The sequence below is a fragment of the Lepus europaeus genome, chromosome 14, assembly GCF_033115175.1.
Source record: "Lepus europaeus isolate LE1 chromosome 14, mLepTim1.pri, whole genome shotgun sequence".
Lineage (NCBI taxonomy): Eukaryota > Metazoa > Chordata > Mammalia > Lagomorpha > Leporidae > Lepus > Lepus europaeus.
In genome coordinates, this window is record NC_084840.1 from 76,377,388 (window position 1) to 76,505,516 (window position 128,129).

Here is a 128,129-nt window from a genome sequence, read left to right on the forward strand (position 1 = left end):
GCAAATAAGATGTGAGTGCTCAGTGAGGGTCATAGGATTTCAGTGTCTTAGACAAACTTTGTTAACAAGCCAAGCAGTCGAACCTAGGTGAGATGCACCCCACAAGTAGTAAGCTATTTGCAAAATACATACAGAGTGAAATGCAGACACAAGGGGCCTTTGGTTCTGCCATCTCTGGCCAGTAGGTTGTGACCTGCTTCATCGAGCTGGAGGGCTTGACCTGTCTACTGAATTTCCTCCGGAGCATGGACCATGCCACCTGTGAGAGCTACATCCACACCACCCCCATCAAGGCACTGTTGAACAACTCCCAGGGGAAGACGCATGTGCTGGCCCAGCGAGAGGGCATCAGCATCATCGCATAGAGCATGCGTACAAAGAACAGCAAGACCAAGGTGGCCGTGCTGGAGATCCTGGGCGCCCTGTGCCTCGTGCCTGGCGGCCACAAGAAGATGCTCCAGACCATGCTGCATTACCAAGTATATGCCGCAGAGCGACCACGCTTCCAGGTGAGGGGGCTCAGGGTGGTGCAGAGACATCCTGCACAGGGGACCCAGAATTCTCTGTAAGCAAAAGCTCGCTGTGGAAGGCATAGAATGCAGCCTACAGAGAGAGCAGGGACCCAGGGGGCTGACAAAATGACACGAGAGACTGAGTTGGGTGTTTGGCTGGGAAAATGGACTGGACCTGCTCACCAGACTGTGGGTCCCTTGAAACTGGAATATCCGTTTGCTTCGTTCTGGGGACCCTGCCTCTCTGAGCCCAGTGCCTGACTCACAATGGAGACTCAGTCAAGAATTGCTGACTTGAGTGCAGTTGCTGGAAACAAGATGTCAGGCCCCATGCCTGCACCTGTGCCTCATGTAGGGATGCTGGAGCCAGTGCTGGGAGCTCAGGCCAAGCTGTTCTCCTCTGTGCGGGTTGGCCTGCCTAGAAAGGACAGTGTGGCCTGTCCTACCACATGACTGGCACAGAGTTAATGTCAGTGAATGTGAACCAGTTAGGAGCTCTGTGGTTGATCCACCAGCATGGCTGTCATCAAGCAGTTTGGAGCCCTACTACTTGCAGAAAGTGGCCCCTGGTGCCTTGCAGATGATGCCAAAGGGATGCAAGGTTAGCATCCAGCCAGCCAGGACCGAGCCCCGAGGCTGCCCCTGTAGAACCCTCTTACCCAGGCGTGCCTTTCCACCCAACCATGCTGAACGAGCTGGACCGCAGCTTGGGGTGGTGCTGGGATGAAGTGAATCTGAAAACAGCCATCATGTCTTTCATCAACGCTGTCCTCAACGCTGGAGCTGGAGAGGTGAGGCACCTGAGCACCTGCTCCCAGTGCAGGGGAGAGCATGTGTGTTCAAGTGCTTCCCAGGGGAGGGGTTCAGGCTTCTGGTTGGCATGGCTATCACCACCACCATCATCTTCAGGTGATCACTTGGGGCTGCGTGTCATGAACCCTGCTGGCACCAGGGCCAGCCCTGCACTGCATGTGACCCACAGCAGGGCTTGCTGGTGGCTCTCCAAAGTAGTTGTGAGGACTAATGCTGACGCTCCGTCCTCACAAAATTCTTCTGATTCCATGTAAACCTGGAAGGCCCCTGCCTAGGTAGCATCCTGCCTTAGGTGTGTTGTGGACAAGCCCCAAACCTGCCTGGCTGATGCTGGCTCAGATTGGTGGGGGCTTCATCATGGAAGGAGGCACATTTTGGGCTTTCTCTCTAGGCCTTTCTAGGGACCTGCTTCTGGAGTGGTTTCTGGGATGACTGGTGATGCTTTTCTGGCATCTTCTATTGGAGCCATGGCTTCTGTTTGCCTTCCCTTTGGGGCCAGCATGGGATTCTCAGACCACAAAAATAGCAACATTAGAAGAAACCGTTAAAGAGCAGAAGAGATGACCTTCCTAAACTCTAAGACAATCAGATGCCCCTGTCAAGGTCAACTTGAAGGGCAGAAGGGAAAAAGGACGCAATTAAATGACCCCTGCCTCCCCCTCCTTCGTGCTGGCATACCTTTACGCATGCAGTCCTACTGACCTGAGTTGCGGGGGTGGGAAGGGGGGAGTCATCTACCTCTCGCATGATGCCACCAGATCAGTACTCACTGCCTGGGCCTGGTTTGTGTTCTGATTAATTGGTAACCATATCAACATCTGGTAAGTTTTATGGATCTCACCCCTGTAGGTAAGTAGTGATACACTCATTTTACAAATGGAGAAACCAGTGCTTTCCCAAGGCTATATTTTTTAAACTTTTCTAAAATATTTATTTATTTATTTGAAAATCAGAGTTACACAGAGAAGGAGAGGCAGAGACAGAGGAATCTTCCATCCACTGGTTCACTCCGCAGTTGGCTGCAATGACCAGAGCTGTGATGATCCGTAGCCAGGAGCCAGGAGCTTGTTCTGAGTCTCCCATGCAGGTGCAGAGGCCGAAGGGCTTGAGCCATCTTCTGCTTTCCCAGACCATAGACACATGGGTCTCAAACTGGTGCCCATATGGGATGCTGGCACTTCAGGGGGAGGCTTTGCCGGCTATGCACAGCGCCAGCTCCTCCCAAGACTATAGAACTAGTAATTGGGGCTGGTGTCATTACGTAGCAAGTAGAGTCGCCTCTTGCGATGCTGGCATTCCATATGAGCATTGGTTTGTGTCCTGGCTACTCAAAGTCTAATCCAACTCCCTCCTAGAGGCCTGGGAAAAGCAGTGGCAGATGACCTAAGCACTTGGGCCCCTGCCATCTACATGGGAGACCAGGATGAAGCTCCCGGCTCCTGGCTTCAGCCTGGCCCCGTGCTGCCCATTGCAGCCACCTGAGGAGTGAACCAGTGGATGGAAGATCTTTATCTCCCCCCCCCACTGTAGATCTGACTTGTAGATAAATAGTTAAAAACGGTTTTTTTTTTTAATTAAGTAGTAAGTAGCAGAGCAGGGATTGAGCTAAGACCTGTCTAACCCCAAAGCTTGAGTTCTGGGTCCCCTACACCACTGCTCTTCGGTGCCAGAGGCAAAGAGAGAACTGGTCAGGGGCTTGGGGGCAGTGAGGCAGGAGACCTAAATGGTACTGGGCACGGCCTGCGTTAGAGAAAGGGCAAGGTCGGAGGACGCCTCTTCCTGTGCTTCCCTGGGCTTCTGGCACTCAGTGCAGTTACAGGTGCGTTTGCTGCAGGAGATTTGACGTAACTATAGCGGAGGCCATGGAGATGAGTCCACCAGGGACTGTTGTGGGTGTTGAGACCAAAGCTGCTTCCCCCTTGTGTGCCTCCTCCTCCCCTCCAGGATAACCAGTTCCAACTACATCTATGGTATGAGCTCCTGATGCTGGGGATGCAGCCTGTGATCGATAACTTCTGATAACACAAGAATGCCATCCTGGACAACTAAGGCCCCAGCCACCCAGTCCTGCTGCAAACCTAATGAGGCTACTCAGGACCTTGGGGAAGTCTGCGCTTGTTCCCAGAAATGACCTGCCATGCCAGCTTAGCTCAGGGTCAGTTCTGCGTGGAGCAGCTGTGTCCTCCTCTGTCTCTTGCTGACCTATCCATCTTACCTCTGTGGTTACAGAGTTGAACCCAGTCGTCCTCAGCCATGGCAATACTGCCCCCTGGGGGAAATTTGGGAACATGGGGGGCATTCTCTGGTTTTCGCAGAGTTTAGTAGAGGACATGACATGGTGTTGGTTGTTGGGGCCAGAAATGCCAAACGTCCTGCCCAACCAAGAAACGCCCCACTCAGAGTGCATGCCATCAGCCCCTCGCTGATCCGAGGGCATGGCTAAATTCCTGCGAGCCCTCTCTTGTTCTGTTCCTTCAGCTGGGTTTTAGAAGAAAGGATGGATTCTTTTGAAGTAGGGGTTGGTGTGTGGAAGAAGAATAGGAAATGAAGGAGACTCTGGCTGTGAGGGGTGACTTGGGGGCAGTGTGAATCGATTCAGGGCCTTCTCTCCCCCATGTCCTTTTCCTCCACTGCTCCCCGTCCCCATTCACAGTGCCCTCCACCCCCTCTCCAGGTCCACATAGTCACTAAGAGCACCTTGCAGATATTCGTACTGATCCACAAGAAGCTGAAGCACACGGAGGCCTACCCCTGCCTGCTCCCTGTCCTGCACCACTGCCTTTAGATGCCCTGTGAGTACCCTGCACTCGCTGCCCCTCACCTGGGCCTGGGCCCAGGGACGGGCCAATTGAAACAGGGCTCCAGGGCCTCCCTTGCTTGTGGGTCTGACCCTGTCTCCCTTAGCACCCCAAGGCCCCAGGCTCTGATCTTCCCTCCTTGCCTCAGGTCAGGATGTCCACTGTCACCCGACAGAGTAGCTAGGGAGCGTGGCCCTGAGAACCTGCAACATCCTAGTCCAACAAGCAGTAGATCTCTCATTGCGAAATCAAAACCTCTCTGGCCAGCAGCTCATGACAGGGAGGGGCCAATCCTCTTGAGGGGATTCCATTCTTGGGGGGTTCCAAAAAGAAGTTTCTGTGCCTGGGAAAGCAGCTGCATAAATGTGGAAGGAGCTTGTACCTTTTAAAAAGGTGTTTTCAGCACCTCCCTAGCATCTTTGCCTCTGCCTCTCTCTGCAAATGCCTAAGGCTGGCATCTCCAGGTGCAGATGGCTAAGTTTTTAAGATTCAGGTGTGCACAGTTATAGAATTATTTATAATTACTAATAGCCACCCCAGAATGCAATTTGAAATAAGCTTTAACTATACCATTTGGTATTTAAACTCTTCACACAGAAAACTAGCATGGCCTATCAGAACATTCAGCTAGCCAGATTTTCCATTGTGGAGCTGATGATAGCACTGGTGATCCCACAGTGGCCGCTACAACGTGTCGTGCAGCAAAGCTGAGCCAGGCATAGAGTCAGGTGCTTTCGCACAGGGCTTCTCTACCTCGGGATGTGCGCTGTGATCTCCATTTGGTAGGGCCCAGACCTGGGCTGAGCGTGTTATTTTACGTATGTATGTATCTGAAAGATTTATTTACTTATTTGAAAGTCAGAGTTACAGACAGAGATGGAGAGACAGAATCTTCCAACTGTTGATTCACTCCCCTGATGACCGCAGTGGCCAGCACCAGACAGGGCTTAAGCCAGGAGCTTATTCCAGGTCTGCCATGTGGGTCAAACACTTGGGCCACCTTTTGCTGCTTTTCCCAGGCCATGAGCAGGGAGTTGGATTGGCAGTGGAGGAGCCAGGTCTTGAACTGGTGCTCCTGTGGAATGCCAGCATTGTAGGTGTTGTCTTAACCTCCTGTGCCTCAGCTCTGGGCCCTGAGTACGTTCTTTCTGTATGGAAAGAATTGTCATTTCTTGGGTCCCAACTCCAGATCAAACATGTTCTGCCTCTCTGAGCTGGCGATCTGTTTTGAAAGGTGGATGGAAACCTAGACTACTTTGCAGTGCACTTGCTTGTGGAGTGGTGGAAAGGAAGACAGACTCGCTGACCCGCACTAGGAAGCCATTAGTTCTCCAAAGCCCCGCCCAGAAGTTCCACATGGAAGGTGAGGGATACCTGATTCTTTGCTTCTAGGGTCCCTATGTTCAGTGTTCTATGTTGTCAACAAATCCTATTTTTCTCCCCGATGGTTCTCTGTAGACTGGGTTGTCTGCCTTGCCAGCATTATGGTGTGACTTTGATGGCAGGATTGTGCTGGTTGGTTTCCTTTCATAGTCACTGGAGACAAAATGCTTGGGGTCAAGAACCTAGGAAGGAGGGGCCTGACGTCATGGTGTGGCAAGTAAAGCAGCCACCTGCAATGCCAGCATCCAATGTGAGAGCTGACTCAAGCCCCGGCTGCTCCGCTTTCAATCCATTTCCCTGTTAATGGCTTGGGAAAAGCAGTGGAAGATGGCCCAGGTGCTTGGGCCCCTGCAACCCATGCTGAGACCTGCAAGCAACTCCTAGGTCCTGCTTTCGGCCATTACAGTCATCTGAGGAATGAACCAGCAGGTAGAGGATTCTCCCTCTCCCTTTCCCTCTCCCTCTCTCCTTCTTGCCCTCTCTCAGTCTCTAACTCTTTCAAATAAATATTTATAGGAAATCTGTAGGTCCTTCTGATGCTTATCAGACTGACAGCACTTACTTAGAGTCTCTGTTATCTAGCAACCCTGTGAGGGTAGGAAGCACAGCTGTTTCATTGGTTGGAGTCTACATCTGGCACAGGGTTTAGTTGATATTAGGCACTGAATGAATATATAAGCACGCATGCTTGTTGAATAAATAAATGGGTGACTTTGCCAGCATGAACATTTTCCTCCATATGTTCAATTAGCTAGTTTTGTTTTATATGCTTTTAGTTATCTGCTTACATCCATTTGTTTGTCTTTTGGAAGCATAGTTTCTTTCTTAATTTGAGCTCTTTATGTAGTACCAATATCAACTCTTTGAAATAATACATATTTCCCTCAATATGTTTTTTTTGTCCTCATCTCTCAAGATGCATCTTAATCGCTTCTAAATGCCCATGCATTGGTGGGAGAAGAGAGGTGAGAAATGGAGCTTTGTAGTGCATATACAAAATGTTTCTTGCATCCTGGCTCCACTCTCGGCCCCATCTAGTAGTCAAGTCTTACAAGGAGAAGTAATTAAATTAGGTTCACTGTTATTGCCTCAGAATAATAAAAACTTAAATGTACAAGTGATAAGAAGTGATTGCTTCATTTTACATGTACAAAACCGATCTTTTATGAGCACTTTCATGGCAATCTATCAATTCTAAACTTACCTCTCTACTTTTGTGTTGCAAATCCCCAGGATGGGTTTCCACCTAGGGAAATGCAGAACAATTTTTTAGAAAAGATTTATTTATTTATTTGAAAGGTGGAGTGGCAGAGAAGGGAGAAAGAAGGGAGGGGGAAAAAGGGAGAGGAAGGGGGGAAGAGAGAGAGTGAGGGAGTGAGAGAGTGAGAGAGCGAGAGAGAGAGAGGTCCTTCATCTACTGGTTCATTCCCTAAGTGGCTGCAGCATCCAATCCAGGCTGAAGCCAGAAGCCAGGAACACCACTGGGATCTCCCACATGGGTGGCTGGGGCCTAAGTACTTAGGCCATCTTCTGCTAACATCAGCTTGTAGTTGTGTGGGAAGCGGAGCAGCCGGGACTCAAACTGCACTTCAGTATGGGATGCAGTTTAACCACTGGCACATTGTTGGCCAACAAAACATATCAACAGTAATCCATAACATACAGCCAGAAATTTAATTCCATTAAACATAACTGTACTCCCAAAAGCTTTTGATTATCTGTCTCCACTACTTCTCCACATTTCTGTCTCCACTATATTGGGAATTATTTCTCCAACAGCATGAAGGGTGCTGGGGGGAAAGTGGGTCACATAATTCATGAGCTGATGTTTTTCTACTTACCTACCAAGTTTTAAAAAGGATTTCTTGATCTCTAATTCCAACTGTGGCTAGAAAATTGTATTTATATATCCTAGTCTATTTCATGTCAAAGGTATTAATTTTGAGAGAAACTAAAAGCCTTGCATCTTAATTCAATGTACTGTCCCAGAGGATAAAGATTATTTTCCAAATTCCTTGATTTGGGTGGTTAAAGCTCTTAGGATCCACTTCTTGTTAGGTCACGGACACTTTGCTTCTTAGTGTTCAAAATACTCCGCAGTGTGAGCATTAGCTGAGCAGTGACGATGCCCGTACCAGAACACCTGAGGTTGACTCCTGGTTCCAGCTGCTGACTGCAGTGTCCTGCTAAGGCAGACCTGGGGAGACTGCAGTAATGGCTCAAGTAACTGGGCTTCTACTCCTACTAGGAGGGAAGCCGGTATCGAATCCTGAGTTCCCAGCTTCAGCCCTAGTCAGGTAAATGTGGGCATTTAGGAATGAACTAGCAGATGGATGCTCTCTCTCTATTTAACTGTCTCTTATAGGAAGAGAGGAAGGGAATAAGGGAGGGAAGGAAGCAAAAGGTAATTCGGGGAAAAAGAAAAAATAAGGAAGGAAATAAGATTATTCAGAGCTAAGGATTATGACCCCACATAATGAAAACTGCATCTCAATTTTAGACTTATCTAATGATAAGAGCCCAGGTATTTAATTATAAGCATTTAAATGTATACCAATTTTTCTCTCTCTCTCTCTCACTGTCCACTCTGCCTGTCAAAATAAATAAATAAATAAATAAATGTACAGCAGTGTGGCAGGTATCACTAAGGTTAGGAGGACATGCATATTCTCCTGCAATTAACAATGATGCCGATGTGAATGCCAATGTGAAAACAACTCAAGAAAATCACAGCTATGCTCACTTGCTGCCAATCATCACGCTAAGGGGTTTACACGTGTCCACTGTGCTCCTTAAACCCTACAACAAGATTGTAACTTGGGCTTCATTACTATCAGGTTTTGCTGCTGGGGAAACTTGCTCACAAGAGACCTCAGTCCCTTGTCCAAAGTCAAAGACTGTAAGGAACAGGACCAGCTTATCATCTAACTTGGAGGATAATACAGATACACATGAAAAGTAAACAGAAGGAGCCGGCGCCATGGCGCAGTAGGTTAATCCTCCACCTGTGGTGCTGGCATCCCATGTGGGCACTGGTTCTACTCCTGGCTGCTCTTCTTCCCATCCAGCTCTCTGCTGTGGCCTGGGAAAGCAGAAGATGGTCCAAGTCCTTGGGCCCCTACACCTGCGTGGGAGACTGGCAGAAGCTCCTGGCTCCTGGCTTCAGATCAGCGCAGCTCCGGCTGTTGCAGCCATCTGGGGAGTGAACCAACGGAAGGAAGACCTTTCTCTCTCTCTTCCTCTCACTGTCTGTAACACTTACCTCTCAAATAAATAAATAAAAAATCTTAAAAAAAAAAAAAGTAAACAGAAGAACACGCTTAGCTGAGTTACATTAGTTTAAAAACTAATCATTTGACAAAAGGTCCCAAGATGCTCCTGTTCCCTGCCCTCTACTTTCCCAAATCCTCCATTCTGCAGATGACTTGAACAAAATGATGTTCAGCAGTGCTGGGTGAGGCAAGCTGCACTTATGTGCCTGCAGGCCTGCAGAGCTGCAAGCCATACCTGCAATGCACAGAGGTCTTCTAATTTTGCTCTTCCTATCCCAGGCAACTGGGCAAGCAGTGAGCAAGCAGGACCAGATGGTCACCTGCTCCACTGGCAATATGGAAACTGTCCCAGTTATCTCTGTTATGCAGGATTGATGCCATGCTCCAGAAGGTCCTGCATCACCTCGAGGTTCTTCCTTGTGCAGCCATCCTCAGAGGAGTCTAAGGCCAACCAGGACAAGCGGAGACTGTAGAAGTAGTCAGATTTTCAGAAAATATACATTATTTGGCACTATGGGGTTGATGGGTCTGGGAGGCAAGAAAACAGCCTTGACTGGCATCTGGTCTGCCTGGTATGAGAACCCCAGGATAAATAACAGCAAAAACAACTGTGCTGAATGTGTACCTACAAAGGGGTACCTGGGAGGCAAAGCTGCTTACAAGACTCCATCTTCTGGGTGTGAAGATATATTTCATTTAAACATAGAACTCTGTCCTCTGTTTCGTATTTATATCACACCAGGCATCACTTGAAGGCAGGGACTTCACGATGCTGTGAACCTAAAGAGGTACTTAAGCAAGTACTAAAAACCTTATCAATCTAACAAACAAAATGGAATTGGTGTAGTGGTGCAGTAGCCTATCTTGGTTGTGGTAGTGGCTATGCAAGGCTACCCAGGTGATAAAATTGCTCAGCGTGCTACACACTTACACATGCCATGCATAACTGATGAAATTTGAATAAGTGTATTGACTGAAGAATGCCAATTAAAACAATTGCTGAAATAGTAATTAAGCTCTATGTCCCCAGAAGAACATTGCATTGGGGGCCACGTGTAGCCTGATAACATTTTAAAATTATATTCTATATTGTTCTCTAACTTACAAGGAGAAATGATTGACCCAACCAGCCAGCTAACCCCACACGGGCAGGAATGAAGTATGCTGTAAGTCAATTTCACTTTAGGGGAAGGCTGGGGCAGGGGGACCCTGCCGTTGAGAGCGCCTGGGTAGAGAACCGGGAGCTGAGAAAAGCTAATGATGTCGGAAGAGATGAATGAAGTACACAGAAATCTACGTTTCCACAGGCAGTAGATCGGCGGGGCGTCTTTCTGGATCCTCGCCATCTACCAGTCGCCCTTCAATGCCGGCGGCCCATAGAGACCGCCTCGTGCAGAGGCCGCCTGTAGTCTTGGTCATTGGCCTGGGGCAGATGGGTCAGGATGTCCAAATGCCCGTGGCAGGCGACACAGTGCAGGACGGGGTCACCAGCCAGCCCCTGGCAGCCTGCAACTCCTCCTGCTGGGCTTGCAGCCGGCCCTCCTGCAAGTGCTTGCAAAGGTGCCGTGGGTTCCCGGATGAGGCCGTCATTGCAGACCAGGCTGGGCAAAGCTAAGAGTGGATAGGGACTTTCTCTTCTTGCAGGAGAACCCCCACCCACCAGCTTCTGTCTCCAGCTGCAACCGCCCCCAGCACCTTCACACCCTGACGCCTGCCCAAGGCCAGGAAGAAACAGTTCAGAGCGCAGGGTGCTGGCTGATTCTTCAAGGCGGCCAGGCAGTCGACGGCGAGCACTCTCGGGGTAGCTCTGCGGCGTGCCGCCGTGCCGCTTGTCAAGTGTGCTCGCCCTAACGCACGGAACGCACCCAGGTCGGGGCTCCGGGCGCCTCCGCAGTCCTGGAGCTGGTCAAAGAGTGAGGATGGGGGCGTCGCCCTACCGCAAAACCGGCAAGCGCGACGAGGAGGCCTGCCAAGACACTCGGCCTATTCCACCGCAGCCTGCCTGACAGGGATCTGCCCAGGGCTGACTGCTGGGCGGCCGGCCCCGGACGTCCAGCCGCTCTTGCTCGGCGTGACCCAGCCCGCCGCCTGACCCGCTAGGCCAGTGGGTGGTGTTCCATTGCTCCACCTTCTCCCACCCTTTCAGCAGCACCTCCGCCTCCTCGCCCGCCCGCAGACCGCGGGGCCGGCGGAGCTCGCGGGAACTCTGGGAAAGTTGCCCGTCTCCCGGCGGCCCGACCGGAAGCTCAGACAAGGCGTGGTGCGCTAGTGCCGGCCGCGCCCCCTCGGCAGCGCATTTCTATTGGCAGCGGCGGCTGTCCGTCAGCGCGCCCCCTCCGCTTGCCCGTCCCGATTGGCTCCAGGGGCTGTCCGTCGGCTCGGGCGGCGGATGCTGCGCTCGGCTGCTGCGGGGTGGGGCTCGCGGAGGAAGTCGGCGGCTGTCAGCGATCCCGGTCCAGCCTGGAGGAGGAGCTGGGTGGTTGGAGACGCTGGGCTGTGGGGCCGGCGGCGGCGGCGGAGGCAGCCCCAGCCCGGAGCGCCATAGTGCGTGAGGCCGCGGACGTGGCACGGAGTGCGGGCGGGTGTTAGCCGCGCGCGGAACTTACCCTTCTGGGGGTCCCGCGCTGGGGTTGCGGTCTCGGGGTGGGGGTCAGCGGGTCCGCTGGGAGAGCCCGGCCCATCCCTGGCTGAACCTGGGTGCAGGGGCGCGGCCCCGGCCGGCAGTGGGCAGGTGGAGGGCGCTGCAGGCTGTGCATGGGGGCGGCTGGGGTTCCGCCTGAGCTGGGGCCGGGCCCTCGACCCCTCTCTGCTCCGTGGGGCCCAGGAAGGGGTAGCTCGGCGTTTCTCGGCGACTGGAAGAGGTGGCACGGTAGACGTGGCCGCAGCTGTTGGCAAGCCCGGTTTTCGTTTTGTATTCCGATGTTTTGACCTTGGGCGAGTCGTTTTTTGTTGCCTTGTTTGCCCTTGCTTTTTTTGGTGGCCTCCTCCCTCCTTGTCCGAAGATAAGGTTAAGGTAATGTGGGAAGGCCTTGAACTTTTGGAGGATACACTGAGCTCTTAAAAAAAAAAAGACTATGGGTGATTGAAGAGATTTGGGTAGGTGTTGGTGTTCCTTACCTGACCTTACGGATAGTGGTTGTTTGCCTCTTGATGTTGTCAGCTCCTTTAGAGGGTAAAAGGAGAGTTGCTGCTTTGTGCCTGGGTTGTAAACAGATACCCTTTACATTTGATATTGCACTCTGTGGTTTGCAAAGTACTTTACATTAATTATCTCATCCGCAAATGATCCTGCACAAGTGAGGGAAGAGGGCCTTCATGAGGTTGGTGATTCTTTCTATTAGTGATTCTTTCTGTATTAGAAGTACAGGCAAGAAGATCTTCTGGAAGGAAGGGTGGTAGCATCTATTGAGTGTCCTACTGCCTGACACTGAAGAAATAGGCAGAGATATAATAAAGACAGATCTCTGGTAAGGATCCGTGAGAGGAAGCCAGTTGCACTAAAGAGCAGATTCAGTTTGGTTAACTTCGTGAATAGTTGGCGCAATCGTTGGGGACAGAATAAGTCCTAGTTACCAGCTTTGCCAAAGTTACAGCTTCATTTATCCTGTCACTCTCCACCCACTCTCCAAACTCTCCTCCCCAAAAGTAGGGAATGAGTAAAGGTGCTTTGAAATGTGCAAAATTTTAGGACATGCCAAGCAGTGTTCTTACTGCTTGCTCTTGGAGTCAGTACAAATTGGAAGTTAAGGCATCCAGGAACTTCATACTTTTTTTGCTATTAATCCTCCTCTCCATCCCCATGGTTCTGATTATACATGGCCGCCCTTTGCTTGCTTTATGTCTCCAGTTTCCTTTGATTTTTAAGCAAAATTGAGATACATGGGCCGACAGTCAGATGCAATATTGAAAATGTAGGACAGTTGGCTACTTAATTGGTGTCCCAGATCCAATTCAACTCCTCCCGTGTTCTTTATAAACTTCTTTTGGCCTGTGTCCCCTCTTTGGATAACAGGAAGATTCCATATGTGACTTCACACAGTCCCTGTGGTTTTCCTGGAGCACAAGCTTGGTCTAGGGAGAGGATCTGCACAGTAAGCGAAGAGACAGGTGGAGCTTTTCCCGGTTGGACTACCCTTTTCTTTGGGACTTTGTGGTTTGACCTTATTGTCCATTTCACATGGCGTTGTCGTTGGTGTTGTGATTTGTTACCTGGATGTCTTTCCTTTTTATCATGTTGCATTTCCTGAGCGTTCAGCTGTGGCCACTGGAATACTGACTGGTGGACATGCTTTGTGATTTGTGAGTGTGCATAGACACCAAACGCTCTCATGAGACTTAGAATTCTAATTTCAGATTCGTTGCCAACATATTTGCTCTGCTTTCTACATTTCTGTATCCCTTATAGGCTGATTTGTATTTGGAAGCTGAACCTGGATTCAGTTTTACTGTTCTGGTTGTGAAATTACAAGTTAGCATCCCCCTCACTCCAGAAAAGAACAATTAAAACAACACCATTTCTCTTTTATTCTTATGTTATAATAGAAATATGGTATCTCTTCTGCTCTTTCTTTTTCTCCTAACAGTCTTGTCAGAAAGGCTTCTTGAGACTCTGCCCAATTTCTGTTGCTCTCTGGCCTTTACCGACTCTTGCCTAGGTTGGTACAGTGATTTATGACTTGTCTTCCTGACAACTTGCATGTCTGTTCGTCCTCTGTGAATTTGACTAGGTAAGGACTCTTGTTGAAAACTGGGTGAAACCTTGAATGGCCTACATGATAAAGTCCAGTCTCTTTAGCAGTATGGTTAAGGAACTGTGTAGTGGTAGCTCCAGATTCTTCTTCCAAATGTGTCTCCCATCATTCTTCATCTTGGAACCTCGTGTTCTGACAAAACCCACCTTTTTGGCCACACCAAAGCTTTGTTATTTCTCCATATTTTTGCACATATTGGTTTTTCTGCCTAACTGAATCCCATTCATTTTTCAAGGCTCAGCTCTTTATAAAGCCTTTTTTTTTTTTTTTTTTGATAGGCAAGTGGACAGTGAGAGAGAGAGACAGAGAGAAAGGTCTTCCTTTTGCCATTGGTTCACCCTCCAATGGCCGCCGCGGCCGGCACGCTGCGGCCGGCGCACCGCGCTGATCCGAAGGCAGGAGCCAGGTGCTTCTCCTGGTCTCCCATGTGGGTGCAGGGCCCAAGCATTTGGGCCATCCTCCACTGCACTCCCGGGCCACAGCAGAGAGCTGGCCTGGAAGGGGGCAACCGGGACAGAATCCGGCACCCCAACCGGGACTAGAACCCGGTGTGCCGGCGCCGCAAGGCGGAGGATTAGCCTATTGAGCCGCGGCGCTGGCCTATAAAGCCTTTTGCCATTTCTTCAACTCAATGTACTGTTCAAGTTCTTTAACTCTTATTTGCTATTTATTTATCTGCTTTGGTTTCTTACCATGCCACTTCATGGATGCATTTGTCTAATATTTACAGTGCCTATGTTTCATAATTTGTGTTTGTTTTGATAGCCACCTTGTGTTCAGACTTATTCATTTGTGTGTCCTCAGTGTCTAAAATGATTTTTAACACCAAGGATACTGCCAAGAGAAAGCCATCATGGAGTTTATAATTAATCTGGGACAAAGTAGACACTGAAAAGTGGTTATGGAATCAATTGTCAATAGAGAAAGCCTTTAAGTATATAAAAATATGTCCTGGACAGTAAATAGTAATTTCTTTTTTTGCTACTTCTTCCTATCCTACAAGAAACATAGTGTGTGAAACCCTTGCTCACTATAATGAATGAGTCCTGATTTCAGGGTGTGAAATGATCTGCAGAACATGGCGCCTGATGACTTGGACATTTCGGGTTTAGAGATAAACAGGATACGGTGGCTGGCAAGTGGCGGAGTCAGCAGTGAATACCCATGGAAAGAGCTACAGAGGCAGTTTGTTTTCTTTCTACTTTTTTTAGAGCTAATGCAAACAAAATATTTGGAAGTTTTTTCCATTTTGAGTCTACAGTACTTAGTGGTATTCTCCTTATAGTTACATCTTCGAAATACTTTTTGGCTACTAAATTTCTTTGGTTCTGATATTTCACAGTTTTGGGTTTTTTTTTTAAGTGTTACATAAATTATACTTGAGGTTTTTCAGAAGCTGAATTACAGCTTCCTGGATATAGCAAGGATAATGTTATGGAAAAATGCACCTTGGATTTGGGGAGTCAGAAGACCTGAGTTATTGTTCTGGCACTGTCACTTGGGCACTGTGTTGTGACTTTGAGTGGTCTTCTCTGAGCCCTCACGGCACTGTTTTGTTTTGTTTTGTTTGAAAGACTGGGAGAGGTTCACTCCCCAAATGCCTGCAGCAGCCAAAGCTGGACTGAGGCTGGGAGCCAAGAACTCAATAGAGGTCTCCCACATGGGTGGCAGGATCCCAATTACTTCAGCCATTACTTCTGCCTCCCAGGATCTGCATCAGTAGGAAAGTGGAGTCAGGAGCCAGAGGCCATGGGTGTCTTAACCAGTGGTTCCACTGCTAGGCCAAATGCTTCCCCGTGCCAAAGTTTACTTGTGGCACAGTTGTAAGAGTGCTGTGAGAATGCATCAAGATTACAGGAAGGAGCTGCAGAAGCTGTACAGCACTTAGGAGCTGTAAGAGAGTTTCAAGCTTCAAAGCCACAGAAGGCCTAAACTATAGAAAAAAGCTATCTAGTGCATGTGTTTGTTTAGTCAGCCGTTGTTTATGAAGCAATATATGTTGGATGCTGGAAAGAAGACATATTAAATACATTCTTATATAAGTCATTGCTGTTAATAATGACAAGATAACAACACTGTTAACAATACGTATGGGGCCGGCGCTGTGGCGCAGCGAGGTAAAGCCCTGGCCTGAGGCGCCAGCATGCCATATGGGTGCCGGTGCTAGTCCCGGCTGCTCCTCTTCTGATCCAGCTCTCTGCTGTGGCCTGGGAGAGCAGTAGAAGATGGCCCAAGTGCTTGGGCCGGTGCACCCATGTGGGAGACCCAGAGGAAGCTCCTGGCTCCTGGCTTTGGATTGGTGCAGCTCTGGCCAGTGCAGCCATTTGGGGAGTGAACCAGTGGATGGAAGACCTCTCTCTCCCTCTCCCTCTCCTTCTCTCTGTATAACTCTGACTTTCAAATAAATAAGTAAATTTTTTTTAAAAAAATTGGGCTAAGATGGAACAGAGCATCATGAAGGTGAAGAGATTTAATGATTAGCAAATGGCCAGACTGAAATTGCTCAAGGTGATGACTACCATGAAGTCAGACAGCAAAGATCAGGAACCCAAGGTGCCAGTGGTCTGCTGAGCTGGGGCCAAAAGTTCAGAATTAGCAGAAATGTGTGTCCCCTGGAAAGGGAGTCCCCGAGAGTTAGGGGACAGAGAGAAGTTGTACTTCTAAGAGAGCATCTCAGAAAAGTCAGGATGGGACCAGGCTTACTCATACTCAGCAAAGTTCTACTTGACAAATGGTTTTTGTACAGTCTCAGTTTTCCTGCCTTAACACCTGAGAAATATGACATTTTTTTTAAGAAAGGATTTTTATTTATTTATTTAAGAGAGAGATCTTCCATCCATTGGTTCACTCCCCAAATGGCTATAACAACCTGGTCTGGGCCAACCCAAAGCCTCCCAGGTGGCTGGCAAGGGCCCCAAGTATTTGGGCCACCTTCTGCTACCTTCTCAGGCTGATTAGTAGGAAGCCAGATCAGAAGTGTAGCAGCCAAGACTCCTGGATGGCTTGACCCACTGCATCAGAATGCTGGACCCTGGCAGTTGACACGTTTCTATTAGTCACTATGGTAGAATCTCAAAGAGGGGTACAATTTCCCACTTTGGTACATAAGAGATTAATTTGAGCATCTCTGGTGGCCTCATACAGTTTGAGAAGCTCCATAAGCCACTTAAATTTCTCTCCATCCTCAGGGACCCCTGTGTTAGACGTAGCTTTTATTTATGTGTCTGTGTTTCCCATATCACACTTGAACTTAGCTCCTTAAACAGTCACAAGCAGCTTCTAATATTAAATTCTCTCTAAGAGAGGTGTAAAGTCCATTCACAGTAAAAGGAAGGAGGAGGATTTTATAGAAGAGGTAACACTTGAGCATCTTTGTTTTGATAGTTACATTTGAGCTGCTACTTTAAAAGCTATTAATAAGAAGATTGTTTAGAATTTCAGTATAGTTTTTAAAAAATTTTTAGCATGAATATTAATGCTATTAAAGTGAAACTTACGGCCAGCGCCGTGGCTTAACAGGCTAATCCTCCGCCTTGTGGCGCCGGCACACCAGGTTCTAGTCCCGGTTGGGGCGCCAGATTCTATCCCGGTTGCCCCTCTTCCAGGCCAGCTCTCTGCTATGGCCCGGGAAGGCAGTGGAGGATGGCCCAAGTCCTCGGGCCCTGCACCCACATGGGAGACCAGGATAAGCACCTGGCTCCTGGCTTCGGATCAATGAGATGCGCCGGCCGCGGCAGCCATTGGAGGGTGAACTAACAGCAAAAAGGAAGACCTTTCTCTCTGTCTCTCTCTCTCTCTCACTATCCACTCTGCCTGTCAAAAAACAAAAACAAAACAAAACAAAAAAAGTGAAACTTACATGCCTTTTAGAAGGAAACACTCAGACTGATGTAGGAGTCATATGATTTTCCCTAAAGCATTTTATTTATTTGAAAGCTACAGCAACAGAGAGAGAAGGAGAGATGGAAAAGTCTTTCATAGTTTGTTCACTCCCCAAGTGACTATAAAAAAGCTAAGAACCATGGCTGGCACTGTGGCACAATAGGTTAAGCTGCCATCTGCTGTGCCAGCATCCCACATGAGAACTGGTTTGAGTCCTGGCTGCTGCACTTCCAATCCAGCTTCCTGCTAAAGGCCTGGGAAAACAGCTGAAGACCCAAGTGGTTAGGCCCCTGCACCCACATGGGAGACCCAGAAGAAGCTTCTGGCTTTGACATGGCCCAGCCCCAGCCATTGCAGTCATTTGGGGAGTGAACCAGCAGATGGAAGTTCTATCTTGTTTCTCCTCTTTCTCTCCATAACTTTCTTAAAAAAATAAATAAATAAATAAATAAAAAATAAAAAAAGCTGGGTCCCTGGAACTCCATCCTCATCTTCCCACATGGGTGTCAGGGGCCCAAGCACTTGGGCCATCTTCTGCCTTCCCAGGCACATTAGCCAGGAGCTGTATCAGAAGCAGATTAGCTGGGGCTCAAACCATCTGCTCACTGGTATGGATTACTGGCATCACAAGTGGCAGGTCAATCTACTGCACTACAGTGCTAGCTCCATCACCTGCTACTTTCCCAGGCACATTAGCAGGGAGCTGGATTGGAATTATAGCAGCTGGGACTTGAACCCACACTGTGATATGGGATGCTGGTGTGTTGTAAACAGCAGCTTAACCTACCATGCCACATGCCAGCTGCCTCCTCAGTGTTTCTTAACAGAATATCATTACTATAGTTAGTTGACTGCAAAAGGCTAGGATACAGCCATTCTTCAACTTTAAAGGAAAATTTCCAAGCTTCATCATACATGTATGAATACCTCTGCTATACAAAGTTGTTAACTTCTGTTTTGTGTAACTATTTCCAATAGCCAGATTTCAGAGTACATTGTAGATGTACAAGGGTGGACATCAGAATCCTTGACTGAATCTAATGTTCTAATTGGTTATGTGTCTCATTGTTGATGTTCAAAAGTCTTACGTATGTTACCTGACTTAACTACTCAGCTAAGCAGGTCTGTGGTTGGCTCCAAGGTCCAGTATCATACAAATACGAGTGGCTTGATTTTAATCTTATTCCTGCATACTTTTAACAGCTTTCTAAAAGCTTTAAAAGCTTTTCCTCTTTAGGCCAGTTTGATAATAAACATTCTCCTTCTATTTACATGAAATGGCCTCTGTCTATTGGTAACTTTTACATCTCCAATTCTGATTATAGACATTGGCAACTTCATTTTCAATGAGTAAGTCATGGTCAAAGCTTCTAGAAGGTATAGACAGGAGAAAACTCATTTTAGAATCTTAAAGTGTCATTTTAGGATTCTTAAATTCTAAGGAGGAAATACTGAGAAATTATGAGATGACTAAAAGTTGGTGGATATAGCCAAGGCGGAATGGACTGGTGGGGTTATCTCCTGAATTGCTCATCAGTTACTGTATTACTGAAAATTAAGTATCATTTGCTGACTGGCTTTTAGAATTGGCCATAACTAATGAGTATCTCATTTCTTCTGCCTTTTGGTACAAAACAGTGAGACGGTTTAAGCGGAAGCAACTAACAGCCATCGACTGCCAACATTTGGCTCAGAGTCACTTGTCTGTGACCCAGCCCTTCTGTCAGAGATGGACAAACAGAGATCCGAACCATGGCCTTTATCCTAGACCCAGAACAAAAAGAGGGAGGAGGGGTATGTCTTCCAGAAAGTATTTTATGTTTAAAAATCTTTTATCTGTTGTGGCCTCTCAATATCTGCCATTTCAGATGTATCTGTAAGTGTGGCTGCTCTGATTTTGTAGTCCTGTTGAAATGATTCAATACTTTTGTGCATTATTTGTAAGTCTTCCTTAAAAATTATTTTTTAAAAAATATTTATTTATTTATTTATTTATTTGAAAGGCAGAGTTACTGAGAGAGAGAGAAACAGAGATCTTGCATCTTCTGGTTCACTCCCCAAATGGCTACAATGGCCAGGACTGGACTAGACGAAAGCCAGGAACCTGGAACTCCTTCTGGGTCTCCGATATGAGTGGCAGGGACCCAAATACTCAGGCCACCTTCCTCTACTTTCCCAGGCACATTAGAAAGGAGATGAATCAGAAGTGAAGCAGCCAGGACTTGAATCAGTGCCCCTACTGGCTGCTGGTGTCACAGGCTGCAGCTTAACCTGCTGTACCACAATGCCAGCTCCGGAAAATTCTGACTTGCTATAATGGTTGGTATAAAAATAAAAAAAAACAAACAAACAAACAAGGAAAATATGATAAAGTGAATATCATTAGCTTGCAAAATTCTAAAGTGATAGGAGATATGGCCAATATCACCATTATTCTAATCCAGAAACACTGTGATTACTTGGCTCATCATTAGTCGTCTTTGTGTAGTCCATCACTAGGTCTTCTGTGTTATTACTTTTCCTCTGAAATGTTTTCTTCTCCAGTGTCTTCATGGTAGACGTGCCCTTTGTCACCTAGTACCTAAACCACTGCAGGAACCCTTCTTCTTGACTCTAGAGTTTATTTCTTCCAAATCAACTAGAACATATGCCATTGAGTGAAATATTCTTAAATATGATTGTTTTCTCTGTAATGTCATAGCTGTTCTCAAGAACCTGCAGTAAAATGTTTTCCTGTTCCTCTGATGACTTCAAGCTCACACTTGCAATCACCTGATATTTGTTATTAATTATGAAGGCTCCACTTTTAGCAGTTTGGTTTCCTATGCCTCTACATACCAAATGAATGCCACTTTTGTTAATAATGATCCATAATCCACCCATTAATACAATCTGGATTGCCTTACTTCTCTTTAATGTTTATTAATTTCACAACCCAACTCAAATAATCAGTCATCTATAAATATTGTGTGTTTTTCACTTTTGGAAACCACTGAAACCAATTGTATGGGGCAGTTTTAAACTTAATGATGTGTTGTCTGATATTTAGTTTGTTTTGTATGTCTGAGGCAGTTTCTTCTTTACTGACAAGGGGCTATGTAAACATGGTGCTAGGCATGTATAGGTTAATAACTGTTTGTGTGACTGAATTCAGCAATTAGGAAATATTGTGATTTAACCCATGCCTGTTGACTTCAACACTCAGAGTTTCCAACACATTGTCCAAAAAGTAGTTACGATTGTTTTTGTTTTTCCTAATACAGAAAAAAAAATAGTTTCAATTCTATAAATTCTATTAAAGTCTAACCATAGTTTCCATCTATTCGCTTTCCAAAGTGAGAATTTTGGCCATTTCCATTTAGAAAAGAACCATATGTATTAATGTGTAACTGGTGAGGTGTTTAAACACTTCTTAGCATTTTAAAAATAATTTCAGGAGTTTGAAAATGCTGTGATGCTGTGTGAAATCACCATCTGGACTTCCCTTACATTCCTGAAAGGTCTGTAGGTCAGGGCCCATATTATTTTTCACTCTCTAGTTGTCTCAGAATCACAGGTGCTCAGTAAATGCCAACTGAATCAGAATAGAAGAGATTAAGTAGCCCTGTAATAATGTGAAAAGAATTCTGGTTTCCTCCTTTTTATCTAAAAAATAATATGTCAGCTTCACAGGAGGAAATTCAAAGAATTTAACTCCATCGAATCAGAAAAGTGGGATTTCCCGCGTCCTGATAGCCAAGAGCACGTCCTTTTCTACTTAACCAGACTCAGACTTCCTGTTGAAAGAATGAGCAGCAGAGGTGCTTCTTGCGATTGGCTGTGTGACTATGAGCAGTTATTTCCTTTTTATCTGTCCATTCAGGTGTTCTGTGTGTAGCACATGACTGCTCTGTACTTATCATACATTGCAAGGTATAAGGTGGGCCATCATGCATCTGAAGACAGGTTTCTGTGTCTCCCTAAATGTGTTCCTGATCATATGACAGAGCCAAATGCACAAAAAGATGATTTTTGCATTATCTATTTATATGACTAGCTCATAAATATATCCCTGTCTCTTTCTTCTATTAGCAATAGATAACTAAAAATCAGATCGCCTTATTTGGGTCAGCAGGCATTGACCGTTCATTTCTCATTTGTTTTGTGTGAGTTCTCCGTACAGGTCAAGGATGTCAAAGACACAACTCTGAGTTCTTCCTAGCTGGCCAGCAGCAGTGCACCAATGACATGGCCAAAAGCAGTTCTGTTGGCCAGGACAGCTATCAGGACTCCGAGAGTGACATGATCGTTCCTGCTGAAAGCAGTTGTTCTCTTCCTCAGAGAGGTGACGGAGAAGTGAGATTGGGCTCATCAGGTTCTGCTCTGCCCGTCAGGAAGCGGTCTCTATCCTTCAAGGACGAGAATCTTCAGGCTACAGAGACCAATCAGTGTGATGGAATTTCTAAGAAAATCCCACGGCATCATGTGTCCCTGTCATGCACAAGGCCTAAGGAGGCCAGACAAGAAGCAGAGGACCGTTTGTCATGTCTCTCTGCAGAATCTGGAGAAACTGACCAAGACATTGAAGACATTGGTCCTGATCCCATTCCTGACTCTTACTACGGGCTTTTTGGAACCTTACACTGCGAAGAAGCTCCAAGCCACATTTGTAGCCTGCCTAGGGAAGTTCTGAGACACATCTTTGCCTTCCTTCCAGTGGAAGACCTCTATTGCAATCTGAGCCTGGTGTGCCATCTTTGGAGGGAGATCATCAGCGACCCGCTGGTGAGTACAGTGCTCACAGTTAGTGAGCGCATAGTTCTGATCAGAGAGTCTCTTCAGAAATGGTGGTTTCTCCAGTGGCTCTGTGGCATAGTAGGCGTATGGGCACTGATTCATGTCTGGGCTGCTCCTCTTCTGATCCAGCTCTTTGCTATGTCCTGGGAAAGCAATGGAGGATGGCCCAGATGTTTGGACCCCTGCACCCATGTGGGAGATCCAGAGTAAGCTCCTGGCTCCTGGCTTCAGATCGGCCTAGCTCCAGCCATTGCGGCTGTTTTGGGAATGAACCTGCATGGAAGACCTCTCTGTCTATCTCTCCCTCTCTCTCTCTCTCTAATTGCATTTCAAATAAATAAATTCACGATAAATGATCTGCTGTGTCCCAGGCATCCTGCACATTCCAGACCTGCCTCAGGTTGCTGAAATCCCATTACCCTATGTAAAAGACCCTTCATGTCTCTGTTGACATCTTACCCCTTCTTCAAGGTATAACCCTTATACTAGTTAACTAGTTCATCCTATTCAAAGTAATCACTTTCTCTTCTTTGTGCTACTACTACAATTTTTACTTCTGTTACAGAATTTCACACATACTCTTTTAGAAAGCCTTTCTCTCCACTTCAGGATATTAGCTCTTTGATGGAGGCTGGGTGCTGAAAGCTTGTTCCAATTAGTTCTGTATTCTCCACTGGGCCTCACCATTCTTTATGGTAGGTGATTAATAAATAAATGTTGCAGTAAGCCACCCAAAGTACTTTTGAGATTGGTATATTGGGCAACATATAGAAAAATATCTTGGTGCTGCAGTTAGTCATAGTACTGCTCTTTGTCCCAGTCCTTTCCTTTGTTGTTTAGTTTTACCCTCATTCCACATTCTTTTTTGCCTGGGAGAATGTTTTGCTTAGCTTATACCAGGTTATGTCAAAAAGTTTGTGGGAAAATGGAATTAAATGATTTTGTGGGGAAAACACGTTTTTGAAATCCATGCATAGTTTCTTCATAACATGTATTTTCCATTAACTTTTTGAAAACCCCTCATGTATCCCTCAGACTATTGGGAATAAGTGTCAGATGTAGAGGTTAACGCTTCCTTCATCTACAATGAAGTTTTAAAAATTTAGGAATGGAGTTCAGGACAGATACTTTGAGATTTAGTAAAATTTTCTCCTAAGCACAAAAGATTTTAAAGGAAATTTCATGTCACTCTAACTTCATTCTTTTCTTGGTGACTTAGTTTCTAGGTTTTGAGAAATGTCATTCTGCTTTTAGATGTTTGTGCCATAGTATTTCTCTTTTTAAAATGTTTATTGATGTATTTATTTTTATTTGAAAGAGAGAGAGAGAAAGCTTCCATCTACTAGTTGACTCCCTAAATGCCTGCAACAGCCAAGATGGGTCAGGCCGAAGTTGGGAGCCTAGAATTCAGTCAAGGGTCCTGAATGGGTACGAAGGACCCAAATACTTGCGCTATCATTTGCTGCCTCCCAGGGTGTTCATTAGCAGGAAACTGGAGTTGGTTGCAGGGCTGGAACTTGTACCCGGGCTCCATTATGGGATTCGGGTGTGACAAACAGCAGTTTAACCACTGCACCAAATACCCACCTCCATGTGTCCTAGTATTTCTTCTCCCCACTAAATTGAGATTTCTAGTATGAACAGAATAGTTGTAGATGGAAATAAATGAGGGTATTCTTCATTCTGCTTGAGAAGATTTTTGGGGGACTATGTCCCAGCTTATACTTATCTCTTGAAATGTTAGACAAATACTATTTTTGTCATCACTACTAGTGACATGATCCATTTATTTTCAGTTGTCTGTCAACTGTCGTATTCTTTTCTTGTAGTATCTGTCTAGTTCTCGTTCAGGGTAATAGAATGAGTTTGAAAATGTTTCCTTTTCTTCCATTTTTTGAGCATGAGGAGTATTGGTGTTAATTATTGCCTATAAATGATCAGAAGAATGGGGCCGGCGTGGCGCAGTGGGTTAATGCCCTGACCTGAAGCGCCAGCATCCCATATAGGTGCCAGTTCGAGACCCAGCTGCTCCACTTCCTGTTCAGTTCTCTGCTATGGCCCGGGAAAAGCAGTAGAAGATGGCCCAAATCCTTGGGCCCCTGCACTCACGTGGGAGACTGGGAAGAAGCTCCTAGCTCCTGGCTCCTGGCTTCGGATCGGCACAGCTCTGGCTGTTGTGGCCATCTGGGGAGTGAACCATCAGATGGAAAACTCTCTCTCTCTCTCTGCCTTTCCTCATTCTATGTAACTCTGACTTTCAAATAAATAAATAAATCTTTTTTTTTAATTCTCTTCTTTTTATTTTTATTTTTTTAACTTTTATTTAGTAAATATAAATTTCCAAAGTACAGGTTTTGGATTACAGTGGCTTTTTTCCACCCCTAACTTCCCTCCCACCTGCAACCATCCCATCTCCCACTCCCTCTCCCATCCCATTTACATCAAGATTCATTTTCAATTCTCTTTATATACAGAAGATCAATTTAGTATGAATTAAGTAAAGATTTCAACAGTTTGCACCCATACAGAAACACAAAGTGTAAAGTACTGTTTGAGTACTAGTTATAGCATTAATTTACATTGGACAACACATTAAGGACAGAGATCCTACATGGGGAGTAAGTGCAGAGTGACTCCTGTTGTTGACTTAACAATTGACACTCTTGCTTATGGCGTCAGTAATCACCCTCAGCTCTTGTCATGAGTTGCCAAGGCTGTGGAAGCCTTTTGAGTTTGCCAACTCTGATCTTATTTAGACAAGGTCATAGTCAAAGTGGAAGTTCTCTCCTCCCTTCAGAGAAAGGTACCTCCTTCTTTGATGGCCCATTCTTTCCACTGGGATCTTACTCGCAGAGATCTTTCATTTAGGTTTCTTTTGTTTGTGTTTGTGTGTGTGTGTGTGTGTTTGCCAGAGTGTCTTGGCTTTCCATGCCTAAAATACTCTCATGGGCTCTTCAACCAGATCTGAATGCCTTAAGGGCTGATACTTAGGCCAGAGTGCTGTTTAGGACATCTGCCATTCTGAGTCTGCTGTGTATCCCACTTCCCATGTTGGGTCGTTCTCTCCTTTTTAATTCTTTCAGTTAGTATTGGCAGACATTAGTCTTGTTTATGTGATCCCTTTGATTCTTAATCCTTTCATTATGATCAATTGTGAACTGAAACTAATCAGTTTGACTACTGAGATGACATTGGTACATGCCACCTTAATGGGATTGAATTGGAATCCCCTGGCACGTTTCTAACTCTGCTGTTTGGGGCAAGTCTGATTGAGCATGTCCCAAACTGTACATCTCCTCCCTCTCTTATTCCCACTCTCATATTTAACATGGATCACTTTTCAGTTAAATTTAAACTAAGAATAATTGTATGTTAGTTAAAGAGTTCAACCAATAGTATTAAGTAGAACAACAACAACAAAAAAATACTGGCCAGCACCGTGGCTCACTAGGCTAATCTCCGCCTGCAGCACCGGCACCCCAGGTTCTAGTCCGGTTGGGGCTCCGGATTCTGTCCAGGTTGCTCCTCTTCCAGGCCAACTCTCTGCTGTGGCCTGGGAAGGCAGTGGAGGATGGCCCAAGTGCTTGGGCCCCGCACCCCATGGGAGACCGAGAGGAAGCACCTGGCTCCTGGCTTCAGATCGGCACAGCACGCCTGCCGTGGCGGCCATTTGGGGGGTGAACCAATGGAAGGAAGACCTTTCTCTCTGTCTCTCTCTCTCACTGTCTAACTCTGCCTGTCAAAAAGAAATATATACTAAAAGGGATAAAGTATTAAGTTGTACATTGACAGTCAGGACAAGGGCTGATCAAGTCACTCGTTCTCATAGTGTCCATTTCACTTCAACAGGTTTGCTGTTGAAGTGAAAGACTCTCGGAAAGCACAATCTTCTAAAAAAAAAAAAAAAAAAAAAAGATCAGTAGAATTTCCCCATGAAGCCCTCCGGTCCCTGCTGTCTTTTCTTTGTTGGGAGGCTTTGATGAATGATTAAGTCTCTTTACTCAATTTTGATCTGTTCAAATTTTCTGTTTTCTAATGGTTTAGTCCTGGCAGGTTGTATGTTTCTTTGAATTTGTCCATTTCTTCTGAGTTATTAATTTGTTGGTATTAGTTGTTCATAGTATTCTCTTTTAATCCTTTTATTTCTGTAGTATCAGTTGTAATTTCCCTTCTTTCACTTTTGATTAGTTATTTCAGTTTTCTTTCTTTTCTTTCTTTCTTTTTTCCTTTTAAGATTTATTTATTTATTTGAAATACAGAATTACTGAGAGAGAAGGGAGACAGAGAAATCTTCTATCCACTGGTTCACTCCCCAGATTGCCACAACAGCTGGGATTGGGCCAGGCTGAAGCCAGGAAGCAGGAGCTTCCTCCGGGTCTGCTACATGGGTGGCAGGGGCCCAAGCATTTGGAACATCTTCCACTGTTTTCCCAGGCTCATTAGTAGGGAGCTCGATAGGAAGTGGTATAGACAAGACTTGAACTGGTGCCCGTATGGGATGCTGGCATCACAGGCAGCAGCTTAATCTGCTGTGCTGCACCACCAGCCCCCTTTCTTTTCTTTAGTCTAGATAAGGGCTTCTCAGTGTTATTTTTCAAAAAGCAGCTCTTAGTTTTCTTGATTTTTTTTTTAAAGATTTATTTATTTATTTGAAAGTCAGAGTTGAGTTGGAGTTGAGAAAGTCAGAGAGAGAAGGAGAGGCAGAGAGAGAGAGAGACAGAGGTCCTCATCCATTGGTTCACTCCCCAGTTGGCCGCAACGACCAAAGCTGTGCTGATCCGAAGCCAGGAGCTTCTTCTGGATCTCCTACATGGGTGCAGGAGCCTAAGGACTTGGGCCATCTTCCACTGCTTTCCCAGGCCATAGCAGAGAGCTGGATCTGAAGAGGAGCAGCCGGGACTCAAACTGGTGCCCACGTGGGATGCTGGTACTGCAGACAGTGGCTTTACCCGCTACGCCACAGCGCTGGTCCCTCGATTTTTTTTAAGTTAGACTGTATTTGATTTCTTTTTACTGAAATCCTTATTTCCTTTCTTCTAACTTTGGGCTTAGTTTGTTCTTTTTCTTTACCTTTTTAAAATAAGATTTATTTATTTACTTAAAGGCAGAGTTATAGAGAGAGAGGGAGGGAGGGAGAGAGGGAGGGAGGGAGGGAGAACCAGAGAGAGATTGACCATCTGCTGGTTCACTCTACAAATGATTGCAACAGCCAGGGCTAGGCCAGGCCAAAGCCTTCCTAGCCAAGAGCTAGGAAATTCATCCAGGTCTCCCAAGTGGGTATGAGACACAAGTACTTGAGCCATCTTCCACTGCTTTCCCAGGCCATAGCAGAGAGCTGGATTGGAAGTAGAGCAGCCAGGACTCAAACCATCATCCATATCAAATGCCAGTTCGGCAGGTGGCAGCTTAATCTGCTGTGCCACACAGGCCCAGTTTCTTTTTCTAGTTCCTTGAAGGGTAAAGCTGGGTTGTTGATCTCAGATCTGTCTTTTTTTTAGGCATTTACAACTATAAACTTCCCACTTAGCACTGCTTTCACTACATCCCATATATTTTGGTATGCTGTGTTTTTGTTCTTTGTTTATCTCAAGGTATTTTCTAATTTTCTTTGAGATTTCCTCTCTTTCATCCCATTTGTTAATTGTTTAAAGATTGTGTTGCTTAATTTCCATGTATTTATGGATTGTCTAGTTTTTCTTCTGCCATTGATTTTATCTCACTGTGATTGAAAGAGATACTTTATGTAATTTCAGTCTTAAAATTAGTTTGTTTTGTGGTGTAACTTGTGGCATATTCCATATGTACACCACAAGACGGTACATTCTGCTGCTGTTAGATGGAGTTGCCTGCATACATCTATTATGCCTCATTAATCTATAGTATTGTTCAAGTCCTCTTGTTTCCTTATTCAACTTCTGAGTGGAGCTTCCTCCCAGTATTGAAATTGGGATACGGAAATCTCCTACTATCATTGTGTTCCTGTGTATTTCTCCCTTCAGTTCTTCCCTTGTTTGCTTTATATATTTAGGAGCTCCGATGGGTACATATAGATTAATAATTATTATATGTATTTAGTGAGTTAATTATTATTCTAAACTGTCATTCTTTGTCTCTCGTAACAGTTTCTGACTTGAAGTTCATTCCACCTTATGTGTAGACACAGTTTTCATTATTTTCTCCTTGTTGAAATTCTGTCATTAGTGTCCTGATGTTTCAGATAGAGAGACTGAAGCAGTAGCTTTTCCCTAATTGGTGTTAGAACCAGGACCAAGACTTAGTGATCCTCATTTCTTTTTCGTTTTTAACTTTTATTTAATAAATAGAAATTTCGAAAGTACAACTTTTGGATTATAGTGGTTTTTCCCCCTATAACCTCCCTCCCACCCACAAACCATCTCATCTTCTACTCCCTCTCCAATCCCATTCTTCATTAAGATTCATTTTTAATTATCTTTATATACAGAAGGTCAACTTAGTATATACTAAGTAAAGATTAAAAATTTCAGCAGATTGCAGTGCTCCTCGTTTCTAACCAAACGTATAACATTTATTCCTGATTTGCTCAGCTTTTGAATTCTGAGCTAATCTTTCTAAATGTCATTGCCTGCCTGTTGTTTGTTTGTTTGTTTGATTTTAATTACATAGTTCATTCCTTGGAAAAAGCTGTATCATCGATACCTAATGAATGAGGAGCAAGCTGTCAGCAAAGTGGATGGCATCCTGTTGAACTGTGGCATAGAAAAGGAGTCAGACTTGTGTGTACTGAACCTCATACGGTAAGTTTCTTTTTTCCTGTGAGGAAGAGTTTTTGAAGTCCTTTCTCATATATCAATGCTTATGGCCACCTATCTTACGGCTTCGGCTGTGGATGTTTTACAGGTACACAGCTACTACTAAATGCTCCCCAAGTGTGGATCCTGAGGGGGCGCTGTGGAGTCTGCGGGACCATCCCCTCCGTCCTGAGGCAGAGGCCTGTGTGCGCCAACACCTGCCTGACCTCTACGTGGCTGCTGGGGTATGCTATAAGGGATCGAGGGGAAAGTAGAAGGTTTTTCATTTGAAGAAAGCATGTTGGTGATTAGATTAATTTTTTGGGAAGGATTTTTTTTTTTTTATTTGAAAGTCAGAGTTACACAGAAAACGAAGGAGAGGCAGAGAGAGAGAGAGAGAGAGAGAGAGAGAGAGAGAGGTCTTCCATCCACTGGTTCACTCCCCAGTTGGCTGCAACAGCCGGAGCTGACCCAGTCCAAAGCCAGGAGTTAGGAGTTTCTTCCGGGTCACCCATGTGGGTCAGGGGTCCAAGGCCTTGGGCCATCTTCTACTGCTTTCCCAGGCCATAGTAGAGAGCTGGATCAGAAGTAGAGCAGCCATGTCTCAAACAGGCACCCATATGGGATGCCCCACTGCAGGCAGTGGCTTAACCCGCTACACCATAGCGCCAGCCCCATGGTGATTAGATTTGACTAAAGGTTATATTTGTTTTCAAAAATCTTCAATCTCTGAGTGCTTTGATGTGTTAATCTTGTCATTGGGCCAGTGCCATGGGTCACTTGGCTAATCCTCCATCTGTGGCACCGGCATCCCATATGGGTGCCGGGTTCTAGTCCCGGTTGCTCCTCTTCCAGTCTAGCTCTCTGCTGTGGCCCAGAAGGGCAGTGGAGGATGGCCCAAGTGCTTGGGCCCCTGCACCTGCATGGAGACCAGGAAGAAAAGCACCTGGCTCCTGGCTTTGGATCAGCGCAGCACCAGCCATGGCAGCCATTTGCGGGGGTGAACCAACAGAAGGAAGACCTTTCTCTCTGTCTCTCTCTCTCTCTCTCACTATCTAACTCTATCTGTCAAATAAAAAAAAAAAAATCTTGTCATTGTTCCTACTGGAGAAATAAAAGGCCTTATAATGATAGATTTCAATTTGGAGAGAGTTTTTAAACATATTTCCTTGATTTTCTCATTCTGTTAAGGAATCTGCTCTGAAATATTCCTGAAACATTCTTGAAACATGGTCATCTAGCTTTTGAACACTTGGAATAACAGGATTTTTTTTTTTTTAAGATTTCTTTGTTTATTTGAAGGCACAGTGACAGAGAGGAAGGAAGGAAGGAAAGACTTAGACAGAAATCTTCCATCTGTTGCCTCACTCCCCAAATGACCACAATGTCCAGAAGCCCAGAACTCCTTCCAGGTCTCATGTGAGTTGGCAGGGACTCAGGCACTTGGATCATTGTCTGTTATTCCTCAGGCACATTAGCAGGGAGCTGGATCAAAAGCAGAGCAGTCAGGACTTGAACCAGCTCTCTGATATAAGATGTTGGTGTCACAGGCAGTGGCTTAACCCATTGTGCCACAATGCTAGATTTCTTCACAAGACAGCTCATTCTTTTTTTTTTTTTTTTTTTTTCTTCTTTTTGAGAGGCAGAGTTAGACAGTGAGAGAGACCAAGAGAAAGGTCTTCCTTCCATTGGTTCACCCCCCAAATGGCCGCTATGGCCGGCGTGCTGCATCAATCTGAAGCCAGGAGCCAGGTGCTTCCTCCTGGTCTCCCATGCGGGTGCAGGGCCCAAGTGCACTTGGGCCATCCTCCACTGCCTTCCCGGGCCACAGCAGAGAGCTGGACTGGAAGAGGAACAACCGGGACAGAACCGGCGACCCAACCAGGACAAGAACCCAGAGTACCGGCGCTGCAGGCAGAGGATTAACCTAGTGAGCCCTGGCGCCGGCAAAGACAGCTCATTCTTTACAACCTTTGTTTGTTTATAAAGGACAGAGAAAATCAGGGTCCTGCTGTAGACACACAGTGAGATAATATGAAGCTGGAAATAGCCTTCAGTTTCCTGAATCTCAATCCTGTTGCTTCTCCACCAGATCAAGGATTCTCAGATTTTCTCTCTCTCTCTTTCTCTCCCCCCCCCCCACACTTTACCTTTCAAATAAAGAAATAAATGAATCTTAAAACTTGAAGAAATAGCTTGTGGAGGGCATTTGGCTCAGCAGTTAGAGTTTCGGCATAGGGTGCGCCCATCTCATGCCATGATGCTTGGGTTCAGTTCCTGACTCTTCTCCACCAGTATTCTGCTTGCCATAGAAGGTTGGGAACCCAGGCATCTGCATTTTTTCTCTCTGTCTTAAATGAAATGATTGCTGATGCTGGTAGAATGGGTTTTCTTTAACAGTGTGGTTTTAGTGGGAGGCGCATGGGATTATGTTTTTTTGAAATGTATTCCCTAATAGGTGGAATTGTGATGATATAGAAATGATAATGATATGTTAGTGAACCTTTACTTAGACATTACCAAATGGAGCATACTGTCTTCACAAAACAAGCTAAAATTTCAATTTTTAATATTTACTTAATAACTACTCAATAATAAAATAAATAGTAAGTTGGCATTATCATGCTGGAGAACTGGTGGTCTTGATTTCCTCCGTGAAGACCACTCCCAGGTAGTCACTCACTAGCTGGTTACCCTCTTTGTACTCTGTTGAGTACTTGTAGACCTGAGAGCTCATGGTGACCTGGAGAGGAGTGGTGGGGAGCTGAGATGGAACTCATGTTTTGAGAGGTCCGTGTTAGATGCTATATAAATGTTATTTAGGTAAAGAAAAACTCAGATCTCAACTCTCAAGAGTGCTGGTGAGAAGCAATCTAAAGTAAAACATAAGGTTCTGTGTTTCCCACAGTTCAGGGAGTTTATAGATGGCACCCAAACCCCAGACGTGGCTTTCCTCACTGATTCTCTGAATTTTATTCATCACAGCCTATGTCTGGTCTCTCCTCCCCTTTTGTGTACCTCACTCTACAGGGAGTCAATGTCTGGGCTTTGGTGGCAGCTGTCGTGCTCCTGTCCAGCAGTGTGAATGACATCCAGAAACTGCTCTTCTGCCTCAGGAGACCCAGTTCTACAGTGACCATGCCAGACATCACTGAGACCTTATACTGCATAGCTGTGCTTCTGTATGCCATGAGGGAGAAGGGGATTAATATCAGCAATAGGTAATGCCTTGAAAGGAAAAGAGGAGTCCCTGATAAAGTGAGGAGATCCTGTACTTGGTACCAGCTCCAGCCCTGCTGCTTAGCACTGGTTCTTACTACTTCTTGGATATATTTGGTTTTTAAGGTCACAGCTCATGATGCTCATGATGGCTAAAGAGCATGTCCTGATTTCTTTCTCCCTTTGATATTATACACAGAAATATCATACCTTTCCTAGAACTATGTTTTCTAAGAATGCTTTTGTCAGCTGCATATATATTTAAATTAATTTCTTCCCATTTTTTTCCATAATGGTAATGTTTTCTTTTTAAGTTTTTATTTTGTTTTTGAGAATCAGGGAGAGAGAGAGAGAAAGTGAGAGCTAGAGAGAGCAAGTGTGCACTCCTGAGAGTAAATTCGCTTCTGCTGGTTCATTCTCCAAATGCCTGCCATGGCACCCAGTTGAGGCCAAAGCCAGAACCAAGAACTCAGTACAGGTCTCCCACGTGGGTAACAGGAACCCAATCACTTGAGCCATCACCAGTATCTCCTGGAGTCTTCATTAGGCATAAACTCGAGTCAGAAGTCAGAACCTGGTATCAAACTCAGGTACTCTGATGTGGAACGAGGGCCTCTTAACCACTAGGCTAAATGCTTGCCCCAAATGGTGGTATTTTGTTTTTAGAAATGATAAGGAGTTTAAATATATCTGAAGAAAAATAAGGTACAGATTGTGACTTGAATTTGAAACTGTATCTGCTTTTTTTTTTTTTTTTTTTTTTTTCCTATTAGGATCCACTACAACATTTTCTATTGCCTATATCTTCAGGAAAATTCCTGTGCTCAGACCACAAGAGGTAAAGAGGAGCCATCTGTTTTGCCAGGGTATGTATATTTAAAAGTGCAGGTATGCATTTTGTCTCTTTCTCATACTCAGCTAGTGGAGCAGTTTTGTTTTACTGTAATTGTATTGATGTGTAATTGATATTATGGAAAATTCATCCATTTTAAGATTATATAGTACTGAATGATTTTTAGTAAAATTTCCTGAATTGTGCAACTACCATCATAATCTAGTTTTAGAGCATTTTTATCCTCTTAAGTGGAGGGTTTTTGGGGGCAACTTTCATTAATCCAAGTTTGTTTGATTTTTGGGCAGTTCCTCCTCCAGGCTTTTCAATTACGTTTTTTTTTTTTTTCTACTTTTTTTTTTCTCATGATTATAGCAAGAAAACAACCATCCAGCTTACACATGAACAACAACTGATTCTGAATCATAAGATGGAACCTCTCCAGGTGGTAAAAATCATGGCCTTTGCAGGTAAGGCCATCAGGTTCCTGGAATGCAGCATCAAGTGCATGATGCTAACATTTTGCCTTTTATCACTATGTCCCCTTCCGGCTTCCAACCCCGGCATCATTTTTTTCTTTTCTTTACTTTTTTAAAAAGATTATTTATTTGAAAGAGCTACAGAGAGAGATTGATCCCCCATCTGCTGGTTTACTGCATAGATGGCCACAACAGCTAGGGCAGGGCCAGGCTGAAGCAGGGAGCTAGGAGCTTCCTGTAGGTCTCCCACATGAGTGCAGGGGCCCAACCACTTGGGCCATTCTCTGCTGCTTTCTCAGGCGTGCTAGCAGGTAGCTGGATCAGAAGTGGAGCAGCTGGGGCTCAAACCAGTCTCCATATAGGTTGCTGGTATCCCTGGCGGCAGCTGTACCCACTACACCACAGTGCCGATCCCCCTACTCCTTGACCAGAGCATCTTTACTGTGACCTGTTATCAACCTACTTCAATCAAACCATCTCAGAAGCATTGGAATTCTTGTTTAGACAAATAGTTCATAGGAATTAGTTTGTGGGGTAGAAACCAGTGGGATTAGTTAATCCTGTCCATCATTTATCATCGTATATACTCACATATTGCTCTTTAGAGATGAGTCATATTAATCACCTTCTCAGATGATTCTAGTTGCCGCCCAAGAAGAGTGATGTCTAGGGGGCCCTCCCTCTGGCTCCAAGTTACTTTCCTAAATATATTGTTTGCTATTTTCCTATCTCAGTCAGCTATGCTGCTCTACTTAGTCTCCTAAAGTACTTGGCTGTTCTTTTGTCTGAACCTTTGCTCATGCTGTTTTCTCTAACTGGAACCCTTTCCTGCTTCTTTTCTGCCTAAATATCCCACTAACAACAATCATTTCTTGTCTGCAATGTGCCTGGATGATCCTAACAGCATCCTATAAGGTTAATTACCTATACTTATTTTACAGATTAAAGAAATTGAAACTCAAAGACTGGCTTGATTTTACATAAGCAAGTCAGCAGTAGAGCCAGAATTTGACACTGGATCTGTGTGTCAAAATCTATACGTTTTTGTCTTCATGTCTTTCCAGTCTCATTATTTTCTGCACAACTAGGTTGTGATGTGTATTTTGAAATACACTCATAGTGCTTAGCATATAGCTGAATACATAGTAGATGCTCAATAAATATTTGATAAATGGGGCAAGCATTTGGCCCATTAGCTGATAAGCCAGTTAAGACTTCTGAATGCCATGTGTGAGTGCCTGGCAGCAGTACCTGCCTCAGGCTCTTGACTCCAGCCTCCTGCTTATGCAGACTTCGACAGGCGTTGGTGATGACTGAGGTCATTGGATGCCTGTCACCCATGTGGGAGACCTTGATTGAGTTCCTAACTCCTAGCCTTGACCCCAGGCAGGGGCTGTTGTGGGCATCTGAGAGTGAAACAGTAGATGAGAGGTTTCTGTCAACCAATCAGTCTGTCTCTTTCTCTCTGTATCTCTCAAAAAATAAATGAATGAATACTTGTTAAATTAATGACAGACTAAATAATGGAATAATTGCATAATAGAGAGGTAGGGCCGACAGGAGACTTTCGAATGGATCACAAGAGTCTTGAATCTTACGTGTATGCTTTAGGAGCATAAGTGACTGCTAGGCCTTCAATAGCCATAATTTACTGAATTCCTCTTTCTGAGGCCTTGATGATGATCCTTGTCCTCATGCATCCTGCAAGTAAATGTTACCAACATGTTGCTGAGGAGCAGCCTGAAGCTCAGTGAGCTCAAGTGACTTGCTGTTTATTACTTAGCTAGAGTCTGCAGAGCCAGGATCCTAGCCTGCTCTAGCCTGGCTTAGAGTCTGCTGATCCTTTTTTGAGAGTAATGAAAAGTTTGTCCCTGCCAGGGCAGGCTAAGCCTGGAAAAGACCTGATTAGAAAATCCGTTGCCTGGTCAGAGGGTTACATCTTCTTTTCACGGCTTTCCTAGGCACGGGGAAGACCTCTACCCTTGTCAAGTATGCAGAGAAGTGGTCTGAGAGCAAGTTTCTCTATGTGACATTCAACAAGAGCATTGCAAAACAAGCTGAACGTGTCTTCCCCAGCAATGTCATCTGCAAAACCTTTCATTCCATGGCCTACGGACACATTGGACGGAAGTGAGCATTACTAATGCTGGCATCTTTGTCATATCTTATTGTTTTTCATGTGATCTTTATGATTGCATATGAACCTACATCATGACATTAAGAAAATGTAATGCTATTATCTCCCTTTATAGGCCAGAGATAAATACAGGTTTAATGACTTATACTTTTATCTTACAAAAATATATTACTCACCAATGATAATATCTTGCTGAAGGGCATTCTCAGTTCTCTGTAATTGAGGCACAAAAAGTTGAAATGACTTGTTTGAAGTTTGAGGCGTCAAAAAAAATTTTTTTTTTTTTTTGACAGGCAGAGTGGGTAGTGAGAGAGAGAGACAGAGAGAAAGGTCTTCCTTTTTGCCGTTGGTTCACCCTCCAATGGCCGCTGTGGCCGGCGCATCTCGCTGATCCGAAGCCAGGAGCCAGGTGCTTCTCCTGGTCTCCCATGCGGGTGCAGGGCCCAAGAACTTGGGCCATCCTCCACTGCCTTCCCGGGCCATAGCAGAGAGCTGGCCTGGAAGAAGGGCAACCGGGATAGAATCCGGCGCCCCAACCGAGACTAGAACCCCGTGTGCCGTTGCCGCAAAGCGGAGGATTAGCCTGTTAAGCCATGGTGCCGGCCGAGGTGTCAAAAATTTTGATTAGTTTTAGGATTTCCTTGGAAAGCTGGTCAGGGGCCACTCAGCAGAAGTCTGCTTGCCCCAGGTTTCCCAGATGTGGAGTTTTAAAGGCACATTGAGTACCCCCTTGGGGGGCCTCTTGGAGCCTGGACCCACACATTTGAATAGTAGTATCCGCTGTGAGCTGATTGACCTTCTGGACTGTTGTATGTGAATTCCTAAAAGCTTATTGTCAGCCATTTTTTGTCATTTGTAGACCTTTCAGAACTTCTCTGGCATTTAAAAAATTCTATCTCGTGTGTGTGGTCCTTAGAGCTACCTTGTGATGTCCTTGGAGGGAATGGAGGAAATACTAAATACCACAGTGACTTGAAAGTCAAATACTGTTTATTTGGTATGTACATTGCAGATACCAGTTGAAGAAGAAGTTGAATCTATTCAAGTTAACACCCTTCATGGTCAATTCTGTTCTTGCTGAAGGGAAAGGTGGATTCATAAGGGCCAAGCTAGTGTGTAAGACTTTAGAAAACTTCTTTGCCTCGGCTGATGAAGAGCTGACCATCGATCATGTGCCTATTTGGTGTAAGAACAGCCAAGGACAAAGAGTCATGGTGGAACAGAGTGAGAAACTGGTGAGTATTCCAGTAGTATAGTGTGTTTTCTTTCTGTCCTCAGAACTCTGTAGCAAGTTGCCAACAGAGGGTGAGACTGTAGCCCCATAGTGATCCCATGGATCATGTAGCATTTTCTCCAATGAAGCACACTCAGACTTCTCCCTTCATGCTGTGACAGATAAGATACATCATTGACTTGCTCATGATTTATTAGAGCTTGTTGTTGAATCATCTCGTCCTCAAACCTGATCTTTCGTGGTGACTGGGAATCTTTTCTAATTTTTGTTTGTTGGTTTGTGTGTTTTGGCTATTGGTTCTGCATAGATTTTGCTAGTAGAAAAGTCTATTTCTTATTTTTAACACAACTTTACAATCATTTCTATCTTTTTTATGAATTAAGCATCAGAAAAATATTTCTTATTTTTATCACAACTTTCTAATCATTTCTGTTCTTTTGATGAATTACATACCAGTAAGAAATCTACAAAGATAGTTCATCAGCTGTTGTGACTCTGTGCAGTGCTCTGTCATGGACTTGGTACTTCCCCCCTCATTTTTCTTGGCATCAAACCTTCCACTATATTTAAAGGCTGTCAGGAAGCCTTAGGGGGTTAAGGAGGTGCCTGCTGTGACCATTCTATGATGATCTTTCACTGTGATTGCTGTACGTGGAAGTGAAAGTGTAATTTCAGAGTTCTGTCTTTTCCAAAGTGTTCAATTGTGAGTACCACATCTCTTGCTTTCCAGAATGGTGTCCTTGAAGCAAGCCGACTCTGGGACAACATGCGGAAGCTAGGGGAATGCAGAGAGGAGGCTTACCAAATGACTCATGATGGTAGGCCGCTTTCCAGACATTTTCTGTCTGTTGAACGTAGCTGTTTGTTTTTCAAGTGATGATCTCACTACTCCCTTCTTTTAGGCTATTTGAAACTCTGGCAGCTGAGCAAGCCTTTGCTTGCCTCTTTTGACGCCATCTTTGTGGATGAGGCCCAGGACTGTACCCCAGGTGATAAACTATTCAGGACATCAGTAGTCTCAAATACATAGAAACAGCATCATGATTATGTAAGAGGACATATGTGTGAAATAAGTTGATAACTATTATTTGTGATAAAGAAGAAGAGCAAATGATACTTAGTCATTCAGAAATCCTTTTTATTTGACTTGATTTCAACAGTTGTCCTTTTTCTACACCTAGAGCAGGTTTATTTCCTCCATGTATTTTACTTAAATTTTTCTTAAAATATTGACTGAATGTAGCTCATGAGCTGATAGGGACCCTAGACTCATTCTAAATGGAAAAAGAATTCATAGTGAAAATTTCATGTTGGGTATTTCTCAAGTGGCGATACGTTTTAGAAATGTGACTTTCTATGTCACTTTTGGATAACAATGTGAGAGAACACAATTTGCCTCTTTTTTTATTTGCCTGTATATCTTCTTATAATCAGTAATTCATCCAGGACTGAAAACAGTCTGCATCCCTAGGCACAGAAACGGTTTCTTTTGTCTATTTTTTTAAAGATTTATTTATTTTATTTGAAAGTCAGAGTTACACAGAGAGCGAAGGAGAGGCAGAGAGAGAGAGAGAGAGAGAGGTCTTCCATCTGCCGGTTCACTCCCCAGTTGGCTGCAATGGTCAGAGCTGCGCTGATTTGAAGCCAGGAGCTTCTTCCAGATCTCCCACCAGGCGAAGGGGCCCAAGGACTTGGGCCATCTTCCACTGCTTTCCCAGGCCACAGCAGAGAGCTGGATTGGAAGTGGAGCAGCTGGGACTCAAACCGGCGCTCATATGGGATGCCAGCACTTCAGGTGATGGCTTTACCCGCTGTGCCACAGCACCGGCCCCTCTTTTGTCCGTTTTAAAATTATTTCCGGCGCCGTGGCTCAACAGGCTAATCCTCCGCCTTCCGGCGCCGGCACACCGGGTTCTAGTCCCGGTCGGGGCACCGATCCTGTCCCGGTTGCCCCTCTTCCAGGCCACCTCTCTGCTGTGGCCAGGGAGTGCAGTGGAGGATGGCCCAAGTGTTTGGGCTCTGCACCCCATGGGAGACCAGGAGAAGCACCTGGCTCCTGCCATCGGAACAGCGCGGTGCGCCGGCCGCAGCGCGCTACTGCGGCGGCCATTAGAGGGTGAACCAACGGCAAAAAGGAAGACCTTTCTCTCTCTCTCTCTCTCTCTCTCTCTCTCACTGTCCACTCTGCCTGTCAAAAAAAAAAAAAAAATTATTTCTTTAGAACGAGTGTGCCTGTGTGGCAGAAGAAGGCAGCTTTGCCGTCGAGCATGTCCTGGCTTAGTTTTGTGAAGCATTCTCACCCTTTTCTTTCTTTTTTTTTTTTTAATTTTTATTTAATGCATATAAATTTCCAAAGTACAGCTTATGGATTACAATGGCTTCCCCCCCCATAACTTCCCTCCCACCCGCAACCCTCCCCTTTCCCGCTCCCTCTCTCCTTCCATTCACATCAAGATTCATTTTCAATTCTCTGTATATACAGAAGATCAGCTTAGTATATATTATGTAAAGATTTCAACGTTTTGCTTCACGGATTGGACTCCTTCATACTTACTCAGCTTTCCCTCTGATTGGTTGCAGCTATCATGAATATAGTTTTGTCTCAACCATGTGGGAAGATCTTTGTAGGGGACCCACACCAGCAGATCTATACATTCCGTGGTGCAGTCAATGCTCTGTTCACAGTCCCCCACACTCACGTCTTCTATCTCACACAGGTAAGAGCGTTTTCCCTGAGTCCTCAGACGTATGTATATAAGCAAGCATTTGATATTCCCTCCTGGTTTCCTTATGTGCCAGACACTGTACATGACATTAAGCGAGATCACTGAATGTAGCAAATCCATGTTCATAAATAGTGGTTCTCAACGAGTGGTTGTAAGGGGATCTGGAAAGTCAAAACTTTCATCATAGGTATTTGCCCTTTTGTGCTGTGTTGACATTGGCACTGTTGGTGTGAAACAGCGATAGGTGAATCTGCTGGCATCTACCACGAATTGAGGTATTGGCACCAAACTAGATGAGCAGCTGTCATGTTCTGTCAGCACCCTGAATGTTACCACATTCAGGGTAAAAAATAATAATGATGATCTGGAAACTCACTCAAGATTTCCTTGATGAAGCACACAAAAGAGTGATATTTGTTGACCCTTTCGTATCTCTCTTTCAATATTCTGTGTGTTGAAGTGAGAAGGATACCCAGAGTACTTCTGCTGCAGATGGAAGCTTGGTGACTGTATGAAGAGGAACACTGTTGCAACTGAGTTGTGAGCTGAACTGGCAGCTTTTTCTTACACTTTCTTTTACTTAAACAAACACTAACAGATCAACTCTAATTATTCAGACTGAAGTATTTGGCATTTTCTCAAAGACGATTGAAACGAGCTGTGTGACTTTCAGGAAAACGACTAACAGTGCCTGCTGCCAAAGATAAAATTGTTGCCTTTCGAGTGAAATTAGAAGTCAGAGAAAACTTGTACGAGCCACAGTGAGCATGACAACTCCTGGGTCCTTGAGTGGGTAAAAACATAAACATCTCTTCCCTTTTTACCTGCACACCTGCGAGAGGCTACATTTTCTTCATGAACTTCAGCCAGGACAGTGTATCCCAGCAGACTGAGCGTATGTGTAAACACGAGAAGCCAGCTGTCCTCTGTTGAGCCAAGAATTAGAAATTTGCAGAAAGTGTCAACCAGTGCCACTCTAATTGCATAAATGTTTCTGCTTTGAAAAATATTCCAAAAGCATGTTTCTTGCTATCGTGTTCTAGGCTTATGACTGTTTTTAAATGAATTTAAGTTTCTAATATGTCAAATATAGAGAGAACTTCTGCAAAGAAAGGCTCTTTGGAAGCCTCAGTCATTTTGAAAATGTGAAGGGTCCTGAGGCCGGAGCTTTGTGAACTGCAGCTTTTAAGAAACTCATTTCTTGTTGGAGAAATGAGATGTGTCTCTTGTATTCAAGTGAAATCATGCTGTGTTTTGTTACTGAAATGTTCTGTGGACTCCATGACTCTGTGTAGTTTATTCCCTGTCCTTTGTAGTGGTTTATGGTGGGGTCAGCTCGGAGTAGTTACATTTTTTTAATAGACAGTATGTTATTTTAGAACATTATTATAAACCAAAGTCCATAATTCATTCAAGTTTCCTTTCTAAGTAATGTCTTTTGCTACTCCAGGATCCCATTCAGGATACCACATTATATATAGTCATGTCTCCTTAGACTCCTTGGTTTGTTTGTATTCTTGAAAGAGGGAGAGCGCAGTGTATCTTCCATCTACTAGTTCACTCCCAAAATGTCAGCAACAGCCAGGGCTAGAGCAGGCCAAAGCCAGGAGCCTGGAACTCCATCCTGGTCTCCCATGTAGATGGCAGTGCCCCAGACACATGAACCATCGTCCCCTGCCACCTAGGATGCACTGGCAGGAAACTGCATTGGAAGCGGAAGAGCTGGGACTCAGACCCACAATCTTGTATGTCATGGGGCATCCTAAGAGGCGCCTTCACCTACTGTACCACAGTGCCCATCCTCACCTTCGTCTCTTCTTGGCTGTGAAGACTTTCCTTGTTTTGATGACCTGAATTGTGGTTTTTTGTTTTTTGCTGAAGATTTATTTTATTTATTTGAAAGGCAGAGTTACAGAGAGAGAGAGATCTTCCATCTGCTGGTTCATTCCCCAATGGCTGCAACAGCTTGAACTAGACTGGTCCAAAGCCAGGAGTTTCTTCTGTGTCTCCCATGTGGATACAGGAGCCCAAGTTCTTGGGCCATCACCCAGTGCTTTTCCAGGCACATTACCAGGAAGCTGGATCAGAAGTGAAGCAGCTGGGAATTGAACCAGCACCCACATGAGATGCTGGTGTTGCAGGCAGCAGCTTAACCCTCTGCACCAACGCCAACCCGTGAAAACCAGATTTCTAAGAAATACTAGTCTATTGCTGTATTATTACTCTTGTGTAAATCATCACCCAAATTATAAATATTCATTGTTCCATACTGAGGTAAATGATTGAATAAATAAATAAACCTATCAGAAGACGTCATTTCCTTTCAGAAGAATTCCTTGAGAGCATGTGGTGAAACATGTTGTACCTCTGTGGTCGTCTTCCTAAAACCCATAACTCTAGTCTAACCATGAGATAATTACATCAGACAAATTACAGTACAGAGGAATACTACAAAATATTTCTCAAAACTGTCCAGGACAGGGGCCATGTTAATCTGAAAAGCAAAGAGGGGAAACTTCCCGTGCCCTCTGTTAGCTCTTTGTATAATTTACAGTTTGCTGCATTTGATTTGGAAAAGCTAGATTTGCTTAAAAGTAGATCACTACTGGTATTGGGAAGAATGGAAAATAACAGTTCTTTAGATTGTTCCAAGGATCTTAAAAGCAAGCTCATCATTTATTTCTGTGTTTTTTGCTCTTCTTCTTTTTTTATTTTCTTTTTTGTAAGGGAACGATTTAATAGAAGTGTTTGGGAAAGATTATCTGACAGCAGGAAGGAGAATAAGTGGGAAGAGATGAGGTGAAAAAGCCAAACAGCTAAGGCATGGAGTTTGAGTTGCTAGGTAAGCTGGTAGCAGGGATAAGAAAAGATGACATATAGGATGATGAAAGAATTCTCAAGATTTGGGTTTAGTGGCAAGAGATGATGAAAATAGATTACTGTAGGGTTTCCAGACACAAAACATTATTTTTTAAACTTTTATTTAATAAATATAAATTTTTTTCAAAGTGCAGCTGTTGGATTACAGTGGCTTTCCCCCTCATAACTTCCCTCCCACCCACAACCCTCCCATCTCCCGCTCCCTCTCCCATCCATTCACATCAAGATTCATTTTCAATTCTCTTTATATACAGAAGATCAATTTAGTATGTATTAAGTAAAGATTTCAACAGTTTGCACCCATACAGAAACACAAAGTGTAAAGTACTGTTTGAGTACTAGTTATAGCATTAATTTATATTAGACAACACATTAAGGACAGAGATCCTACATGGGAGTAAGTGCACAGTGACTCCTGTTGTTGACTTAACAATTGACACTCTTGCTTATGGCGTCAGTAATCACCTGAGGCTCTTGTCATGGGTTGCCAAGACTATGGAAGCCTTTTGAGTTTGCCAGCTCTGATCTTATTTAGACAAGGTCATAGTCAAAGTGGAAGTTCTCTCCTTCCTTCAGAGAGGTACCTCCTTCTTTGATGGCCAGTTCTTTTCACTGGGATCTCACTCACAGAGATCTTTCATTTAGGTCTTTTTTTTTTTATTATTTCCAGAGTGTCTAGGAGGTGGTGTTGTGGCATATGAAATTAAGCCACCACTTGTAACACCGACGTCCCATGTTGGAGTAGCAGTTTGAGTTTCCACTACTTCTCTTCCAGCTTCCTGCTAATGTGCCTGGGCAGGCATGAGATGATGGCCCACGTACTTGGGTTCCTGCTGCCTACGTGGGAAATTGTAGTGGAGTTCCTGGCTCTGGTTTCAGCTTGGCCCAGACCTTGCTGTTGTGGGCATTTAGGGAATAAATCAGTAGATGGAAGATCTGTCTCTCTGTCTCTTCCTCTCTTTCTGTCACTCTGAGTTCAAAAGAAAGGAGAGAAGATGGGAGCAAGGGAGAAGGAAGGAAGAAAAGTCAGGAACTTTTTGTAATTACTGATAGTAATTATTGCCAAGCTTTTATTTGGATGTAAACAATTTTTCACTAGGGAATTTCCAATCCCCTTTCTATGGAAGGTGAATCAGACCTTGGCAGTGATAGAAATGTGCTCCATATGTCAGTATGGCTTGTTAACTCCTTTTGTTGTGTTATTTTCCAACAGAGTTTTAGGTTTGGTGTGGAAATTGCTTATGTGGGAGCTACTATCTTGGATGTCTGTAAGAGAGTAAGGAAAAAGACTTTGGTTGGAGGAAACCACCAAAGTAAGATTTCCCGTTTCTTTTTTGGGGACAAAAGTTAACTTTCCCTTTTATTCTGGTTCATCATAGAGTTTGTGTTCTCTCCCTAAAGGTGGCATAAGAGGTGATGTCAAAGGGCAAGTGGCCCTGTTGTCTCGGACCAATGCCAACGTATTTGATGAAGCTGTACGGGTGACCGAAGAAGTACCTTCAAGGATACATTTAATTGGGGTAAGATTAAATTCCTGTCCAATGTTTCTTGTGCAGAATGTTTGCAGACAAACATATTCAATAAAAAGACTCAATTGGGATATTATGCAAGAAAGCATTTTAGTTTTTTACTCTTTTTGTCAGACTACACCGTGACCGAAGTCTACCCATGGCCATTCTCATTATGCAAGTGAAGTATTCATGTAAAAGCACACCCAGTAAAGATTCAGGATCTTCCACTCTGTAAAAACTGAATACCCTCCTTACCCTTGACTATGCAAATGAGGCTGCTAACTACCTGAAATGTTACTGATTGTGTTGTCCATTAGTGTAAGAACAGTTGAACTGACAGCACACTGGGAACCACTGTTTACTCTTAAACACATGAAGTTAAACACCTGATTTCTAGCTCTGGCTCTGTCACTAACTGTGTGGCTTGGGGAAAGTCACAACTTCTGTGTGCCTCATTGGCTCCAACTCTAAGATAAAAAAGCTGACTGTTCTTTAACTGTTGTTGCACAGGGAAGTTAGGAAGATTAAATGACATGTTTAATTTTTAACTGTGAAGCAAAAGTATATGACTAAAATATATTCATTCATGTACGGAAAAATATTTTTGAGGGCCTACTGAGTGCTAGGCACTCAATAAACGTAGTCAGTGAATCTTGAAAGGTATAAGATATTTTAAATTTTTTATTTATAAAGATTTTATAACTATGTTATAGAAATTTTAGAAACTAAAAGAAAAAAGAAAAACCACACACAATCCCAGTGTGTCATGTAGTAATTCTCACTTTTGCTAATTATTTTTGTCTTTGTCCTTACAGATGTGTATTTTTGCACAATTGCAGTTATGGTGTACATAGAAATACATGCTATTTTTTACTCAGCACATGAACGTATTTTCTTTCATTGCTACTTTAATAGTTCTGTAATATTTCATCTAATAGATATAGCATAGTTTAGCCGTTTTCATTACTGTTAGAGAAGAGTGTTTGGGGGATATCATCCATGCAGGGCATGAAACAAAATGAGTTGTTCTGTTCCCTACTCTTACATCTGTTGATTGCCTGTTTCATTAAGCTTGATCTCACATCTATTGTGAATTACAATGTAGGCTGTCTTGTTTCAGTTCCTGTTGTATGTCAGGGTTTTATCTGTCCCTTCCAAAAAGATAAAAACCCTTTGGGGTGTGGGGCCCTTGTCATGTCTGTCCTCAGTGCTGGGCCTGGTGCTTGTGAGTGCTGGAAGCACAACCAGAACTTGGCAGGTTCTTAGGTAGAACAGGCCTCGCCTCCTTTAGAAGCATAAAATAATCTGAACCTATAGACAGACATTTTCTAGTTCTTAAAAGAAACAATGGTAAGTATTCATGCTCAACACCTTGTATTCAGATACCATTTACATTTTTTGCAACCATTTTATATTCCTGTAAATTAGACTTAAATTATGCTTGTACTGATGAAACAGCAACATGCAGCTAAGACTAACTTTCATTAAAAAATAATACGGGAAGTCTTTAAGGTAGCAACCAAGACTTAATAATTATGAGTTTTGGGTTCACCTTAAAGCATGGTGCTGTGTACTTGAAGTTTCCTGCTTACTGTCTATGCATTGGGTGCAACTGGAGATCAGTTTCCAAGAAACATCTCATTTCAGAATCTCATCACTGTATTTGTTTTGTAAATCAAGAACAAAAACCAGACCAAAACAAACAAACAAAAAAACACAAAAATCCAACCAAAACACTTTTTCAGGGAATTAAATCATTTGGATTGGACAGAATCATTGATATTTGGATCCTTCTTCAACCAGAGGAAGAACGGAAGAAACGTGAGTACCCACCTGGCCTCGGTGCAATTGAAGAAAGCCCTCAAGCAACAGTGATGGGAAAGGAAAGAGCCAATTCTAAGTCAGTGTTCTTTTGTCTTTCCAGAGAAGGGGGTAGCTAGTGTTACTCTTTTCCCAGGAGGAGTGGGATGCCTAAGACCTCCTGTTTTCAGAGATCCTGACAGATTTTTCCAGATCTTTCTCCCAGCATTCTAATTTCTTTTTGATGTTGGTCCCTTAGACCATTATTCCCCACATCTTTCTGTCTTCCTGGGCAACTTTACACGTTGATAATGTCCACGTGGCCCAAAGGATAACCTGTGACATTCCTATAGCACTTTTTTTTTTTTGCTTTTGCCTGCACTGAATCAAATCCCTGTAAAGTAGGTGAGGATCTCAAGCATAGAGTTGTTGATCCTCAGCTGGAGACGAAGAGGCTACTGCACTGACTTGCCCAGGGACACACAGAGAGTTAGTGATACAGTCAGGACCAGAACCTAGGTCTCCCAACTTCAAGACCATCCACTATCCTGCTGTTGGTTAGGAATGTGCAGCTACTGCCACTATCAGTTAGTGTGGCCTGCATCATATGAACCTATATATGTGTTCTCCTTAGGAAACCTCTTCATTAAAGACAGATTTATCAGAAGATGGGTACACAAAGAAGGCTTCAGTGGCTTCAAGAGATATGTGACGGCTGCCGAGGACAAAGAACTGGAAGCAAAGATTGCAGTAGTTGAAAAGTATAACATCAGGATTCCAGAGCTAGTAGAAAGGATAGAAAAATGCCATATAGAAGATTTGGACTTTGCAGGTAAGGAAAAAATTGATTCTTACCTTCTCTGCAAGAGAAGGAACAAATGCTCTCCTGATGCTTCTTAAAATTTTTATTTATTTTCATCTTATGTGGAAGGTGGGAGGGGAAGGAGGAAACCAGGGAGGGAGGGGAAAAGTGGGTGTTCTATCCATTGGTTCACTCTTCAAATGCCCACAACAGCTGGAAATGGACCAAGCTGAAGCCAGCAGCCCAGAACCCAATCCAGGTCACCATGCAAGTGGCAGGGACCCAAGTACTTGAGCCACCACGTGATGCCTCTCAGGCTGTGCATGAGTAGGAATCTGGATCAGAAGCAGAGTAGCCAGGACTTGAACCCCTGACGCGCTAGTATGGGATGCAGACGTCCCACGCAGCAGCTTGACTGCTATGCCACACACCCACCCTATTTCCTGATGTTTCTTGCCTGCGTGAATGGTTGTGACCTGCGTGAGCATGTTGTTTAAGAGCTCGCCCTCCCTTTAGGGCTCTTTATTTTTGTTGTATTTCCAAGTCAGTGGAATAGAATTTTCTAGTTCTGCTGCATGGAAATTTAGGTAAGCCCTGCAATGCTCTTCTGGGCCTGTGGCCCTTTATGTGTAAAATATAAGGGGTGTGTAAAGCCACGTGTCTTCTCCACTATGATTCTTAGAGGTACTCCTACAATTCAGGTTTAATTTTCCCCTCATCCTCTTTTCTTTCAACTTTAGCTTTCTCTTTTCTCCTTTTCCCACAAAGCTGTGTATAGCCAAAAATAAAAATAAAAAATAAATAAATAAAAACATTTCAAGAGTAAAGTAGGAGCATATACTTTTTCTCCTTCTCTCGTTTCTTCCCCTGTGCAGCTCTCATCTAACTGTGTGCTGTGTTTTTATTCTAGAGTACATTTTGGGCACTGTGCACAAAGCCAAAGGCTTGGAGTTTGACACTGTGCATGTTTTAGATGATTTCGTGAAAGTGCCTTGTGCCAGGCATAATCTTGCCCAACTACCCCACTTCAGAGTTGGTAAGGAGACTGGTTGTTCTTCGTTTGAGTGTTATGATCAATTTAGCACTCAAGGGTTGACCGAGATGCTTCCTTTAGACTGCTTTGATTTTTCTTGGATGCTATGGCCTCCTGGCAGGTAAAGTCCAAGAAACAAGAAAAAACACCTACTAGTCCTAAACTTTTGATTCTTACACTGTAATCAAAATCCAGCTTCCTTGGGGTCCACTTCTCTCAGGGCTGCTTATGAGACATTACACTTACGGTGGGCCTGTTTAACACGCATCTACTCTCAGCTTCAACATTTTCTCCATCAGATATAAAAGCTTTGAAACATGGTTTCCCTGCTAACCAAGGTGTTTTCCTTTAATTAATTCTTCTCATTAAAGAGATCAGAAAATCACCAAAGGTGAAATGATAAGCACTGTCATTTGTCTGCTTTTTAGCAAAAACTGGCTGTTAACTGTGGATTCAAACTTGAGGATGTAGTATTGTAGTGCTGAAAATATAAATACTAAACATCTCTTATTTCTGGTGAATATAGCCATAAAAGGAGGGAGAGTCATAAACAGAGGTGGCCATTGAAAGATACCAGCTGCTTTTGCTTTTTAAAGATTTATGTATTTGAAAGTCAAAGTTAAGAGAAAGAGAGAGAGATCTTCCATTGGCTGGTTCACTCCCCAGATGGCCACAAAAGCCAGGGCTGAGCCAGGCCAAAGCCAGGAGCCTCATCTGGTTGATGTCCTCTGTTGCCTTCACACATTTCCAGGTTGGACTAAATCAGTGCAGAGAAACAGTGTCAGGAAATGGAGAGAGGACGGGCTTTAGAGATGGCTAGACTTGGGTCCTGCTCTGGGCAGGTCCAGCTCTGGGCCTTTGATTACCTTGGCCTTAACTTGTGCCAATGACATGACCTCTGTAAACCTGTTTCCCCATTGTTGTGAGCAGAACTGGGATAATGAACATCATTACCTACCTGGCACATCACAGGTATTGAATAACCAATTTGCATATTCCTAGTACTTGCCATAGCAGGACCAAATAAAACTCAGCGTGTTGTGCCATTGGTCTGCGATGCGAGGTTTCTGTTTTGGGAATTGTCATTTGTAGGGAAATTCTGTATATACAAGCCAGCAAATCTTGAGTGGCTTTTTTTTGGAATGGGGGATGAGTGAGAGGCTGTAAACATTTAGATGAGAACATCACTTTTTGTAAGTGGGCTTTTGAGTTTATTTTTTCCCCTTTACTTTTTTTGAAGAGTCATTTTCTGAGGATGAATGGAATTTACTGTATGTTGCAGTAACTCGTGCTAAGAAGCGTCTCATCATGACCAAATCACTGGAAAACATTTTGACTTTGGCTGGGGTAAGAAGCATGAGTAGCATGAGTTAACCTGCCAGTGTTTGACTTTTGTTGGATTTGAATAAGGGGTCAATCTCTGCCTCCAAAAGCCTTTGGATCAGAATCATGGTTAGGAGCAAAGGCCTTTCTGTACAGAGGGTGATTATGGAACACTAGTGCAAGAGGCATTCTAACCAAAGAAACAAAGATATGATTCTTCTCTAAATTGTTCCCAATTCAATTTTAAAAGGGTTATTTTTAAAATACCAACTGTATTCATCCACTTCTTAATTTCTCTTTTGCTCAATTAGTTCTCAACACTCCAGGAAGAAAAGAATGTTTTCTGCATCTAAACCTCCTCCCTCCCATTCCCTAGTCTCTCTTTAAAAGACAGCTGCTGCTGTCACTGAGACTTTCCCAAAGAATATATCCTTGCCAGAGAGGACGCACTTAGACCACTGGTCATTGTCACTGGCTACGACACAAGCATGCAAGTAGGTCAGCAGTTGGTCTCCACCCCCACAAAACCGCCTCCTCTCTACTTCCTTTTCCCAACTTTCCTGCCTTTTCATGAGCTAGAGCAGAGATGATTTAATCTTCTCAATCTTGTTGGAGACTGGAACACCAATAACAGTTACCATCTAGTCCAGCTTTCCTAAAAGAAAAATGCTTACGCCTGATATCTAGAACTTCAGTGTAAAAGTTAATCTAGTCTTCCTTGTTACCTGGGAAACATGCAGTGCTGTGTGTAGCCGAGTGATGTACTCAAAGTGCTACATTGTGCTGTGCTGTTAAGCAGATGAGTGTTACATGCTGTAGAGTACTGATAGTAAAGGCTTTGACTTTTAGTGTAGGGTGGGAGTTGGGTGGAGCCGTAACTGTTTTTAGTAAATGATATTCAAAGTCTCAGAGTTGTTAATTGGTACTAAAACAGAAACTTGATACTTGTAATTGATCAAATGTGCCAACCACATTTTGGACACAAATATATAGACAAATGGGATTTCTTTTCACATCTGTTTGAGGAATACAATTGGTAACTTTAATGGGAGTATTATAAAGCAGTGATCTCATTTCACAACATGGATTAAATAAGATTTTTTTTCATGAAAGATAGCATTCTACAAGGGATCTTCAAAAAGTTCATGGAAAATGTATGTTATGGAAAAACTATGTGTGGATTTGAAAACTGTTTCACTCCAGAATAAACTACTTTTTAAAAAACATATATAATACATTATATAGATATAGATTTTAAGAGAGACATCCCTCAAATGCCCACATTGGCATAGGTAGGTCAGGCCAAAGTCAGAACTTAGTCTGGGTCTCTCATGTGGGTAGCATAGACCCAAGTACTTAAGTCAGCCACCTGCTGCTTCCCAGGGTGTGCAGTAGCAGGAAGCTGGTATCCACAGTGGAGCCTAGACTTGAACCCAGGCACTCTATTATGGGATATGGTTGTCTCCAGTGCTGTCTTAACAGCTAAGCCACACGCTCACCCCAAAATCAATGACTTCTAATTCCATTTTCCATGAATTTTTTGAAGTATTCGCATAGACCTTTTGAAGACATTTGGAAGCTTATCACTTGTTTACTGCATATATTTTACAGGGAAAATCCATTTCTCCATAGAAGAAAAATAATATAGAATCTACAGAAACACTTCCCCATTGAGACAGGGCTAGGAAACATCTGTCTGCCCACAGGAAGACCCCAAGAAACTGCCTGTTTGTGTGAACAGATGTTTTTAAATCTGAAAGCTCTGGTGTGAGGTAGAGCACTTCTGCTTCTTCTTTTCACAGCCTGTGAATACGTTTGAGAAATTCTGTTCCAGAAGTGGTTGAGTCCAGTCTCTGCTCAGAAAGAAGGGTCCTAGGGGTATTGAGACCCTAGGGCATGAGGCCCGCACAATTTAGAGGCTATGAAAACATGAAAAATAGTAGTCATGTTGGTGGTATTTTCTTTTTTTTTTTTCTTTGACAGGCAGAGTGGACAGTGAAAGAGAGAGACAGTGAGAAAGGTCTTCCTTTGCCGTTGATTCGCTCCCCAAATGGCCACTATGGCCGGTGCTGCACCTATCCGAAGCCAGGAGCCAGGTGCTTCTCCTGGTCTCCCATGCGGGTGCAGGGCCCAACCACTTGGGCCATCCTCCACTGCACTCCCGGGCCACAGCAGAGAGCTGGCCTGGAAGAGGGGCAACTGGGACAGAATCCGGCGCCCCGACCGGGACTAGAACCCGGTGTGCCGGCGCCGCAGGCGGAGGATTAGCCTAGTGAGCCACGGCACTGGCCGGTATTTTCTTTTTAATTTACTTTTTGAAGACTTATTTATTTCCTTGTTTGATAGAGTAACAGGGAGGGAGGGAGAGGGGGAGAGAGAGAGAGAGAGAGAGCGATCTTCCATCAGTTGGTTAACTCCCCAAATGGCCACAACAGCCAGGGCTGGACCAGGCTAAAAAGCAGGAGCCAGGAACTCCAGCCAGGTCTCCCGCATAGGTGGCCAAGACTCAAGTATTTGAGACATCATCGGCTGCTTCCCAGCCACATTAGCAAGGAGCTGGGTGGGAAGTAGCGTGGCCAGAACTCTAAACGACATCCTGATTTGGGAGGCAGGTGTTCCGCACTGTGACTTACCCTCTGCTCCACAATGCCTGTGACGTTTTAGACATAAAACATGAGCCTTCTTTGTTTTCTGCTCCCTAGAATAAGCCATTACCCTATAACCAAGAGTCTCCTTTTTCTCTGATCTCCTTAGAGAATATGACTGAGGTAATAATCACCAGAAGCCTTTTTGTTCATCTTTTTAAGTTTTAAAGATGTGAAGAAAATCACTGTATTTTTGAAGTGTTAAGTGACACAGTTACTAGTTACTAGTTGCTCAAAGACAGCTTCTCAGCTTCCTAGAATTTTTTTTTTTTTTTTTTTTTTTTTTTTTTTTGAGAGCGAGCGAGCGAGCGACAACTCCTATCTGCTGGTTCACTCCCCAAATGCCCACAACATTCAGGAACCAGGAGCTCAAGCCCAGTCTCCCTAATGGGTGGCAGGAACTCAATTACTTGAGCCATGGCCATTGCTTCTTTTTTTAATTTTTTTATTTTATTTGACAGATACAGTTAGACCATGAGAGAGAGAGAGACAGAGAGAAAGGTATCTTTCTGTTGGTTCATCCCCCAAATAGTCGCTACAGCCGGAGCTACACCGATCCGCAGCCAGCAGCCAAGTGCTTCCTCCTGGTCTCCCATGTGGGTACAGGGTCCCAAGCACTTAGGCCATCCTCCACTGCCCTCCCAGGCCACAGCAGAGAGCTGGACTGGAAGAGGAGCAACCAGGACTAGAACCTGGCGCCCATATGGGATGCCGGCGCCGCAGGTGGAGGATTAACCAAGTGAGTCACGGCACCAGCCCCATGGCTGTTGCTTCTTGAAGTCTGTGTTAGGAGGAGATTGGAGTCAGCTGTTGATACCTGTAGGCTGCTGCAGGTATCTTAACCTGTGGCCTAAGCACTAGGCCAAATGGCTACCCTAGAATCTTAGATTCTTAATCTAGATCTCACAAGCACATCATTAGGACAGCACTAACAGAAAATTGATACTCCACACGTGTTTGTTGAAAAAAATATTTTCCCATTTGGTGACTGGCCACGGTAAAAGCACAGGCCCTGTTCATGTCTGGTTCTCATTCCAGATGACTTAAGCATGCTTCCTTACCTGATAAAGCCAGTGTAAGGGTATTAACTGCACCTCAAAGGATTTTTTTTTTTTTAACAGACTAAGTAAATATTAGCTGTTATTTTACCAGATTGAAGTTTTAAATATTGATATAATCAAATTGACCCTGCAGGGCTCTCTCGCTTGTTCACAGTACATATTATGTATGTAGCATACACCATGTTCACAGTACATATTATACACACATGCCATACTCGTCACAAATACATGCTGTGCTCATATACCTGTTATACACATGCAGTTTTCTGGATACTAGGCTGTCACTAGCATTTTTCTCTCTCATGTTCTCACAAGTGTGCAGGGTAGTCCTCCAAGGCCACCTGGCATGTGATGTCACCACAAAATAAATACAGAAGGGGTGAGGCTCCAGCGGTCTTCTATTAAGCTAGGCGTGAAAGATTTGCAGAGACAAACAGTGCTACTCTTCTCACCACATTTTTTTTCTTCTGAATATAGTTGTTTTAAATCAACATAAATATGTAGTAGTCTTACTAATTTTTAAATCAATTAATATTTTGAAATCTTCTTAGTGTATGTTTCTGAGATTCCAAGATGATAAACAGTAATGGTTCACATATACAAGGCTCTTTAGAGCCTATGATGTTTAGTAACATAAAGAGCACAAAACCAAATCATCTGTAGTCCACTGCTCTGGAACAGTGTCGTTCAGATTGTAGGTTGCAGTTCACTAATGATTGGTGAAATTAATGTGTTATCACAAGCTTAAAAAGTAAAATGGGGCTGGCGCCGTGGCTCACTTGGCTAAGCCTCTGCCTGCGGCGCCAGCATCCTGGGTTCTAGTCCCAGTTGGGGCGCCGGATTCTGTTCTGGTTGCTCCTCTTCCAGTCGAGCTCTCTTCTGTGGCCTGGGAGTGCAGTGGAGGATGGCCCAGGTCCTTGGGCCCTGCACCCGCATGGGAGACCAGGAGGAAGCACCTGGCTCCTGGCTTCGGATCGGCACAGTGCGCCAGCCGTAGCAGCCATTTTGGGGTGAAACAACAGAAAGGAAGACCTTTCTCTCTCTCTCTCTCTCTCTCTCACTATCTAATTCTGCCTGTCAAAAAAAAAAAAGTAAAATGGCAAAAAATTCAAAGTTATCACAGTACATTGGGTTAAATGGTATTTTGTGGAAATGTGATTTCAAGTTCATTTATCTATATATACATGTATGTATGTATGTATGTATGTATTCAGCAGAGACAGATATAGCTCCCATTTGTTGGTTCAATCCCCAAATGCTCATGAGGGTTGGAACCAGGCCAGGTCCAAGTCAGTAGCTGGGAAATCAGTCTAGATCTCCCATATGGGTGGCAGGAACCCAATCGGGTGAGCCATCAGTTCTGCCTCCTAGGGTCTGCAATAGCAGGAAGCACAAAGCAGGAGCCGGAACTGGGTACATCAAACCCAGGTATTCAGATATGGGATGCAGATGTCTTCACTGCTAGTCTAAATGCCTGCTCCTAAATTTCTTATACATGTATGTGTAGAATTGTACTGTAAATGAATCAGAACAGTTTGAAATCCCCAGCCCTGGAGAAAATCTTGCAGTGGGCTGGAAAAGATATTCATTTCTGCATCATTGGAAATAGTTTAGGAACCTGAGTTTCCACAGAAATGCATAAATAAAATCTAAAAGAATGATGGCTGAATCCTATATAGCACAAGAGGAAAGTGAACGAACTGAGAAGGAAACCAAAAGTATGACACGTATATAAACAAACAGCTATAAAATACCTTATGCTTTTGGACATGTATTAAACTTGAAGCTATTTTACAGTGGCTCAAAAAAGAGACGCCCAGAAAGATAATGGAGATGGCAGTCAAAGGGGCTTCAGCAAAATCTGTTTTGTTGTAAAATGGGAGAGAAAACCAAATAAATCAAAATGTGGTACATAGATTCTGAAAAATGTGATAAACAATCAATTGTAATCTAGAAAATATGAAATTGTCATTTTTGATCAGCAGTTATGAATGGTCCTGCTAGTTTAGTTTGCCCATACTTTGTGGAACTCTTCAGAGGCAGTCATGAATCAAACCAAAGTCCCTGTTTTTGTGACAGTAGATGCCTTGTTCTCTACATTTCACAGATAAAGAAATTGAGGCTGAAATGTATCAATTTCCCACTTGCCAACCAAAAGCAAGGGAAGAGGGAAGTGTGTAGGTTGGTTTGCACATCTGTTTCTGTTTTTGTTTTAATATTTATTTATTTGAAAAGCAGAGTGGGTAAGTGAGTGAGACAGAGAGAGAGAGAGAGAGAGAGAGAGAGAGAGATCTCCATCTGCTGGTTCACTCCCCAAATGACCACAACATTCAGAGCTGAGTCAGTCCAAAGGCAGGAGCCAGGAGCTGCTTTCGGGTCTCCCATGTGGATCTAAGGCCCCAAGCACTTGGGCCATCCTCTGCTGCTTTACCAGGCACATTAGCAGGGAACTGGATCAGAAGTGGAGCAGCCTGATCTCAAACAGACACCCATATGGGATGCTGGCGCTGCAGGTAGTAGCTTTACCTTCTGTGCCACAGCACCAGCCCCTGGACATCCTTTAAGTTCTTCTCTCTCAACTTACTGGAGTTAAGACATGAATATACAAAAAAAAATTTGTAATAATTCAGTTGGGGGTTGGTTAGCGTAAGTAGAACCCAGAAATAGTCTTGAAATATCACTGTGGGCAACAGTTTTGCATGTTTGTCCACTAAATCTTATTTTTAAAAAACTAGCTGCAGTTTTATCAAGAAGCCAATGGGACTATTTCAAGTGTTTTCTCTTAATGCAAGCTTTGGAGTCAGGGAAAATCAGAGAAACTAAGGGAAAACAGGGTAACCTTTGCTCGTTCTGGAACGCAAGGTGCATCAAAAGGGCATTTCCTGTGCGAGTTTCCAAGTAGAACGTAGCAGAGGTGCTATTATTCTTTCTGTCTCTTTCCTTCTTAGGAGTACTTCTTACAAGCCGAGCTGACAAGCAACGTATTAAAAACAGGAGTAGTCCGCTGCTGTGTGGGGCAGTGCAACAATGCCATCCCTGTCGACACTGTGCTCACCATGAAGAAACTCCCCATCACTTACGTATGTGGTCTCCCCAACAGCACCTGCTCTCTTTGGAACTTAATTCAATCGTTGGCATTTTACTGCTTGTCAGCCATGTATTTATCTAGGTTGTGGGTGAAGGAGATAAGAGAAATTGGTGTAGTCCTTTTTTTAGAGTTTTTTTTTTTTTTAATTTATTTGAAAGGCAGAGGCAGAGAGAGTCTTCCATCCGCTGGTTCACTCCCCAAAATGGCCGCAACGGCCGGAACTACCCTAATCTGAAGCCGAGAGCCAGGAGCTTCCTCCAGGTCTCCCATGCGGGTGCAGGGCCCAAGGACTTAGGCCACCTTCTACTTCTTTCCCAGGCCATAGCAGAGAGCTGGATTGGAAGTAGAGCAGCCAGGACTCAAACCAGCCCATATGGGATGCTGGCACTGCAGGCGACAGCCTTACCCGCTATACCCCAGCACTGGCCCCTTTAGGTACTTTTTATACATGAGGCAAGAGAGATATGGTCTCCCTATATGTCAGAGAAAGTATTAGTCAAGAGTCAGCATATGGGATCCTGTCTGGCTGTATAAAGCCTTATTATCTGGGAGACTGGGTTGTGACAAGATGTATCAGAAGACAACCATTTACCTGGAGAGCCTGGTTCGGTTTTTCTGATTCTTTGTGTCTTGATGAGATAAACTGTGGTTTCTATTTTCAGGGAATTTGGAGGAGTTGAGTCTACGCAGGCAGTAGTGTTGTGGGAAGCATTACTCCAGAGGGTTTGCGCTGGTCTGAAAACATCAGCTTATAAGACACTGTCCCTTGGCAGCTGTGACAATAATTCAGTGCTTTTTGGTAGAAAGTCTTTGTTTTTGATTGTTTCCTTACCTCTTTTCTCTTATCCATCCTGCAGAGCAACAGAAAGGAAAACAATGGTGGCTACCTCTGCCACTCCTGTGTAGAGCAGCGTATTGGGCCTTTGGCATTCTTGACTGCCTCTCCAGAGCAGGTGCGCTCCATGGAACGCACCGTAGAAAACATAGTGCTGCCCAGACACGAAGCCCTGCTCTTCCTTGTCTTCTAAGGCTGGGACAAGCATTCTCCGTGGTGCAGGGTAGCTTGCCACATGTGGACTCCACCTGCTGACAGAAGTCTGTGGGGTGGGGCTCTCACCCTCCTGAGACTCTGAATGCAATCACAGAGCATTTTCTGAGGAAGAAGAAACCGATCAGACTTGGACCTGCCATTTCTCCATTCCCTACGGCTAGCCAGTTTCCATTTGCCTATCCTCTGTCTGTATCAGGTCAGGGAAGAGGAGGAGGATCTTTTGATAAAAAAAAAAAAAAAAAAAAAAAAAAAAAAAACACACACAAAAACAAAAACATTTTATGTATTTAAACTTTTATTACAGGATTTCAATTAAACGGCATTGCAGCACTGGCATGCCACTGTGACACCCGGTTTCCTCTTTTTTTTCCTCTTGTTTTCTCTTTTCAACAGCTGTCTCTGTTCACATGATACACCAAGCAATCATGAGACTGAATGTGCAGGGTGATAATTGGCATGTCCAAAATGTGACTTTTGTACCACGAGGAGTGACACATTTGTTAGACCTGTTGGGTCCCTTTGTCATGATGAAGTATGCAGTTTAAATAATGAGGGCAACTAATACATAAAAGGGCAAGTGCAATGAAATAGTTAGACTAGTCAGATGCAGTGTTTCCTACAATACAACTGAAGATCAGCAACACTTGAAAGGTGAAGTGCAGGTGGGTGGGGAATTCATAGAAGAGAGATGGGAAGTTGGTACCTGGTTCACTGTGTTTTGGGATAGTGGGATGTTGTGATAAAGTATAAATTCTTACAGAAATGACCAGTACCTGTGGATGTACATTGAAAGGTATTTGACATCTTTGGCATACAGCAATTTCAGGATGTTGATGGCAAGTGCGGGGTGAGCACAGCATCACCCGAAGAACTTACCAGATTGGTCTCTACGCTGAGCCAAGCAGATTCCATGGTCTTTTTTTTTTTTAATAGAAAGCTTTTATTTAATAAATATAAATTTCATAAGTACAACTTTTGGATTATAACTGTTCTCCCCCACACACACCTGCCCTCCCACCCCCAAACCATCCCACCTCCTACTCCCTCTCCCATCCCATTCTTCATTAAGATTCCTTGTTAATTATCTTTATATACAGGAGATCAACTCTATACTAAGTAAAGATTTTAACAGTTTGCTGATACCTTGTTTATAAGAAGATCCCTCCAGTTGCAGTTTGGAGAATGTTTCAAGAAGATCAAGTAAGGGGGACCAGTGTTGTGGCATAGCAGTTAAAGCTATTGCCTGCAACACTGGCATCCCATATGGGTGCCGATTTGCATCCCAGCTGCTCCACTTCTGATCCAGCTTCCTGCTAATGGCCCAGGAAAAGCAGAGGAAGATGGCCCAAGTGTCTAGGTCCCTGCCACCCACCTGGGAGACCTGGAAGAAGCTTTTGACTCCTGGCTTTAGCCTGACCGTTGTAGCCATCTGGGGAGTGAACCAGCAGATGGAAGATTTTCTCTCTCTCTCTCTCTCTCTCTCATTTTCAAATAAGTAAATATTTAAAAATATAAAAGGTCAGATAAATTAAAAGGCTAGTGATTATCATCTCAGCAAAAAAATGACAAGTGATGGGCAGTTGCACTGTGACTGGTAGGTTGAACTGGTGATTGGGTAGACAGATTAGTGGTCTTGGAAGTATGGTCCCCAGATGAATGGCATCAGTATCAGCTGGGAAGAGTTAGAAATAAAATTCCCAGTGTACCCAGATACTCTGGGGCTGTGGCCCAGCAGTTGGTATTTAACAAGCCCCACAAGTGGTTCTGGTACACGCTGAATTTTGAGAACTTGTGCTCTCAATATTAAGAAGGTAGAATCAATAAGAATTAGCAGTGCTTAGAAGGGGATAGATAGAATCTTAATGTGATTCCCCATTTTCTGGCTGATTCTCCAGGTAAATAAATATCCTTCATTGAGACAGGGAAACCAGGAGAAGTAGTAGGTTTGTGCAAAAATTATGAATTTGCTTTTTTTTTTTTTTAAGCTTGATTTATCTGAAAGGCAGAGTTAGAGAGGGAGAGATAGAGAGAGCTTCCATCCACTACTTCACTCCCCAAATGACTGCACAGCCGTTGGTGGGCTGATCCAAAGGCAGGAGCCAGGAGCTTCTTCCTGGTTTCTCATGTGGGCACAGGTGCCCAAGAACTTGGGCCATCCTCCTCTGCTTTCCCAGGTCCATTAGCAGGTCGCTGGTTCAGAAGTGGAGCAGCCAGGACTTGAACTGGCACCCATATGGGATACCGGTGTCACAGGTGGCAGCTTTACCCATTATGCCACAATGCCAGCCCCTGGATTTGTTTTTTTGATGTAATGATTTTAGGGTGCTTAAGAGAAATTAAAGTAGAATTGTCCAGGGGGCTATTGGGTAAACATCTATACTCAACAAAGAGCTGTGGGTGGAAGTAATTTTAAAATTATCAATAGGTAAGTGGTAGTTAAGTTTAAGGATTTGGATGAATTCATTCCAGGACAGTATAAAAAGAGCAGCAGGTATTGTGGTGCAGCAGGTTAAGCCACCACCTGGGATGCCCCCATCCCGTATCAGAATACCAGTTCCAGGCCTGGTTACTCTGCTTCTAATCATGCTTCCTGCCAATGCCTTCTGGGAAGCAGCAGATGATGCCTCAATGGCTTGAGCCCCTGCCACCGACATGGGGGACCCAGATGAGCCCCAGGCTCCTGGTACTGCCCTTGCCCATTCCTAGCTGTTACGGGCATTGGAGGAGTGAACCAATGAATCAAATATCTCTATCTCTGCTTTCAAGTAAATGAAAATAAGCAAACTTGTTTTAAATGAGAGGAACAGATGCCAAGAAGCCTACCTGAGGTTGGGATAAAGAAAAGAGGGTTTTGTAAAGAAGCGCGACAGCTGAGTCTGGAAGAATGGCCTTCATGATGGTGTTCTTAATAAATTCAAGAGAGGAAAGAGTTAAAGAAAAAGCAGTCCTCAGCATCCAGTGTAGTGAAGAAGTAAAATAAGGGCAGAAAGGTATCCTCTTAGCTGACACAGGAAGTCAGCGGTGGTAATAACTGATCAATTTTTTAAGGATTTATTTTATTTATTTGATACGCAGAGTGACAGAGGAAATCTCTCATTTGCTGGTTCATCCCCAAATGGCTGCAGCAGCTGGGGCTGGGCCAGGCCAAAACTAGGAGCCAGACTGGAAAGTGGAGCAGCCAAGACTTGAACTGGCGCTCACTGCAGGTATTGGGCCTAACCTGCTGCATCACCACGCTGGCCCCTAACTGATTAATTTCAGTGAGCTAGAAGTTAGACTAGCTCAGGCTAGCCTGTGGTAGGCTAAAATGTGAATACAGAATTCCTGGGGTCTGGGCTTGTCCACCCACAACCCCCTATATGGGTGCCAGTTCAAATCCCAGTAGCGCCACTTGCAATCTAGCTTCCTGATAATGTGCCTGGGAAGAAGATGGCCCAAGTCCTTGGGGCCCTGCCACCCACATGGGAGACCAGGATGGAGTTCCAGGCTCCTGACTTCAGCTGTTGCAGCCATTTGTGGACTGAACCAGCAAAAGGAAGATCTCTCGTTCAGTTTCTCTGCTTCTTAATTCTGCCTTCAAGTTAAATAAATGAATGAATGAATGAATGAATAATGACTATTATGAGAACACTGTGTATGGATTTAAAAGAGTAACTGGGGCAGAACCACTGTGCTCAGTATCACACTATAGAGCTTAGGAAAACTCAAATTCAGGGGCCAGCACTGTGGCACAGTAGATTAAGCAGTGCCAGCATCCCATATGGCCACCAATCTGAGATCCGGCTACTCTGCCTTTTTTTTTTTTTTTTTTTTTTTTTTTTTTTTTTTTTTGACAGGCAGAGTTAGACAGTGAGAGAGAGAGAGAGAGAGAGAGAGAGAGAGAGAGAGAGAGAGAGAAAGGTCTTCCTTCCATTGGTTCACCCCCCAAATGTCCCCTATGGCTGGTGTGCTGCGGCCGGCACACCACGCTGATCCGAAGCCAAGAGCAGGTGCCCCCTCCTGGTCTCCCATGCAGGTGCAGGGGCCCAAGCACTTAGGCCATCCTCCACTGCCTTCCCGGGCCACAGCAGAGAGCTGGACTGGAAGAGGAGCAACCGGAACAGGACTGGTGCCCCAACCGGGACTAGAACCTGGGGTGCTGGCACTGCAAGTGGAGGATTAGCCAAGTGAGCCATGGCGCCAGCTACTCTGCTTCTGATCCAGCTCCCTGCTAATGGCCTCAGAAAGTACTAGAAGATGACCCATTTGTTTGGCCCCCTGCACCCATGTGGGAGACCCAGAGGAAGGAAGCTTCTGTCTTCGGATTGGTCCAGTTCTGGCCGTTGCAGCCATGTGAGGATGAACCAGTGGATAGAATATCTCTCTGTCTCTCCAATAAATAAATAAATCTTAAAAAAGAAAGAAAAACTCAAGTTCAATCCCTGAACCTATGATGTTGCCACTACCTTCATGAGAAGAGAGTTGGCATTGAAACTTTAAAAAAAAATTTTTCTTAAGACAACGTCAAAATGTTGGGATTTTTTTTTTAAACATGGAATTTTTCAATTTTACTTCCAATTTTTTAAAAGATGTATTTATTTGAAAGGCAACTTTACAGAAAGAAGGAGAGACAGAGATCTCCCATCTGATGGTTTACTCCCTAAATGGCAATAGACAGGGCTAGGGCCAGGCTGAAGTCAGAAGCCTAGCATTCCCTCTGGGTCTCCCAAGTGCATCACAGGGACCCATTAGGGCCATCATCTGCTGCTTTTGCAGGTGCATTAGGGAGCTGGATGAGAAATGGAGCAGCTGGGACTACAAGTGATACTCATATGGGATGCATTGTGAGCAGTAGCTTAATAGGCTGCACCACAACACTGGCCCCATTCCAGTTTAAAAGTCTAGCTGCTGTGTGTATACAGGACCTGGGGTGGGCACTCAGAACTCTCCTCTCGGCAACCCCTGCAGTGCCTTGAGCCTTTGAAGGCTTCTGGGGACACTTAGAGAACACGAGCAACCAGGTGCAGCCCAGCTGGCCCTGAGCAATCTAGTAGCATTTGCTTCAAAGAGGCTTTTGAAGATTACACACTTGTCTGATGACCAGTGCTTTTGGTACTCTGCCTAGAGAAGTGAAGAAGCAGTCCTAAAAACAGAACCACCTACTTTCCAGCAAAGGTACCTATCTACCAGAAGGGAGCAGTTGGGAGGGCTTGGGGTTGAGCTCCCAGGGTTCTGTTGGCTATGTTCAGTTGTTCAGTCCTTGTGAGACCTTTGTTCTTTAAGGCTGCTTTTGTTTCAGATTTAACATGAAGTGATTGAGCAGTCCTCCCAGAACCCTGCTGGTAACGGGGCCTGTAAGAAAAATGTGTTTCCCACTGACACCTGCGTTGCCCTTCTTCTGCGTGTCTGCCAGCTGCCTGGCGCTGCTCTTTTCTTGAACTCATTGCTTGCTTTCCTCTCTGCACACTTCCTGCCCATTGGTTTGTTGTATTTGGAAGGCAGAGAGAGACAGATGGACAGAGTGAGATCTCCCACCCACTGGGTCACTCCCCAAATGCCTGCAACAGCAGGGACAGGGCCACGCCAAAGCTAAGCTGGAAATTCAGTCTGAGTCTTCTTTGTGGATGGCTCAAGTGCTTGGGTCCCTGCCACACATATGGGAGGCCATAGTGCCTGCCCCCAGTAAATCATATATAAGTGCTCCATTTCACCTCATGCCTTTGTGAGAAAGGTGACACATGTGGTGTTACCTCCACTCTAAAGACAAGGCAATGTCAATCTACTTAGCCAACAGACTCGTCCAAGGGACAGAGCCAGCAAATGTTGAAATTGGTGTGTTTAACATGTTCTAAGTCATGTCCTATCCACTGTATAATAAAGCAGCATTTACTATATGCTACACGAATAGAACGGATAATAAATGTTATGAGTTCAGAAGCAGATGATTTTATACATTTGAGTAGCTTGTGAAGGCTCTGTGGACAAAGTATAAATATAGCTGGCTCTCAAAAGATAGGTTGGATATAGAGGATGTTGAAGGAACCACAGGTGGGTTGAGCTTAGAAATGGGCCTGGCCTGTGAGGAGGCAGTGAGACTGGGAAATAATGGGAAATGAGGTGGAGGTCTGTGGATCCAGGTTCTGGACAGCCTTTGGGGAGCTGTGGTTCCCATTCAGGAAACTAGGAGCTGGACACAGGGGAAAATCACAGGAGAGCAAGCTTCCTCTTGTAGGAGGACCCATCAACCAAGAAAGAAATGTTATCAGACGAGATAAGCCACAAGCTGTTTCTGAGAACAACAGAAGTAAGAGGAGAGCTTGCTTGGGATACACTAGAGTCCTCCACATTTCCCCATTGCATTCTCATTCCCATACTGAGGCCATGTGCTCATCCAGTGCCCTACCTTTCAGCTGGGAAACAGCAGTATTCAACAGCTCAGCTACTTGGACTCTTAAGGTTGGGTTTTTGGCTATCTTGGTCTTGTATCTCTAAGGGGTGAAATTCAGCACAATCACAGGAAGTCTCTAGGTTTCCAGCTGTGGCTGGAATTGCAATTTGAAGGGTTTGAACTGGTTGTTCTAAGTTTTTCAGTGCCATTAAAAATAGCTACCTATCTGTGACCTTGGATTTCTCATGTCTTCTCAGAACCAGGCCTTTATTGAACATGCCATCCCTGGAAACTTTGGGTGAACTAATTTACTGTTTTCTGTGAGCTGCCCAATTCCTAGCTCAGAATATCAGAATTTTTACTCTTCTCTTCCCTTCCTAAGGCAGATAACCAATTGCTCCCATATTGGTTTGGCACTTTTCGTCAATAAGCAATGAAAACAGAATCCATTAGGAGGAAGATGGAGACATGCACTAGAAGAATATCAGGAGCTCATAGAATCAAAGCAAGCTGGAGGATTAGGTTTGGAAAATGGATCTGAACCAGAGCAGTCTGGAGAAAGAAATAGTATGACAACTAAGGCCATAACAGGACACTGCTCTGCAAGTCCACTGTGCCTCATTCATTCCTCCCATATTCACAGCTTCTGAGTACCAGGTGAAAAGGTCTGATGGGCCCAGCCAGGTGAGATGAGAGCATATGGAAAGGGGATGTCTGCCCCTACCCCGTATTCTTGAACAACAAGGCACCCCAACAGAGTGGAGGACACCCATAAATGTAGACAAAGAAGTGCTATGTCCTGGATAGCTAAGACTAACCCAACACAAGCAGCATGTGTAGACAATACTATTGACAGGCACTTGAGGGAGAGAAGGGTAAAGTGAATTTCCTCATTATTAGAGCTCCTTGTTTATATACATCCTGGAATGATATTCACACATTCAGCTCTGATTTGAGCTAAGTGTTGGGGAGGCTATGACTTGAATTGGGCTGGATCTACTCCAAGCAGCACAGACTTGTGGGGAAATAGGCAAGGAGATTCAAGATACTTAAACTGCATTTTTTTTAAAATTTTGAGGCCAGAAATGGGGCAGCCTCAACTAATGGTGAAAGGTCTTTGATGAAGAAGTGGAACAGGCACTTAGAAACATGGAAGATTCTTAAATGTGGGTTTTGATCCCTGTTCTTTTACTTCCTAATGTCTAGAAGAGAGTTTAAAAGGAAGAAAATAGAGGCCGGCACCATAGCACAGTGGGTTACTCTTCCGCCTGTGGCGCTGGCATCCCATATGGGCGCCAGTTCTAGTCCCAGCTGCTCCTCTTCCAATCCAGCTCTCTGCTGTGGCCTGGGAAAGCAGTAGAGGATGGCCCAGGTGCTTGGGCCCTGCACCAGCGTGGGAGACCAGGAGGAAGCACCTGGCTCATGGCTTCGGATGGGCGCAGCTCTGGCCATTGTGGCCATTTGGGGAGTGAACCAACAGAAGGAAGATCTTTCTCACTGTCTTCTCCCTCTCACTATAACTGTACCTCTCAAATAATTAAATAAAATCTTTTAAAAAAAAGGGGGGTGGAAGAAAGTAAAAGTTATTCTTGATCAAGGAAAATGAAGCAAAATAAAAAATATGAGAAGTAATGTGTAGACTATACTTTCAGGGATCATTTCTATAGTTCGCTACAAGAAGTAATGTGCTTTTTTAATGGCAAATTTCAGAGTGCAGGAAACAAGGGAAAAGGGGAAAATGTGAGTTTTTTAGGTTTGTAGCCAGTTACAGACATCTGGGCTAAAGGCATAACAGCTGTAGAACTTTGAAATCTTTTGGAGTTCTGTGAACTTTTTCCATTTCATTATAAAAATTTTAAGACGGATTCATCTTAGCACTTGGCAGGTAGTGGTTCCCACAGATCATTCTGTTCCTTCATCCAATATTTAGTGACATTTACTGAGTGCCAAGGATTGAAAAGCAAATCGCACTTCCACGACAGCTCTGAAAGCTGTGGGAGGCACTCACGAAATCAGGCTTCCATTGAGTCCTTCCCTCCCATTTGTCTCTCCCATTCCCCTTGAGCCTAGGCTGGCCTTGAACATGGCTGGACCCACGGAATGTGATAGTGATGCACGTAGGTGTCTGGTCTGACACTAACGGCATGGCAGCTACTACCACTCCTATCACTGTGCTGGTTGGGGAGGAGGGGCCCAAATAACCATTTGGAGAGGCTTCCTTTAATTGTGATAAAACCATCTAAATTGACACACAGCAGACAAAGAGAAATGGCACTTTAAGAGCCTCTGGCAGCATATGAATCAGATGTTGCATGCATGCCCTACCTCCCAGATGTTTATGGTGGTTCCACTTTGTCTGGGCTCAATTTTCACATCTACAAAATGGGTGGGAAAGTGAGGTCAGGCCTAGGATTTCAGAAATAAATGGCATCCACAGCAAAGAAGAACACAAGAAGGAAATTGAAATGTACATCCCACACATAGCTGAGCCAAAAACTTACCATCATCCAGATTACATCAAGTTACTTTTCACAGGGAAATTTTGTTAGAAATTCCTGAAACTGTGATGTGATCCAGCTTTGCGCAAGCTTTTTTTTTTTTTTTAATCTTTTTAGAAAGAAAATCTGTCCTACAATCATTGCAGATTCTGCATCCTTGCTGTTTTCTGTGTGGAACATTTCTCATGGATTCTTTTTTGTTTTGAAAATATACTTTTATTTTGCTTACATAGACATAATTTCAAAATACAAATCATATAATATGCAGATATAACAGAAGAATAAATATAAATGCATGTGTATGTAAAATGTCATTGAGTTCAGTTTTCTTCTTTCTGAATCCTTAAATCAAGAGGATTCAGTGGGCTCAATATGTCTTCTGCCTTGCTTGGCCTGCTTCCAATCATGCAGAGCACCTTGTCAGAATTTCCTGGAGCTCAAATGCAGATGCCTTCCCTGTGGACATCTCTCAAGTCAGAAGGAGCATTGTGGAATGGACAGCCTTGGTTGTATTCCTGTCCTCTCTAAACTACAAGTCAGGATGACGCATGGACTAAACAGGCCAATAAAGTAGCCTGAATAAATGTCATAATGAAATACAAACACTGGCCTGAAGCCATCAGCCTTTCCTGAGAGAGCTTTACCTGCTTGGGCTTTGGGAAGCTGGCCCCTGTACCTGAGTTGCAGCAGGTGGCTGGCTGGATGGCATCCACCTGAATGCTCAGTGATCTCCTGGCTCCTACGGGGGTGTGCCCAGGCCAGGCACAGCTAGATCACATCAGGATGTGTGGTTATCCTGGTCGGCTTTTTCTGGGCACCCAACTCCTTGAGTCTCTTCCTCCTTAGGTAAACAGAGGTGGTTCCTTTGCTCCAGACTTAGTTGGGCTGGAACACCCCACCACGAGTTTCAGAGGTCAGGTGGGTAGTTTTCTGTGTCTTCCTCTCGGCTACCGGTGCGCCCAGTCATTGGCATTGCTTCTGTGGTTTCCACTTCAACACCAGGTGGCTGGGAAGTCTGCCTGCAAAGCAGATTCACACATTTTGAAAAGAGGAGAGGGTTGCCCTCAAATCAGCAGATAACTTCCTGTTGAACATGGATGTCCAGCACAGTGTGGAATGCATTAGCAAACACATGCCCTGCCTGCAAGAATCACAAAATACTCGGTCTTTGATGGTTGTGTTGCTCAAAGATCTAGAAAACCTAAAAGGCTTCAACTTCCAGATGGGATTTAAATACCATATTTTCATCCTCCCCATCCACCAGATTTACCAGTGCTATCGGGGCAGCTCACATCCCTCCCACAAGCTCCTCATCCCCACCCCTTGTTGAAAAGCACTTCAAATGGCAGGGACAGGAAAAGGGAAGTGTAGCCAGGAGGCTGCTCACACCACACTTGGTCATCTACATCATCCAAGTTCATGAAGGTTTTAAAATGGTTCTTGGTGCTTAGTAAGTGTTAGAGAGAAACAGACTAATCATCTCTTGAATAATGAGAGTGAGGAAGGCACAATATTGTGATTACGCATTTGCGTGCCTGTCATGGAGCTGCCTCTCTGAGTAGCTGGGTCAGCAGCACCTTCTTCCCTGGCTTATGGAGTCTGTCTTCTACAGAGAAGCAACTTTTTAGGCCATTTTAAGGGAAGTGATTTGAGCCCCTTCGAGTGAAAACTTGACTATAAATCAGAATCTTAGGCCAATTTGCTAAAAGCCAGTTTGTTGACTAGGATATCTGATAACCAATTTGCAAAATGCAGTTTATGGGAAGATTTAATTGACCAAATGACCAAATAATATTTACTAGATTTACCAAACCTTTTAAAAATACATTTACAAAAACATTTAATATAGTCAGTAAATACTGGTATTTCCTCTTGTGAGCATATTATTAGCTGTATATACCAAACTTACAAATTATTTTTAAGACTATATTTTAATGTATTTATTACAAAGATGACATATAGATTACTTTTTAATACAGCTAGCTATAATCTAAGAATATAACTCTACATTCAGCTTTTTATATGGAAATTATTCAGCAATGATATTTTGAAAATCCTTTTGAAAGTAATTTCATCTGTATTGTCAACATTTGGCATTTGAGAGGACTTTTAGATAAATTTTTGAGTAATTTATTAACCTTAGTTCATTAACTTCTGAGCTACTACATAAGATATTGATGGCATTTTTTTTTTTTGACAGGCAGAGTAGATAGTGAGAGAGAGAGAGAGAGAGAGAGAAATGTCTTCCTTTTTGCCGTTGGTTCACCCTCCAATGGCCGCTGAGGCCAGCGCATCATGCTGATCCAAAGCCAGGAGCCAGGTGCTTCTCCTGGTCTCCCATGCGGGTGCAGGGCCCAAGAACTTGGGCCATCCTCCACTGCCTTCCTGGGCCATAGCAGAGAGCTGGCCTGGAAGAGGGGCAACTGGGATAGAATCCGGCGCCCCAAACGGGACTAGAACCCGGTGTGCCAACACCGCAAGGTGGAGGATTAGCCTGTTAAGCCACGGCGCCAGCCTTGATGGCATTTTTTATTGGTTGATCTGGTATTAACAGTTTTTGAAGATTTATGGGAACTTTTAAAGACTGGTTTTCATTTTTGGCTTTATGATAGAACTTCATGGAATGTTCATTTTGTAAAAATTAGGCTCAAAGGGTCCTATAATTTTATAGTGACATCATATTTAATATTTTATAACTAGTCAGTAAAATTTTAGTTTCAACAGACCCAGAGCAACCACATCGATCTGGAAAGGTGAGATCCTGGTCACCACCTGAAAGAAGTACACAATAAGGCTAGCACTGCTGCTTGTCTTTAGTGAAAAAAGGATCAAAATGCCTAAAGATTGGAAAAATCAAGGAAAAAAATCATTGAAAAATTATTTATTATTTATATAGTCAGTAAATTGATATTATTCTCTTGCAAGCATATTTATTGGCAGCATACAACCAATTTGTACACTTTTTAACAATCTAATGTATTCATCATTAAAAATGATCCTTATACATACCACCAAGTGGCAGAAAATTGTCATAAATGTTGAAATGCAGAATTTCAGTTATTTGAAATACAAAATTAAGGTTAACATGATGAGGGTAAGAAAATATACACAAAATTAAGAGTGCATTCAAGGAGAGTATACTATATTCATGAATATATCACCTGAAGAATTGGCACACAGTGCATGTTCATCAGACTGGCCACTAGGGGCACTCTTTCTAAATTGCCTATTGGTAGATTGGCCTCCTGCAGCATTATCTGCCGCCCCCACCCCAACCCCGCCCAGTTCCAGCCAGTGGCCTGAGAACTGTGTGGCAGATTAAGGGCCCTCTAGGGCTGGCTCAGTGCTCAGCTCTAATACTCTCTTTGGCTAAAACAGAGGTGGATGAGTGTGAGAATCTGTAGTCACAAAGGGATTCTTCCTTTGAGAAATCATCCCAGAATCATGATGATACGGCTGTTTTCTCTTGGGAAGGAGAGATTTAGTCCTGTGGTTTCTGCTGTGCTACTCACCTTGGTCTGAGGCAACACACCAGGAGGAACCCCACACACACTACACCCAGCAGCGAGACAGACGTGGAGATGGCCACTGTAAAAGAACAGAACAAAGCTGGAGCCATGCTGAGAATCCTAAGAACTCATTCATTGCTACGAACTGGAAAATCCTGTATGTCCTACATTCTTGCAGAGAAATCCAAATGCTTTCCCAATCGGCTCACCATTATTAACATTTCTTGAGGGCCACATAACTTGCTCTACTCTATTTCTGGGCAAAAATATGCCCTCTTCCCTGTCGACACTGCCAATCCAACCCATCCCCAGCCGTGTTACCCCACACCCCTGCTCTGATGCTTGTGCTTGCTAAGTAAAGTGACTGTGATCAAGGATGGAAAGGAGGAAAAGGAGGCGCCTCCAAGCCAAAGCTGGGTGATAGGAGGTAGAGAGGAGGAGGAGAAGGAGGAGATGGTGGCTAGCCCTTCCAGAAGAGGAAGAGTTCCTTCCTGCCACTAAATCCAAAGTGAAAAAAAGATGTCTCTGTTCTTCAACTTCACAGATTTAAGAACTGCATGCAGTGCCACTTTCCTTCCAATTCCATCATCTTTTTAGATTTTTAAAAAAATTTTTAAACCTAATTTGAAAGGCAGAGAGACAGAGACAGAAAGATCTCTCCTCCACTAGTTCACTCCCCAAATGCACCCATGCAGGACACCTGGAAGAAGCTCCTGGCTTCATAACAGCTCAGCACCAGCTGTTATGGCCATTTGGGAAGTGAACCAGTGGATGGAAGACACCTCTCTCTCTCTCTCTCTCTCTCTCTCTCCCCCCCCCCCGTATTTCAATAGGTAAAATACATCTTTTAAAAATGATTGGGCTCCTACCACCCATTTGGGAGACCTGGATTCAGTTCCTGGTTCCCTCCACCTGCAATAGCAAGCATCTGGGGACTTGGCCAGTGGATGGACTGGATCTCTTTCTCTTTCTCACTAGTGGGTAAATAAAACTTTAAAAAATCCAGTTGAGATAGAAATGAACCCCAATCTCCAACAAGCCTTGTGAATATCAATATGCACAGAACGGGTTAGAGAAATACATAGTACACCAGAGTACTACATATCATCTTTATTTTTAAACTTCTCATATTTTTAATGACTAATCAGAAGAGCAAAACTATATAAACAAAGCAACATTTAAGTAACTAAAATCAGCATAGAAAAGTTGCTACTGTAACAGAAAACATGCAAAAGTAAGTAAAGATGTTTTGAGCGCTCAGACTTAACATTAATCGTCATTATGACTTTAAAAAAAGAATTTTTTCAAAGAGATCCTCACCACGACACGTTGTAATCAAACTCACCACAGTGAAACACAAAGAAAAGATCCTAAAATGTGCAAGAGAGAAACGCCAGATTACTCTCAGAGGATCTCCAATTAGACTTACAGCTGACTTCTCATCAGAAACCCTACAAGCCAGGAGAGAATGGCGAGATATAGCCCAGGTACTAAGAGAAAAACTGCCAGCCCAGAATATTATATCCTGCAAAGCTCTCATTTGTGAATGAAGGTGAAATAAAGACCTTTCACAGCAAACAGACATTGAAAGAATTTGTCGCCACTTGTCCAGCCCTGCAAAAGATGCTTAAAGATGTGTTACATACAGAAACACAGAAACACGGTCACCAATATGAAAGAAGGTAAAGGAAGGAAACCTCACAGCAAAAGATCACAGGAATCTCAAACCAGATATTAGAAAATATCTTTGGCAAATGGCAGGGCAAAGTTACTCCTTCTCAATAGTCACATTGAATGTTAATGGCTTGAACTGTCCAGTTAAAAGACACCGATTGGCTGATTGGGTTAAGGAACAAAACCCATCTTTTTGCTGCTTACAAGAAACTCATCTTTCCAACAATGATCCATACAGACTGAAAGTGAAAGGCTGGAAAAAGATATACCATGCCAACAGAAATGAAAAAAGAGCGGGCGTAGCCATCTTAATATCGGACAACATAAACTTTACCACAAAAACTGTCAGGAGAGACAAAGAGGGGCACTATTTAATGATTAAGGGATCCATTCAACAGGAAGATATAACGATTATCAATGTATATGCACCTAATCACAGGGCACCAGCTTATTTAAAAGACTTGTTAAGGGACTTAAAGGGAGACTTAGACCCCAATACAATAGTACTGGGGGACTTCAATACTCCACTCTCAGAGATAGACAGATCAACAGGACAGAAGATCAACAAGGAGACAGCAGATTTAAATGACACTATAGCCCAAATGGATCTAACAGATATCTACAGAACATTTCATCCTACATCTAAGGACTTTACATTCTTCTCAGCAGTACATGGAACCTTCTCTAGGATTGACCACATACTAGGCCATAAAGCAAGTCTTAGCAAATTCAAGAGAATTAGAATCATACCATGCAGCTTCTCAGACCACAAAGGAATGAAATTGGAAATTAGCAACTCGGGAATCCCCAGAGCACGTGCAAACACATGGAGATTGAACAACATGCTCCTGAATGAACAATGGGTCATAGAAGAAATTAAAAGAGAAATCAAAAATTTTCTGGAAGTAAATGAGGATAACAGCACAACATACCAAAACCTATGGGATACAACAAAAGCAGTGTTAAGAGGAAAATTTATATCAATAGGTGCCTACATCAAGAAATTGGAGAGGCACCAAATAGATGAGCTTTCAAGTCATCTCAAGGATCTAGAAAATCTGCAGCAAACCAAACCCAAACCCAGTAGGAGAAGAGAAATAATTAAAATCAAAGAAGAAATCAACAGGATTGAATCCAAAAAAACATTACAAAAAATCAGCCAAACGAGGAGCTGGTTTTTTGAAAAAATAAACAAAATTGACACCCCATTGGCCCAACTAACTAAAAAAAGAAGAGAAAAGACCCAAATCAATAGGATCAGAGATGAAAAAGGAAATGTAACAACAGACACCACAGAAATAAAAAGAATCATCAGAAGTTACTACAAGGACTTGTATGCCAGCAAACAGGGAAATCTATCAGAAGTGGACAGATTCTTGGACACATACAACCTGCCTAAATTGAGCCAGGAAGACATAGAAAACCTAAACAGACCCATAACTGACACAGAAATTGAAACAGTAATAAAGGCCCTCCCAACAAAGAAAAGCCCAGGACCAGATGGATTCCCTGCTGAGTTCTACCAGACATTTAGAGAAGAACTAACTCCAATTCTTCTCAAACTATTCAGAACAATCGAAAAAGAGGGAATCCTCCCAAATTCTTTCTATGAAGCCATCATCACCTTAATTCCTAAGCCGGAAAAAGATGCAGCATTGAAAGAGAATTACAGACTAATATCCCTGATGAACATAAATGCAAAAATCCTCAATAAAATTCTGGCCGATAGAATCCAACAACACATCAGAAAGATCATCCACCCAGACCAAGTGGGATTTATCCCTGGTATGCAAGGATGGTTCAACGTCCGCAAAACAATCAACGTAATACACTACATTAACAGACTGCAGAAGAAAAACCATATGATTCTCTCAATAGACGCAGAGAAAGCATTTGATAAAATACAACACCCTTTCATGATGAAAACTCTAAGCAAACTGGGTATGGAAGGAACATTCCTCAATACAATCAAAGCAATATATGAAAAACCACGGCCAACATCCTATTGAATGGGGAAAAGTTGAAAGCATTTCCGCTGAGATCTGGTACCAGACAGGGATGCCCACTCTCACCACTGCTATTCAATATAGTTCTGGAAGTTTTGGCCAGAGCTATTAGGCAAGAAAAAGAAATTAAAGGGATACAAATCGGGAAGGAAGAACTCAAACTATCCCTCTTTGCAGATGATATGATTCTTTATTTAGGGGACCCAAAGAACTCTACTAAGAGACTACTGGAACTCATCGAAGAGTTTGGCAAAGTAGCAGGATATAAAATCAATCCACAAAAATCAACAGCCTTTGTATACACAGGCAATGCCACGGCTGAGGAAGAACTTCTAAGATCAATCCCATTCTCAATAGCTACAAAAACAATCAAATACCTTGGAATAAACTTAACCAAGGACGTTAAAGATCTCTACGATGAAAACTACAAAACCTTAAAGAAAGGAATAGAAGAGGATACCAAAAAATGGAGAAATCTTCCATGCTCATGGACTGGAAGAATCAATATCATCAAAATGTCTATTCTCCCAAAAGCAATTTATACATTCAACGCAATACCAATCAAGATACCGAAGACATTCTTCTCAGATCTGGAAAAAATAATGCTGAAATTCATGTGGAGACACAGAAGACCTCGAATAGCCAAAGCAATCTTGTACGACACAAACAAAGCCGGAGGCATCACAATACCAGATTTCAGGGCATACTACAGGGCAGTTGTTATCAAAACAGCATGGTACTGGTACAGAAACAGATGGATAGACCAATGGAACAGAATAGAAACACCGGAAATCAATCCAAACATCTACAGCCAACTTATATTTGATCAAAGATCCAAAACTAATCCCTGGAATAAGGACAGCCTATTCAATAAATGGTGCTGGGAAAATTGGATTTCCATGTGCAGAATCATGAAGCAAGATCCCTACCTTTCACCTTACACAAAAATTCACTCAACGTGGATTAAAGACTTAAATCTACGACCTGAAACCATCAAATAATTAGAGAGCATTGGAGAAACCCTGCAAGATATAGGCACAGGCAAAGACTTCCTGGAAAATACTCCAACAGCACAGGCAGTCAAAGCCAAAATTAACATTTGGGATTGCATCAAATTGAGAAGTTTCTGTACTTCAAAAGAAACAGTCAGGAAAGTGAAGAGGCAACCGACAGAATGGGAAAAAATATTTGCAAACTATGCAACAGATAAAGGGTTGATAACCAGAATCTACAAAGAAATCAAGAAAATCCACAACAACAGAACAAACAACCCACTGAAGAGATGGGCCAAGGACCTCAATAGACATTTTTCGAAAGAGGAAATCCAAATGGCCAGCAGACACATGAAAAAATGTTCAAGATCACTAGCAATCAGAGAAATGCAAATCAAAACCACAATGAGGTTTCACCTCACCCCGGTGAGAATGGCTCACATCCAGAAATCTACCAACAATAGATGCTGGAGAGGATGTGGGGGAAAAGGGACACTAACCCACTGTTGGTGGGAATGCAAACTGGTTAAGCCACTATGGAAGTCAGTGTGGAGATTCCTCAGAAACCTGAACATAACCCTACCATACAACCCAGCCACTCCACTCCTTGGAATTTACCCAAAGGAAATTAATTTGGCTAATAAAAAAGCCATCTGCACATTAATGTTTATTGCAGCTCAATTCACAATAGCTAAGACCTGGAATCAACCCAAATGCCTATCAACAGTAGACTGGATAAAGAAATTATGGGACATGTACCCCATAGAATACTATACAGCAGTAAGAAACAACGAAACCCAGTCATTTGCAACAAGATGGAGGGATCTGGAAAACATCATGCTGAGTGAATTAAGCCAGTCCCAAAGAGACAAATATCATTTGTTTTCCCTGATCGGTGACAACTGAGCACCAAAGGGGAAACCTGTTGAAGTGAAATGGACATTATAAGAAACAATGACCTGATCAGCTTTTGTCCTGACTCTAGGTGTACAATGTAATACTTTATCCTTTTTAGTATTTGTTGTTGTTGTTGTTGTTCTAGTACTAGTGGTTGAACTCTGTAATTAACACACAATTATTCTTAGGTGTTTAAATTTTAACTGAAAAGTGATCCCTGTTAAATTTCAGAGTGGAAAAAGAGAGGGAGGAGATGCAGAATTTGGGACATGCACAATCAGTCTTGCCCCAAATGATGGAGTTAGAAATGTGCCAGGGTATTCCAATACAATCCCATCAAGGTGGCATGTACCAATGCCATCTCACTAGTCCAAGTGATCAATTTCAGTTCACATTCGATGGCTGGGATAGGTCTAAGAAACAAAGGGATCACACAAACAAGACAAGTGTCTGCTAATACTAACTGATAGAATCAAAAAGGGAGAGAAGGATCCAGCATGGGAAGTGGGATACACAGCAGACTCATAGAATGGCAGATGTCCTAAACAACACTCTGGCCTCAGAATCATCCCTTAGGGCATTCGGATCTGGCTGAAGAGCCCATGAGAGTATTGTAGGCATGGAAAGCCAAGATACCATGGAAAAGAAAAAAAGAAGAAGACCTAAATGAAAGATCTCTGTTAGTGAGATCCCAGTGGAAAGAACGGGGCCATCAAAGAAGGAGGTACCTTTCTCTGAAGGGAGGAGAGAACTTCCATTTGACTGTGACCCTATCGGAATAAGATCAAAGTCAGCGAACCCTAAAGGCTTCCATAGCCCTGGCAACTCATGACTAGAGCCTAGGGAGATTACTGACGCCATGAACAGGAGTGTCAAATTGTTAAGTCAGCAATAGGAGTTACTGTGTACTTACATCCCATGTGGGATCTGTCCTTAATGTGTTGTCTAATGTGCAGTGATGCTATAACTAGTACTGAAACAGTATTTTTACACTTTGTGTTTCTGCGTGGGTAAAAACTGATGAAATCTTTACTAATTATATACTGAATCGATCTTCTGTATATAAAGATAATTGGAAATGAAAAAAAAACCTGGTGTTAAATTGGAAATGGCATAGAAAATTAATTAATTTTTAAAAAAATATTATGTAGGATCTCTGCCTTTAATGTGCTGTTCACTCTTATTTAATGCTATAACTAGTACACCAACAGTATTTTTTTTTCACTTTGTGTTGCTATATGGGGGCAAACTGTTGAAATCGTTACCTAATATATACTAAACTGATCTTTTGTATATAAAGAGAATTGAAAATGAATCATGATGTGATTGGAAGGGGAGGGGGAGCGGGAAAGGGGAGGGTTGTGGGTGGGAGAGAAGTTTTGGGAGGGGGAAGCCATTGTAACCCATAAGCTGTACATTGGAAATTTATATTCATTAAATAAAAGTTTAATAAAAAAAAGAATTTTTTCAGAACTTTTTTTCAGAACTCTATGGGAAGCTATGTCTTCATGTTCACTAACAGGTGTGGCATGCATTTACTGCTAGGAGTGTTTACTGGAAAAGGCAAGTTGATGTAAGCTGTAGTTCTGCTTTCATAGTGCTTCTTCCTCGTTCCTGTTAAATGAGAATAAAAGTTACAGGGCTCCAGGGCCAATGACAAAACAAAGCAATTCGAATTAGAGAAAAGATTCTAAAATGTGCAAGAGAGAAACGTCAGATTACTCTCAGAGGATCTCCAATTAGACTCACAGCAGACGTTATAAAAGAGATGGCTAACATTTTTCTGTAATAGCATAGCCAAAATAAGAGCTTAAATTATAATCTCATAGCTATATTTACTTCGCCATCAGCGAAGTAAACAGTAAGTAGAAAAAACCTCCCTTTCAGACCAAAGGGAAAGAAAGTTTTAAAGTGAGAATATAATTTTCCTCATGGGCATTGTCTACTTTAGGAAAACTACTACAGAACATGCCTGTGACTATAGATTTGTAGTTCAGGCCACCAAAGATTAGAGATGGGACTTGGGTACTCCCTTGACTTGCATCCTCTGGTCTGCTTTGACAAAAACACAGAAATATGGTCATCAATATGAAAGAAGGTAAAGAAAGGAAACCTCACAGGAAGCTCATTTCTCTTTGACATAGAATTAAAATCTGATTCTCTGTTAAAGCAATGTGTTAAAGTAATCTATTATGTTCTCTTGATGTTTGTTAAATTCTAATTGTTCAAAAACAGCTGAATTTTTATTAAGAGCTATGGGTTATTTAAATATGTGCTTATTTTCAAAGATTTGAATAATCACCTTGTAACAATGATCAAATTTAGTCTATATTATGTCATGATTTTAAGGAATCTTATTTCAACCAGATATTTTGGATTTTGAGCCTTCATGGCATTCTTGACAGGCATGCAAAAAATCAAAGTTTCAAACATTCTGGACTCTAAAATTTCCAGTAAATCTTGGACTTTGGTTTTTCCAGTTTGGGCCCAACTGAAAAAATCGAAGGACCTATGTCTCTCATCTTATAGAGACACCAACTAATCAGACTATATGGATTATATTACAAGTACTGTCAAGATGTGACATGGTACTAAAATTTAAGTTTCTATAATGGAAAATGCTATTAATACAAATGTTTGAGAATTAACAAGTCTAATGATCTTGTGTTACTAGACATGATAGTTATCTTAATGAGAAAGCCCCAGAGGCCTAAAGGGTTAAATACTTGTAAAATCCTACAGGTGCTTTCAAAAATACTGTGAAGTAAGCAAGTGCCTCTTGTTGGTTGATGAGTTTATAATTTTAAACATGGCAACTGAAAGTCTTTTGTCATCCACAGTTATATATGATTTCCTGCTCATAAAACTAAAGTGTTGTTGGTTCTGTGTTTAGCTGTCCTCCTATAGGTTCCTATGGACTTTTTCCAGCCACTTCTATTGTATTCAGTACTTTGGGATGACTCTGTAAACAGATGAAGCCAATAATGTATTAACAGTACCAACTGAGAGGAATTATGGTTAACTGAGGTTACTAAAAACAAAAAGCAATTCAAATCAATTGGCAATCTACAAAAAGAGTTAAAGATTTTAAAAGCTATTATTAAAATTGCTATATTGGTCTATTATGTTATGTTATATGTGTGCACATACTGTATGTCCACATGGGAAAATCTATTAAGAATTTTAATTGGCTTATAGATAATTGTCCATAAATTTAAGCTGCTAAAATTAATCAAAGATACGTTTTAATTCGTGTGACCTGAATCTCTGTATCATATGTTTTAAACTTGTTGGTAGAAAGAAACTAAAAACATTTTATATGGTTGTGCTTAAGTTTACTGGTTAAACAAACTACACCATGTTAGATATTTAAGAGGTGTTTACATGATTCTTGAAATTTATAGAAGGCATTGGACCTTCTGGTAAATGTTTTCTTAAGTTGTTATCTAATGGTTGAAACTGTTTGCTAAGTATTCATGTGATATTGCTATTGTCAGCAAGCGATCTAGGACTTGCTCCCTCATTTCTCTATTCTAAGCCCAACGTGTTCTTTCATTTCTCTATTCTCCTCAAGGTAGGAAACTAATTCTATTATGAAGGAATCTGTAGCACACACAATTTAATCTTTAGACCTTATAAAAGAGATGGCTAACATTTTTCTGTAATAGCATAGCCAAAATAAGAGCGTAAATTATAATCTCATAGCTAGATTTACTTCGCCATCAGCGAAGTAAACAGTAAGTAGAAAAAAAACCTCCCTTTCAGACCAAAGGGAAAGAAAGTTTTAAAGTGAGAATATAATTTTCCTCATGGGCATTGTCTACCTTAGAAAAACTACTACAGAACATGCCTGTGACTATAGACTTGTAGTTCAGGCCACTGAAGATTAGAGATGGGACTTGGGCACTCCCTTGACTTGCATCCTCTGGTCTGCTTTAACAAAAACCAGGAGGAAAAAAAAGCTAGGCATCAGAAGCAATGGGTGGCAGGCCTATTAATGGCTGATCTGTACAGTGATCTACCCTTAAGGAGACACAACAGGCCAGTCCACTGCAGTGGCTTTCAATGTGGTAAGCCTGGGCTTCAGCAGAAGTCAGCTTGTGAAGAGCCCTGGCAGCTCTGCCAAGAGTTGGATCACTGGTAATGGACCTGCCCTGGAGTCGAAGGATGCCCAGGTCAGAGCCACAGATATTACTGGCTCTAAGCTGAAAAGCCCTTCACTCAGCCCAACTTCCAAAGTGACCACTGCAGCTGAGGGGACGGCCAAGAAGGGTCAGCAACATTGAAGGCAGAACTGTAAATTTCTTGTTAGAGATGCCCCCTGCCTTTACCTGGCCAGCTCTCCTCCCAGGCCAGCTAAGTAATGAATCAACACAGTGCCTTCCCCTAGGAGGTTCACACCTCCCTTAGAATGTACCCCATGTGAAGAGATAGATGGGTCTGGGCCTCTTAACTTACAAGGCCTAAAGCCCACCAGATTATTACCAAGCCCCTTCTGTCAGGTTCTATTTGCCTCTCAATCAGAAAACTTAATTGTAGCTTAGACAGCACCTTTCTTAGCTCCTCTAATAATGACTCTGTCCTTTGTTCTAGACCCTGTCTAGCGCACTTGGGCCTCATTCCTTCGTAATCATAACCTCTACTCTACCACCAATGGCTCTACTCCCAACCTGTGTGTACTGATGGTCCTCTTCCCCACTTCGTGCTGTATAATTGTTCAGCCCTGGTTAATGCCACTCTTAGGATCATTGGTTACTATCCTCACCCTGTCTTTTATGACCTTGTCTAAATATGATCAGAGTCGGCAAACTTGGAAGGCTTCCATAGCCTTGGCAACTCATGACGAGAGCCTAGGGTGGTCACTGATGCCATCAACTAGAGTGTCAATTTGTTGGGTCAACAACAGGAGTCACTGTGCACTTGCTCCTCATGTGGGATCTCTGTCCTTAATATGCTGTACATTGTGATTTAATGCTATAACTAGTACTCAAACAGTATGTTTCAGTTTGTGTTTCTATGTGGGTGCAAACTGTTGAAATCTTTACTTAATATATACTAAATTGATCTTCTGTATATGAAGAGAATTGAAAATGAATCTTGATGTGAATGGAAGGGGAGAGAGAGCAGGAGAGGGGAGGGTTGCAGGTGGGAGGGAAGTTATGGGAGGGGGAAACCATTATAATCCATAAGCTGTACATTGGAAATTTATATTCATTAAATAAAAGTTAAAAAAATAACATAAAAAATAAAAGAAAGAAGGGATTTTATGCACTGATGTGGAAGGATCTCCAGGATACTTCATTAAGTGGAAGCGAAGTACAGAACAGTAAAAATAAAACCAGTGTCCAGCTCATTTAGCCCCCGAGTGCTTGTTTCCAGACTGCCTCTCTGGAAGCGTGCCCTGAAACCTGGGAACAGGCGTTGCTTCCTTTCTACAAGATAATTTTTAGTCACAACTGAGAATTTTTTTAACTATCTTTCTAACTTTTTAAATATGTATATTTTATCTGTAATTGCTTTTGAAGTCTTCGTCGTTAAAGATTTATTTATTTATTTGAAAGGCAGAGTTACAGAGAAAGAGAGGGAGAGACATACATAGAAAGAGAAAAATTTTCCCAAATGACTGCAACAGCTGGTTCTGAGCCAGGCCAAAGACAGGAGCCTGCAATTCATCTGGGTCTCTGTCTACCCACGTGGGTGGCAGGGGCCCACGTACTTGAGCCATCTTCTGCCGCTTTCCCAGGCGCATTAACAGAGAGCTGGACTAGAAGTGAAATAGCGGGGGTGGGGGCCAGCACCGGCCCCTCCATTCCCCTTCTTCCTCCTGTTGTCTTCTCTGAACTTTCTTCTCCTCCCTTCTTCTTTTCCTATTCTTCTTACAAACACTTCCCGTTTTCCTCCTTATCGTCACTTGTCTGTCCCCTCTCTTTTTCTCCTAGCCTTAACGCTGCACATGTCTTCTGTAGGAGGAAGCACTTTATTGTGAGAAAAGTGGGGGTCCCTCTGTAAAGCTTAGGGTGCCCCTGTCCTGTGGGAGATGAATGCGGCTGCTGGCAGAAACATGGAGTAAGTGTGGCAACAGTGGGCCCGGGCAGTTTCCTGGACAAGAGTCCTGCATTGCCGAGCAGAAGTGAAGCAGGAGGCCCTTTCTGTGGTACAGCAACTGTCTGGTGTCAACGTCACTAGCATGACAGGGAGAAGCAAGCAGTATGGACATAAGATGTCATGACAAACGAAGCTGTCCATTACCAAGATACCACAGAACGTAGCTGTTTGGATGGAGGCACTTCTGAGGGTGGAGGTGATGCTGGGCGGCAGGCCTAGAGCAGGACTGTTCAGCCTGCTGGCTCTGGGGTCATCCCAAGCATAAGCACGCCAGACAAAGGAGAGTGAGTACGTACCAGTGACATCTCTGGAACTGTAGGGATAAGCACCTGCAGAGGAGAGAGAACAGCCGAGTCAGGGCTGCAGTCCTTAAGGCACTAGTTTCTCATGGAGCCCAAGAAATTCGGGAAATCTTGGCTCCCATCTTCGAACCTTGGGAGACCCACCAGTAGCATCACCAAAATCATTTCAGTAAAGAACACGCAGGAAACTCACTGAGGTGCTGGGACATCCTTCCGAATTGGGCAGGACCTAAAGCAGGCCCAGAATCCCAAGAGCTTCTCTACCCACAGACAATGGCTCCAGATGGCAGAATGTGTCCATCGCCCTCCCATGGGGTCCAGTTCAGATGGGTGTTCAGAGCTTTGCCATGGGCTCTGCTGGGCAGCTCAATAAGGTTGGCCACATCGCACTGTGGAGGTGGATTTTTCTTTTCCAGTTTTCCCAGCTGGACTAAGCCAGGCAGAAAGTATGCGCCACAGAGAACAGAAACCAGGCAAAGGAGGCTGTGGCAGGTGCAGAAGGCAGCAAGGCCACTAGGTCAGTGGTGACTCCGGACTGAACGGTGCAAGATCCCTACCCAAATCTCAGAAGCAGTACGTGGGGAACCGGCCTCTGCTCAGGCAAAGCTAGTGCTAACCTGTTGTCTCGTGGAAGATGGAGGGCGTGGGTTCCAAGGTCTTTGTTGTTGTCTGAGATGGGGCTTGGGAGGACTCATGACTGCCTATCCCTGTGGTTCCTGTGGAAGGTGACGTGGATGGCATCAGCTGGGAGCCTGGTACAATAGCTGTCCCTGTGGCCACTGTGGTGTCTGACTCGGGAGAGAATGTGGCCGGGCCTGCAGGAGATTTCAAGATGGTGAGAACACAAGTATTTAGACTGGTGTCTTCTGAGTTCCAGCAGAGGGTGGGTCTCAGGACACACTCCAGGGAGCCCACCCCCGCCAGCCCTGCCCCAGCATAATGCCCCCCTTCGGTGGTGACACATCCAAGTTGATGGGGCTTATCATTACTTATCATGGTGCATATACAGGAAAAACCCTAAAGAGCTGCATATTCAAGCTTGCTGCCTGGAGAAGACATTCACATGCTCAAAGATGTAGCTCAACAACACAAGGCAGGCTGGCGTTGTGACATAGCGTGCAAAGCTGCCGTCTGCATCCCACATAGGCACCTGTTGCAGTCCCAGATGCTCCACTTCTGATCCAGCTCCCTGCTAACAGGCCTGGGAAAACAGAAGAAGGAGGCCCAAGTCCTTGGGCTGCTGCACCCATGTGGGAGACCCATATGCAGCCCCTGGCTCCTGGCTTTGGCCTGGCCCAGCCCTGTCCCTTGTGGCCATTTGGGGAGTGAGCCAGCGGATGGAAGATCTCTTAGCACTCTCCCTCTCTCTCTCTGTCTCGCTCTGTCTCTGCCTTGTCCTCTCTGTTAAATAAATAAATCTTAAACACACACACACACAGACACACACACACAAGGGTGCTGTGTTTGCCAAAAAGCTAAGATTCTGGTTTTCTTTTTTACATGTTGGCAAACACTTTTTAAAATTTGGGGAAGCCTGGCCGGTGCCACGGCTCAATAGGATAATCCTCCACCTTGCGGCGCCAGCACACCGGGTTCTAGTCCCGGTCGGGGTGCTGGATTCTGTCCCGGTTGCCCCTCTTCCAGGCCAGCTCTCTGCTGTGGCCAGGGAGTGCAGTGGAGGATGGCCCAAGTGCTTGGACCCTACACCCCATGGGAGACCAGGAGAAACACCTGGCTCCTGCCTTCAGATCAGTGCAGTGTGCCGGCCACAGCGCGCCTGCCATGGCGGCCATTGGAGGGTGAACCAATGGCAAAGGAAGACCTTTCTCTCTGTCTCTCTCTCTCTCTCACTGTCCACTGTGCCTGTCAAAAAAAAAAAAAGGAAATATGGGGAAGCCTGAGATTTGGCTTGTCTGATCTCAGTGGTGTGTATTTGAGGGGTATATCCTGATTTAGCTTCAGTCTCAGGGAGGGAGACTGCCTTGCCCCTTCTTGGCGGATGGCTGCCCCTACACTGTTAAGTAAGGTGTGGCATAGCTGTTTCCTATCTTGTCTCCATGGCAACTGGGTCTTCTAACAGATACAGAACTTAGAAAATACAGCCTTAGAGCAAAGCACCTGGTGAGGCCAAGCGTCACAATGCTCTTGACACGCGACTGCAGCCTGTGTCCCTGTCCTCTCCCAGCCACCTACGTGGTGAGAGGTCCCCTACAATTAACCCTTCGTTACGGCCTCACATGCCCCTCACCTTACTCAAGCTGTCAGCACGCCAGGGTCCCCCGCATCTAGAGTCCCCCCCAGACCGAGCATTCACATCCAAGCATACGCTCACATCAGTCTGTATCAAATGTTACTCTCTCACAGCCAAGCTTTCAGCCACACAGTTCGGCCTCAGCAAAGGACATCTGACCAAGTGACTGGGACACAGATGCAAGGCTCGGAGAGGTGACTTGGTGATTATCTGATGTATTGGGCAAATCAAAAAGTGACTCTGTTTGCTCCCAATTATAAAACTATCGGGTTCCCTGAGCCCAGGTTTCTCCTCCCAGAATGTAACCCACTGGACATCTGGGCATCTATTCAGGCCTATCCATGTTGCTTCTGTGAGAAACAAAGAAATTGATGCAAACATGCTAATGATCCTGCTGCTTGCTATGCCACGTATAAATGAGCCACATTGTCTCTTCTCCAGGAGTACTATGTTTTCTGCCAGCACCCATAAAATGGTGGCAGGCTAACGTGGTACAAACGAGACCACATCTCAGGCTGTTTCTGGTTTGTGATAAGGATAAGTGTCTACAACTAAGCATAAGTTGATATATTAACAGAGAGCTTTAAACCACTATTCATTGTGCACATACGGAATCTAGACATCAAGCAACTCTGATTTTAAAAAGAAAATTACAGCCACTATAAATCCTGACTCCTGCCCTTAACAAAGTCTGTTCTGTTACCTAAGTTGGCAGCAGAACAGCAGCAGTTGTCCAGGAATGTTCAGGATTCGGGTGGGGAGCTGGGTGGTAGTAGGGAATGGAATCTTTAAAAAGTTTCCTGAGTTCCTACCTTTTCCAGAAGGGGAGGGGCTCTCTGGCTGTGGGGTCACCCTTGCCGTCACTACGGTGGAGGGTGGCACTGGCCTTTGGTGAGTCAGGGAAGGGTCTCCTAGAGAGAGGATAACCACATGGCATTTACAATCCTGAGGGTGGAACTTGGGGGTGGCTTCAGAACTGGATATACATTGTGAAAACACGTAAATATACCATGGAGATATCGAACTTCCTAAGTCGGATTCAAAGTTCAGGAAATAAACAGCAATGTTTTCCAATCCAAATACAAAGACAGATAGCAAACTTTATTTATTTTTTTAAGATTTATTTTATTTATTTGAAAGGCAGAGTTAGACAGAGAGGGAGAGGAAAACAGAGAGAGTTCTTCCATCTGCTGGTTCACTCCCCAAATGACCACAATGGCCAGAGCTGGGCCAGATCAAAGCCTGAAGCCAGGAGCTGTCTCTGAGTCTCCCATGGGGGTGGAGGGACCCAAGGACTTTGGCCATCTTCCACTGCTTCCACAGGCACATTAGCAGGGAGCTGGCTCAGAAGTAGAACAGCCGGGACTTGAACTGACACCCATATGGCATGCCAGCATTACAGGTAGCAGCTTTAACCCAGTATGCCACAGTGCCAACCCCAGCAAACTTTATTTGTAGCATTTCCAAAAAATACTGCACAAGTAAGGCATCAAAGTTATTTTTGGCTGGAACAGTATTAATGATGTTAACTCAGTTTTACAATATTGGATTTTCATGGGACAGTAAACAATTACTCAATAGATTCTGTTTGTTTAGAATGGAAAATCAGGGGCCAGTGTTGTGGCATAGCAGGTAAAGCCACTACCTGCGATGGCGATATCCCATATGGCCGCCAGTTCAAGTCCCTGCTGCTCCACTTCTGATGTAGCTCCCTGCTGATGCACCTAAGAAAGCAGTGGAAGATGGCCCAGGTGCTTGGACCCCTGCACCCATATAGGAGACCCAGAAAAAGCTCCTGGTTCCTAGCTTTGGTCTCACTCAGCCTCAGCCATTGCACCCATTTGGGGAGTGAACCAGCAGAGGGAAAATCTATCTCTCTCTTTGTGTGTGTGTGTGTATCTTCTGCTCTCTGTGTAACTGACTTTCAAATAAATAAATACATTTTTTAAAAAAAGCAGAAAAGAAGAAAATTGGAGACTGCACTGTGGCTCACTTGGTTAATCCTCTGCCTGTGGCACTGGCATCCCATATGGGTGCCGGGTTCTAGTCCCGGTTGCTCCTCTTCCAGTCCAGTTCTCTGCTGTGGCCCGGGAGGGCAGTGGAGGATGGCCCAGGTGCTTGGGCCCCTGCACCCGCATGGGAGACCAGGAAGAAGCACCTGGCTCCTGGCTTCGATTCAGCGCAGTGCTGGCCGAGCGGCCATTTTGGGGAGTGAACCAACGGAAGGAAGACCTTTCTCTCTGTCTCTCTCTCTCTCACTGTCTATAATTCTACCTGTCAAATTAAAAAAAAAAAGAAATCATTCAAAGCACAAGAGGCTGGGAAAAACAATGATTGAAGGGAGTTGGTGGTAAAAAGATGGAGGAAGCTCTGAATTAGGAGAAACCTAACTGGGAGTGAGAACATGCGCCATTAGTCTGCGAAAATAAAGTTTCATAAAAGTGGAATTACTGTAGCCTTAGGAAAAGACTCAAGAAAAAAACTGCAGAGGAAACGCTTCCGGATCTAGTGGATGTGACACAGAGGATCTACAGAGAGCCCACTGCGTGGAAACCCAACTGCGGGAACCGAGCCGCAGAGTCTCACCAGCGCGGGAACCAGAGGTAAGACAAAAGCCTCAGAAACTCTCCTCCTCCCGCCTCCGCCTGCAGCTCTGCCGCGGCGGCGGCGGCGGCAGCGGTGGCAGCGTCCCAAGTGCCTCTCTCCACGGTCCCAGTCCCGGGGAGCGCGCGCAGGCACTACAGCGGTGGCGGCGGCGGCGATCATGTGGCCCGGCTGGCCCTAGGCGACAGCGCCTAGAGAGGAAGATCACAGGAGAAGCGCCAGGTGGAGCCTTGGATCACCAGCTGAGACAAGGCCTCAGGAAAAGATTCAAGAAAAAAACTGCAGAAGAAACGCTTCCAGATCTAGTGGATGTGACACAGAGGACCTACAAGGAGCCCACCGCGTGGAAAACCAACTGCGGGAGACGAGCCGCAAAATCTACCCAGCGCAGGAACCAATGGGAGCCATTCGGAATTACTTCCCAACTGAGTCAAAAAAAAAAAAAAATAGAGAGAGAGAGAGAGAGAGAGATCCAGCAAGGAGCAAGGAGAGTCACTTTTTGCAAAGCCTCAAACCTGAAGAATCAAGCAGAGCTCACTGGCCACACCCACAACAGCCTCTAAGGATCCATCAAAGCAGACAGCCCACCTAGAGGCATAGTATAACGAGAAAAAAACACCACAGCAAAAAAAAAAAAAAAAACATAAATTATCTCCAACATGCCAAACAACAAACGTAGAAGCAGAGTTAACAAGAGCAAGGAAGACACTATGATGCCCCCAAATGAACAAGACCCCCCAGTCCAAGATTATGAAGATGAAGAGATAGAGGAAATGCAAGAAGCGGATCTCAAAAAACTGATAAGAACATTAAGAAGTTCTCAAAAACAAATTCTTGAACTACAGAAATCCTTAATGGACAAGATAGAAAATCTCTCTCATGAAAATGAAATATTAAGGAGGAATCAAAATGAAATGAAACAACTAGTAGAACAAGAAACTGTGATAGTGACAAGAAACCATAATGAAATGAAGAACTCAATAGATCAAATGACAAACAATTAGAAGCCTCAAAAAAAGAATGGGTGAAGCAGAAGAGAGAATATCGGAATTAGAAGACAGAGAACAGGAAAGGAAACAATCAAATCAAAGAAAAGAAGAAGAAATTAGAAATCTAAAAAAGATTGTCAGGAATCTACAGGATACTCTTAAAAAACCCAACATTCGGGTTCTAGGAGTACCTGAAGGCATGGAGAGAGAGAAAGGATTAGAAGGCCTTTTTAGTGAGATACTAGCAGAAAATTTCCCAGGTTTGGAGAAAGACAGAGACATCCTAATACAGGAAGCTCATAGAACCCTAATAAACATGACCAAAAGAGATCCTCACCACGACACGTCGTAATCAAACTCACCACAGTGAAACACAAAGAAAAGATCCTAAAATGTGCAAGAGAGAAACGCCAGATTACTCTCAGAGGATCTCCAATTCGACTCACAGCTGACTTCTCTTCGGAAGCATTTCCGCTGACATCTGGTACCAGACAGGAATGCCCTCTCTCACCACTGCTATTCAATATAGTTCTGGAAGTTTTGGCCAGAGATATTAGGCAAGAAAAAGAAATTAAAGGGATACAAATCGGGAAGGACGAACTCAAACTATCCCTCTTTGCAGATGATATGATTCTTTATTTAGGGGACCCAAAGAACTCTACTAAGAGACTACTGGAACTCATCGAAGAGTTTGGCAAAGTAGCAGGATATAAAATCAATCCACAAAAATCAACAGCCTTTGTATACACAGGCAATGCCACGGCTGAGGAAGAACTTCTAAGATCAATCCCATTCTCAATAGCTACAAAAACAATCAAATACCTTGGAATAAACTTAACCAAGGATGTTAAAGATCTCTACGATGAAAACTACAAAACCTTAAAGAAAGAAATAGAAGAGGATACCAAAAAATGGAGAAATCTTCCATGCTCATGGATTGGAAGAATCAATATCATCAAAATGTCTATTCTCCCAAAAGCAATTTATACATTCAATGCAATACCCATCAAGATCCCGAAGACCTTCTTCTCAGATCTGGAAAAAATGATGCTGAAATTCATATGGAGACACAGAAGACCTCGAATAGCCAAAGCAATCCTGTACAACAAAAACAAAGCCGGAGGCATCACAATACCTGATTTCAGGACATACTACAGGGCAGTTGTTATCAAAACAGCATGGTACTGGTACAGAAACAGATGGATAGACCAATGGAACAGAATAGAAACACCAGAAATCAATCCAAACATCTACAGCCAACTTATATTTGACCAAAGATCCAAATCTAATCCCTGGAATAAGGACAGTCTATTCAATAAATGGTGCTGGGAAAATTGGATTTCCACGTGCAGAAGTATGAAGCAAGACCCATACCTATCACCTTACACAAAAATTCACTCAACGTGGATTAAAGACTTAAATCTATGACCTGAAACCATCAAATTATTAGAGAGCATTGGAGAAACCCTGCAAGATATAGGCACAGGCAAAGACTTCCTGGAAAATACTCCAACAGCACAGGCAGTCAAAACCAAAATTAACATTTGGGATTGCATCAAATTGAGAAGTTTCTGTACTTCAAAAGAAACAGTCAGGAAAATGAAGAGGCAACCAACAGAATGGGAAAAAATATTCGCAAACTATACTACAGATAAAGGATTGATAACCAGAATCTACAAAGAAATCAAGAAAATCCACAACAACAAAACAAACAACCCACTTAAGAGATGGGCCAAGGACCTCAATAGATATTTTTCGAAAGAGGAAATCCAAATGGCCAACAGACACATGAAAAAATGTTCAAGATCACTAGCAATCAGAGAAATGCAAATCAAAACCACAATGAGGTTCCATCTCATCCCGGTGAGAATGGCTCACATCCAGAAATCTACCAACAATAGATGCTGGAGAGGATGTGGGGAAAAAGGGACACTAACCCACTGTTGGTGGGAATGCAAACTGGTTAAGCCACTATGGAAGTCAGTCTGGAGATTCCTCAGAAACCTGAACATAACCCTACCATACAACCCAGCCATCCCACTCCTTGGAATTTACCAAAAGGAAATTAATTTGGCTAATATAAAAGCCATCTGCACATTAATGTTTATTGCAGCTCAATTCACAATAGCTAAGACCTGGAACCAACCCAAATGCCCATCAACAGTAGACTGGATAAAGAAATTATGGGACATGTACTCCATAGAATACTATACAGCAGTAAGAAACAACGAAACCCAGTCATTTGCAACAAGATGGAGCAATCTGGAAAACATCATGCTGAGTGAATTAAGCCAGTCCCAAAGAGAAAAATATCATTTGTTTACCCTGATTGGTGACAACTGAGCGCCAAAGGGGAAACCTGTTAAGTGAAATGGACACTATAAGCAACAATGAACTGATCAGCTCCTGTCCTGACTTTAGATGTACAATGTAATACTTTATCCTTTTTAGTATTTGTTGTTGTTGTTGTTGTTCTAGTACTAGTGGTTGAACTCTGTAATTAACACACAATTATTCTTAGGTGTTTAAATTTTAACTGAAAAGTGATCCCTGTTAAATCTAAGAGTGGAAAAAGAGAGGGAGGAGATGAACAATTTGGAACATGCTCAATCAGACTTGCCCCAAATGGTGGAGTTAGAAATGTGCCAGGGGATTCCAACACAATCCCATCAAGATGGCATGTACCAATGCCATCGCACTAGTCCAAGTGATCAATTTCAGCTCACAATTGATAGCTCTGATAGGTCTAAGAGTCAAAGAGATCACACAAGACAAGTATCTGCTAATACTAACTGATAGAATCAAAAAGGGAGAGAAAGATCCAACATGGGAAGCAGGATACACAGCAGACTCATAGAATGGCAGATGTCCTAAACAACACTCTGGCCTCAGAATCAGCCCTTAAGGCATTCGGATCTGGCTGAAGAGCCCATGAGAGTATAGCAGGCATGGAAAGCCAAGATATCATGGAAAAAAAAAAAAGACCTAAATGAATGATCTCTGTGAGTGAGATCCCAGTGGAAAGAACGGGGCCATCAAAAAAGGAGGTACCCTTCTCCGAAGGGAGGAGAGAACTTCCACTTTGACTATGACCCTATCGGAATAAGATCAAAGTCAGCGAACTCTAAAGGCTTCCATAGCCCTGGCAACTCATGACTAGAGCCTAGGGAGATTACTGACGCCATGAACAGGAGTGTCAAATTGTTAAATCAGCAACAGGAGTCACTGTGTACTTACACCCCATGTGGGATCTGTCCCTAATGTGTCGTCTAAAGCGAAGTGATGCTATAACTAGTACTGAAACAGTATTTTTATACTTTGCGTTTCTGTGTGGGCACAAACTGATGAGGTCTTTACTAATTATATACTGAATTGATCTTCTGTATATAAAGAGAATTGGAAATGAAAAAAAAACAACCTGGTGTTAAAATGGAAATGGCATAGAAAATTTATTAATTTGAAAAATAATTATGTAGGATCTCTGTCTTTAATGTGCTGTACATTGCTATTTAATGCTATAATTAGTAATCCAATGGTAGTTTTTTCACTTTATGTTGCTATATGGGCAAAATGTTGAAATCTTTACCTAATATATACCAAACTGATCTTCTGCATATAAAGAGAATTGAAAATGAATCTTTACATGAATGGAAGGGGAAAGGGAGCGGGAAAGGGGAGGGTTGTGGGCGGGAGGGAAGTTATGGGAGGGGGGGAAGTCATTGTAACCCATAAGCTATACTTTGGAAATTTATATTCATTAAATAAAAGTTTAATAAGAAAAAAAAAAAAGAAACCTAACTGGACTGCAAGGTGTCTTCTTCCCTTCCCATCTGCCTGGTTCAGAGCCTACAGCTCCACTCCTTAGTAGATTCATTCACCCAGATGACACGGAGCTTTACGGGAATGTAACTTTCCTTACAGTGGAAAGGCCCTTATTTTTGTCCTTGAATTACAGGTTCCAGTGGGTCCCAGGACAGGAGAGTCAGAGATCCACTCGGGGTTCCCACAGTTGCTGGCCACTCCCAGCCTTGCCTGGCTCCTCTCTTCAGTTCTACCCAGTGCCACAGGGAGCTTTACTCCTCAGCTGTATGATTCCTCCTTCCCCTCCCTGTGACTTCTGTTCTGAAGAGAAGGATGGGGAGAAGGGCTATCTACCACTACGAATCCCATGAGATTTTTTTTTTGAGGAATCCTCCAGCAGAGTGAGTTCCCTATGGGACAGTCCCCTCCCAGCCCCTGCCCCATACAGGAGTTCAGAATCCTGGCCAATGTTATACAAATTTGAGAAAGCATCTAGCTGGACAGAGCCAAGACTTATTAAGTCAGGACATGGGTCAATCTTTACTTTTCTAGAGGAGGGGAAGTGGGGAGTAGAAGTGGGCTTAGTATTCCTGGAAATAGCACCTAGTGGCTTCCACCTCAACAGCTTTTGGCTTCTTTTAGGATGTCTGTGCAGTTGTAGACCGTTTTAGGGGAAAACCTGAGAACTCTAAGATACCACACACAGTGACTAAGCTAAGGGAGACATTGCTGCGCAGGTCTGTTCCAGGCCTTGGGACTGAGCAGTAATGGGGAAAACATTTCCCTGCAGTCTGCTTCCGTGGGGAAAATAAAAAAATAAAATAAAATAAAACTCCCTTGTAAGCACGTATCCTTTCTGTAACCCAAATCCTTGCTACCATAAATCTCAAAGCAAGCATTCCCAGTAGTGTCAGTTCATATTTACCACCGAATTCCACTGAATCCTCACACAACCTGCAGTGTGAACATGGGGTTCACTTCCTAGAAGACCATCCAGAGCTCCATAGATTAAGGGCCCTCCCTGAGACCTCACAGATAGTAAATGGCAGAGCCAAGAAGTGAACCCAGAATTGAGTGAACCAAACACCCATGTTTCTACAACTAAAGAAGGTGTTTTTCAGTGTCCCATTGGTGTTTAGCCTCCGACTTCAACACAGAGAAGTGTGTTGGCCCTGAGATGGACGCATCTGGCCCCCATACTGCATCTCTGCTCTTTGTGTGGCCTTGGCGGGGTGAAGAAGGACAAGTTTAGGAACCGGATACTTACTGATGCACTTGAGATTGGGAGTTGTCCAGTAGGCAATGTTTGTGGTTTTGTTAAACACACACTCCGTCAGGCTGGATGTCCCCGCTTTACGCTTGAAACCTGGGTTACAAGTATACCGCTCCCTGGAGCTCAGGTTGTAACTCTTGACCCGGATGGCTGCATGTTCAACAGATGTGGGCATGGGGCATGTGACACCTGTAGAAGTGCAGATGAGAAGGAACAGATAAGATTTCAGCTTGCCAAGAGCAGATCTCCAGGTACAGCCAACAGTCAATAATTTGATAGCCAAGGTCAAGGCTTATCCAAGGGGCGCCTTAGGATAAACCCCAGGATCCAAGCATGTAGAAGATGTTCTGGAAGGGTATCTCACTGTCTAGAAACCTTCCAGGAGCCACCCTGCATAGCTACAGACAAGAGAGTCACCAACGAAATCCCCTCCCGATCACCCTCCAATTCCCATCCATCTCCAAATTCTCAGGATCGCCAGGGGCATCCAGCTCTCTGCACTCTGAACTAAGCCTCCGAGCCCTCTTGCTGAGCAAGAAGAGCTTTCAGATCAGTCTCCCGCGAGACTTCAATCCACGTACACAAGGCAGCCAGCAGGATCTGTCATGCACATTTGATACCATCACTCTTCCCTGGCTTTCCCCTGCTCTTATTTGGAGGATGAAGACTGACATCCTTTTTTTTTTTTTTTTTTTTTTTTTTGACAGGCAGAGAGGACAGTGAGAGAGAGAGACAGAGAGAAAGGTCTTCCTTTTCAGTTGATTCACCCCCCACTGGCCGCTGCAGCCCGCGCGCTTTGGCCGGCACATGGCGCTGATCCAAAGCCATGAGCCAGGTGCTTCTCCCGGCCTCCCATGCAGGTGCAGGGCCCAAGGACTTGGGCCATCCTCCACTGCACTCCTGGGCCACAGCAGAAAGCTGCACTGGAAGAGGAGCAACCGGGACAGAATACGGTTCCCAGACCGGGACTAGAACCCAGGGTGCTGGCGCCACAGGTGGAGGATTAACCTATTGAGCCATGGCGCCGGCCAAGACTGACATCCTTAAGAAGTCTTGGAGAGTCTGCCTGATTTGGCCCTATCTACCTCTCTACCTCTCTTCCTCCTGGCCACTCTAGTCTAGGTTTCCCCTGTGCTACTCACTATCCGTTCCCCCTGCACAACCCACACCCACCCTCCTGGCTGGTTACCTATTGCCACCCATCCTTCCCAGCTTATGGCACAAGCATTTCCCTTATTTCTTAAAAGGAGAGGTGGCAACCAACATATCAAAGCAAGGTTGTTGGCCCATGCTTGTTTAAGATGAGGTTCTATCTGATGCCAGAAAACTCCATTGTAGCTGATGTTAAAAAGCAGTTTTTCTTTAGCAACTACAAATAACTGTTATGATTTTTACTATTTTTCTCATTGATGCAACACATGTTAGGTTTTCTCACATGCAGGTGAGATGAGCAGGAATTGGTGTTTGAGGCCAAGCACCACCCTGGGTATGGAAGGGGCTACCAGTGGGTTGCTGGAGGGAGATTCCTGTGCAGTGAGGTTTTGGTGCCTGGAAAACATGTATAAATGCTGAGTCGTTCACCAGCTGAGATGCTGGCCAGAGGCCACCACTAGGCTTACCACATCAGCTGAAAAACATAAAAATCCATGGGCTGCCTATAGCTGCCTGAGAACCTGGATATTTGGTTCCAGATTGGAAAACCGCCAAAAAAAATCTCTGCTGAGCAAGCCGCTGGTGCCACAGCAGGCGGGAAGGGTGGGACTCAAACAAAAGAACTGAGCTGAAAGCATTTTTCTGTTCATGTGGGGAGACCACAGAAGAGGCCAAACACAGTGGCTGCACTGGGATGGGAAAGGACCCCTAATGGCCTCTGTGCAAACAATGGCCCATGGGCCGAGCCTGCCCGTTAACCTATGTTTGTAAATCAAGTTTTATTGGCACACGGCCTCATTCATTCATTTAAGTCGTGTTGATGCCAGCTTTCACACTGCAGTGGCAGAGTAGCTGTGGTGAACTTGGGCCGGCGCTGTGGCTCAATAGGCTAATCCTCCGCCTTGTGGCGCCGGCACACCGGGTTCTAGTCCCGGTCACTCCTCTTCCAGGCCAGCTCTCTGCTGTGGCCCGGGAGTGCAGTGGAGGATGGCCCAAGTTCTTAGGCACTGCACCCCATGGGAGACCGGGAGAAGCACCTGGCTCATGGCTTTGGATCAGCGCGGTGCACCAGCTGCAGTGGCCATTGGAGGGTGAACCAACGGTAAAGGAAGACCTTTCTCTCTGTCTCTCTCTCTCACTGTCCACTCTGCCTGCCAAAGGGAAAAAAAAAAGATGTGGTGAACTGATTTTAAAGTCTAAAATGAAATATTTATCCATTGCCCGGTCCTTTCTAGAAAAAGCGCTCATTTATGTTCTAGATAGCCTTTAAACAAATCATTGCCTTTGTAGGTAAAACCAATTGCATAGTCAATCAGCACAGATCAGGAACAGTGTACAGGAGACTGAGAGTGATACAGCCCACATAAAAATGAAAACCTCTCTGCATATCAAAATCCAACCTAAGTTAAAGACCAATGACAAAATGACAAAAAAAATTACATCTCATAGTGTACTTCCATAAGGCTCATTCTTCTCATATGTTATGAGCTCTTAAAAATCAGTAGAAAGTCCACTGACCCCATAGGAAAGCATAAAAAGATATAATAAGCAGGACATTCACAGCAGACAACAGCCCTTATAAATATGTAAAAATTTGTTCAACCTCATTCATAATCAAAGAAATGTGGGGCCAGTGCTGTGGTGTAGTGGGTAAAACTGTGGTGCTGACATCCCATATGGATGCTGGGTCAAGTCCCAGGTGCTCCACTTCTAATCCAGCTCCCTGCCAATCTGCCTGGGAAAGCACCAGAAGGTGGTCCAAGTGCTTAGGCACCCGTACCCATGTGGAGGACCTGGAAGAAGCTCCTGGCTTCTGGCTTCAGCCTGGTCCAGCTCTGGCCATTGTGGCCATTTGGGGAGTGAATTAGCAGATGGAAGATTTTTCTCCCTCAGTCTCTCTGGAACTCTGCCTTCAAAAAAATAATAAATATTTTTTTAAAAAAATGAAATAAATGTAAAATAAAAACTATCTGAAATATCACTTAACAGCTGTCAAATTAGAAGAGCTAAAAGTTCAGTCATATACTATGCCGGTCGTATGTTATGTTCATATGGCTTGCACAGCCCTACTGAGGCCATATCTTCAATCTCTTTATGGAGATTACAGATGCACCTGCTTTCTGACCTGACAGTTCTACTTCTATGACTCTGTCATACAGATTTATCTGCATGCTTGTGAACATTGTTGTGACACACCCTGTAAACTAGCAAGTCTATTTATAAGAATCTAATTTACAGATACGCTGGCATATTTGTGAAGTGAGTATGTACAGAGTTATCCGTTATCCTATCCAGTATCTGTAAATAACCTTGTGTGTAGTCAGGAGGTGACTCATCAAGCCAATTACAGTACAAACACACAATGATGTACCACCTAGCTTTGCAAAACACACTAAGAAAACCCTTTGAGCACTGAAGTGGAGAGACCGCCAGTACACAGTTAAGTTTAAAAGAAAAGATGAATGCCATGTACTGTATGCTACTAGCAGAGAAATAAAACCTTCACATAAGTGTTTTTTTGGTCTGTACATAAAGTCTCTGAAAGGATACACAAGAAACTCAGCAACAGGGCCAAGGCAGGTGAGAAAGATAAATGGGAGGCCTTTATTACTTTTGAATTTTTCGATGGTACAAGTGCTTCACCTAGTGAAAATGCATTTGGAAGTGTTTGTAATGCCCTGTTTCTTTTCATTTTTGTCAATTTACATATTTTATTTACTCAAAAAGAAGAGAGACAGAGAGAATTTCCATTGCTTGTTCACTCTTCAAATATCCACAACCATGGGCGCTGGGCGAGGCCAACACCAGAATCCTGGAACTGAATCTGAGCACCCACATGGGTGGCACGGACTCAACTACTTGAGTCAACACTGCTGCCTCCCAGTGTGCACCTTAGCAGGCAGCTGGATCAGGACCCGAACCCAGGCACTCTAAGATGGGGTACGGGCACCCTAAGCAGTGCCTTAACCACCACACCAAATGCCCTCCCTGTAAATTCTGCTTCTTCATCTGAGTTGTGCCTGTGTATTTATTATCCTTTTTTATATATGACATTCTTTATGGAGTAAAAATCAAAATGTTTACCAGTGTCCCTTTCAGACTGACCAGACAGAATAGATGTTGGTACTGATTTGGACCAGGCTGGGTGACCACCAGCTACAAATGAGAGGAAGGACCATACTGAAGAGGAAGGGCTGTGGTTCAGCCATCTGTGTGTTAAGACTGGTTAAGTATTCTAACTACTTCATAATACTAATAAAAAAAAGCTAGAGTGGATTTTAGGGTATCTTCCCACAGGAGGTCAGAAACCTGGGTTAGGCCTAGGGCAACACAGGAATAAATTATGCTAACAGTGGGTGTTTACTGTCAAATAAATGTGAGAAATGCAGACGATCCTTGAATTAGGAGTTTTTGCCTTATTCTCAGCCAGTTACAGCTGTTCAGATAAAAAAAAAAAAAGCCAAAAAAGTGTGCAAGGCCATTGGGTAGGATCTGGCCATGCTCCAGGTACATAACCCACAAGTCACTCGCAGACAACTGGAGACATGATGGAATGCACACAGCATGAAAAGTAAGATCAGTATTGTTAGGAAGAATGTTGCCAAAGTAGCCAGAGCCGGAACAACTGAAGTTTTCTTTAACCCATAAAACTGGGTTAAAAACGACCTCCTCCTCCTAATTAGAAATTGAAAGATTTCAGCAAGCTTTTCACCCCAAGATTTTCTCCGATATGACACTGAATGGTTAAACCAGTGCCCTGGTGTCCCAATGAGCATTTTCATTGGTTTCATTCCTGGGGCACCTCCGTCTAAACAGATACTCAGTGTAGCTGCAAGTAGACCATTGGTTTAGCAGCTGGATTATCTGCAGGTAAACTGCTGGTGTAGCAGCCAGTGAACATGACGCTGGTGTCAGCTGGGCAGCAGACCCTGGCTCTCAGCTTTCCTGGCTGGTCTGGAATGTGCTAGAAACCAGGCCGTCCTCATCTGGAAATCGGAGCCTGTAATGACCTGAGAGTCCCGTGAACACACGACTCCCAAATGGAGGAGGTGAGCTGGCTACATTTCCAGATTAAACGGTGTGCAAGACCTGGAAGGGGATGCATCATGGGAAATCCAGTGATCTCACTGCTCGGCCTGCCATGGTGAAGATTCCAGAGCCCAGGAGTGGGGCTCTCCATCTGTCCTGGAGAGTGTCCTCTACCTCTCCGCTGTGTGTGTTGGGGTTGCTGATTTCTTCTGCATACTTCCGACAGACCAGATTGTTGGATTTACCCAAACAACCCCGTGCCCGATTTCCAGCCATCTGAACCCTCCCTTGGCTGTGCAACATCTGGAGTCCGCGTTGCTGGCCACGGAGCCTCCCCAGCAGCTTCCTTTCTCGCTTCTCATCTGCGTCCTCTGTTTGCTCCTCTCGGTCAGAAAGCCCGAACCTCTGCCTAAATGTGGCCCAACTTTTCCTCCCTGGAGAATCTCTGGATTCGAACACTCCCCAGCTGCTGGCTTAGGTCTGGATGCCCAAGGACAAATTCCACAATCACTGGGGCAGTTATTCACCTGACTGCTGGGTTTTCACGCGTGCCTTATACCATGACCCCCATCGGGTCACCGGTCAGAATCGGCATGAGCCACACGTGACTTCAGGACTTGGCTGGAACAATCTGAAAGGTGCCTGGCAGCTTCCAACAGGCCAGCCACCAAGGGTCAGCTGTCAGATTTCCCCCTCTGATTTCAGATGTCCTCACTTGGCGGGGAGGGGGGTTTGAGGGGGGGGATTTGGCAGGCCTCACACCTGAACCCACCTAAACTACAACAGCTCAGTGGGTTGCTCACTGTAGGTTTTACCTTGATTTACCTGGTCTCGGGAGAGAAAATGCATTGTTTCACTTTTGTTTTTGTTTGTAAAGATTTATTTATTTATCTGAAAGTCAGAGTAGAGTTACAGACAGAGGGAGCGACAGAGGTAGAGAGATCTTCCATCCCTTGGTTCACTCTGCAGATGGCTGCAATGGCTAGGCCTAGACCAAGTTGAAGCCAGGATCCAGGAGCTTCATCTGGGTTTCCCACGCAGGTGCAGGGACCCAAAGATTTGAGCCATCTTCTACTGCTTTTCCAGGCCATAGTAGAGGGCTGGATCAGAAAAGGAGCAGCCAGGACTCGAACCGGGCCCATATGGGATGCTGGATCTGCAGGCAGCAGATTTACCCGCTACACCACAGCAACAGCCCCTTAGGATTATCAAATACGCAAATACACTGTTATTAACTGTAGGAACCACACTAAACAATAGACTACTAATTTGCTTTTAAATGACATCATAATTTTTTTTTTTTTGGACAGGCAGAGTGGACAGTGAGAAAGAGACAGAGAGAAAGGTCTTCCTTTTCCATTGGTTCTCCCCGCAATGGCCGCTGCGGCCGGCGCACTGCGCTTATCCGAAGGCAGGAGCCAGGTGCTTCCTCCTGGTCTCCCATGTGGGTGCAGGGCCCAAGGACCTGGGCCATCCTCCACTGTACTCCCGGGCCACAGCAGAGAGCTGGACTGGAAGAGGAGCAACCAGGACAGCATCTGGCACCCTGACTGGGACTAGAACCTGGTGTGCCGGCGCCACAGGCAGAGGATTAGCCTATTGAGCCATGGCACTGGCCCCATAAAATAATTTTTTTAACTTACTAGTTTTCTTAAAAAAACTACTAATTCCTATGAGAACGGTAACTTGATTTTTCCCTTAGAAAAGAAACCTAGCGTTTAGTCTTATCTCTTTCTCCTTTCTTTCTCTTTTCCACCCAATCTTTGAATTGTACTTTGCCTGAATCTCTTTCAAAACAGTTTTATTCATGATCTAACCCTAAGTTCAATTTTGCCAGTAGATCTTAATTTCAATTTATGCTCTGCATCTGCTCATCTCTCCTGTGTCACCTTTTTTCAGTCTTCACAGTTGTGTGCTGCTTTCAGATTCGAGACTTTTGTCAGCAACTTGGCCTGGGAAAGCAGTGGCGGATGGCCCCTGCACCCACGTGGGAGACCCAGAAGAAGCTCCTGGCTTCGGGTTGGCACAGCTCTGGCTGTTGTGGTCATCTGGGGAGGGAACCAGCTGATGGATGACCGACCAATCTCTCTCTCTCTCTCTCTCTCTCTCTCTCTCTCTCTCTCTCTCTTTCTCTCTCTCTCTCTCTCTCTGCTTCTCTGTAACTCTGCTGTCGGGGCTAGTGGCCCTGGCCCGACATGAGATGCAGCAGGCTGAGGCCATCCCTTATCTAATCCTGTTTCCTGTGCTTGGTGTTCTGAAGGCACAAGGCTTTTCGTCCCACATTCCTGCAGGCAGGATGTGACTTCTGATGAAGGTGTATGATGTTCTTTGCTCTATCAGCACAGCTTGTACCCTGATCTTTGCTACCTTGTAAACTTGTTTCGTTCCTGTGCTATGCATGATTGCACACAATGAATGTTATCTGTATGGGGCCTGGGGTATATATCCTTGTGTTTCTTGGTGCTTACGGCTGGAGGCTGAAGAGTTTCCCCAGGGACACGGCCTCCAGTCCCTCATCACCGGGCCTCCTACTTTGGCCTGGAACGCGACGAGGCAATAAACGTGGTGATGAATTGACTGAGTGCTGCGTCTCTGTGTGGTTTGCCGGGTGGCCTCCGACACTCTGCCTTTCAAATGAATCGATCAGTGCTTAGGCATTTCAATAAATGTCAATCTTAGATGCAGAGCAAGTACTACCAAGCTCAGCTCGTCAGCCCTTCTGTCAGGTATCATTGTGAGTGCATGCATGTTTAGTTAAAGAAACAACACGCTTTCCATGTTGAATAGGAAAACTTCACAGCAACTGTGCTTGCTGTGCGCATGTTGAGATACATGGTTTTCAAGTGAAAGTGAGCCTTGGCCAGACACTAAGTAAGCAATGACTGCTCTTAGTCTGTAGACTTTCTTCCCAAGTCCATCCAGGTTGTTTGAGGGGAAAGGTCTAAAGTCGTTGTTATCTCTCCTTTTCTTCTTGATAATCTACAGATACCATCAAGTTCAAGTTTCCTACAGTTGAAGGAAGAATTTTCAACCATAGAAAGGGAGGGGAAGATTAGAAGTTACACCTAATGATGTTGGAGTTGATTTGGCGTTGGGGGTATCCATATGTAATCACTTTGAGTGTGTGTGTGTATGTGTGTGTATATGTGGTATGTGGGCACTTGAATGTGCACATGGGTTCATGTGTGCCCATTCTGTCCTCTCTCAGCCCCTAGAAGCAAATCAGCAGAGAACTGGATCAGACATGGAACAACTAGAACTCAAACTGGAGGTCATGTGAGCTGCCAGTGTCACAGGCAGCAGTTTAATTTGTTGTGCCACAACACCTCCAGCCCCTTTATTCTCTTTAAATAGTTTAAATTTTTATTTATTTATTCTAATTGTATTTGAAAGGCAGACATACCAACAGAGAGATATCTTCCAGCTACTAGTTCACTCTCCAAATGTCCACAACACATAGGGCTGGGCCAGGTTGAAGCCAGGAGCCCAGAACTCAATCCAGGTCTTCCCCATAGGTGACAGGCTTCCAAGTACTTGAACCGTCATCTGCTATCTCCCATGGTATGCATTAACAGGAAACTGGATCAGAAGCAGAGGAGCTAGTACTTGAACCAGGCACCTTGATAGGGGATGCGTGTGTACCAAGTGGCAACTTAACGACTGTGCCAAACACCTGCCCTGAAGAAATTGTTTGACACATGTTTATACATGTGTTTGAAGTACAGTACCACAGCTCAGTGTACAATGATCAAATCACAACAATCAGGATCTCTACCTCCCCCTTTGTCATTTTTAGTGTTGGAAGCTTTTGGACTCTTCTAGTTAGTTTGAAATATGGCACACATTATTGTAGGCTTTGGTTACCCTACGGTGCTAATGAACACCAGAACCGGTTCCTCCTTTCTAACTGTTGCTGATTACCTACTATTCTTAACTGCCTACATGGAAACAAATACAAATGTTCTTCAATGGTTTGTGATACATTCATACAACATCACATTGCTCAGACAGGACTAGAACCCAGCACCCACATGGGATGCCGGCGCCACAGGTGGAGGATTAACCAAGTGAGCCAAGGTGCCGGCCCCTATTTATTTATTTTAAAAGTCAGAGTTACAGAGAGGGAGAGAGATCGATCTTCCATCTGCTGGTACTCTCTCTAGATGGCACAATGGCCGGAGTTGAGCCAGGCCAAAGTCAGGAGCCAGGAGCTTCATGCAAGACTCCCACGTGGATGCAGGGGCCCAAGCACTGGAGCCACCATCCACTGCTTTTCCCAGGCCATTAGCAGGGAGCTGGATGGGAAGTGGAGTATCTGGGACACAAACTGGCAGCCACATGGGATGCCGGCATTGCCAGGGGCAGCTTTATCAGCTACACCACAATGCCGGCCCCTGTGGCCCTAACTGTCAGGTTACCTTCACACAGTTAGAGTGTCTCATAGCTACACTGCAGACAATACATTTAGTCATTAGAAATCCCCTCTGTTTTTTGAAGCCTTAATCCCATCTTTTGATACTTCACTTACAGTTTGTATATAATACTCTCAAACATTGTTCCCCAGTTAGTCAAGGTAAGCAGTCTAACTTTGTTTATAATATTCCAAGCCTCTTGAAGGGGCTGCATATATTTTCCAGTTCTATGATGCTCTCACAGCTATAAGATCCACATACAACAGGTATGACATTAGTGACATTTCTGACATTAGTGGCTTATGCATACGTAGGTTGGAATGGATGCAGTAACAAAAACTGGAGTCAAAGTTTTTGGCTTTTTGAAATTAGGCAGCAACAACAAAAATTAAACAAATAAAACCCCATACAGCAAGCCCTAACAATCACTCTCCTTTCCAGAACCTGTGTATCTTTTTGTCTATCAGGTCAGTCTATGAGAATTTAATACAAGCAAAGGGCCCTGGCCTAGTCTCACATCCAAAATTTCAAAGTCTTCTTGTTAGCATGCCTCTCCAACTCTTTTAAGCAGTCAGTCCTTTCCAACACCTTCTTCCATGTATTCTACCATTCCAATGCCTGCAACGTGCTAAGTCCAGTGGGATCCAAAGGAGTGTAAGATGTGGTTCCTACCCTGAGAAACTCAGTGTGGAGCAGACATCCACAGGGCTAAGGCGTCTGGGCTCCCATTAATCTTTCTCCCTCCTTATTTTCCAGCTGAAATGCCAGCCAAGAAAGCACTCTTACTTTTGGCATTCGCTGTAAGTACAAACTGCACCGAGCTCATTGCCCAAACTCATCAACTCGGTTCTTCCTCCCTCAGGCACATTAACTCTGCTTTCCAACCTGCCTCCTGTGTGGAAGGCGAATTTCATCAAAGCTCATCCCATAACAATGATTGGAAAAGGACTGGAAGAGTTCAGTGAGTACAGATTGCTGAGCAAATAAAAGAAAGAGTGATGCTCCCTCTCCCCCAGAAGCAGCAAGTCAGTCTTTCCAAGAATTTCCAAGCATTCAAATCACATCAACCACGTGTAGTGAGTACCTGAGAGCATTTTATGTTTACTCATTTCGTTTGATAAAATCGACTTAGCAAAAAGTTATTTGGTCTACAGCAAGTTAGCTGAAATGATGATTTGATTGGAAATGAACATCCCCAGATACATTTTTCGACATAAGGGGATTTCTCCTCAACTTTTTTGTTCTGTGTAGCTCATTTTCATCCACTTATTCCTACTTTGTGCTGCTAAGAACTTCAAACCTATTGAGACACTCTAAATATCCAATACTTGTGAGATCACTGAAATCTAGCCACAGTTCCAACAATAAAGAATCATAATGATTACAGAATGTATATAGGATGTGCACAAATGTTACAGGTAGTGGCTTACAGAACACTGTCTTGTTCAATTTGCAAAATGTATAAACTTATGAAAATGTTACCAGAAAGGTAATTAGAAAAGTCTCTAAAATTTGGCCGGTGCCGTGGCTCAACAGGCTAATCCTCCACCTTGCGGCGCCAGCACACCGGGTTCTAGTCCCGGTCGGGGCACCGATCCTGTCCCGGTTGCCCCTCTTCCAGGCCAGCTCTCTGCTGTGGCCCGGGAGTGCAGTGGAGGATGGCCCAAGTGCTTGGGCTCTGCACCCTATGGGAGACCAGGATAAGCACCTGGCGCTACCGCGGCGGCCATTGGAGGGTGAACCAACGGCAAAAGGAAGACCTTTCTCTCTGTCTCTCTCTCACTGTCCACTCTGCCTGTCAAAAAAAAAAAAAAAGAAAAGTCTCTAAAATTTTAGAGCTTTATGGTTATTTCTTTGTAGTCTTACTTACTTTTCCTTTTATAAAAAAATTGAAATTTTGACTGAAAACTAAGAAAAGCCAAAAACTTCATATATACACACACAGAACCAATACATAATATCTTGCTATTCTGTGACAAATACTTCTAGATCTTCTAATAAAAAGCAGGTCAGGGGTGAGTGTCTGATGTCGTGGTTATGACACCACTTGGGATGTCCACACCAGATACTGCAGTGCCTGGGCTTGAGGCTTGGCTCTACTCCCGATTGTACCTTCCTACAAGTGTGTACCCTAGAGGCAGCAGGTGACAGCTCAAGGACCTGGGTTGCTGCAACTATGTGGGACAACTGGATTGAGTTCTTGGCATCCAGCTTCAGCCTGGCCCAGTCCTGGATGTTGTAGGCATTTGGGGAATGAATCAGCAGATGGTAGATTCTCTCTCTCTCTCTCTCTCTCTCTCTCTCTCTCTCTCAAATAAACACAAAATTTAAAGACACTGAATCATACAATGCATACTATTTGAAAGCAACTCCCTTTTTTTAATGCAGTCTTCAATGTTGAACATTTAGGTTTATTTCTACAAATCTCCTATTTTGTACATTTAGAGTTCTACCACTTTGTTGCTATCAGAGCAACACAATAGTAGTAATAACTACATACGATGGATTTGAAACAAAAACCAAAGCCTCTCAGAGTTCTGAAAAACAGTTTCAAAAAAAAATGATTGTGAAAACATTCCCAAGTACGCTAGTACCCTATGCAACAAAACCAAACCCAAACAAAGGATCATGATATTCATCTTCAGACAAATTATGGTCTTCTCTAGGAGTTTTGACCAAATCACCTGCAGATTTATCCTTAAGAACTGAATGCTTTTCAATGCTACTACTGTTTCAGTTTCCAACCTTTTATTGCAAATGTACAGAAACACAATTGATTTTTGTGTATTGACGCCTTGCATCCTGCAACTAACTCACACACAGACAAGTGATGTTCAAATGGTGTAAAAACAAGTCATATGGATAATCTCTTGAAAACAAATATGGGGCATAGTGGGAAAGCCGCTGCCTGCCATATAAGCATCCCACATGGGCGCTGGTTGAGTCCCTGCTGCTCTAATTCCAATCCAACTCCCTGCTAAAGCACCTGGAAAAGCAATGGAAAACAGCCCAAGTACTTAGGCCCTTGCACCCACATGTGAGACCTGGATGAAGCTCCCGGCTCCTCGGTAGGGCCTGAACGAGTTCTGGTTGTTGGCAGTCATTTGGGGAGTGAACCACCATGTCCCTATTGGAAGGAGGAAAATTAAAAAGACTCACCAAGTGTTGCTGAGGCTATAGAGGACCTGGAACTCTCCACCGCCGCTGGCAGAAACGTAAAATACCACAACCACTTCGGAAAAGGGCTTAGCAATTTCTTAAAAGGTTAAACACATACCTAACCATATGATCCAGCAACTTCTCTCCTAGCTGTTTTCTATCCAAGAGAAAGGAAAACAGATGCACACATAAAAACCTATATGCATGTGACTTCCCATAATAGCCCCAAACTGGAAACAACCCAAGTGTCTATTAACCAGTATAGGGGTAAATGGTGGGCTAGCCATGCAATAGAATACTACTCAGGGCCAGCACTGTGGCGCAACGGGTTGAAGCCCCAGCCTGCAGCATCGGCATCCCATATCCCCTATGGGCACCAGTTCAGGTCCTGGCATCTCCACTTTCGATCCAGCTCCATGCTGATGTGTTTGGGAAGGCAGCAGAGGATGGCCAAAGTGCTTGGGCTCCTGCACCCAGGTGAGAGACCCAGAAGAAGCTCCTGGCTCCTGACTTCAGATCGGCACAGCTCCAGCCATTGCGGCCATTTGGGGAGTGAACCAGCAGATGGAAGACACCTCTCTCTGCCTCTCCCTCTCCCTGTCTGTAACTCTGCATCTCAAACAAATAAATACAATCTTTATTTTTGAAAAATAGAGTACTACTCAGCCTTAGAAATGAACTATTGATGCATTCTCAGAATGGTCACCACAAGGGAGAGAAGCCAAACAAGAAAGAGTCCACACTGTATTAAAATTCTAGGAAGCACAACAAATCAATATTGATAGACAACAGGTAAGTCCTTGCCTGGGGACAGGGTGGGGTGGGAGGCGGGGATTATGCAAAGCAGGAGGAAACTTTTGGTCATAAAGAACACATTTGCTCTCTTGATTGCAGTGACAACAGATCTCAACACAACTGCAAGGCTTTTGCAAGGTCAAAGAGCAAGGCTGTATGTGGTTGATTATCTACAGAGGTCTTTCTGCAGTGTCTCTGGATCACTTGAAGTTTTGCTGGGTTCTGACCACAGTTGCATTTCACTTTCACATTCTGTTAAAAGTTGCCCTGCCCTAGGCTGTTCCTTGCAAGGGAGACACTGGCTGGCCAGCTGGGAGGAAATGACCAGATCACCAAGGAAACTCAGCTTTGGCTGGGCGGGGGGGGGGGGGGTGGGGTGGGGTGGGGGGGGGTGGGGGGGTGGGGGGGGCACCAAGAGCATCACAGTCCTATACACATGAAACTTCATGTGCACTCCAGTGCTAAGGCATCACACCAAGCCAGGCAGCAGCAAGTGGGGGGGTGGGACAGCTCTGGCCAGACTGGCTAACCGTATTTGCAACTTGCTTAAAACAAATACACACAAATCATGGAGTTACCAACTGTCATGGTTGGTCTTCAATGGGTCCGTGATCCCAAAATCACATGCACATTTTTTAAGTTAGCATGCATTCCTGTATTTTTCTGGGGAAAGAGTTCATAGCTTTCATCAGACCCCGAGGGAGCTCCGGCAAGGATCCAGGAATCCAGTTGCATGAATCTTTCGTCCTGCCCCAACTAGCTGCACTCGCCCCCCGTAAAAAAAATTTTTTCCAAGGCACTCACTCATTGTTCCTGCTGAGATTAGGTCTACCTGCCAAGGCTTTGGTTACTCCAAGCAATCACCAGCTTCCTTTCGTCCCCACTTCTCTGCGAGTGCAGCCTCCAGGCTGTGGCCACCGTCCCTGCGCTGCCTCCCGCCTTCCTGCTTTGCTCACTCAAGAACTGGGAGTTACTCCCGGGTCTCCGGGTGTGCCACTTGTTCGACACGTTTTTTCCTCCCAAAGGATGCAGTCCTACCTGTCCTTCCAGCTGCCCACCCATATCACTTATCTGTGCCTGACCGACTACAGAAGTTATTTTCCCTGGGCCCTTTCGGGGAACCGCGTGCCGTGCAACTCCCACCCAGCTGTCCAGGTGGGATGGGCGCCGCGCACTCAAGCGCCTCTCCATGGGCCGCCCCCTTGGCCATACAAAACCGGTTTCTTCCTTTGACCTTGGAACCCAAGCCAAACCTCTCAGCTCGGTTCGCTGGGCGACCTAGGAGCCGCGAGAGCCGGGAGCAGTCGGGGGCGCGCTTAGCGGCCCCTTGGCGCGGCTGGCCTCACCTGTGCCTCCTGCTGGACGCCGCGTCCCTTCCCCGTGTGTGCCGGCGCTCGCCGAGTTCCTCCCGGGTCTCCCTCCGGGTCTGACCCAGGGCCGTGGGACCCCGGGTGCGGTCCGGCTCTGTGCCGGGGCCCCCTCCCGCGGCTCCGCCCTGGCGCACTGTTCCTTACCCAGTGTCACCGCTGGCGGCAGCAGCAGCGCCAGGAAGGCGTGGGCCGGGAAGGCGCGCAGCCGTCTCCGGGCCATGGCAGCAGGCTCGGCAGTGCCCCTCCGGGACTACAAGGGCCGGCGGCGCGTGCGATGCCAAGGCCCGAGCGAGGTGGAGAGCGCAACCCCGGACCGGCCGCCCGGCCAAATGCATTCGCTTTCGCTTTTGCTTTGGCCCCCGGAGGGCCGAGGAGAGGTGCGAAAGAGTGACAGATCCGTGACTCAGCATCCCCACCCCTGCCCTGGAAGAAGCCCCGACAGCCCGCCGTGACCCTCGCCGCCGCCACCCCTGTGCCCGGAGCGCCGCCGGCCCTGCGCAGCGGGAGCCCGCAGACCTCACCTGCACGAGCCTGGGCTCCTGCTCTCCGGGAGGCTGCCGGTCCCTGGAATCCCGTAGGTCAATTCGCTCTTTTGTGCCCACTGCAACAGGCACGGGCAACGTCGTGGGCGAGCAAACTCTCCAGGACACGCCCTGCGGGGCGTCCACGCCTTTGTCCGGCCCCACTGGCTGGTCACCGCCACTTGGCCAACTCTGCTCCAGGAGCTTCTGTGGCTCTGAGCTCCGCAGTCCTCGCTCGCTGTCAGTGGGTGACCGCGGAGGTGGGAGCCCCATCGCGCTCAGCGTCGCCACCTGCCCCGTGAGCCCTACCGCGGCGACTGGAGTGCAGCCTCGGCCACTTGCTCAACTCCTAAGGTGGCGGCAGCTGGCGCCTGCTGCAGCCCTGGCCCGCCACTTCGCCTTATTCCAGCTGCTTCCTTCCTGGACGGGAGAAAAAATGGCAATTATTTAAAGGGGTGGGGAGGGAGCAGAGAGAAGAGGAACTGACAGTCATTCAGCGCTGTGCCTCCTTTCTTTTCCCTGGACGAATTCTTCCAGCCCACCCTCCTCTTTGCAGGTGGGGCTTTCCTATGGTTAGAGAGCAAGGTCCATAACGAGAAAGCTCTGGGTGCAATTAGAAATTTCCAGGGAGAGCGAGACAAGTGGAATTAGGCAAGACACACAGCCCTGGGCTTCAGTCTCACACTTCTTATCTACAATCTCACAGCGTCCTTGGGAGACACAATGCTGCTCAGTGGGAATTCTCCTTGAAGAGATTTTAGTGGGCTGTGAAAGTAAGTGACTGGGGCCATGTTATGGCACAGCTGGTGAAGCAGCCCTCTGGGACATGAGCCCAAGTTCCAGTCCCAGCTGCTCCAATTCCATTCCACCTCCTTGCTAATGCGCCTGGGAAAGCAGGTGAAGAATTCTGCCTTCCCACGAAATAAAGTAAATCTTTAATTTTAAAAACATCCTGCCAAAACCTGTTGAAGTTAAATGGACACTATAAGAAACAATGACCTGATCAGCTCTTGTCCTGACTCTAGATGTACAATGTAATACTTTATCCTTTTTAGTATTTGTTGTTGTTGTTCTAGTACTAGTGGTTGAACTCTGTAATTAACACACAATTATTCTTAGGTGTTTAAATTTTAACTGAAAAGTGATCCCTGTTAAATTTCAGAGTGGAAAAAGAGAGGGAGGAGATGTACAATTTGGGACATGCTCAATCAGACTTGCCCCAAATGGTGGAGTTAGAAATGTGCCAGGGGATTCCAATACAATCCCATCAAGGTGGCATGTACCAATGCCATCTCACTAGTCCAAGTGATCAACTTCAGTTCACAGTTGATGGCTCTGATAGGTCTAAGAATCAAAGGGATCACACAAACAAGACAAGTGTCTGCTAATACTAACTGATAAAATCAAAAAGGGAGAGAAAGATCCAGCATGGGAAGTGGGATACACAGCAGACTCATAGAATGGCAGACGTCCTAAACAACACTCTGGCCTCAGAATCAGCCCTTAAGGCATTCAGATCTGGCTGAAGAGCCCATGAGAGTATTGTAGGCATGGAAAGCCAAGATACCATGGAAAAGAAAAAAAAAAAAAGAAGAAGAAGAAGACCTAAATGAAAGATCTCTGTGAGTGAGATCCCAGTGGAAAGAACAGGGCCATCAAAGAAGGAGGTACCTTATTCTGAAGGGAGGAGAGAACTTCCACTTTGACTATGACCTTGTCTAAATAAGATCAAAGTCAGCGAACTCTAAAGGCTTCCATAGCCCTGGCAACTCATGACTAGAGCATAGGAAGATTACTGACACCATGAACAGGAGTGTCAAATTGTTAAGTCAGCAACAGAAGTCACTGTGTACTTACATCCCATATGGGATCTGTCCTTAATGTGTTGTCTAATGTGCAGTGATGCTATAACTAGTACTGAAACAGTATTTTTACACTTTGTGTTTCTGCGTGGGTACAAACTGATGAGATCTTTACTAATTATATACTGAATCGATCTTCTGTATATAAAGATAATTGGAAATGAAAAAAAAAACCTGGTGTTAAATTGGAAATGGCATAGAAAATTAATTAATTTTTAAAAAAAATATTATGTAGGATCTCTGTCTTTAATGTGCTGTACACTCTTATTTAATGCTATAACTAGTACTCCAACAGTATTTTTTTTCACTTTGTGTTGCTATATGGGGGCAAACTGTTGAAATCGTTACCTAATATATACTAAACTGATCTTCTGTATATATAGAGAATTGAAAATGAATCATGATGTGATTGGAAGGGAAGAGGGAGTGGGAAAGGGGAGGGAAGTTTTGGGAGGGGGAAGCCATTGTAACTCATAAGCTGTACTTTGGAAATTTATATTCATTAAATAAAAGTTTAATAAAAAAAAAAAAGTCCTGCCAATGCCGCAGCTCACTAGGCTAATCCTCCACTTGCGGCACTGTCACACCGGGTTCTAGTCCCGGTCTGGGCACCAGATTCTGCCGGGTGTCTCCTCTTCCAGTCCAGCTCTCTGCTGTGGCCCAGGAGTGCAGTGGAAGATGGCCCAAGTGCTTGGGCCCTGCACCTGCATGGAAGACCAGGAGGTAGCACCTGGCTCCTGGCTTCGGATCAGCGCAGTGTGCCGGCCGTAGCGGCCATTTGGGGGTGAACCAATGGAAAAGGAAGACCTTTCTCTCTGTCTCTCTCTCTCTCTCTCTCTCTCACTGTCTAACTCTGCCTGTCAAAAAAAAATCCTTAGAATTACAAAAAAGTAATTGAGCAAAAAAAAAAAAAACTAACTTATTACATGTCATCACTCACCACCACCACCACATACATACCAGGAAAAGAAAAGGTGAAGGCTTTTCCGACGTCTACTCCTCTTTCCCTAAAAAGTCTAAAATAGACACGATAAATACAGAAGATCCTCAATAAAGGAGCTCAGAGGGTTGGAAATAACACACATTCCCCACCTCTAAATATAAAAGTTTCTTTTATTAGGACACTTTCCATAGATAGTGAAGCCACTGCCACAGGGCTGGACTGTGGCATAGCAGATAAAGCCACCACCTATGCTGCTGGCATTCCATGTGGGTGCCGGTTCATATCCCGGCTGTTCAACTTCCAATGCAGCTCCCTGCTAATGGCCTGGGAAGAGCAGCAGAAGATGGTCCAAGTGCTTGCACCCCTGCTACCCACATGGAAAACCTGGGAGAAACTCCTGGCTCCTGGCTCCTGTCTTTGGCCTGGCACAGCACTGGAAGTTGTGGGCATTTAAGGAGTGAACCAGCAAATGGAAGATTTTCTCTCTCTCTCTCTCTCTCTCTCTCTCTCTCTCTCTGTCTCTGTCTCTGTCTCTCTCTCTCTCACTTTCTCTAACTCTGACTTTCAAATAAATAAATAATTTTAATTGCGTAGAATCACACTATAATATCATTCCAAGGGGGGAGGGAGGGAAGAACATTCACTGATTCACTCCCCAAAATGTCTATAATGACCACTTGGACCAAAGCCAGGTCTCGCATGTGGGGCCAGGAACCCAACTGCATGGCCCATCACTTATGCTTCCCGGAATCTGCATTAAACAAGAACGCTGGAGTCAGGAGGTGAGCGTTGAATCCAGAGGCTTCCATGTGGGACACATGCATCTTAACCACTTGGTCACGCACCGCTCTCCTCCCCCACCCCCCATGAGGTTTTAGAGGTTGATCTTTTGTGATACACATAGGGGTAGATCTTCAATTTTAACTCTCAGGTGACAGCACTCTGCTACACTGAGCTATTGTCTATGCTATTTTCTACCATAACCCCTAAAAGTTTCAGGCAATGTCCAATATTGTTCTACTGTTTCACCTCATTGTATTATTTTCAGGGTTTTAGCAGGAAACTGAAATGGAATGAATCAAAATGTTGATTTAGAATGTTCCTTATTGACCTTTTTTTTAAAAAAATGCCTTTCTCACAAAGCATTTTCTTGGAGACAATTCAGACTCTTAACTGGGTTACTTCTTCTGTTCCTTGCTACCTGGTCTCTTCTTTTGCCAGGACCATACTGTTTCAGTTAGTGAAGCTTTACAATATTTTCCTGTCTTGCAGGGTTAATCCCCATAAATTTTCTCTAATCAAAACTTCTTTGCCATTCTTGCTTGTTGTTTGCGTCCCAATGAATTTTTAAATTCTTATGTCAGATTTGTCTCTATTCCTTAAAAAAAAGAGAGAGAGAGATATGCAACACCTTGAGTTGTAATCAGATGGAAATTATATTCAATCTCATTTACATTCAGTGGAGACAATTTTCTTGGGGTTATACTGATATAGCTCAAACATATCTTTTAACTTTTCAAAGATTTATTCTTTATGTATTTATTTTAAAGGCAGAGTAACAGAAACACAGAGACAGAACCATTTGCTGGTTCATACCCCCACATGCCTGAAATAGCCAGGGGTGGGTGATGTGGAAATCAGGAGCCTGGAACTCCATCTTGATCTCTCATGTGGATGATAGGAACCCAAGTACTTGAACCATCATCTACTGCCTCCCAGGTGCATTAGCAGGAAGCTGGATCAGACGCATAGAGTTTCCAGGACTCAAATCAGCACACTGATATGGTGTGTGTGTGTGTGTGTGCCCCAAGCAGTGGCTTAACACAGTGTGTCACAACACTTGTCCCCAGTGGTGTCTTTTTTAATGAAACTTTTTATTTTGGGATAATTCGCATGTTGTTCTAAGAAAGAATATAGAGAGAACTTTATGCTCAATTCTCTACCACCACCTATGGTAACATCTTGAATAACTGTAATGTAAGATCACAACCAGGAAACTGACATCAATACAAGCCATAGACATCCATAGTCAAGACGCAGAATGGGCTCCCATGCAATGAGCCTACTTATTACCCTCTCTGCTTTTCCCAAAGCCCTGGAACCCATTCATGTGTCTCTATCTCTATATCATTTTGTCATTTCAAGGATTTTAAACAAGTGGAATCATTCAGTATTTATTCTTTAGAGGTCAGCTTTTGACTTCACATAATTCCTTTAGGACTCAGTCAAGTTGTCACGTTATTAATGGTTTGTTCTTAAGAGTAGTATCAGTGGGACTTCTCTAAAATATACAAATTTATCCACAGCCCAACCCCCCTTTTATGTATTTCTAGGGATGCCATAGCAAAGTACCTGATGCTGCATGGCTTTAAACACGAGAAAGTTCTCATTTTACAGTCCGGAAATCTGAAATCAAGGAGTTGGCAGGACTGTGTTCTCTCTCAGAATTTTTTAATGTCTCTTCTAGTTTTTGTGAGTTCCCAGCAATGCTTGGCCGTCTTTACATGGCAGTCTTTTCTCTGTGTCTCTTCACATGGTCTTCCCACCACACCAACTTCCTCTCCTAAGAAGGACAACAGTTACATCCTAATGACCTCATTTTAACTTCACTGTTTCTGCAAAAACGTTATCTCCAAATAAGGTTACACTGTGAAAGGTTAGGGCTTCAACATACATTTTGGGTGGCTATCTTTCGATCTAGATCTATAACAATATGATACCTTTATTTATTACTATTTTAAATTTTTATTTTCATTTTATTTAAAATGCAGAGAGACAGAGATCTTCCATCTGCTGGTTCATTCCCAAATGCCTACAGTAGTCAAGAATGGGCCAGGTTGAAGCCAGAAGCCTAGAACTCCATCTGGGTCTCCCATGTGGGTGGAAGGAACCCAAGTATATGAGCCGTCACCTGCTGCCTCCCAAGTTCACATTAGCAGAAAACTTGGTCGGAAGCAGAGGAACTGAGACCCAAACCAGCTACTCTGATGTGGGATGTGAATGTGCCACGCAGCAACTTAACTGCTGCGTCAAATGCTCTCCCAGTATCTTCATTTTGAGAAGGCTGAGTTCCATTTTCTTAGGCCAGAGGAAATGAGCTGGTTTCGGAATAGTTGGCTTCCTTGAGTCAAGTGTGCACAATTCAGTGGTGATTTGGATGAGAGTTCCTTCTGGGAACTACACAAGGGCGGGGACCTGCTCAGTAATCATTGCTTGCAGAGAAGAGCTGGAGTAGAGGATGAGGCTCTGGGTTCAGGAAAGTTGAGGACTGGTGTGGGTCTTCAGTCTTTAGCTGTCATTGGTGTATTACAGATAAGGACCCTCAGAACTGGGAAAGAAGGACAGTAAAACGTAAGATTCAAACTGGGCCATCAAAAAAAGGGGAAGGAGGGAAACCTAGGCTAGTGCACTGTTTTTAGTTATTTATTTATTTGCTTTACAGTTTTAAAATCTTAAATGGAAATATAGTTCATTTGATAATTATCCATTTTGAAGTGAACAACTCAGTGGTTTTTAGTGTATTCATGAAACAGGTGAAACAGTCACCACTACTTCCAAAATAGTTTCATCACCCTGAAAAAAAAAACCCAGTGCCTATTAATAATCACTCCCAGGGCCAGTGCTGTGGTGCAGGGGGTTAAAGCCCTGGCCTGAATCACCGGCATCCCATATGGGCACTGGTTCTGGTCCCAGCTGCTCCTCTTCCGATCCAGCTCTCTACTGGCCTGGGAAAGCAGTAGAAGATGGCCTAAGCCCTTGGGCCCCTGCACCCACGTGGGAGACCCAGAAGAATATTCTGGCTCCTGGCTTCGGATCCTGCAGCTCCAGCTGTTGCATCCATCTGGGGAGTGAACCAGTAGATGGAAGACCTCTCTCTCTCTCTCTCTCTCTCTCTCTCTCTCTCTCTCTCTCTCTCTCTCCCTCTGTCCCTCTGTCTTTCAAATAAACAAAATAAATCTTTTTAAAAAATCACTGCCAATCTCCCTTCCTGCTTGCCCCTGGGAACCTTTGACCTACTTTGTGACTCCATGCATTTCCTTATTCTGAACATTGTATATAAATAGAATCCTATAATATGTCCTTTTATATTTGGCTCCTTTCATTCAACAGAATGTTTGCAAGGTTATTCTATGCTGTACAATTCAGGACTTCATTCCATTTCATTAGTGACTAAAATTCCATTAAATGAGTATTTCACAATTTTTTTTATTCATTCACCAGTAGAAGGATATTTGGGTAGTTTCCATTTTTTGGCAAATATGAGCAAGACTTCTATGAACATTCATGTACAAACTTTTGTTTGAACACACATTTGAGTTTTATTGGGTATTTATCTAGGAGCATAACTGATGGTTTATAAGGTCATTCTAAAATTCTGGAAACACCAGTACCCCATATCAGAGCACAGAGCACCAGTTCAAGCCCCAGCTATGCTGCTTCTGATCCAGTTTCCTGCTAATGCACTTGGGAAGGCAACAAAAAATGGCCTAAGGTCTTGGGTCCCTGCCTCCCATGTGGGAGACCGGGATGGATTTCCTGGCTCCTGGCTTCAACCTGGCCCAGACCATTTATGGAGTTAACTAGTGGATGGTAGACACACTCTCTCTCTTCTCTCGCTCTCGCTCTGCCTTTCAAAGACAGAAAGAAATAAGACTTAAAAAAGATTTTCAAAAGCTGGCAGAAAGATTCTGGAAACTGCAAAGAAGCTGGGCACAGTTGTTTCTCAGTGTGGGTGTGGGTGGCGAAAGGGGCAGTGCATTACTGATGCTTATGTTGTCATAGCATACCGATCTAGGAACTAAAGCAAAATTGAGCCTGTAGGGAGCGTATAAGGGGATGTGGCTACTTGGACCAGTCAACTCTTCATCACTGTAAGAAAAATACCTGAGTGATGCTACCTATGAAGGAAGGTTTATTGTGTCTTACAGTTTTGGAGGTTCACAGTCCAAGAGTGGGCAGTCCATTGGTCTGGCACCTAGTGTGGGTGGTAATGGCACCTGTAAAAGCAAGCATCACATGGGGAGTTAGGAAGCAGAAACACAGGCAGTACACTCATCCTTCCCTGTCCACGTGGTTTCTCTTTACAAAGCCACCATGTTTCTAGCATAGGGGTTCCACCCTGGCAGTCCAGCCCATCCCAATGACTTCTTAAAGGCCCTGCCTCTTCAGGCACCACAATTGGATGAAATCTCAACCTTTAGTCCATTAAGCATTAACATAAGACTTTGGAGACCAAGGCTTTAATACATGGGCCATTGGGGGAACATCTAAGTTAATATCCAAACTATAGCACTGCTTGCTGTTAACCTAGGGCCCCCAACGCAGTGAAAATGAGATGGAAGGAATGAGAGAAAAGGAATCTATGAATGGGGGGTGAGGGGATGTTTAAGAGGAGAGAAACATGTTCAATGTGAAGGAAGGAATTGTTTCTCAATACTCAAGAATAAAAAACATCACATTTCCTTATTTTTGTAAACCACATCAGATATGGATCTTAGCTTCCATTGGCCATGGTGAACAAAAATCTGACTTCTTTACTGCTCCAACTAAGCCCCACTTCACTGCTCCCATGGCAAAAGATTCTCTTCCCACCACAGGGGCCATATCAGGACCTGGGACCTAGGCAAAACAGAGAGTGGCCTCTGGCCTGTGTTGTCTTGGTCACTGCTGAGATTGCCCAGATCCACCTGACTCCCCTCTAGATTCCCCCAGCTCAAAACGCTTCTGCATTTCTGGTTATCCCCACAGACAATGCAAGCAGATTCTCTCAATTCTCTCAAAGTGTCAGGCTTCCTCCACAAAGTCCTAAGTAGGTCAGCCTCCTTGGCACCTTCCTTGCACTCAAATAAACAAACACCTAAAAATAAATAAGCAGCGAATTGCATCCCTGGAGTGATGAAACCATAGACTCTAGAATACAGAAATTACTCCTGGTTTCTCCCGCACTGAATTTTTGGTAGCAAAACTTCCCAAGAGCCTAATCCATTTCTTGATAGCTCATTCATACTATGTGAATGACGAGCTTTATAACCACAATTTAATATCTTTTTGTAATTGGAAAATATAAAGCTGTGAGCTAGGCATTGAACTTTAAATATTTGAACATGTCAGAGTAGTGTGAGGTTAGCAAGTATCGAAAGCTCCCTTGTTTTTTGAACTCAAAACAGTTTTGGAATTTTCCTTTTTAATTGGCATTGAAAGCCCATTCTCTCCAGTTCTGTGTTTATTGGCTGGAAGTCTGTTCCTAGCACTTGTGTATACTGAGAGGACAACAAGGAAGAGAACAAATGTGGATAAAACCTCAGTGTGACACAATCCTCTCAGTCTTCCATGTCTGCAAGAACAACTGGATGACACTCACGTCTCACCTGTCAGAGCTGCTTCTTTGTCGCTTGCTAGTTCTACAGTAGTCTGTGCCTCTCACACAGGAGCCCTGTGAATATCTGCCTCGGAGGATGAACTATTTCGGGTAAAAATTAGGAGGTAGAAAGGTTTTCAAATATATGAATTTGTTTATATACAGGCAGCCTCCCATTTCCATGGCTGCAAGTTGTGGATTCAATCAACTACAGATCAAAAAATATTTGGGGAAAAAAACACGTTGTTGGAGCCAGCATTGTGGTGGAGTGAGTAACTAAAGGAGCTCAGAGGGTTGGAAGTAATAAGGTGATTGTTAGGATTAAATAAGTTAATAAAAGAATTTTCAATAGTGCTTAATGTGATAAACTCTCAATAAATGCTAGATACAAAATGCACAATAGATAATAGATTGTCCTCTAAAAACTAACTAAAATGATTGCAGGGAAAGTTGTCAACTAAAAAAGTTAACTTAGAGATTGAGAAAGTGTTGAGAGAAATATTTTCTATGATGCTAAGCCAGAGCCATCTGTTGTGGCAGGATGCCAGCGTATGGAGAAGATGGATAGAGGCCCCATGAGCAGAACACAGAAACTCCACCCTGAATGAGAGTTATAATAGCTGAAACAGTGTTCTAGGCCTCTTGGTATGACTTCTCCAACAAACTTACACCCAACCCAGAAAGCAACATAAAGCACATACTTTCCTACTTTGCAATTCCACCCGTGAGCCTGGCCTGTGTCTCTTAATCTACAAGACAACGCAACGTGGCCTGTCATCCATGGAGCTCTTCTTTCATCTCACAAAAGATTATCTTTTCTCTCCCAACATTAACTCCTTCCTCTATGTTCCTTATTTTTTTTTTTTTCCTGGTAAGGAGAACTTCGGAGAGGAGAAATATCTTTAAAGAATCTCCTGCTTTCAATGTTTTTTTTTTTTTTTTTGATTCATCTCAAAATAATTTCAAGGTAAAACTAAAGGATGAAGTAACAGAGCCTTAGTGTTTTAAAACGTGAACTCAATACATATTCAGGAATCATGAACCTAAATGCCATTTGGGCTGACCTACAGGTCAGTGGGCATGAGATAAAAGGACGTGGGCTTCAAGAACCTATAGAAAACGTGGAGCAATGGCGTTCAGTACTACTATGTTTTTTCTTTCTTTTTTATTATTTGGGTGGCAAAGGGGCATCCCATCTGCTAGTGTACTCCCCAGCTGCCTACAACAGCTGGAGCTGGGTCCTGCCAAAGTCAGGAGCCAGGAACTCAACCCCAGTCTTCTGCATGGATGGTAGGGACTCAAGTACTTGTGCCATCATCTGCTGCCTTCTGTGATCTGCATTAACAGGAAACTGGAATCAGGAACCAGTGCTGGGTATCAAACCCAGGCACTCTGATATGGGACACGGTGTTCTAGCTGATGTCTCAATCAATTGGTCAAATATGTGCCCAGAATTTTCATTTTTAAAGAGTTCTGGGAAATAAAGATCCTTGCTTGAAATATCCCAGTTTATAAATAGTGATAACAGTTTGCCCTCTGTACCTGTGAGTTCTGAATCCATGGATTCAACCTACTGCATATTGAAAATATTCAGGAAAAAAAATACTGTGCCTGTACTAAACATATACGCACTTCCTTTCTTGTCATTCCCTAAACAACACAGTATGAGTATACTATCTGCTTATAGAACATCCACATTGTATGAGCTGTCATTAAGTAATCCAAAGGAGACTTAAGGTGTTTTGGAGGATGTGCATAGGTTACTAGCATTGCTACATCACTTTACAAAAGGAACTTGATTTCCCTGGATTTTGGACCTCACAGAGTCCTGGAACCAATCCCCCATGTATACTGAGGGACAACTGTATTGTTTTAGAAGAGAAAATTAAAGCACCATGCAGCCAAACTAGTCTGCCAATGAATAGACTTTTTACTAGCTAATATACTCTATTTTTGATCCAGAGAGCTATTAGAACTGTTTCTATTGTCTCACTACATTAGAATTCAGAAATACTTAATTGACTTGAATGAATTTGGTTCATGAATTTTAAAATCTTGGCTCTATGACGAATCACAGTGGGTGGTCCATGACCTAAGGAAACACTTTACAGAAAGTTTTTGCATACCTGATCTTTTCTACAGGGAGGACACACAGCATGCATTGGCTATTTCAAAATGGTCCTGAGGGGGCCAGGGCTGTGGCACAGGGGGTTAAAGCCCTGGCCTGAAGCGTCAGCATCCCATGTGGGTGCTGGTTCTAGTCCCAGCTGCTCCACTTCCTTTTTTTAATTTTATTCATTAATTTTTGACAGGTAGCGTGGACAGTGAGAGAGAGAGACAGAGAGAAAGGTCTTCCTTTTGCCGTTGGTTCACCTTCTAACGCGCTGATCCGAAGCCAGAAGCCAAGTGCTTATCCTGGTCTCCCATGCAGGTGCAGGGCCCAAGCACTTGGGCCATCCTCCACTGCCTTCCCGGGCCATAGCAGAGAGCTGGCCTGGAAGAGGGGCAACCGGGATAGAATCCGGCGCCCCAACCGGGACTAGAACCCGGTGTGCCAGCGCCGCAAGGCGGAGGATTAGCCTATTGAGCCACAGTGCCGGCTCCAGCTGCTCCACTTCCAATCCAGCTCTCTGCTATGGCCTGGGAAAGCAGTAGATGATGGCCCAAGTCCTTGGGCCCCTTAACCCATGTGGGAGACCCGGAGGAAGCTCCTGATTCCTGGCTTTGGATCAGCTCAGCTCTGGCATTGCGGCCATCTGGGGAGTGAACCAGCAGGTGGAAGACCTCTCTCTGTCTCTGCCTCTCTCTGTGTAACTCTGTCTTTCAAATAAATAAAGTAAATCTTTTTTTTTTTTTTGACAGGCTGAGTGGACAGTGAGAAAGAGAGAGACAGAGAGAAAGGTCTTCCTTTGCCGTTGGTTCACCCTCCAATGGCCGCCGCGGCCAGTGCACTGTGGCCAGTACACCGCACTGATCCGAAGGCAGGAGCCAGGTGCTTCTCCTGGTCTTCCATGGGGTGCAGGGTCCAAGCACTTGGGCCATCCTCCACTGCACTCCCTGGCCACAGCAGAGAGCTGGCCTGGAAGAGGGGCAACCGGGACAGAATCCGACGCCCCAACTGGGACTAGAACCCGGGGTGCCGGTGCTGCAGGTGGAGGATTAGCCTATTGAGCCATGGCGCCGGCCAATAACTCTTTTTTTTAAAAGTAAATAAATAAAAGATATTAGAAGGATACCATTATGATTTGGACATTAGTTTGAATGTCTCCAAAGGCTCATGTGTGTTGGAGCTGGGTCCCCAGAGGGTTATGTTAATGGATAACAGATGAATGTCAATGGTTGGTGGATTAAGGGTACAGATTTGATGCAGCTATGGTATCTGGGAGGTGAGCCTAGTGAGAGAGCCTTAGGGCATTGAGGGCATACCTTTGCAAAGTAGTTCTCATGGGAAGGTTGGTTACAAAAATTGAGTTTGGCCTGGTCTCTGTGCATCCTGGCCATCCTGTGGTCTTTGTTCCATACATGTTCCATCATCTTCTGGCCTCATTAGAAACAGCAGACTGCTAGGGCCACCAGAACTTGGACTATGCAACTCCAAGGTAAAGCTCCTTCCTTCATAATCAGCTTCTCTCCTGTATTCTGGTTATAGCGATGAAAAGCTGATTTAACAGAGGTAGATTTTCATAGTTGATTAAAGGTCTTGTTACCTGCTTTCCTTGGGGCCATAGATGCTTCAATGCTCCACATTTGCATAATAAAGGACTAAGTGGTCAGGCACCAAGGCTCACTTGGCTAATTCTCTGCCTGCAGCACCTGCATCCCATGTGGGCGCTGGGTTCTGGTCCCGGTTGCTCCTCTTCCAGTCCAGCTCTCTGCTGTGGCCCGGGAGTGCAGTGGAGGATGGCCCAAGTGCTTGGGCCCTGCACCCACATGGGAGACCCAGAGGAAGCACCTGGCTCCTGGCTTCAGATCGGCTCAGTACTGCCGTCCTTAGCGGCCATTTGGGGGGTGAACCAATGGAAGGAAGACCTTTCTCTCTCTGTCTCTCTCTCTCTCACTGACTAACTATGCCTATCAAAAAAAAAATAGGACTAAGTGGTCAAAATAGGGATAAGAAGCTCTGTTCTACGGTAAGCAGCCATATTCATCCTTACCAAAAAAAAAAAAAAAAACACACACAAACCACTGGGACCTAGGCTTATATACTTTAAATTTGAATTCCATCTTTTCAGATACACTCCTAAAATACAGGGAGAAATGAATTTTGAGGTCCATAACTCCTATAACTCACAAGATTTTTGGGTTCAATGTGTCCCCCAAGATTCATATGTTGGACACATATGCAGCAGTATTCAAGGGGGCCTCATAAAATGATTGAGTCTTGAGAGTTCCCACGTCACTGTGCAAAAGTGGGCTAGTCATCTTGAGAGTGGAATCGGTAAAAGCGACTTTGACCCTCACTCACTCTCTCACTCAAGCCCTTTTGTGTCCTTCTGCCTTCTGCCATGGGATGAAGCAGCACAAGATCCCTCAGCAGACGCTGGCACTGTGCTTGTGCTACTTCTCAGCCTCTAAAATCCACAAACCAAATAAACGCTTGCGCACTATGAATCACTCAGCCCCAGGTAAGTTGTTGTAGCAGCACAAAATGGCCTAAGACATCACTGCAACCTGGAAACTTCGGTTGTAGAAGAGGCACTCAGAGAGATTCCAAGATAGTGGAACAGGGAGGAGCTTACTGCTGTAGTCTAGCGGAAGATAGTTTAAAAAAAAGTGCAGAGAGTGCAATCTCGGGGAAGAGTTAAGGAGAAACCCACAGGGGAAGCTCCACACAAAGTAAAGGAAAACTGCAGATCTACATGGAGGGTGTGGACACACACAACTCAGGACCCCAGCAGCTGAGAGCCTCAGCACCAGCTTTGGAGAATGAAGTGAGACCAGACTGCAGCAGCCCAAACCACTGGCAATAAAGCTGCGGGAAGGGCCTAGCATGAGTTTGGCTTGGAGCCCAGTGCGGGACAGTGGACCTGCCAAAAAAGGGGAAAAAACCAGAGAGGCGCATTTCTCTCTCCCCAGCCATCCAGCATGGGCATCCTGTAACTAGCTGAGAGAGGGCAGGAGCCATTTTTGGACATATGTAGCAGCTGCACCAGCTTGTGTCCACTTGCCAGCAGCCAGCTAAGAGGAGATGCCTGAGTCTAGCCAGGAGATTTGACAGGGGGCTGGGTGCTTGTGACTGTGGGAGCCTTGTGTGCTGGGACAGACTGTGAAAGCACTGTGGCTGCACAGGAGGGCAGAGGGCGTGGCTGGATCTCAGAGCAGTCACTGTTGGTGGCTCCACATGCTCAGGGCTTCCTGATTGCCTGGTGAGAGTCACTGCTGCAAGGTCTAGGCTAATGCTCAGGACTGCGTGGATCCTTTGTGTGGTTCTTGTGGCAGCGTGGATGAATATTGCACCCACTGGGGCTAGTGCCCAGGTATTGGAGGAGGAGAGGTGGGTGTGAGACTATGCCAGCAGAGCTTATCAAACCCTCCCCTCTGAAGACAAAAAAAGATTTACCATGCCCAACTTGGGTGTCACCTTGGACACTGCCCTTATCCTAGAGCACTAAACAGAGCTCCCTGGCCAAACCCAGCACATGCCCCAGGGGATTCACTGAAAGAACAGACACTCCACTAAGCCACAGAGGCATAAAAACCATCATGAGGGTTGTGGGACAACAACAAGTATCTCCACAAATGCCACAGAAATTCAAGAAACAATTGGGGGAGGGAAGCCATTGTAATCCATAAACTGTACTTTGGAAATTTATATTTACTAAATAGAAATAATAAAAAAAAATCCTGGCTAACAAAAAAAAAGAAATTCAAGAAACAAGAATAAGAAAGACAAATGACACCCCAAAAGGAACACAACAACACTTCACTACTAGAATGTAAATATGAAGAAATGTCAGAAGTGGAATTCAAAATATTGATTGTAGGATTACTTAGAAGTAATCAGAAGCAAATCCATGAATTAAGGAAACCCATACATGAAATGAATGAAAATTTCCCATGAAATTGAGATTTTAGGGGCTGGTGCTATGGCACAGTGGGTTAACATCCTGATCTTATATGGGCACCGATTCAAGACCTGGCTGCTCCACTTCCGATCCAGCTCTTTTCTGTGGCCTGGGAAAGCAGTAGAAGATGGCCCACGTGCTTGGACCCCTGCACCTGTGTAGGAGACATGGAAGAAGCTCCTGGCTCCTGTCTTCAGATCAGCACAGCTCAGGCCATTGCGGTCAATTGGGGAGTGAACCATCAGATGGAAGACCTCTCTCTCTCTGTCTGCCTCTCCTCTCTCTGTGTAACTCTGACTTTCAAATAAATAAATAAATCTTTTTTTTAAAAAAAGAAAAGTTACTAAAATATGCAAAAGGAAAACACCAGAAAACTTTCAGAGCATCTCAGACTCATAGCTCTCATTTATGAATGAAGGTGAAATAAAGACCTTCCATAACAAACAGAAATTGAAAGAATTTGTTACCACTCATATAACCTTACAAAAGATGCTTAAAGAGGGGCCGGCGCCATGGCTCACTTGGCTAATCCTCCACCTGTGGTGCCGGCATCACATTGTAAGACCCCTGCTAAAAGTAAATATTAAAATAATTTTAGCAAGGGTTTAAAAGTTTGGCTGCTGACAGTAGCCATTCCTTAAGATAACTGTGTGTCCACCTGCCTACAGAATAACCTTGGGAAACTGCCTTGTGAAACTGCTCTGTGTAACTGTCTCACGCGATAACACTTGCAGGAGTCCGAAAAAAAGTTGCAATAAGGTTCTGTGACCATTGTATAAACTTACCTCTTCCCTCACTAAAATCACAAGAGTTTGCCCTTCAAAATAGCCAATCACCAAACGCCCCGCATACATATGTTAATCAGGTGGCTATTGTCTTTAAAAACTGCTGTAACCCCTGCTCGGGCTCTCTCGCTCTCTGGACTGCCTGAGGTGCTGGGGAGCCCGTTTGCGCAAACGTATTAATAAATATCCTCTTGCTTTTGCATCTACTGGGCTGGAGTTTTGGGTCTTTGGGCGACCACCCGAGCGCGTTGGATTCCCAGATTTGGGGCCCTTCAACATATGGGCACAGGGTTCTAGTCCCGGTTGCTCCTCTTCCAGTCCAACTCTCTCTGTGGCCTGGGAAGGCAGTGGAGGATGGCCCAAGTGCTTGGGCACCTGGACTCACATGGGAGACCAGGAAGAAGCACCTGGCTCCTGGCTTCAGATCGGTGCAGTGCCAGCCATAGCGGCCATTCGGGGAGTGAACCAACAGAAGGAAGACTTTTCTCTCTGTCTCTCTCTCTCTCTCACTGTCTATAACTCTAAGTGTCTAATAAAAAAAATGCTTAAAGATGTGCTACACACAGAAACACAGAAACATGGTCATCACTATGAAAGATGAAGGCAGAATATCAGTAAAAAGTATAAAGGAAATCCTAAGTAAAAAATAGGAATATTTTGAGCCAGCACTATGGCACCGTAGGTTAATCCTCTGCCTGTGGTGCTGGCATCCCATATGGGCACCTAGTCCTGGCTGCTCCATTTTGCATCCATCTCTCTGCTATGGCCTGGGAAAGCAGCAGAAGATGGCCCAAGTCCTTGGACCCTGCACCTGCATGGGAGACCAGGAAAAAGCACCTGGCTCCTGGCTTCATATTGGCGTAGCTCTGGCCATTGCAGCTATTTAAGGAGTGAACCAATGGAAGCAAGACCTTTCTCTCTGTCTCTCTCTAACTGTAACTCTACTTCTCAAATAAATAAATAAAACCTTTAAAAAAATAAACAACTACTTCTGTTGTGGGACACACAAATTAAAAACACAGCAAGACTTTGAGATCAAATTAGGAGTCTTTATTAGCCAGCTGGCGACTGCCTTTCTCACAGAGCAAGTCTGAAGAAGACAGCCCCAGTTGCAGTGGAGGTGGGGTTTTTAAAGGCAAAACCTACTTTTCTTATCAGTCATTTAATCACTGACCTTGACGCCACCTGTGTTATCTTGTGGCTGCAGCTGGGAGAGTGCAGGAGAAACCATAGTCTGGTGGCCTTGGCCGTTATCAAGCAGAGATACAGAAGCCAGAAACAGGCCAGTTACAAATCAGCATTTTTTTCTTATGAAGAACGGCCCTGCTTTTAAAACAACCAAGCAAAATAACCTATAGCCTATAACCGCTCAAGTGTGCTATACCTTGTAGACAATTTAAACATTTTTTCTTAAGATTTTATTTATGTACTTGACAGGTAGAGTTATAGACAGTGAGAGGGAGAGACAGAAGGAAAGGTCTTCCAGCCACTGGTTCACTCCTCAAATGGCTGCAACAGCCACAACTGGGCCAATCTGAAACCAAGGGCCAAGTGCTTCTTCCGGGTCTCCCACGCAGGTGCAGGATCCCAAGTGCTTGGGCCATCTTCTACTGCTTTCCCAGGCCACAGAAGAGAGCTGGATTGTAAGTGGAGCAGCCAGGACTACAACGGGTAGGATTCTGATGCCTCAGATGGAAGATTAACCCACTGGGCCACAGCGCTGGCCCCAGACAATTTAAACTTTTGAGTCACCTGTCACACTCACTGTTTTTTTTTTTTTTTTCCTTGACAGGCAGAGTGGATAGTGGGAGAGAGACAGAGAGAAAGGTCTTCCTTTTTGCCTTTGGTTCACCCTCCAATGGCCACTGCGGCCAGTGCATCGTGCTGATCCGAAGCCAGGAGCCAGGTGCTTCTCCCAGTCTCCCATGCGGGTGCAGGGCCCAAGCACTTGGGCCATCCTCCACTGCACTCCCGGGCCATAGCAGAGAGCTGGCCTGGAAGAGGGGCAACCGGGATAGAATCCAGAGCCCCAGCCGGGACTAGAACCTGGTGTGCTGGCGCCGCAAGGCGGAGGATTAGCCTGTTAAGCCACGGCGCTGGCCCACACTCCCTGTTAAAAGGCCTTGGTGTCTTGTCTCTGTTCATGAATCCCCTACAGTGCTAGCTTCTGATGTTCAAATTAGCATTAAAGTTTTTAATTGAGATCTACTTTACATAAGATGTTTTGACAAATGCATATACCCTTACCTCTATCAAGTTGTAGGATATTTCCATAATTCCAGAAAGATCTCTAGTGTCCCTTCCCCATCAACTCCCACATTATCCCTGTCCCTGGCAACCATTGTTCTGATTGCTTTTACCATAGATGAGTTTTGTCTGTTATAAAAGCATATAAATAGAATCACACAGTGTGTGTAGTCTTCATATGTGATTTGTTTTGCTCAGAATGATGTTTTTGAGGTTTCTCCTACGGTGTATGTCACTAGTTCCTTTCTGTTGCTAAGTGGTAGTCCACTGCATGAATATATAAGTTGTCCATCTTTCTCCAGTATACAGGCACGCGGTTGTTTAGTTTTTGGCAATTGTGAATAAAGCTGTAGTGTAAAGATATTTGTATGAGAGTATATTTATATACACATAGTTTTGAATAGTCTCTTAAAAATTTTCTAAGAGGATAATTATGGGATTTTGAAGCTAAATTATCACGAGGCTTTTCAACCAGGCTGCTGTCTTGGGAAAGAATTGCCATCAATGCCCCTTTAACGTATCAAGTGTCAGGTTTGCTGGTTAGCCTTTAGAGTTTAATTTATGAGATCCATATACAACCAAGAGTTTTTAGCACTTAGGCAAGAGGCAGGCACAAGAACAGGGGGTGAGAATCTGTAACAGCTTACTCATCAGAGCTTGTTTCTTGGAAGCATTTATCTTGCAACATTGTACTCAGAAGGTGCCAGACCAGGAGTCAACCAAGGAGGCTGCAAGAATCCAGTCTGAGTCAAAGCTTCCAACACAGGATGTATGAAGATACATGTTGCTGGAGCAGGAAGGGTGGTGCGGCTCCCTTTCTGTACATCCTGGATACTCGCTAAACCTTGCTGCAAAAGCTCTGGCAAAAGACTTCTCAAGGAGGCAGTTTCTGGAGGGGGTTGTATGCTCCCATTGCCGTCTTTTCTTGCCACAGACAAAGCGTTCCTTGAGCAACTCCCACTTGAGGCTGATTATTTGGTGACCCCCCAAGTGGAAGGAATCCTGTGTCCTCTCACACAGACAACAGCAAGGATGGGGGTGGGGGGGTGGGAGTGGGGGCAGAGGGGGGAGCTCTGTCTTCTTCGCCCTGGAGATTGTGCACAGAACAGGGAGGCAGGTCAGGTCAGATGTGGGGATTTTAAGTCTCCATCCGCCTCCGTCAGGCAGCGAGGAGGTTGAGAAAGGAAGGGGGGCTGTTTTCTTCACTGGCTGCTTAGGAAGAAGTGCTTTTGACTCCCTTGCAATAGAGATTGACAGGAGGCCGATGCTAACCCAAACAGGGTCTAGGGGTGTGTGTATGTGTGTGTATGCTTAGCTTGGCTGTGCCTTCTCAAGTATCTTGCTTGTTGCTCTCAGCACATGGCAGCTTGATTTGGAGTCAGCACAGCATTGTGTGCAGGCACAGTTGCTCCTTTTGCATGGGACATGTTCAAAATGGCAGTCACTTCCGCAGGAAGGTCATCTGTCAGTCAGTTGGTTGGCTGTGCTGGATGCTTCTTCAAGGCATGCACAGCTTGGGAAACTCCCTCGCTGGGTGCTAGGGCATCTTTTGCAGTGAGGGTCTGGTGCTCTGTGCTCCTGATGGGTAGGGACCTGTGGTCAAAGACAGGTACATAGTTGGGCAGGGAGAGAGAGGCTGGGTCTTGTTGAGTTGCCTTTTCTCTCCTGTTTCATTCTGATCTTTTCCGCACCAGTCAGAGTCTCAGCCATGCAGGCCCAGAGCTGTTGTGCATTCAGGAGGAAAGCGACTGGACGCTGAGCCACTCTTTTTGCTCCTCTTGCTAATTGGAACCCAGAAACTTGCTGTGAGTCCAGGAAGTTGCTTCTCACGGGAGCTGACTGTATGCAGGGGAGCTGTCTACAGTGGGGTGAGGAGTGATCAGAGAGAAGCAGACCAGCTGGCCGAGGGGGGTCTTACACAACCCAGAATGGTCTAAGAAGGCTGAAGGGACTTAGTTCTGGTTGTTGTTGCCCCCCAGAGAGCCCCAGGCACAGTTTGTGACCACAGCAGGCACCAGCTGAGAGTCCCAGGTGGAAAATCAAAATATCTGTATCTGGAAGAAGCAGAGGACAGCACCTTTGAGGGCCTGCACTCTTCCCCATTGCCATGAGGTCGTATAAGACTTCTTGGAATCCTACAGTCACTTTTACTGGAAACCATCTTACAGCAAGAAGAGGCTATTTGAAAAAGTGAACATTTTAATTAAGAGAAACTGAACAATGCCTACAAGGACTGTTTCAGTGAAACAGAGTGGTTCATGTGCCAGTTAGTGCCTGGGGTCTGCTTTGTTACACATCACAGAAGCTACAGTGTCTGTGCATGTCTGAACAGTCCTGTATCAGTCAGAATCAGCCAATTTGGGCTTCAGTAACAGAGGGCCTCCA

General features: G+C 44.5%; 2 protein-coding genes across 11 annotated transcripts; one reads left to right on the forward strand and one right to left on the reverse strand.

Moving 5' to 3' along the window:
• The first annotated feature begins 11,211 nt into the window (after positions 1-11,211).
• Positions 11,212-57,125, forward strand: FBH1 (F-box DNA helicase 1). 4 transcript variants are annotated; one of them, XM_062210992.1, is made up of 21 exons: positions 11,212-11,322; positions 19,050-19,205; positions 21,562-22,175; positions 28,833-28,963; positions 29,067-29,202; positions 31,988-32,178; positions 32,950-33,042; positions 33,384-33,478; positions 35,449-35,617; positions 36,637-36,859; positions 37,589-37,676; positions 37,761-37,847; positions 39,439-39,575; positions 43,678-43,777; positions 43,866-43,984; positions 45,721-45,796; positions 46,410-46,607; positions 47,488-47,613; positions 48,851-48,957; positions 55,588-55,719; positions 56,585-57,125. In XM_062210992.1, coding segments are annotated over exons 1-21 (3,150 nt in total). In that variant the 5' UTR covers positions 11,212-11,321; the 3' UTR covers positions 56,756-57,125. The 4 variants fall into 4 exon arrangements, with proteins under 4 accessions (XP_062066976.1, XP_062066977.1, XP_062066979.1 ...); XM_062210993.1 differs by having other exon boundaries at positions 21,574-22,175; XM_062210995.1 differs by lacking the exon at positions 19,050-19,205.
• Positions 57,126-65,824: 8,699 nt separating this feature from the next.
• Positions 65,825-107,573, reverse strand: IL15RA (interleukin 15 receptor subunit alpha). 7 transcript variants are annotated; one of them, XM_062210996.1, is made up of 8 exons: positions 107,108-107,224; positions 92,041-92,235; positions 84,192-84,290; positions 82,279-82,329; positions 81,746-81,943; positions 81,123-81,155; positions 69,156-69,231; positions 65,828-66,662 (listed from the first exon to the last, which is right to left on the reverse strand). In XM_062210996.1, exons 1-8 carry the CDS (start codon positions 107,181-107,183, stop codon positions 66,551-66,553), a joined length of 840 nt encoding a protein of 279 aa, XP_062066980.1. In that variant the 5' UTR covers positions 107,184-107,224; the 3' UTR covers positions 65,828-66,550. The 7 variants fall into 7 exon arrangements, with proteins under 7 accessions (XP_062066982.1, XP_062066987.1, XP_062066980.1 ...); XM_062211001.1 differs by lacking the exons at positions 82,279-82,329; positions 107,108-107,224 and adding exons at positions 104,917-104,955; positions 107,485-107,534 and having other exon boundaries at positions 65,832-66,662; XM_062210998.1 differs by lacking the exon at positions 84,192-84,290 and having other exon boundaries at positions 65,825-66,662; positions 107,108-107,226.
• Between the last annotated feature and the right edge of the window lie 20,556 nt (positions 107,574-128,129).

Bases quoted from the DNA above. Each gene is read 5' to 3' on its own strand.
- FBH1 (XM_062210992.1), top strand. The intron at 19,206-21,561 runs GTATGTCTTCCA...GTTTTGTGTGAG, and splicing joins AACAAAAAGAGGGAGGAGGG to TTCTCCGTACAGGTCAAGGA. The intron at 48,958-55,587 runs GTAAGAAGCATG...TTTCCTTCTTAG, and splicing joins ACATTTTGACTTTGGCTGGG to GAGTACTTCTTACAAGCCGA.
- IL15RA (XM_062210996.1), bottom strand. From the start codon at position 107,183: ATGGCCCGGAGACGGCTGCGCGCCTTCCCGGCCCACGCCTTCCTGGCG. The intron at 81,156-81,745 runs GTTAGCACTAGC...TCTCCTCTGCAG, and splicing joins CATCTTCCACGAGACAACAG to GTGCTTATCCCTACAGTTCC. The intron at 69,232-81,122 runs GTACGTACTCAC...GTTCTTTTACAG, and splicing joins CAGTTCCAGAGATGTCACTG to TGGCCATCTCCACGTCTGTC.